We start from the raw sequence: 144,179 nt of genomic DNA on the forward strand, positions 1-144,179 counted from the left end.
GTTTTGGGCCAAAAACTTGCATTTAAGCCTTTAAAATTAGCACTTTTGATTTTTCATGTTCAAGTCCCATAGACTTCAATGGAGTTCGCATGTTCGCTAAAACATTTCCCCCGTTCGCTGTGTTCTGGTGCGAACCAAACCTGGCGGGTGTTCGGCTCATCACTAGTCTTATGTAATATTCAAATTTTCTGAGATACTGAATTTTGGGTTTTCCCTAGCTGTACGCCATAATCATCAAAATGAAAAGAAAGAAATGCTTGAAATATATCACTCTGTGTGTAACGCCTCTATTTAAAATAGTTGAGTTTCACTTTTTGAATTGAATTACTGAAATAAATCAACTTTTTAATGATATTCTAATTTTACGAGATGCACCTGTATGTGAAGTGCTATATAAATTGGCAGTGTTAAATAAGTACCTGAAATATATAAATAATAAATAAAATAATCTTTACTTGCTGCACAATGGCGTGAAGACTCCAATAAAGCAATAAATCTTTGGAAATATAGAGCTAACCAAATTATGTGGAAAGAACAGTTTTATAAAGCGCAACTCCAGGACTTATCTTTATGGCCAGCTTAACTTGTTTACGACCACCCGCCGCAGATGTACTGCGGCAGGCAGCCACTCCCAGGCAAATCGCTGTGCATGTACGCCGCTCGCTCTCGGGAGTCTAGGGGGCGAGCGCACCCTGCCTGCGGCGTGCTCTCGCCTCCGCTTGTCAGCGGTGAAGCTGATGCAGCGGGCAGGCACCTCCGATTGCCGCCTGACACCCGCGATCGTTCCCCGCTGAGAGAGAAGGACGGATGGCTGATGTAAACACAGCTGACCGTCCTTCTCCCTGGAATGATCACAGAGCCCATGTGATCCTTCTATATAGGATCACATGTCTCTATGATAATTTCAGAAGCCCAACCCCATACAGTTAGAATCACTCCCCTAGGGTCACATTTAACCCCTCGATCACCCACAGTATTAACCCCTTCCCTGCCAATGGCATTATTACAGTAACAGTGCATATTGTTAGCACTGATTACTGTAGTAATGTCACTGGTCCCCCTAAAAGTGTAAAAAATGTCAGCTAGGGGTCCGATCTGTACGCCGCAATGTCGCAGTCCCGCTAAAACTCGCAGATCGCCGCCATTACTAGTAAAAAAAAAAAAATGACATAAATCTTTTCCGTAGTTAGTAGACGCGATAACTTTTGCACAAACCAATCAAAATACGCTTATTGCAATTTTTCTTTTTACCAAAAATATGTAGCAGAAAACAAATTGACCTAAAATGTTAAAACATTTTGATATTTAAATTTTTTTTTTTGGGAATGTTTTATAGCAGAATGTGAAATTTTTTTTATTTTTTTTTTCAAAATTGTTGGTCTTTTTTTGTTTATAGCGCAAAAAATAAAAAATCGCAGAAGTGATCAAATACCACCAAAATAAAGCTCTATTTGTGGGAAAAAAAGGACGTAAAGTTTGTTTGGGTACAGCGTCGCACAACTACGCAATAGTCTGTTAAAGCAACGTAGTGCCGAATCGCAAAATAGGGCCTGGTCAGGAAGGTGGTAAAATCTTCCGGGGCTGAAGTGGTTAAAGTGGTCCAGCTTGGAATGATACAATAATCTATATCTTATATCATTAGGACCACTTAGGATTCTAAAAATCACTGTGCTACATACAGTGATAACCGCCATCTTCCGGTTCCTGTTGGAGGTCCTGCATTGACTAAGCATGAAATGCATTAGAAATCTCATTCCTCCTACTACTGTATATTGTATTGTCTCTATGTAAATGCTACAATAAAAAGTTGTTGTTTTATTATCGGAGTGCAGTCATCCAAGTATTTGCATATCTTTTATTTACTCATAAACTGGCCTAACACCCAATACTCCAGGACCGACCTGGAGCAGTATTGTGCAAAATTTTCCAGCCCAAGGGGCTTCCTCTCTGCAATCTGAACACAGGGGCTTACTTAGTTCTGCACCATCACCGTTTAGAGAACCCATTGTATTTATTCCAATGAATACAAGACATTAAAACCAACATAGAGTGGAAAAATTGTTTATTGACCATAAAACAGCACCACAATTGTAGGGATAAAATTCATGCATCCATTAGGATGTAAAATACTAACAAATAATACACTATAAAAGTAGAGTTGAGTGGACACCTGGATGTCCGGGTTCGGCGGGTTTGACCGAACTTGAAAAAAAAGTCCGGGTTCGTGAATCGGACTTAACCCGAACTTTGTCCCGATCCAGAACCCAATTGAAGTCAATGGAGACCCCAACTTTTGAGCACTAAAATGCCTCTAAAACAAACATGGAAAGGGCTAGAGGGCTGCAAATGGCAGCAAAAACATCAACTTTTTTGCCCCTAAATGTGTTTTTTTATTGCAATGCGCAATACAACAGTATGCAATGGGTGTATCTCACTGTAACATATGCAGACAGTGCTGCAATCAACTTTTTTTGCCCCTAAATAGTTTTTTTTTTATTGCAAAGTGCAATACAACAGTATGCAATGGGTGTATGTCACTGTAACATATGCAGACAGGGCCACAATCAACTTTTTTTGCCCCTAAATGTTTTTTTTTTTATTGCAATGCGCAATACAACAGTATGCAATGGGTGTATCTCACTGTAACATATGCAGACAGGGCCGCAATCAACTTTTTTTGCCCCTAAATGTCTTTTTTTATTGCAATGTGCAATACAACAGTATGCAATGGGTGTATCTCACTGTAACATATGCAGACAGGGCCGCAATCATTTTTTTTTTGCCCCTAAATGTTTTTTTTTATTGCAATGCGCAATACAACAGTATGCAATGGGTGTATCTCACTGTAACATATGCGGACAGAGCCGCAATCAACTTTTTTTGCCCCTAAATGGGTTTTTATTGCAAAGCGGAATACAACAGTATGCAATGGGTAACCAAAACAAGGTGCGTACAAGAGCAATAGCCCACATAAGCACTAGCAGCGCTAAATAAACCTATCTGGCACAGGATAGCGGATATATAGCTATATACATTTAGCAAGTGAATCCTTGCGGACCAATATTGTTTGTAAAGTCCATAAAAGTTCTTAGGGTGGAGTCCTAAAGAAAACCAGGTGCATGGAAGACTTAGTGATTTGATGTTTATAGTGCTGTATAACACAGAATCTTCCTTGCTGATCCCACAGCAGCCACCAAGATCCTTCACCACACCGCTGTGCTCCCCCCTATAGTGTAAAGCGCTCTATAGTGATGTCGCGAACCTAAAATTCGCCGTTCGCGAGCGGCGAACGCGAACATCGGCAAATGTTCGCGAACCGGTGAACCGGGCGAACCGCCATAGAGTTCAATAGGCAGGCGAATTTTAAAACACACAGGGACTCTTTCTGGCCACAATAGTGATGGAAAAGTTGTTTCAAGGGGACTAACACCTGGGCTGTGGCATGCCGGAGGGGGATCCATGGCAAAACTCCCATGGAAAATTACGTAGTTGACGCAGAGTCGGGTTTTGATCCATAAAGGGCATAAATCACCTAACATTCCTAAATTGTTTGGAATAACGTGCTTTAAAACATCCAGTGTGTGAATACGATCAGGTATGATGTTTTATCGGTCAAGTAGTGTAAGGGTTACGCCCGTCGCCCGCTTCACAGTGACAGACCAAACTCTGACAGACCAAACTCCCCGTTTAACAGTCAGTCAGTCCATTTGCACAACCGCAAACTCCCCATTTGCACAAGGTTGGATACCAAGCTAGCCAGTAGCCATGTCCCGTTCCTTGTCCTCACTGACATCATTGAAGGTCTCTTCCTCCACCCAGCCACGTACAACACCAAGGGTCCCCAAAAGGTGAGAACAAGCCCCCTGGGACGCCTGCTGTGGCTGGTATTCCACCTCCTCAAAGCCACCTTCCTCCTCTGACTTCTCTTCTTCAGACTCCTCTCTCTGCGTTGCCACAGGTCCAGCAATTGACAACGACAAGGCTGCTTCTGGTGGTGATGGGGAGTGGACCACAACTCTTCCTCTTCATGCTCATCTACAGTCTGATCCAGTACTTTTCGCAGGGCACGCTCCAGAAAAAAAGCATATGGGATGAGGTCGATGATGTTGCCTTGGGTTCGACTGACCACCAGGGTTGTCACCTCCGCAAAAGGACGCATGAGCCTACAGCCATTGTTCATGAGCATTCAGTAACGCGGCCAAAAAATACCCAGCTCCGCAGAAAGGATGAAAGAAAATGAATGTTTTTTCTATGAAAAATTATCCTGCGGATCGCTTTTTGTCTGTTCACAATGAAGCAACGACCTTATCATCTGGGGTGTGCCAATACACTCCTAGAGGTGATGATCGCTTCATTGTGATACGCAAGCCCCTTCACCACGACAAGGTAACGATCACGAAGGGGAATTGACACATGTATGTGCCTTTTTTTTTGTTTTTTGTTTTTTTGCAGCCACAGAGGCCAGAAAAATTAGGCATGTGCACATGCATGAAAAAGTAGGTATTGTTGCAGCCGCTGAAAAATTGAGGTTTTCAAGGCAGAAAGTGCACTAAAACATTGCGGCTTGAACCGTAGTTGGTGGCAGAGACGTCACGTAAGTCATCCGGCATGCAGAGAATGATTAAAGACAGCAGCGTTATGACCATTTTTAGGCCAAGGCATCTCAGTCATCACCAGGCCTTTTTTAGTCAAATGCATCCCCCACTGTCAGTCCCTTCGGGATCCATGCCTCATTCATCTTAATAAACGTGAGGTAATCAAGACTTTTTTGACCTAGGCGACTTCTCTTCTGAGACCCGGTTCACACTGATGCGAGTGCCGGGTTCGCATGTAATGTCGGAGCGCACTGCTCCGACATTACATGCGATCAGCTGTGCGGTGCGAGTTTAGCCATACAGTTTGTATGGCTAAATTCGCATCGCACCCGGTGCAAACACGCACAGGAGGCATTTTTGCAGCCGCATCAGGATCGGATCGCACAGCGGTTCACACTTGTGCGATCCCATCCTGTGCGAACTGCACGATCGCACTGCGATATGCGATCAAACTGGGGGTGTCGTTAAGATTACATTGACACCCCCAGCGTATCGCATATGGCAGTGTGAACTGCCGGGGGTGCGTGTGCGATGCGGGAACAGGCTGCGAATTCGCAGCCTTCCCGCATCGCAATAGTGTGACCCGAGCCTCAGTGACAATACCTCCTGCTGCACTGAAGGTCCTTTCTGACAGCACACTTGAAGCGGGGCAGGCCAGAAGTTCAATGCCAAATTGGGATAGCTCAGGCCACAGGTCAAGCCTGCACACCCAGTAGTCAAGGGGTTCATCGCTCCTCAGAGTGTTGATATCTGCAGTTAAGGCAAGGTAGTCTGCTACCTGTCGGTCGAGTCGTTCTCTGAGGGTGGACCCCGAAGGGCTGTGGCGATGCATAGGACTAAAAAAGCTCCGCATGTCCTCCATCAACAAGACGTCTGTAAAGCGTCCTGTCCTTGCTGGCATGGTTGTGGTGGTAGGAGGAGGATTACTTTCACCTCTTCCCCTGTTGGATTCCCGTTGTGCTGTGACATCACCCTTATATGCTGTGTAAAGCATACTTTTCAACTTATTTTGTAGCTGCTGCATCCTTTGCGACTGCCGGTAATTGGGTAACATATCAGAGACTTTCTGCTTATACCGGGGGTCTAGTAGCGTGGCCACCCAGTACAGGTCGTTCTCCTTCAGCCTTTTTATACGAGGGTCCCTCAACAGGCATGACAGCATGAAAGACCCCATTTGCACAAAGTTGGATGCCGAGCTACTCATGTCCAATTCCTCGTCCTCACTGATGTCATTGAAGGTGTGTTCTTCCCCCCAGCCACGTACAACACCACGGGTACCAGATAGGTGACAACGAGCACCCTGGGATGCCTGCTGTGGTTGGTGTTCCTCCTCCTCAAAGCCACATTCCTCCTCTGACTCCTCTTCCTCACACTCCTCTTCCAGTGTTGCCGCAGGTCCAGCAATCGATGGTAAGGCTGTTTCTGGTGGTGGTGATGGTGACCACAACTCTTCCTCTTCCTCTTCACGCTCATCTACGGCCTGATCCAGCACTCTTCGCAGGGCACGCTCCAGGAAAAAAACATATGGGATGATGTCGCTGATGGTGCCTTCAGTGCGACTCACTAGGTTTGTCACCTCCTCAAAAGGACGCATGAGCCTACAGGCATTGCGCATGAGCGTCCAGTAGCGTGGCAAAAAAATACCCAGCTCCGCAGAGGCTGTCCTAGCACCCCGGTCATACAAATACTCGTTGACCGCTTTTTCTTGTTGGAGCAGGCGGTCGAACATTAGCAGTGTTGAATTCCAACGTGTCGGGCTGTCGCAAATCAAGCGCCTCACTGGCATGTTGTTTCGCCGCTGAATATCTGCAAAGTGCGCCATGGCCGTGTAGGAACGCCTGAAATGGCCACACACCTTCCTGGCCTGCTTGAGGACGTCCTGTAAGCCTGGGTACTTCTGCACAAAACGTTGCACAATCAGATTCAACACATGTGCCATGCACGGCACATGTGTCAACTTGCCCAAATTCAATGCCGCCAACAAATTGCTCCCGTTGTCACACACCACTTTGCCGATCTCCAGTTGGTGCGGGGTCAGCCACTGATCCACCTGTGCATTCAGGGCGGACAGTAGTGCTGGTCCGGTGTGACTCTCTGCTTTCAGGCAAGTCAACCCCAAGACAGCGTGACACTGTCGTATCCGGCATGTGGAATAGCCCCTGGGGAGCTGGGGGGGTGCAGTTGGTGTGGAGCAAGACGCAACAGCAGAAGAGGACTCAGCCGAGGAGGTTAGCAAAGAGGATGGAGTAGGAGGAGTAGAGGAGGTGGCAGCAGGCCTGCCTGCAAGTCGTGGCGGTGTCACCAACTCCTCTGCAGCAGAGCCACGCATTCCATGCTTGGCAGCCGCCAGCAGGTTTACCCAATGCGCAGTGTACGTTATATACCTGCCCTGACCGTGCTTTGCAGACCAGCTATCAGTGGTCAGATGGACCCTTGCCCCAACACTGTGTGCCAGACGTGACATGATTTCCTTTTCCACAATAGAGTACAGGTTGGGGATTGCCTTTTGTGAAAAATAATTTCGGCCGGGTACCTTCCACTGCGGTGTCCCAATAGCGACAAATTTTTTGAAGGCCTCAGACTCCACCAGCTTGTATGGTAAAAGCTGGCGGGCTAAGAGTTCCGACAAGCCAGCTGTCAGACGCCGGGCAAGGGGGTGACTCTGTGAGATTGGCTTCTTACGCTCAAACATTTCCTTCACAGACACCTGACTGTGGGCAGGTGACGAGCAGGAACTGCTGAAGGTGAGAGGCGGAGGGGCGGGTTGTTGATAGGGGGCATGGAGGACAGCAGTGGTTGACGTGGCTGAAGATGCTGGACCAGGAGGAGGATGGTGGCTTTCAGTTTGTGTGCTGCTTTTACTCATGTGTTGATCCCATAGGCGTTTGTGATGTGAGATCATGTGCCTTCGCAAAGCAGTTGTACCTAGGTGGGTGTTGGACTTCCCACGACTCAGTTTCTTTTGGCACAGGTTACAAATGGCATCGCTGATATCAGAGGCAGACACACAAAAAAAATGCCACACTGCTGAGCTTTGCAAGGACGGCATTCTGGTGGTGGCAACAGCTTGCGTTGATTGGCGTGCTGTCTGGCTGACCCCGGGTGCCGAATCTACATGCTGTCTGACTGCGCCACTAGCTCCTTGCGATGACCTCCTCCCCCTGCTTCCAACTCGTCTCCTCCTCCTCTCTGTCTCCCCATCTGAACTTTCCCCCTCTTCTTCTGCTCTTCGAGCAGGCACCCAGGTGACATCCACAGACACATCGTCATCATCAGCCGCTTCACTTGACAACTCAGCAAAGGCAGCAGCAGCAGGTACAACATCATCATCATCATCATCACAATGTACGTCCATGTGTATAATGCTGCCTGACTGAGACATATCCCCGTTATCTACATCCTCTGGCACTAATAGTTGTGCATCACTTATTTCTTCCAACTGATGTGAAAATAACTCCTCTGACGGATCAAGTGAAGCGGCTGTGGTGCTAGTGTTGGTGGTGGTGCCGGCGGGCTGGCGAGTGGTAAATTGAGAGGTGCCCGAAGCTGAGCTGGAGGAGGATGGTGCATTAAGGTTCCGAGCGGAAGCTGTAGACGATTGGGTGTCCTGTGTAAGCCAGTCAACTATGTCCTCAGAATTTTTTGAGTTCAGGGTCTGTGGTGGTCTCTGAACACTGGGCATTATTCTAGGGCCTAAGGAAATCACAGCACCACGACCACGACGGCCCTTGCGGGGTGGCCTGCCTCTGCCTGTCATTTTTTTTTTTAATGTGTTGTTACTGTTGTACTATGAGTGCAAGGTGCTGTGCCACCCCTATAGGAGTGTTGGGCAGTGGGTACAGTACACTCTGTGGACCTGACAGTCACTGGCACCCAGGCAACTGCAATTAAAAAATATATATATTTTTTTTTACTTTGCAAGCTGCTGTGCCACCTTATATATCAGTGGTGGGTGGGCAGTGGCACAGTACACTCTCTGTGGACCTGACACTGACAGCAGACACTGGCACCCAGGCAACTGCAATTAAAAAATATATATATTTTTTTTTACTTTGCAAGCTGCTGTGCCACCTTATATATCAGTGGTGGGTGGGCAGTGGCACAGTACACTCTCTGTGGACCTGACAGCAGTCACTGGCACCCAGGCAACTGCAATTAAAAAAATATATTTTTTTTTTTACTTTGCAAGCTGCTGTGCCACCTTATATATCAGTGGTGGGTGGGCAGTGGCACAGTACACTCTCTGTGGACCTGACAGCAGTCACTGGCACCCAGGCAACTGCAATTAAAAAATATATATATATTTTTTTACTTTGCAAGCTGCTGTGCCACCTTATATATCAGTGGTGGGTGGGCAGTGGCACAGTACACTCTCTGTGGACCTGACAGCAGTCACTGGCACCCAGACAACTGCAATTAAAAAAAATATATATATTTTTTTACTTTGCAAGCTGCTGTGCCACCTTATATATCAGTGGTGGGTGGGCAGTGGCACAGTACACTCTCTGTGGACCTGACAGCAGTCACTGGCACCCAGGCAACTGCAATTAAAAAATATATATATATTTTTTTTTTACTTTGCAAGCTGCTGTGCCACCTTATATATCAGTGGTGGGTGGGTAGTGGCACAGTACACTCTCTGTGGACCTGACAGCAGTCACTGGCACCCAGGCAACTGCAATTAAAAAATATATATATATTTTTTTACTTTGCAAGCTGCTGTGCCACCTTATATATCAGTGGTGGGTGTGCAGTGGCACAGTACACTCTCTGTGGACCTGACAGCAGTCACTGGCACCCAGGCAACTGCAATTAAAAAATATATATATATTTTTTTTACTTTGCAAGCTGCTGTGCCACCTTATATATCAGTGGTGGGTGGGCAGTGGCACAGTACACTCTCTTTGGACCTGACAGCAGTCACTGGCACCCAGGCAACTGCAATTAAAAAATATATATATTTTTTTTTACTTTGCAAGCTGCTGTGCCACCTTATATATCAGTGGTGGGTGGGCAGTGGCACAGTACACTCTCTGTGGACCTGACAGCAGTCACTGGCACCCAGGCAACTGCAATTAAAAAATATATATATATTTTTTTACTTTGCAAGCTGCTGTGCCACCTTATATATCAGTGGTGGGTGGGCAGTGGCACAGTACACTCTCTGTGGACCTGACACTGACAGCAGTCACTGGCACCCAGGCAACTGCAATTAAAAAATATATATATTTTTTTTACTTTGCAAGCTGCTGTGCCACCTTATATATCAGTGGTGGGTGGGCAGTGGCACAGTACACTCTCTGTGGACCTGACAGCAGTCACTGGCACCCAGGCAACTGCAATTAAAAAATATATATATTTTTTTTACTTTGCAAGCTGCTGTGCCACCGTATATATATCAGTGGTGGGCAGTGCACTGCAGTGGGTACAGTGCACTCTGTGGACCTGACACAGCAGCACTCACTGCAATTATGACAGAGGAAAAAAAAAATATTTTTTAAAATGCAAGGTACTGTGCCTGTGCCACTCGAAATGAGTGTGGTGTGCACACAGTACAGTCTGTGGTAGGTCTGTGGCCTCTCACACACAGCGGGCAGGCAACTGCAGTCACAGTGTACAATAGATATATATATATATATATATATATATATATATATATATATAAAGAAAAAACTCTATTACCTTACCAGCCCTTAAAAGGGCTTTTGGGGACGCTAGATATATATATATATATGTATATATATAAATAAAAAAAAATCCTCAATTACCAGCCCTTAAAAGGGCTTTTGGGGACACTAGATAGAGATATATATATATATATATATAAGAAGAAACAACTCAATTACCAGCCCTTAAAAGGGCTTTTGGGGACGCTAGATATATATATATATAAAAAAAAAAAATTACACAAATACCAGCCCTTAGAAGGGCTTTTTGGGGTGCTGTCCTTACAGCAGTAGTGGACTAAGAACACTGCAAGACCAGGAACACTGACTAACTGTCCCTAGCTTAACAGCAGCAGCAGCTCTCCCTACTCTCACTACACACACTGCTTCAGAATGATCTAAGATGGATGCTGCCCTTGCTTATTTATAGGAGGTGGGAGGGTGTGGGAGGGAGGTATGCTGATTGGCTGGAAATGTGTCTGCTGACTGTAAAGTTCAGGGTCAAAGTTTGCCTCAATGATGTATTATGGGGGGCGGACCGAACATCGCATATGTTCGCCCGCAGCGGCGAACGCGAACATGCTAAGTTCGCCGGGAACTGTCCGCCGGCGAACAGTTCTGTACATCTCTAGCGCTCTATTCAACCAGAGATCCTCCACTTAATGATGGCGATCCACCTTAACCTTTGAATCCAATTGGTAGGGCAATGGTCAGCACTTCCTCCTCTCCTCTCACATGCAAAGAGAACTACAGGGACCCATAGCGTAATATGCACACGCTAAACTTTTATTAATAATTAAAATCACACTCACATGGGATGTTAGGCATAAAAACATGTCCAAGGCAATATCCCGGTCCTCCCACCGTTAACGCTGTCCCCACTGAGCCGCACAATATGGGTGATCCTGCCAACGATTTCCCAAAAAAACGTCTGGACTCTAATAGCGTGACCGCGGGGCTCCTAGGATATTCCGAATGTACCAAAAAGGCCGCGTGCTCACGCCCTGACGCGTTTCGTCTACACGGACTTCTACTGAGGGCACTGTAACGTATGAATGAAAATCTGATAAATAATTGTCCCCATAATTGGTGCTTGTTGAATAGCAGATTTAAAATGCAGTGTCTGTCTAAACGCTGTAAGTCACAGTAAAATATGAATGAAAAAATATTTTTTCTTTTTTAAATGCAGATTAAGCAGACAAATATGCACTGAGGTTGCATTAAATGTGCAGCACCACACGCCGCCCACCTAACAGACTGATAAAAGTTTTTTTTTTTCTCCTTTCTCCTTCTCCCTGGACTCAGGTCAGGGCATAAAGATCGTGCACTGCATCCCCACACAATACAATCAATGTAGATTGCTGTATGATTATAGAAGATTGTTCCTATCTATGCTTTCCCTCAAAGCAATCTCCAGCCTGCCTCTACAGTAATCTCCTATCACTCCCTCCAGGCAAAAAGATTGTGCACTGCATCCCCACACAACCAAATCAATGTAGATCGTTGTCTGATTATTGAAGATTGTTCCTATGCTTTCCCTCAAAGCAATCTCCAGCCTGACCCTACAGTAATCTCCTATCTCTCCCTCAGCAGAAATATCAGGAACCTCTCCCTAGTATAGTTATAGCAGAGTGACGTGCGGCGCTGTGTGACTCCAGCTTATATAGAGTCTGGGTCACATGCTGCACTGGCCAGTCACAGCCATGCCATTAGTAGGCATGGCTGTGATGGCTTGTAGGGCTCACTAGTTAAACGCTTGCTTATTGGCTGCTTTGCGCCTGTTGAAACCGCACCATTAAAACTGCACCAAAACATCAAATAACGTTACCGAACAACAGACAGTATGTTCGGGTTCGGGTCCGGGTACCGAATACCCAAAAGTCGTGTACAAACCCGAACAATACAGTCCGGGTTTGCTCAACCCTATATAAAAGTCCACCATGTGAGTAAATCACAATAATAGTGAGATGATAACTTTGCTATGTTGTATGGATATAAGTGACCCTTCCACCACACCGCGTGCCTCCCACTCCCCTTCAGAAAACGCACTCACCAAATGGTGAACAATAATGAGCCTTGAATAGAAATGAGCCTTGAATACTAATCCCGAATGACTCTTCTCCACCTCCAGTACCATGCATTAATGCTTGAGTCCCAACAGTCCCAAGCCAGCGGGGCATATAGCCACAATGAGGACCTCTTTAATGTGACATCTGGGGTCAAAAAGACCTCAAATTTCACATCTACACTGAAAAAAGAAAAAAAAAAAAGTAATTTTTTTTCCTGATGAAAAAAAAATGGGCTCTTTAAGGCTTCTGCTAGGAAATGATGTATACAAAGGAGAAGGAGGAGAATGGCGCTGCCTACAAGAAATGTAAGAGGAAGTCATGCCCCTAAGGGTATGTAAACAATGAAAGGAATATACCCTGTGCTTTCCTTAGCGCAGGGTATATTCCTTTCAGGAAATGATGTAGGATGTCGCTCCGGTCCTCCAAGGTCATAGAGTCTAGTGGGGGCCATCTTGCCCTCACTCGACCTCCTGCCTGAGAGGCCAGTGGACCAAATAGTTTTCCCCGCTACCGACGGCTCGGGTAAGCAGGGAAAACAACTGGGAAGCGAATCTAATGCTGGGACCACCCTTGTGTTAAAGCGGACCGCCCACCATTTAAAAAAGTACCAGGATTATGGCAGCTATCTGCTGCCATAACCGCTGTATTTAACGTTAAAATATTGACGTAAATACACAGTGGGCGGTCCGTAAGTGGTTAACTACCTCTCAAGATGTAAGATATGAATAATTACATCATGCCAAGCTGGACCAATATAAGTTGTCAATAAAGATAATTCCTGGAGTTCTGCTTTAAGAAAACCCAATTGCCCTTACCTCTATAACAACAAGAAAGAGACAATATAACAATGGGAATGAGGAAATTCGCCGACTGCCTGCCAGGTATATACTGCGGCAGTGTGGCTCTATTGCGCGAAACGACGTACCTGTACATGGTTTCGTTCAATAGCCACTAGATGGCACAACGTACCTATACGTCATTTAGTTCAATAGCCACTAGATGGCGCGCCACCGGAGGCGTGATTGCGCCGTGATTAGCAAACGGGGATGTCAATCAGCGACTCCGGCAGACCCTATGTTCACCAGCCACCCGCGATCATCCACAGGAGAGGCAGAATGGCGATCTGCCTATGTAGACAAGGCAGATCGCCGTTCTAACAGGGAGGAAGACAGAGATCTTGTGTTTCTGCTAAGCAGAACCACACAGATATCTGTCTTCCTCCAGTCAGAGCACCTCCCCCACAGTTAGCAAGCACCCCCTAGGGACACATTTAACCCTTTCATCATCACCTCTGACTTTAAACTCTTCCCTGCCAGTGTCATAAGTGCAGTGACAGTGCAATTTTTTTAGCACTGATCACTGTAATAATTAAGTCACTCATCCCCAAAAAGTGTCAAAAGTGTCAGTTAGATGTCTGATTTTTCCACCGCAATGTTGTAGTCCCGTCAAAAACCACTGATTGCCGCCACTACTAGTAAAATAAATAAATAAAAATGTTATAAAAATATTGCATCGTTTATAGACACAATAACTTTTGCGCAAACAATGTACACTTATTGGTGTCAGATTACATTTTGGCCTAAATTGATTAAAAAAATTGATTTGTAATTTTTTTTTTGGCTGTGTTTTATAGCAGAAAGTAAAAAATATTTTCTTTTTTTCAAAATTGTTGGTCCTTTTTTTGTTTATAGCTCCAAAAATAAAAACCGCAGAGGTGCTCAAATATCACCAAAAGAAAGTTCTATTTAAAAAGAACATCAATTTTATTTGGATATAGTGTCGCATGACCGCACAATTGTCATTTAAAGTAACACTGTGCCGTATCGCAAAAAATGGCCTGGTCATTAAAGGGGTAAAACCTTCCAGGGTGCGATATGGTCCCTCAGGGATGGCAACTTTTTAAAAAACTTAAAAGCATAGCATTAATGGAGAGCCAGAAAGGCAAGCTCTCATTCTGTCCCCCTTTTGTTTACATCACATTTACATAGGGCTTTTTTCTCAGAAAATAGGATCAGGAACTCCACTTCAACCCACGCAAATCCACCCCCCCCCCCTCCACACCCTCCAAACTGAACCAAATAGTGGGAGGGTCTTAAAGGGGAATTAAATACCAGGAGTGCATTACGTGCAGAGTTTGGGGGTGTGCTAGGTGCAGATTTCGGGGATGCGCTACAAACAGAATATAGATGTAGCACCCTCCTAGATAGGTGCATGTGTCTATGTGTGATTCATCTGGTCTGAGGTAGTGTCCCCACTGTGTCCAATAGGGGAGCCTGTTGGACAGTGGAGGAAACCCAACCAGAGACACACAGGCTTTGTAACTGTCCCAGTGGGTTGGCACAGACAGTGGTGCATCCTGGGATATGTTATAAAAGCCAGGGGAACATGTGACAGGGAGTCTTTGGGCGGGAAGCCAGGTCCTAGAAGGAGGGTGACAGTTGTCTCCCCTTCTGCTGCTGTGAAATAATAGATAAAATGGTCTCGCACTGTCAAATGTAATCACCTCCATCCCGAATTCAATGCAATAGGAAAAAAGGGGTGCCCTTTGGGACTTTAAATGAGGTAATTACAATAAGTAACCATGACTGTGATATGGCAGGTTTATTGATACAACCATACAATAAATATAACAGCAATCATAAATATACAGCACAATGGGCATGCTGCCAGGAGTGTGGAGCTGAGCCCAGAGGTCCAGGAAAGCTGACAAGTGGAGCTGGAGGCAGAGCAACCTTGGGAAAAACAGTGTCTGTGGGAACCGGGAAGCTTGCCAGGGGTCTGCCCAGAAAGGGGACCACTCCAGTGGAGAGCCAGCACACACAGCAAGTGAGAAAGGGGGTGCTAAGTTAAAACCCTGAAGAGTAATTCAGATGGGAACACATTGACTGTCTTCGCTTCAATGGCGGGGTAGAGTGGCAGCCTTGAAGCACACTACAGGTGGTTGTCCTCAAGATTGTGCATGGTTCATGGTTGGAGTATCCCACTCATCCTTTCTCCTGTCCCAGTTCCGAATGAAAACACAAAAACCAACATCCCCTGATTGATTATTGACTGAGCCAAGGACTTTCAATGCCATTTGTCTGCTTTCAGTTGCTAAGGGTAACCCAGGGGAATCCAGAAAGTGTAATTCTCAGCAGTCCTCTAGAGCAGTGGTCCTCAACCCTGGCCTACAGGGCCCTCTAACAGGCCAGATTTTCAAGATAAATGAAATACATTCCAGGTGATATCATTTGCTGCTCAGTGATTGCAGTACTCTAGTCTGCATCTCCCCATGGTAATACCTAGAATCTGGCCTGTTAGTGGGCCCTGTAGGCCAGGGTTGAGGACCACTGCTCTAGGGGGCAGTGCTACATAGAGTTCAGACTTCTTCTACAGCTGCTTATCTCTGCATCCCCCATCCACATTTCACGTTCACCCCTCTTCAGCTCTGACCTCTGCATGAAACCCCCCTTCCCTCTCCACTGCCCCCCCCCCCCTTAAAAGCTCCACCATGTCTTACTTTTGTTTCTGTATTAAGCTGAAGCACCCATCCGGCTGTATTACCTCCCTGCACACTGTAGGTGGCTCTGGCTCTCTTATTTGCAGGAAGTTCATCCAGTGGGGGGTATCAGCATCTGCACTGCACCCTGGGTACCTGCTTCTCCCTTGTCCCCAACCTGCACTCAGTGGGAGCCACTGGGGGACAAGCAATGACTTGTAAATACAGAAGCCTGACTTTTGTGTTTACAAGTGATAATGGTGAGCCAAGGGCCTGAAGCAGAGGTGGTGGAACTAAATTCCACCAAGTTCCAGCTGAAAAAAAGTCCTGCATTTACATAAGATTTAAAAAAAAAAAAAAAAAATCAGTGTGATTTTTCTAAATACAGAAAATAATAAACTATTACAAAACTCAATATTTTACTGCTCAGTGATTTACAACACTAAACATTAACCATATAGCTATATGCAACAGCTAGCAATGGAAAATAACTCCATATCACTGACATTTGCATGCTGGAAATATCTTAGTAGCTACTGTTACAGATTGGGTTTGCATAGTAAAATTTTGCTCGGATCTCTGCTGGTTACTCAAATCACTCAAGTATTCTGTTTGCAAATTAAATGTAACATTTGTCATAGCAATTGCAGGGCCTCCGTGTGGTTTTCCAGCCAACGTGTTCAGATCATTTTTAACATTTCAGAATATAATTGAAATCAATTACATACTGTATTCTGCTTTTTGCAAAATAGATAAAACATTTCAAGTTTGTTCTCTTTCGAAATTCTTTGCTTACCAATCAATCTAATGTGGGATCCCACTGCTACAGCAACCAACTAACCATAATGAGCTTCCCAGTCTTTCCACTTAGGAGCCCCAGTAATGGAGGCTTTGTTATATGCCAGCCCCCTCGTATAAAAGGGTGGGTTCCCAGCAGCCATTTGTCAGTATGTCCTGGAGTAGTGTATAAATACAAGTTGCGCTAGAAAGTGAAAAACATATGTGATTATGTAAAAATTTCCAAAATAAAGTCCATGTATAAGTAAACAGCACGTCTGGCGAAATTTTCTGTACAGGTACCGCTTACCAAAGGAAAATGATGTATGAGCCCAAAAACTCCAAGGGGTCCACAGGAACCAGATGTCAGTCGGACTTCGTATTTCTGAGTGGATCTCCTCAGTGTTGGGTATTCATGTGAAATATAAATTGAAAAACGCCATAGCGTAAAACCACAAAAAATTGAATAAACACCCCGGGTGATAGGAATATCAGAAAAGTGCTATAGTAGTGATGGTAGAAGACATAGACACCTCCAATCCTGTGAAAATACTCCTTACCAGAGTAATGGAAAGTGTTGCAAAAAAACAAAAAAGAGAAGAAGGCCTCCCCCAATAGGACTGCAGCTTACCAAAAGGAAAATAAATTGAGCATATAGATCCCAACCGTGTCACCGAAGAGGGCTGACATGCATATGCCCTTACCAGCTCCAAATGATGTAAGGCAGAGAAACTCCAAATCCGACTAAGCAGTTCCACTGAGGGCACAGCTCCAGATACTATATGTCAAAAAACACTCCAGACCAGACGCTTCCAATGGGACCGCTGATATAGGCTCAGCATACAGATGGTAACAGCCATGAATTGAAAGAGAGGTAGACCATAGTGTAAAACCCACGGACAATTTATTGAGAAACAAAGGGCAAACACTTACAAACATGGAGATCACAATAGCCAAAGGAGAGAGGTATGGAGCCGCCGGCCGGACGGCTCTGCTCGCCCGTTCCTTCGTAGGACTGTAGCGTATAGGTGACGTCAGCACGCAGTGACCTGGAGTAGTGTAGCATTATCTGGGACGCCCACCCAACAGCGCTGAAAGTAAATCTATGCAAACACATTTTCTCCATTCCCTGTGATAAGAGAAAGACCAGGGAGAGAGAGGATGCTCTCTGGACTGTGATTGGCTGTTACTACAGCTTAAATTTGTATTAAAAACATCTTTGCCATTCTGAAGCATCCCTCCAACCACTTTCCATATTCTCTTATATATACTGTGATTCTGTACTTGCCAAATATACTGCAGAAATTTCCCTCCACTAAGTCTGGCTGCAGCCATTTTAACTGTGGGCAGCTGAAGCTGCTGCCTATTCACTAACTGGATTTACACAGACACACACACACACACACACACACACACACACACACATAGACATAGATATATACACTCACACCACTGCTTGCCTGCACATTTCTCCTCTCTGGATGAATACTCATGGATCTCTGCAGTCTCTTGTTATCTCCGCCCTCATCCAGCCCCCTCCAGCTCTGCAGCTCTCATTGGCTTTCCTATGACTCATCCTTGCTGACAAACTTTCACGAGAATGAGAGAGAGCTGTGCATGATGTCAATAGCCTAGGCTTATGACCAGACAAGAAAGAGGAAGTAGACTGTATAAGGTATTTACTGGCAGAAAAATAATGTTTTACTATCCAAAGTTAAAACAACAAAGGCAGAGGATTTAATAGATGGAAAGATGAAAACATGACTGAAGAGCTGCTTTAAGAGGACCCACCCCAAGCAATTAGGCTAAAGGAAATATGTCAGCTGAGAGTGAAGTCTTACCGAACAACTAATGGACTTCAGTCTCTTGAGATCTGCATAGTGGGCAGGTGTCCCCAGAGAAAAGCAGAAACCCATTTGGGGATTGTGCTGAAACCCATGTGTCCCCTGTGCTGAGATCTGTGAAAGATAAAAAATAGGCTGCCTGGGTACAAGTAGATGCCAAGAACTGTGGACTGTACCGGGGGGGGGGGGGGATCACCAGGGCCATGAGCTGCTTCTGGTATCCACAAGGAAAGCAGGGTGTCTGAGCTAGGCTGTTTGCTTCAGTTCAGGAGCACAGATAGAGGGCCAAGGAAATGAAGAAAGCCCGGTTGCTGTAGCTGCTGCTGAGAGAGCCCAGGACCACCTGCTGCCGATTGCCGTGAAGGACTTTGCTGATAGGACTGTGTGGCTGCTGTGCTCATTCTGGGTTTATTCCAGGCCATGTTGCCCATTCCTGTTCTACCATTGCAAAGTACTGGTTGTTGCAGTGTTCCAGAGAGCCTGTGGCTGTGGCTGTGTTCCAGTGTCCTTTCCAGAGTGTCCTGCTGTTCAGAGATTTCTAATGTCCAGAGTGTCCTACTGTTCCTGTCTTATATTTCCTTGAGGCACTGAAGCACTTGAGGTACTGTGGGCTACCTTTCACTTGACTTTACCACTCAGGGGCTGAAATCAGTTGTCTTCCTTAACCACCCTAGGTGGGCAGAATGATCCAGGACTGGATGGTGACCAAAAGGATTCTACCATAGTTCAAGATTGGTGAGAGGCCTGTCAACTATCTTGAGATGTTCATGTGCAAAAGTTACTACTGTAAATGCCTGCCAAGCGGAAATTGTTTTTGTTAACCATGTGGATTCTCCTGTTGGGGAGTAAGTGTACTATTGCTGGGGCCCCAAAGCCAGCTGAACTTTAGACAACAAGTTCACTGGCCAATGGTGTGCTTGTACTGGTCACTTGCTGTCTAATAGTTTTTTTTTTCCCCCTATAGGGCTTTGCCATTCAATAAAGCCAATTCTAGTGGTGTCATTCTGGTTCAGGTAAGGGTGATTGATCCCTAGCGCAGGGCATCAGGGACCCACACAACTCCAGGGGTTGTGCTACCATCAGGGACGGGACACGGGGTGGGCAGAAGAGCTAGCCGCCCTGGGTGCAGCATGTATTGTAGGGGTGGGGATGCTGCAAGTTCCTTCTACTATAAAGCAGACAGGAGTAGTTACAACGGCATCACTACTTCTGTAAACCCAGTGCTGGAAGCAGCAAGGAAAGGAGGAGAGAGCCAGGAGGAGGTGTGGGCTGTGCTCTCGTCCCCTCCTCCTCATAAGCTCGCACATAATAAAGGGGGAGGGGGGGGGGCGCAATTTGACATCTTTGCCCTGAGCACTAGATGATCTTGTCCCAGCACTGGCTACCATAGTTTAGGGAGACCTGACACACAGGACAAAGAGATTTACTGCTCTCAACCCAGTCTCCATGGCAGATAAATGAGATACACTAGTGCTCAGACAACCATCCCTGTAGACAATGTTCAGACAGCGAAAGGCCAGCAACAGTTGGCATATGGCAAGATTATTAGAACATACGGTTGAAACCCAAAGACTCAAACCCACTTACATGTTTTAGCTTTGCTGTTGTTGTTGTACAGTGCTGTACTGTGCTACATTGTGCTAATTTACTGTGGATTGAAGTGCGGTGGGCTGCATATTCTTGTTTACCCCTCTTGTGTTAATAACAATATAAAGACTCAACAGTCGTTTCGAGGACTACCTTTTTGTGTGTACTGAAACAACTGCAGTTGCTGTTTAGCTGCTGGGCCCAATATATATATATATATATATATATATATATATATATATATATACATATACATATACACATACACATACACATACACAGATACAGATATAGATATACATATATAACTTTCTGATAGGTTAAAAAATGGTTGGGATTTAGTGTTTCATGCTTCACATTCCTGAAGCGTACACTTGTTAAGTCTGTGCCTTTGTTTGTAGCATGTCACCGCATACTTGTGCAATTCATCAAAGCACCACATGTTTAATCTTTCTAATGCCATAGTGATTCTAAAGGCAAAGTTTTTTTTTTTTTTTTTTTAATCTTAATGCATTCTATGCATTAAAGAGGCTGTAAACCTCAGGAAAAAAAAAAAAACTTAAAGACAAAGGCATAATGAGCTAGTATGCATTGCATATTAGCTCATTATGAAATACTTACCTTAGAACGAAGCCCCCGAAGCATCACCCACTCACTGGTGACACGGCTGACATGTTCAGCCATCTTCCTCTCAGGTCTGCGTCCTACGCCCATCTGTTTGGCCAGAGTAGCAATGAAGTCACTCCCGTGCATGCGGGCGGAAGCCACGGTCACGGCACAGGGCTCCGAAGGAACGGCGCATGCACCAGTCATCTCACTGGCTGCATGCAAAGTAAATATCTCCTAAACGGTGCAAGTTTAGGAGATATTTACACTACCTATAGGTAAGCCTCATCATAGGCTTACCTATAGGTACAAGTTACAGAGGAAGCTTTACTTCCTCTTTAAGATAAAAAACTTCTGTGTACAGCAGCCTCCCCAGCACCCCCTAATACTTACCTGAGCCCCATCCCTTGCTGCACGAGAGTCTCAGCTGACTCTCCCTCCTCGTTGGCTGAGACAGCAGTGGGTGCCATTGGCTCCTGTTGCTGTCAAGCACAGTCAGTGAGCCAATGAGGAGAGAGAGGGGACGGGGCCGAGTCACGGCTCCGTGTTTGAATGGAGGGGCCAGGAGCTCCGGCGAAGGACCTGAGAAGAGGAGGATTAGGGCTGCTCTGTACAGAGGAGGGAAGTATAACAGGTTTGTTATTTATAAATTAGAAAAAAAAAAAAAAACAAGACTTTAATATCACTTTAAATTTAGGCAATTCCCTTTATTGAAATTACTAGGCAGGTCTAAAAGGAGAGGCAGAGGGTCTGCATGTGGAGGTAGTAGGGGACTAGCAGGTTGAGAGTGGCCGTGCCATACAGCCACAGAATACAAACTAGTTAATTCAAAGGCTGACTAAGCTTCCTCTTCTGTTTTCACCAAGGTAAAGAGCTGTTCCTACATCTGGAGCTTACTGTCAATTGGGCTGTAGCAATGAGGAGGGGTGGATGATGAGGTGGCAGCAATTGCCAGCAATTGGAGAGGAGAAAAGTTAGGGTATGCAAGAGAGCAGCAAGGGAAGATTTTGTCCATGGGAAGTTTGCAGAGGGCTGAAGGCAGCAGTCATCCTAATCCAACTTCCCCACAGATACAGGCCACTACTATTCTCAGGGCTGGTCCATAGAGCTCTCTTGTGTGGGCCATGGACTCCGGCAGAACTTTTTTTTTTGGGGGGGGGGGGCATCATTTTAAGGTCACCCATGTTCCACCCCCCATAGATCCCCCTTTAGAGCAGACCAGGGTCCCTCATAGATCCCCTTTAGAGCAGGGTCCCCATAGATCCTCCTTTAGAGCAGGCCAGGCCAGGGTCCCCCATTGATCCCCCTTTAGAGCAGTCCAGGGTGCCTGATGATCCCTCTTTAGTCTTACCTTTTCACCTATATTCCCCATGCTACCAGGTTTCCCTGCACCTCCAGGTACTCCAGGCTCTCTCTGCAAAGAATATATATATATTTAGCCAATATGACTCCCTTTAGATCAGGCCAGGATCCCCATAGATCCCTCTTTAGAGCAGGCCAGGCCAGGGTCCCCCATAGATCCCCCTTTAGAGCAGGGTCCCCATATATTCCCCTCTTAGAGCAGGCCAGGAAGTTTCTGGGGGGGGGGGGGCACTTGACCCCCCTTGCATTTAGAATTTAGAATCACTCTTATTATGGTCAGATATACCCTTAATCCTCCCGAAGCTCACAGCGACAGGAAGCAATGTCTATAGCCACGTTGGACACTTCTCACTAAATATAAGTAAGTCCCACTAATACAGTAGGCAATACCACCATCCCACTAAATCCTGACTAATTGAGACATTCGTTCACAACTAGGGGACCCCTGACCTGAAGGGACGTCTAGATCCGAACCAATCTAGGAATTCCAAAACATACTCAAGTAAGTGCTCTGGGATCGTTTCTTATGGCTTAAAAGGCAAATCCACTTAAGCTCATCTCATATACCTCAATCAATATCATTCCCACAGGCCACCTATTAGATAATGGAGAGTCCACTAATGGATCGCCGCCACTAACCTGACTGGTATCCACACACCACTCCAAATCTGTCACGATTTCACCTACCCGTCCATTATTTAACAGGAAACAAAAGTAAGATAATTGGAAGGCCTTTTACGGGGTGGGATGATACCACTGTCATGCATTTGAACATTTATATATGCATTTCAGGCCCGATTCAGCAATACTGGGGGAATACACTGGGGAAACTAGCACCACACCTTTGTTCCAGCTTTACAAGGTACACTGAGGAATTTTTTAGAAGCAGAAATAGTAACTACCAATATTTCAAAATGTTTATGAATGTTTTTTTCAATTTATTGCACTTCTTCTAACATGAGAATTGTTTATTTTCATAGAAAAAATAATTTGGGTGATACCTTGAAAAAGGCAAATAAATTCCAATAGCCGAAACGCGTCGGACCGTCTGTTTTGACCCACATCCCTCCCGGATGTCTGCACAGTACAAACAATGGAATCACCTGACCTACTCAAGTAATCTATGAACCTAGCGGCTATACCGCAACTTCGTTTATTGTTTTGTATTCTATAAATGCTCACTGCATGATGGAAATTGTATATAATGTATAATAAACTTGATCTATTATAAACCAATTTTTTGCCTACACAATCCCATTACTTATTGGCCTGAGGAACCAAGACCAGTTTTTGCTCTACTATTTAGGGATGATGGCAACCACCTATACTCATGTAGCTCCATAGATAAACCCTTTTACCATTCCGGAGCCCTACCGGGCACCCCTGATACATTCCTATCCCAGGACCCCCAGAGAGGACCAGGATCCATCAGAGGGATTAACTCCACTATCTATATACCAGTTCCATACCCCTGTGTGGGGCAGGTATTTCTGGTGAGTGGGCTACCTACCATAGGGGCACTGAGAACCTCACCTACCACCCACCACAGGGCTGGTTCCAGTAACCTATATGGAGATTTTTGTCACTTATATGGACTAATTTGGTCACTTCGTCACTTTATTGGATGGCTTATTTTTTTTTTTATATTTAGTATATTTTTTTACTATTCGCTATCTATTTCTGGTATATATAGCACAGTTTTATTCGCTGTCACTGAGTCACTTTATATATGCATGCTTTATTGCACTTGCATTGGTCACTTTAATTATTGATTTATTTGCTACATCATTTATGCCTGCACTCTATTGGACCTTATTTATTTGCATTTTATAATTCTTATGCACACAGTCACTTTATTTATTAGTATTGACATTTATTTCTGCACCTTATGTCACATCATTTTTTAGCTGTATTTATGATCATTATTTATCTTTTGTGCCATATTGATATCTATTTATTTATTCATTGATCTTTGTGCATATTTTTACATACCTTCCTGTCTAATTATATACACACCTATAGTAGACAACGCCATTCCCACACTCTTATCTCTCACTTTTTATAGTCCCTGACTATTTCTCTGGGAGGCTGCAGCCTACTCATTCACCCTAAATGTATCCTACAGCGCGGAGTTTAACATTTTGATTTCTTCAGTGTTGTCACATGAAAAGTTCTAATAAAATATTTACAGAAATGGGGTGTACTAACTTTTGTGAGATATTTATATATATATATATATATATATATATATATATATATATATATACATACAGTATATATACACACAGTTAATGCTTTTGTAATCCATAAACTTTTTCTATTTAGCTTAGCTACAATTTTTTTTCTCTTTGATAATTGTTTGGGGGCTGGTTGAGCATAAATCTGGTTCTTATCCCTCAGTTGTAGTCATGTTTTTTATCTGCAAAAAAAATATATTTATTGTTTTTTTTGTAAAAGTGAACCTTTAGAACCAAAAAAAGCAAATAAGAGATTTTTTTCATATTTGACATGATTTTTGGCATGTTAAATGACCCCATTAAAAGACCCTTGTGTACAGTGAGGGGAAAAAAAGTATTTCATCCCCTGCTGATTTTGTAACCCACTGACAAAGAAATGATCAGTCTCTAATTTTAGTGCTAGGTTTATTTTAACAGTGAGAGACAGAATAACAACAAAAATATCAAGAAAAGCATTTCAAAAAGTTATACATTGATTTGCATTTTAATTTGTGAAATAGGTTTTTGATTCGCTATCAATTGGCAAGATTTCTGGCTCCCAGGTGTCTTCTATACAGGTAACGAGCTGAGATTTGGAGCACTCTCATAAAGGGAGTGCTCCTAATCTCACTTTGTTACCTGCATAAAAGACACCTGTCCACAGAAGCAATCAATCAATCAGATTCCAATCTCCCCACAATGGCCAAGACCATGGAGCTGCCCAGGGATGTCAGGGATAAGATTGTAGACCTGCACAAGGCTGGAATGGGCTACAAGACCATCGCAAAGCAGCTTGGAGAGAGGGTGACAACAGTTGGTGCAATAATTCATAAATGGAAGAAACACAAAATAACTGTCAATCTCCCTTGGTCTGGGGCTCCATGCAAGGTCTCACCTTGTAGAGTTTCAATGATCATGAGAACAGTGAGGAATCAGCCCAGAATTACAAGCGGAAATCAAGGTGGCTGGGACCATAGTCACCAAGAAAAAAATTGGTAACACACTTCGCTGTGGACTGAAATCCTACAGCACCCGCAAGGTCCCCCTGCTCAAGAAAGCACATGTACAGGCCCGTATGAAGTTTGCTAATGAACATCTGAATGATTCAGAGGAGAACTGGGTGAAAGTGCTTTGGTCAGACGAGACCAAAATCAAGGTCTTTGGCATCAACTCAACTCGCCGTGTTTGGAGGGGGAGGAATGCTGCCTATGACCCCAAGAACACCATCCTCATCATCAAACATGGAGGTGGAAACATTATACTTTGGGGGTATTTTTCTGCTAAGGGGACAGGACAACTTTATCGCATCAAAGGGACGGGGCCATGCACTGTTAAATCTTGGGTGAGAACCTCCTCGCCTCAGCCAGGGCATTGAAAATTGGTCATGGATGGGTGTTTCAGCATGACAATGACCCAAAACACAAGGCCAAGGCAACAAAAGAGTGGCTCAAGAAGAAGCACATAAAGGTCCTGGAGTGGCTTAGCCAGTCCCCAGACATTAATCCCATAGAAAATTTGTGGAGGGAGCTGAAGATTTGAGTTACCAAACAACAGCCTTAAAACCTTAATGACTTGGAAAGGATCTGCAAAGAGGAGTGGGACAAAATCCCTCCTGAGATGTGTGCAAACCTTGTGACCAACTACAAGAAACGTCTGACCTCTGTGATTGCCAACAAGAGTTTTGCCACCAAGTACTAAGTCATGCTAAGGGGTCAAATACTTATTTCACCCATTAAAATGCAAATCAACATATAACTTTTTTTAAATACGTTTTTCTGTATTTTTTGTTGTTAAACTTACCATTAAAATGATAGACTGATCATTTCTTTGTCAGTGGGCAAACATACAGAATTAGCAGCGGATCAAATACTTTTTACCCTAACTGTATATACAAACTATTTTCCTAACTCAAGTTTTATGGAGAAAAAAAAGTGAAACAGTTAAGCCTCATTCACATGAATGTACTACAGCATTAGCAATGCTAATGCTGTAGTACAATGCAAAACATTTATTGACAATGGGCTATTAACAAGAACCATGGGCCATGTCTACTCACACAAGGATGCACATGTGTTCCGTGGCTTCCCATACAGACAGTCCAATTCATGACAATTGGGTTGCAGTGACTGCAAGGACACCGTTTCTGCTCCCAGTTTGACATCCATGTGGGTTCAGGTGCATGATCCCGGACTTACACTATTTGCATTTGGGGCCCTGCACCAGCACGAATGTTATATTGGGAGTTGCGCCTGTGTCCATGCAGCCATTCCAACTAACATGAATGGGACTGCCTGCACAGGGATGCATGAAACACCCACCTATCCCCATGTGGGTAAACATGGCCCTTATGCGGGCGTATGCTGAATTACACCCATGTGAATGAGGTCATAGGGCTTTTCTAACAACCAGCAAACCATGACATCTACTGTATGTACAAACGACCACACTGATCCTGTCACTTCTTCTAAAAAAAATTATTCCAGGTCTATTATCCAACAGTCCCCACTTGTAGCCAAACCCTGCTGACACATTTCAGGAAAGGAGGACATTTATATCAGAGAATACAATTAAAAACAACAATGCAAAATATTTATTGACAATGGGCTATTACCAAGAACTTAGTTTGCATACAAACACATTTTGGAAAATATGCTTGTTATAGTCCATAACAAAATGTATAGATATACCCCAAATTAGGGTGTACATAATTTCCCCTGTAGTTCACGGAATATAGCTCAAAAAGCAGATAACTCTGTTGGGATTTCAGTTCAGTGCACACAATTTCTGGAAAGAAAAGCACATATTTTTCTATACCTACAGGAAATGTAGTTAGCCTGAAAAAGGTCCAGTAAACTGGAATATATTACATTGATTAGATATGTAATTTAATGTAATAAATACATTTATTTAATATCGTTTAATTTCTGATACAGCAAAGATTTTTGAGGGATAACTAATAAACATACAGGAGCTCCTTTAAAAGTAAAATGGTTTTGTTGTTGGGTTAATTATCAATGCAAACTTTGGTATGAAATGAATATATTAAACAAAATATTAAATAAAATACATTCCTGGGAAATAGGCAATATATACTGAACAAAATTATAAATGCAACACTTTTGTTTTTGCCCCCATTTTTCATGAGCTAAACTCAAAGATCTAAGACTTTTCTATGTACACAAAAGAAATTACTAGGGAAATCTGCGAGATATATACCGTATAAAAAGTTATAATAACAATAAAGTGATGAAAGAAAACAGCTGCTAGCACGGGCCAATAGACAAGAACCCAAAACAATAAATAAAACAAAAAAATGATACAAAATGACAAAAAAACAAAAATAAAATAATCATCAAATGTGAAAAACATGAATACAAATAAACATAAAAGTCCATAAAGTGTCCATGAAAAAAAGGTGAAGAATATTTATTCCAGTGAAAAAGCACCACAAGCCCCAGCATGCATAAGAAAGCCAATCTTCCCAGGTCCTTCATGAATAAACACCAATACTGAAAGTAAGGGAATTTTACCAGAAACAAATGGCTTGGTCCCTCAAGTGCTTTAGGGACATGAAATTCCAAAAATGCATGAAACCATCGATATTATTCATTCCGGTAGGCTTCTAATCAGTATAATGGTTCCTGTGTACATAGAATGAATACAAGGAATCATAGTGTAATCCAATAAAAAAACGCAAATTTATTAGTAAAAAAATGCATTTACATGTAAAATATGCATAAGATCATACATAGGATTGAAAGACATAAGCTGCAGCGTTTCAAACAGAGCGGATGGAGATCGTGGTGATGTCACGTCTGGTACCACCCAATGCGTTTTGTCATATGCTTGACGTCAAAAATATGAGGAAACACGTTGGGCGGGACCAGACGTGACGTCACCACTCTCTCCAGCCTCTCTGTTTGGAACGCTGCAGCTTATGTTTTTGGATCCTATGTATGCTTTTTTGCATATTTTGTTTTATTTTATTTGTTTTATTTATGTACACAAAAGGCCTATTTCTCTCAAATATTGTTCACAGATCTGTGTAAATCTGTGTTAGTGAGCACTTCTCCTTTGCCGAGATAATCCATCCACCATTTAGCATTTTGTTTGTTAGTACTCTACTGTGCCTTTATTTTATGTATATATATATATGTATCTATATATATATATACACTGAACAAAATTCTAAACGCAACATTTTTATTTTTGCCCCCATTTTTCATGAGCTGAACTTCAAGATCTAAGACTTTTTCTATGTACACAAAATGACTATTTCTCTCAGATATTGTTCACAAATCTGTCTAAATCTGTGTTAGTGAGCACTTCTCCTTTGCCGAGATAATCCATCCACCTCACAGGTGCGGCATATCAAGATGCTGATTAGACAGCATGATTATTGCACAGGTGTGCCTTAGGCTGGCCACAATAAAAGGCCACTTTAAAATGTGCAGTTTTATCACACAGCACAATGCCACAGATGTCACAAGTTTTTAGGGAGCGTGCAATTGGCATGCTGACTGCAGGAATGTCCACCAGAGCTGTTGCCCGTGAATTGAATGTTAATTTCTCTACCATTAGCCATCTTCAAAGGTGTTTCAGAGAATTTGGCAGTACATCACAACCGCAGACCACGTGTAACCACACCAGCCCAGGACCTCCACATCCAGAATCTTCTCCTCCAAGATCGTCTGAGACCAGCTATTCGGAGACCTGCTGCAACAATCGGTTTACATAACCAACAATTTCTGCACAAACTGTCAGAAACCATCTCAGGGAAGCTCATTTGCATGCTTGGCGTCCTCATTGGGGTCTTCACCTGACTACAGTTTGTCGTCGTAACCGACTTGAGTGGGAAAATGCTCACATTCGATGGCGTCTGGCACTTTGGAGAGGCGTTCTCTTCATGGATGAATCCCGGTTTTCTTAGATCTTTGGGTTCAGCTCATGAAAAATGGGGGCAAAAACAAATGTAGTGTTTATAATTTTGTTCAGTATATTTTAATTAGAGGACATAAGGATTATACAATATTGTTTGTTGAGACTGTCCTCCAAGATGTTTTAGGTTAGTCCCTGAATCATATATTGACTGACCATCTCTCTGTGGTTTGTTTACGGAACTCTTCTCTTGAACAAGCATTTGGTTCCCCAGTGGGTTATCCTTGAAAAGTGATTCCTCAGCCTGGTTGTTGAGTAGATTAGATAAATAGAATGAAGGCATGGGCACACAGTCCAAAAAATAAATAATAACATTTTGTTCAGTGATGTATAAAAATATGATGTCATTAAATCAGAAAGAACTTGCAAAAGATAAGTCAGAAAACAGCAGGCAATGCTCTTCAGAACATGATAAATTGGATCCAGCCGAGTTTTTGTATTGGTACTGGTTTTCATTCTATGCAGATGAAGATGAAGAAAGACAATAAGAAGGAAAAATGAGAACATTTGTATGATAAATGGTACAATGTTTGCAGAAGTTATATAATAGGAATATCTTAACAATAAGCCATAATCAGGGGTAGTCTCTACATAATTTGTAAAATTATTAACCTGATATAAAATGGCCTCATATGTCAGTACAAAGCCAAAAAGGAAAGAAACCAGTACACTAATTAAAATCAGAATGCCAACCCTCTGTACTATTGACTTCTTCAAGCATTGAAAAATTGTATTATGGAAGCTGCAGATCTTGAAGCAGAAGACACCAGAGAGTAAAGCAGAAAAATATACACAGCAATAACCAAGTGAAATGAAAAGAAAATCAACCCATCTAAGTAGTGTGCCATAAATGTAGGTTCTTTGATTGAGAAAATCCAAGACGGCATGTGCAATGCATAAAACTTCATGGGTCACCCTGGATAATCCTAGGGCTGTGATGACTTGGTCAACAGTGGTCAGTGGTCTTCTCTTCAACCAATCCATGGCACTCACAGCTACAATGAATGAATGTATCATTAGCGCCGCTAGACCAAGAAGTCCAAACCCAACAAAAAGGCTGAGAAAATGGGCATTATAATTTTCCTCTGAAAAAGGAGCCATCTGTCCACCAATGCCCAAGTGAGTTATCCCGATGAAAGAACAGTTGCGTTGCCTTTTTCATAAGTGATTTTGCTGTATACTGATTGCAGTATTTGATTGTGTAATGCAAAACACTATGCAAAGTGTTGTTTCCTGTTCTCTTGTTCATGTAAATACAGTCCAACACTAGGAAAATAGGATTTTCATCAATGGTTTTATCTAGCCTAAGGGTTTCCAAGAAACCTTAGTCAAAATACAGTACTTACCAATAAATACTTAAAGTGAGATAAATATCTATCACATGCATGCTAGATTTGAATGTGATGCATTGTTTGAAAAAAAAAAAAAAAATCACTATAATGTTCAAGCCTACAGCAATTCAATAATTGAAAGTAACCAAAACAGCATAATATTGTCATACATGAGTTATGAAATGTAGGGAGAATGTGATTGTAAAAGTGTGATGTAACCACTGTTATACCGAGCCTATTTTGGCACTCTTCTCCTACATGTAAAAATTATTTATTTTTTGCTAGAAAATTATTTAGAATGTCCAAACATTATATATTTCTTTTTAGCAGAGACCCTAGAGAATAAAATGGTGGTCGCTGCAACTTTTTATGTAGCATGGTATTTGCGCAGCATTTTCTCAAACATGTTTTTTTTTTGAAAAAAAAAAAAGCTTCATGAATTAAAACGTACTCAGCACATTGGCGTAGTGGTCTGCGCTCATGGAAAAAGTTTCATGAATTTAAAAAAAAAATGAAACACACAGCTTTTTTTGTATAATGTGAAAGATGTTGTTACCCTGAGTAAATAGATACCTAACATGTCACGCTTTAAAATTGCGCACACTCATGGAATGGCGCCAAACTTCGGTACTTAAAAATCTCTATAGGCGACGCTTTAACATTTTTTTATAGGTTACCTTTTTAGAGTTACAGAGGAGGTCTTGGGTTAGAATTATTGCTCTCACTCTAACGTTCGCGGTGATACCTCACATGTGTGGTTTGAACGCCATTTTCATATGCACTCGCTTCTGCATGCCAGCACACAGGGACGGGGGCACTTTCATTTTTTTTTCTTGTTTATTTTACTTTTATTTTGACACTTTCACTTTAAATTTTTTTTTGATCACTTTTATTCCTGTTACAAGGAATGTTAAGATTCCTTGTAATAGGAATAGGGCATTATAGGTCCTATTTAGGGAGAGATGTGAGGTCTAAAAGTCCCCTCATCTCTCTTATAGAGTGGAAAACCTGAGATGAAAGAAATAAAAAATGATCTCGGGCTTTCCAGCCGAACACACGGCAGTGTTTAAAACTGCTGGGGCCAGACGTGACATCATAACTTCAGGCCTGGCCTCTGAGAGTCATAGAAATGATTGGGGACCATCTGGTCCTCGTCAGCACTATGGTAAACTTTCACCACCGGCGGATTCATTCTCTGGCTCACTGATTGCACAGTCGAGCCAGTAGAAGCACCAGAGGGTGGCAGGAGGGGGGATATCCCCTCCCGTCGCCTGCAAAAACAATCAAGTGGCTGAACAGCCGCTATGATTGTTTTTACATGACAGGGAATCTCCGGCTGAAAAAGAAGATATATAATAATAATCAAGTAGTGTCGCGCCAGAACAAATCATAAATTCAAAATAACAACTGTGAAAAAGATGAAAGAAACTAAGCTTTCAAAATGTGAATGGCTAAATAAAAGTCATATATAGTGCATAATGTGTGAAATAAAAGTGTCCATCAGATTAATCCCAGGTTCCAAACAAGTGACACCTCCGTGAATGTGCTTCCTTCACCATATAAAGTGGCCTCTCACCTTGTTTTCAGACCCGAACAATACAGGTCAATCCAAGTATTTTTTAGGGGAGATATTAGACCATATACAGGGAGGCTGATCCTGGGTTTCACTTCCGATCATACAGGACACACATGAAGAGTAAAGAGAGAAGAAATCTAGTGCTCTCTGCTTATTTATACAATATTTTAATGAATAAGCAGCTGCACTTACATACACGACACTCAGCAGTGCCTGCTTCTAACACAGTTGGTATACAATCAGGGATCAGGGAGAGATGCAACGTTGGGTATGCAGGCTCTGCCCCTATATGCGTTATGTCAGCGCTTCCCAGCTGTGACTTCCTAGGTAGAAGATATGTAGGTTAACTAGAGCTCCTCTATGGAGAGATGTCCATTTTTCATCCGATCCCACCCGATCCGACCCACTGGATGGATGGTGAACGTATCGCCATCTGTCTGTTTTCAGCAGATCTTGTCGGATCGGATGGCAGACGAGTGTCAGTGGACACATCCGCTGGCATCCGCCTCCCCATTGAGTATAATGGGTGGCCTGATCAGTTCCACCTTGAAAACAGGCAGATGGACCTGATCGGACCGATCACGTGAAAGGGGCCTAAAAAGTGTTAATTTGTGTAGTGTGTGTTTCTTTTTGCTAAAGATCTCTTTGTTTCGTATCCCTGCTTTACAGGGAAAAAAAAACTGAGAGATCATTCTCTCTGTACAGAACTCTGTGTTGATTGTCAACATAGGGCTCTGGACTATGATTGGATACAGCTGATTAGCAGGTCCCAGGCATGAATCACCTGCTGACAAACTCCCACTGTGTACAATCACAGTGGGAGTCGGTGGGTAGGGGCGCGCACCAGTGTATGAGGCCAGTGCCGTGCGTGTTGGTGGCTGTGGCTGTCCCTGTATGGGCTGCCTGTCCGCAGTACATTGCAAGCGGGCAGTCTGAAAGTGGCTAAAGAAAACTCTAGCCAACACGTTCCTGAGTCTGGACAGCAAAAGGAAAATATGTAATGAAAACAGAAAAGCTTTACTTAACCACTTGTGGACCAGAAGGATTTACCCCTTTAATGACCAGGCCATTTTTTGCGATTCGGCACTTCATTATTTTAGCGGACAATTGTGCGGTTTTGTGACGCTGTACCTAAATACATTAATGTTCTTTTTTTCCCACAAACAGAGCTTTCTTTTGGTGGTATTTGATCATCTGTGCGATTTTTTCATTATGCGTTATAAACAAAAAAAAAGAACAACAATTTTGGAAAAAAAACAATATTTTTCACTTTCTGCTATATAGCATTCCCAATAAAAAAAATCTAAAAATCAAATTTTTTCATCATTTTAGGCCAATTTGTATTCTGCTACATAATTCTGGTAAAAAAAATTCCCAATAAGCATATTTTGATTGGTTTGCGAAAAAGTTATCGCGTCTACAAACTAGGGGAAAGATTTAAGTCATTTTTATTTTATTATTTTTTTTTACTAGTAATGGCGGCGATCTGCGATTTTTAGCGGGACTGCGACATTGCGGCAGACAGATCGGACACCTAACTGACATTTTTGACACTTTTGGGGGTACCAGTGACATTACTACAGTAATCAGTGCTATATATATGCACTGTTACTGTAATAATGACACTGGCAGGGAAGGGGTTAACCCAGGGGTGATCAAAGGGTTAAGTGTGAGCCTAGGGGGTGTGCTTTGTATGGACAGCTGGGAGGGGGAGATGCTGAAGGGGAAGAAGATTGCGGCTTAGGTACGCCACTGGATGTCAGATCGGGATTATACAGAGTGTGATTACCCGCCCCCTACCCACACTCTGTATAGTCCCGATCTGACATCCAGTGGCGTCCCTGAGCCGCGATCTTCCTCCCCTTCAGCATCTCTCCCACCAGCTGTCCGTGCAAAGCTTTTAGAAATCGACTTATCCCAGGCTCCTCCTCCGCTCTGACATATCAGGATGAGGAGGAGCCGAAGGAGAAGGAGGAGAAGTTCCGATCTGATGGGCGCTACAGTGACAGGAGTGTGAAGCTGGGGAGGAGAGAAAGAGAGAGCACATCCCTCTCTCTCTCCTCTCAGCAAATAGGCGCAGAAACACTCCTGGTAGTGCCCCCTCCACCTCCAATGCTACAGACCCTCCTGCCCACCCTTTATACCAGCCCTGGGCGGGGGTTTTCAGTATCAGAATGTAGCCTGGTTGCAAGCCTAGTGTTGTTCAGACTGTTGTTCTGTTATTAAAGTTTTGCAGAAGTGTGAACTTGTGAATTATGGGAGATATAGTTCCGAGAGGAGTCAGGACCATAGACTGCCTGTGTAATAGGACTCTTCTCCCAGGAAGCAATGTGACTCACGGAGCCTGCTGAGAGTGTCTTTATAAAGGGTGGCGGGATCAACCCTCTCTCTCTTGCCTCGAGGACAGCGTGCTGTGAGGAAGGGGAAGAGCTGCTGCGGAGCGCAGACGAGTAGGCCAGAGGCCTGGCAGAGGACACCAGAATAGGAGTGAGCGGTGTGCGGAAAGACCTTGTTAGTGTGACTGAGCAAAAGGACGCCCTGAGAGGCTGTGAGAGTTGCCAAGTAGAGCGGGACCTGGCTGGAGGTGACTGCAGAACGGAGTTCGTGACATTGGGTGAGAGAAATCCAGTCAAAGCATTTGTTATACATCCAGACTGATCCAGGGAGGGACTTCAAAGCTGTTTTAGCAGAGGACCATATTAAACTTAACAGTCGCCACAGGACACTGTAGATCCACATAGTGCGTGGCAGAAAAAAACAGGCCTTAAGCCCTTCTCACAGTGCAGTGCTAGGCTAACTGCCTATCGGAAAGTACCAGAATCTATTCTCTCTTTCATCTGTTTGGATTACAATTACTGGTTATTACCTTGGGGATTACAGTCGATTAATCACCTTTACTGTGGATTACAAAAACTTTCTTTGGATTGGCTGAGGATCCCTTGCCGGTGAAGACTAGTGAGGCCTCACTCATCCAGGAGACTCTTGCAATTCAGTGTAAAGGGGGCCCCGTTAGTATACAGAGTGCACTATGATAGTTAGTTGGAACAGATAGAATATTCTTGCTAAAGAATTATTAATGGTAAAGTTGTTCTTTAAAGTACAGTCAGACTAATTTTGTGGTCACTCTCTTTTTACATTAAAATTTAGTGTATTTACAGTATTATAAGGTAATAATCCTCTAGCATATATATGTATATATATATATATATATATATATATATATATACAGCATTTTTTCCTCAAAGAAAAGGTGCAGGAACTCCCCTTTCAAGCCACACCTTGTCTCCGCCCCTACCAACCTCTGAGCAACATCCCTTGATTACTCCCTCTATCCACCTCCCAGTTCCACCAAGCATCATTATGTAGTAATTTTATGGAATTTTTTATTGATAAGCCATGAAATATATCCCCTGCATCCAGCAACAATACACCCCCCTTTCAAAAATAGTTTTCCCCAGCAACAAAAGACCCCCCCCCCCCACAGCAAAGTACCCTCCAAGCAACAATGGATCCATCACAGCATTAATAGACCCCTCCAGCAACAATAGATCTCCTAGAAGCTAGCATCAATAGACCCTCCAGCAGTCAACAGTTGACTCCTCCCTCTATAGTAGATCCTTCCCAGCAACAAATGAACCCCAGCAACAATAGATCCTCAAGCCTTTCATGCATTCAGTGCTAGAGGTGCCGGAACTGCGTTCCCCCGCGTTCCCGCTGAAAAAAAGCCTTGCATTTTACTCTTATATCAACCTGTACCCCCTACCTCCTCTCACTAAGAACCCTCTCAATTGCTCCCCGCTGAGAGAGAAGAACGGTCGGCTGTTGTAGACACAGCTGACCGTTCTTCTCCCTGGAATGATCATAGAGCCCCTGGAATCCTTCTATATAGGATCGCAGGTCTTTGTGTTAGAAAACACTCCCCTAGACTCTCACTCGCACCCCTAGATTAACCCCTTCCCTTCCAGTGCCATCATTACAGTAACAGTGCATATTTTTTTAGCACTGATTACTGTAGTAATGTCACTGGTCCCCCCAAAAGTGTCAAAAATGTCAGTTAGGGGTCCGATCTGTCCGCCGCAATGTTGCAGTTCCGCTAAAAATCGCAGATCGCTGTCATTACTGTTAAAAAATAAATAAATAAAAATTACATAAATCTTTCCCCTAGTTTGTAGATGCGATAACTTTTGTGCAAACCAATCAAAATACACTTATTGAGGATTTTTTTTAACCAAAAATATGTAGCAGAATACAAATTGGTCTAAAATAATGAAAAGTTTTTATTTTTATTTTTTTTTTTGAATGTTTTATAGCAGAATTTGAAAAATATTGTTTTTTTTTTTTTTTTTTCAGAATTGTCGCTCTTTTTTTGTTAATAGCGCAAAGAATAAAAATAGCAGAAGTGATCAAATACCACCAAAAGAAAGCTCTATTTGTGGGAAAATATATTATATTTGGGTACAGTGTCGCACAACGGCGCAATTGTCCGTTAAAGTAACGCAGTGCAAAATCGCAAAAAATGGCCTGGCCACTTTTGTTGCCAGCGGTTTAGACATTAATGGCTGTGTGTTGAGTTATTTTGAGGGGACAGCAAATTTAAAATGTTATACAAGCTGTACACTCACTACTTTACAGTAGCAAAGTGTCATTTCTTCAGTGTTGTCACATGAAAAGATAGAATAAAATATTTACAAAAATGTGAGGGGTGTACTCACTTTTGTGAGATACTGTATATATATATATATATATATACACATATATATGGATCGTTCATCAACAGCACCACATCCCTACATGCACTAATTAAAACATGATAAAAAAAATATCGGGCTTTCTGGATGCCAGCTTCAATTACAACACAAAAAAAGACTTCAAAGCATTTATTATATACATTGCCTTGCGAAAGTATTCGGCCCCCTTGAACTTTGCGACCTTTTGCCACATTTCAGGCTTCAAACATAAAGATATAAAACTGTAATTTTTTGTGAAGAATCAACAACAAGTGGGACACAATCATGAAGTGGAACGAAATTTATTGGATATTTCAAACTTTGTTAACAAATAAAAAACGGAAAAATTGGGCGTGCAAAATTATTCAGCCCCCTTAAGTTAATACTTTGTAGCCCCACCTTTTGCTGCGATTACAGCTGTAAGTCGCTTGGGGTATGTCTCTATCAGTTTTGCACATCGAGTGACTGAAATTTTTGCCCATTCCGCCTTGAAAAACAGCTCGAGCTCAGTGAGGTTGGATGGAGAGCATTTGTGAACAGCAGTTTTCAGTTCTTTCCACAGATGCTGGATCCTTACCTTGTCACCAGGATCCAGCGATGTGTCCCGGTGGTGTCTAGGGGCGGATCTTCCTCCCGATCCTCTCCGTGCCCCGGCTTCCGTCTCCTGCGACGTGACGTTCGCAGGGGAGTGGAACCGGCGGCAAATTCAAATGTAAAAACACACCAAACACACTGATACAATGCAAAATAAAAAAAATCACATTAGTTTGCCCCCCAGTGCCCTTTCCTGCAGTCTTACTGTACTTTATATATATATATATATATATTTATATATATATATATATATATATATATATATATATATATATATATATATATATATATGTGTGTGTGTGTGTGTGTGTGTGTGTATATATATATAATAAATGTATACAGTTGGTTTGGGCTGCTCATTCACAATAACGGTAAGCGTTCAGTGTAGCTAGTTTAAGGCAACATCCAGAAAGTCCCAATTCGTTTTTTACTAAATTTAGAATAGTGCTTGTAGAGATGTAGTGTTGCTGATGATCCATCACGCCAATGATATACACTATATTATGATATACACTATATTACCAAAAATATTGGGACACCTGCCTTTACACACACATGAACTTTAATGGCATCCCAGTCTTAGTCCGTATGGTTCAATATTGAGTTGGCCAATCCTTTGCAGCTATAACAGCTTCAACTTTTCTGGGAAGGCTGTCCACAAGGTTTAGGAGTGTCTATGGGAATGATTGACCATTCTTCCAGAAGCACATTTGTGAGGTCAGGCACTGCGGTTGAATGAGAAGGCCTGGCTCTTAGTCTCCGCTCTAATTCCTCCCAAATATGTTCTATCGGGTTGAGGCCAGACAAGTTCCTCCACCCCAAACTCGCTCATCCATGTCTTTATGGACATAAAAGTGAAGTCAGCGCCTTAAAATAAAATACTTAATCAGCAGCTTGCAAACGATGTGAATATACAAACATAAAAAACATGTGAAAAAATAGGTTGCAGCGCTAAAACATAAAATGAGTGAACATATAGTGCATATGATCAAAAATAATGAACTCAGTCCATAGAACTGCAAAAAAAGTCCATATGGATAATCAATGTCAGTGTAAACAAGGACAATCCTCCACCAGTGGTCCTTCACCCAAAAACAGAAATGCACACTCACCAGACCATGTTGCTGTCTTATTAGGACAGTTAATGTGTTTTTGTATATTATACAGCAGGTCTTGAGCCAGAGAAGAGAGGATGACACCGGAGAAAATTCCTTCAAGTACTCCAACCGGCAGGAAGTTATATCAATAGATATGCAAGAGAGAAAATGCTTTCCATAGTGTCGTATTTATTAAAAGACAACTAAAAACAAGAAAAAGCCAAACACAAAGGTCCAATCTTCAGAACATCACTTACATGAAAAGCCACCAGAACCCACAATAGCACTGGTGGCTAGGACCTCTGGCATGTAATACTGCTCTACGGCCGTTTCACGTGAAAACGCTTCCTCAGGAGCTGCAACCTATTTTTTCACATGTCTTTATGGACCTTGCTTTGTGTGCTGGTGCGCAGTCATGTTGGAACAGGAAGGAGCCCTCCCTAAAATGTCTTGGTATGCTGACGCCTTAAGAGTTCCCTTCACTGGAACTAAGGGGCCAAGCCCAACCCCTGAAAAACAACTCCACACCATAATCCCCCCTCTACCAAATGATTTGGACCAGTGCACTAAGCAAGGTCCATAAAGACATGGATGAGCGAGTTTGGGGTGGAGGAACTTGACTGGCCTGCACAGAGTCCAGAACTCAACCCGATAGAACAACTTTGGGGTGAATTAGAGCAGGCCTTCTCGTCCAAAATCAGTACCTGACACCAGGACATTTTTTGATTTCCAACATTTAATTAAAAATATATAGCATACCATGAAATAGTACAGAGAACAATACTATAACAATATAACCTCTTATAACAAGTCGACAAGCCATAATAAGTGTATAAAAGTTGGCAAAATCGCAATATAACATCAAAAAGTAAACATTGGGTAGCGGCTCTATAGAATTCCATGTACCAAGGGACTAATGAGACGTATTTAAGAGAGTTGAGTAGATGTGGGTAATGGTGTGATCGTAGATCAGGGCCTTGAACAGGCAAGAGTTCTTCATTAATGTGGGGATTCCACTGTGTAACGGAGTTAAGGACCCTAAAAAGTGATCTATAAAGTGTGCATGGAATATGTGTAGTTATCAAGAGAGAGTGCTTGATTACTAGGACGAGCATTGTCAACCATTATATGCATCTATGTTTAGCTTATGCAATGTGGTAATGGTAAGTTTGATTATTGTGTGGGTCTGAAAGCGTTATAGGGGAAGAAGGGTGGAGTAGGGGGGTGGGTGGTTGGGTGGGGAAAAAAGATGGTCCAAGAAGGAAAGAGGGGGAAAGAGTGAAAGGAGAGAGAGAGGAGGGAAAAAAAAGGAAAGGGGGGACCCCCGCCTCCTGCTCTACAAGAACCCGTAGTGTTGTGAAAACCAGGACATTTTTTACTCCCACTGGCCACAGTGCAGCCTTCCTAAAGTTTAAAGGACAGTAAACTGGCCCTTTGTTTAGAAAGTTTAGAGACTCCATACGCTTCTGGAAGAATGGTCAAACATTTCCATAGACACACTCCTAAACCTTGTGGACAACCTTCCCAGAAGAGTTGAAGCTGTTATAGCTGCAAAGGATGGGCCAACTCAATATTGAACCCTACGGACTAAGACTGGGATGCTATTACAGTTCATGTGTGTAAAGGCAGGCGTCCCAATACTTTTGGTAATATTGTGTATGTTCAGTTGTTCAGTGGGCACCAGGCATACCAACCATCTCTTCAGGAACAGAGTCCACTCAAAAGCTCCTTTTCAAACTCCCATTGCACAACATCCATACGGGTTTATTTGAATAAAATTCAGTCTTTACTTCAACAAGTGCCAACTAGCATTAAAAAAGGAAACAATCAACACTTGTAATTTTCTCCAATACAAAGACAACATAAATCAAGAAAACATAAGACAGGATAAATAAGTGCCAATGGTATTTTCAGTAAAAGTAGTTGTCAACCTCTGACATGAAATATCTCTCTGTAGTTAGGGGTAAAGAACCAATGCGTTAACCAGTGAGTGAGTAGATAAGAATATATATATGGCTGTGTAGAGCAGAATAATAGCAGCCAATTTTTTGTAGTGTCACCACATACAATAAATAATAATTAAGTATATAAAATCGGCGCTAAAAGTACAAAGATAAAAAACCATATAAATGCCGTATGACTAATATATAAATAAAATTGGATTATGTGCTGATAAGTGCAACACACTTAAAAAATAAAAATAAAAAATCATCACATAACATACATAGTGCACTGAGTGTGAGAAAGAATAGACCAAGCATAAATCTCCAGTGAAAAGCCACAAATATATGGAAAAATCAGGAAATATAAAAAAAATATAAAAGTCAGTGTCTATAACATCCATATTGGTTAAAGATGATCATCAAAAAAAGAAACACGTGTCTTCTGTGCAAAAATAGGAAGATCCCAGGAAACCAGCAAACCATTAACCACCTATAGGTGCAGCGGCCACTCACCTCAAAGCAGAGTATTAATCACATTCAAATTAATCCCAGAATGAGACAGGTCCTCCACAGGGATAACGGTTAGCTCAATGCAGGGGATGAATTACTTCCAAATGATAAAGGATCCTCCACAACGGCAGCAATCAGCTCATGAAAAGAAAATAGACAACTCCATAGTGTAGTGAATCAAAATATACATTTATTAAGAAATAGGTAGTGACTTACAGTTTAGATTGATACACTTTGGAGGTAAAAAAGACCCGCGGGGTCCCCAGATGATGTGTGGTATCTGAATATGGAATTTCCGGTCTCGGCCGAAAAAACCGGAAGTGACGTCACCCGACTCCTCCCGACGCGTTGCGTCACAAATAACGTGACTTTATCAACATGACTTTATCAAGGATTTTCACTTATCAGCATACACCTGCACATAATCCAATCATACTTATATATTAGTCATATGGCATTTATATGTTTTTTTATTTGTGTATTTTTAGCACAGATTTTATATACTTAATTATCTCTTTGTAGTGTGTACGTCTCTCAATCCAGAGCACTAAGTGTCTTTTCTGTCTTTTGTCTAGTTCCTCTGCTATCTTCATGAGTCACTTCTGGAAAATTTTCCTGACATCAGGATATAAAAAGGTGACAGGAGAGGGAGCTCCGGCACATAGCCTGTGGTTAACAGCCTTAGCTATGTTCCCCTGTACTGTGTGAATGGGGGGTCCCTTTCCTCCATTTAGCTTTCACTGAGCTCTGCAGAGTGTAACTTCAGCTGCCCACCAGCTGCTTTCTGAAAGCTCAGACAAGATATACAAATTCTGCAATTTGAACGGATGTAGAGAAGAGAGGGCTGGAGATAAACAAGTACAACTTATGTAGGAGAATTGATTTAATCTCTGTGTATCAACTGAGGTCAGCCACTGTGAGGGTTTAAAACGACTTTAAATGTCTTGGTACATAAAGAAGAATTCCAGGTATGGAAATGTGTACATTGTTTTAGCTTGGACCAATGCAACTATGCATATTCCATATCTGTGGGATCCCTTTAGCAGCTGCCGAACTGCCATCGGCTTTATTACGTACGTACCTGTACGTCATTTTGTGCTATAGACCGGGTGGGGGCACGTGCCAGAGGGGGGCCAATCAGTGGGTCCGAGATGTCCACTGGCCTCCCCATAGAGACAGAATGGTGGCCTGCCTATGTAAACGAGGCAGACCGCCATTCTGTCACAGATGAACACAGGGATCTTATGTTCCTGCTATTTAGGAACACAGATCTCTGTGTTCATCTAGTGAGTCCATCCCGCACACAGTTAGAAAGCACTCCCTAGGAGTACACTTAACCGTTTGTTCACCAATGATGTTAACCCCTTCCCTGCCAGTGTAATTAGTGTAGTAACAGTACATATTTTTAGCACTGATTACTGTAGTAATGTCACTGGTCCCCTCAAAAGTGTCAAAAATGTCAGTTAGGGGTGCAATCTGTCCGCTGTAATGTCGCAGTCCTGCTAAAAATCTCATGACATTGGTTGAGTAAATTAGACAAAGACCTTTTCTGTATGTACACACACAATTGGATCCTGAGGAAGCTCAGCCGTTTTGAGCGAGCCGCGTCGAACCACCAGCCAGACGATGCGATGCATTATATGAATATAATAAAAACTAAAAAGTGCAGCGCTGAAATCAGTATACAATTATATAGCTGAAAAGCTCATATAACGAAAACAAAAAAGGAGAGGGGATAATGTCCAAATGAATAGTCCCAATATTAAGTGCAGAGATGTGAATCCACGTGCAAAATAACTTTCTTCCAGTGACACCAGGGAAAAGTGTAGGAAGGGGACACCCTTGTGCTCAGGTATAACAAGCAGCTTACCGAAATTCCGTGGCTGCTCAATTTAATGAGACAGCCTCTCCCAGCTAGTAGTAAACCAGTAGGTCAACCGATATCAAGCTCAGGTGCTTCGAAAGACTCCAAAAGCCGAAAGCCGTTTCCGGTGTGTTGTTAAACCGATCACATTAATATGTGGCACACTTGGAACTTCTCATATACTCCAATGAACGTAAAGCCATATGTAGAAAGAAACAGAGACCCATAGCGTAATCCCGTAAACCAATAGGTAAATTTATTAAAAAACTACTTACAATTTAAAAGACAAAAACAGGCATGTAGTATGTGCCGGTCATGGATCTAACCGCGGCGTCCCGCAAGTCTCCAGATCAGCATATGGATAAACAGCCGGCTTCGTTGGGGGGCGTGTGGACGTTTATGTCTGGGATCGCCAACGTTTCGTCATAAGAAAGACTTCTTCTGGGCGTGACCCCAGACGCAACACACACGCCTATGTACCCCCACACCTATGTCACATGACGGTCACCTCTGCCAATGGGTGTTCAATCCCAGGGGGGCGGGAGTAATATGTCAATAACTCGATTCCAATAGGTTAAAAGACCAAAGGAAACCGTCTGGAGATAGGTGGTACAAAACGCTAATAGGAAGTGATGATCCGTCTTCCTTAATGCCCATTCGTTCAAAAGGCAAAGGGGCAGGGAGACGGTCGTCACGTGATGCACATCACATGATGAACAGGAAGTGATGATCAGTATCCTCCGATGACTCATCGTCATCCGGGCGGAAGTGACACGCTCACGCCCATAGCTGACAGGGTAAGAGGGCAGAGGCGGAGGTGCAGTTGTCACTCCAGACACATCCCCTGTAACAGGAAGTGATGATCCTCACTGTTCAAGAGTGGTGTCAGCAGAGTATGTCAAACCCTTGTAACAGGAAGTGACGATCCTCACTGTTCAAGAGTGGTGTCAGCAGAGTATGTCAAACCCTTGAAACAGGAAGTGACGATCCTCACTGTTCAAGAATGGTGTCAGCAGAGTATGTCAAACCCTTGAAACAGGAAGTGAAGATCCTCACTGTTCAAAAATGGTGTCAGCAGAGTTTGTCAAACAACACCGTCGGTATTCAGGTGCCCCTGTGTACAGAGTGCAACCTCCAACAACATAATATGGTTAAAACCAAAATACATATATACCAAGGTCTATAACGGAATTAAAAATTAAGGATGAGGTGGAATGCTGGATAATCGTTGAAACAGGCAAAGGAGTTGATGTCCAATTCCTTCTATGTAATGAAAAATTTCTTTTACATATTTAATAATTGGCCATTGTGATACTTCATTCCATTGATATAAAACGCCATCTAGTGGCCAAATAAGTGTGACACCACTGAAGGAGATAAAAATCAAAAAGGATAAAAATGAATTATGTGAAAAAACACTGTTGGTGAAAACAGTGAAAATGGGAGTGGGTTAAAATAAGTGATATTTAATCGAATAATATAAATTAACATGTGAATGAACACATATTATTTTGTGAAATAATTAACCCTTACTTACTCTCCCTATATCCAAAATTTCCATAAATTTTTTTTTTTTTTTTTTTTTTTTTTTTTTAGTGAGTGAATAAAAATAGTGATAAATATGTATAAAATGAAAAATATGTGAAAAATGCAAAATATTAATAAATGGAATGTGTATCACACATAGCCTCACAATTTAAAACCAGCCTGTATAAATCAAGATATACATCAACTTATGAGAAAAGATTAAAAGGATTAAAAAGGTTGAAATCAGCTATTATTAATAAAACAATTTACATCCCATTCCACATTTAACCCATAGGGAATATAGGATTTTAGGCAATAGATCCAGCGAGTTTCCATCCTGGAAATTTCTCGCCTTACGTTGGATCCTCGCCAGTGAGCTTTAAACCTATCTATCCCTATAAAGAGTGTGTTTTTTGGGTTCTTGTGGTGGCATTGGTCATAGTGTTTGGAGACACTATGACCAGGGAAGCCTTTCCTAATGTTGCCCACATGCTCTCCTAGCCTGATCTGTAATTTCCTCGTTGTGCGTCCAATGTATTGTTGACCACATTTACATTGCAACATATAAACGACGTTGGTGGACGAGCAAGTGATGAAAGAATCTATCTTGTATTCTCGTCCAGTCGTGGAGGATACAAATTTTTCGATTTTTCTCCCTTTGAATGAATTGAGGGAGCAGATCTGGCATCTGTGACAGGGGTAGAAACCTCTAAAATCTCCAAAGAAAGTGGGCTGAATAGGCCTTTCAACAACGTTTTGAGCTATTTTATGTCTCAAAGATGGGACTCCCCTGAAAATAACTTTGGGATGTTCAGATAAAACAGGGCCCAGAACCCGGTCATTTTTAAGGACCGGCCAGTGTTTTTTAATAATATTTTTAATTAAAAAATGCTGGGTAGAATATGAAGTAATAAAAGAATTTTTAAAACTTTGGTTGTTATTACCCTTTAGACTTGGACGTAGCAACGAGGATCTGTCGACAGCCGCTACGTCTCTAATGGTAGTGTCTAATTGGGAAACGTTGTACCCTTTCTCTATAAATTTCATTTTAAGGGTGTTAGCCTGTTGAAAAAAGTCATTTAATTGGGTGCAGTTTCTGCGTAATCGCAGGAACTGTCCCTTTGGGACAGCATTGAGCCATGATTGGTGATGACAACTATCATGTGGAATGAAGCTGTTCCGGTCCGTTTTCTTAAAATGAGTGGTGGTAATGATTTTATCCTCCTGTACCACCAGATTCAGATCAAGAAACGTGATTTGTGTAGAGCTACTAGTGTGATCTAGTTTAATACCTCTATTGTTGATGTTTAAGTTCGAGATAAAGGAGTCAAGTGAGGGGGCATTGCCATCCCATAGGAGGAGGATGTCGTCAATGTAACGCCGCCACAGGATCAACTGCGGCGGTCGATTCGCAAAGACGACATCCTCCTCCCACTTGGCCATAAATAAGTTGGCCAAGCTGGGTGCAAATTTTGCCCCCATCGCGACCCCCCTGTTCTGCAGGTAATGAGTGTTGTTAAACCAGAAGAGGTTATGAGACATTGCAAATTTGATAATGTCTACTATAAACCTCTTCTGTTCGCTGGATAAAGAGCTCCACAGATCTAGATAATACTGTACAGCCTCTAATCCCTGCTCATGGTCAATTATGGTGTACAGGGACGCTACGTCCGCTGTAGCCATAATATACCCTTCTTTCCAGGAAATATCTTGGAGGATATTTAGGACATGGGTCGTGTCTTTGAGGTACGACGGAATTTGTTTAACAAGGGGTTGTAAAAATTCATCAGCATATTTGCCTATCCGGGAGCAAAGGGAATCTATCCCGCTGATTATGGGGCGTCCCGGAGGTTTAACGGGATTCTTGTGGACTTTAGGTAAAAAATAAATAATAGGCAAACGAGGTGCGGAAGGTATTAAAAACAATTTTTCTTTTTTGCTTAAAATCCCCTCTTCATGTGCCTTATCAACTAAGGATTGTAGCTCCTTTTTATACTTAGGAGTAGGATTGGAGGCTAAAACTTTATATGTCTCTCTATCGTTTAAGATACTATTCATTTCAGAAACGTAGTCAGTTTTATCCAGAACTACTATGCCGCCCCCCTTGTCAGCGGGGCGGATCACTATGTCCTTATTATCACAGAGTTTTTGAAGCCCTGTATGGAATTTATCCTTAGTAGGAGGTTTTTTGATTCTGATGTTTTCTATGTCTTTCAAGACCAGATCTTTGAAAACCTGGACTGAGGGGGCAATTTTTCCAGGGGGGTTGAACAAGGAAGCGTTAGCCAGGGATGTGTGTACATACCTATGATCGGTATTAGCCAAAGTGCGAGTGGGATTAGAGATAATATATCTCTGAACGTTCAGTTTCCTGACGTACTTTTGCACGTCTATAAAGGCGCTGAATTTATTCAGCGCCTTAGGTGGTGCAAATTTTAATCCACGATCAAGAACGGCTTTTTCATCGTCAGAAAACTGAGCCTTTGACAAATTGAAGATGCCAGGATCTTTTACACTCTTCTTCTTTTCCTTCCTTGTCCGCCTCCCCCCTCTGGTCCCTCTCTGTGTTCTATATAGCGTTTGTTTCCTCCTCCCCTGTGAAAATCCCCTTGTTGATAATTATCTTCACGTGAATACTCGTAGGAAGGATAATTTGAACGGGGGGTATTCCTGGGTGGATAGTATTCATTTTGGGGTCTCCTGGTGGCTGACCATCCATTATTAGAGATATCACCCGGATGACGGGTGATTACTCGGTCTCCAGTGTCCAGGGGGGAATCCCATCCCCCATTTTCTAGGGGGGTGAACCTATTATAAAGGGGAACCTCAGACCGTCTTGGTGTTATAAAATTAGGGTTAGACCCTTGTTGATTGCCATTATTATTTCCCCTATTGTAGGGTGGATTTCTATAAGGCAATAGGGAATTATTTGAGTTATTATTTCTCAAGGTCTGGGGTCCCTGTTTGTTTGGGGGGGGTTTTCGTCCTTTTCCCCTCCTTCCCACCTGTTGTGGTCTAGGGGGAAGGGGGGGGGGGGAGGAAGAGGTGTGTAGGACTGTGTCTGGATCTCCATTTCCTCATCACGAGGGTTAGAGGTCGCAGAACCTTCAGAATTCCTTACCATTTGCCATTTAAAAACAGTATCATTCTTATAGTCCTGTAAATCCCTATTGTATTTCCGTTTCTTTTTATTTTTTTGTTCAATTATTTCTTTTTCCAAATGTTTCTTGAGTGTGTCAGATCTCTTTTTGTATTCCTCATCATCTTTAAGATCAGCAAGGGACGTCTTGAGAGTCTCAATTTCCTCATTGATCTTAACCAGTTTACTTTTTTTCCTACTGATAAGGAATTGGATAAACCTGACACCTGCCTCATTAAAGTATTGAAACCAGCCTTCTATATCTGGTTCATCGCTTTGGGGGTTGACTTCCCACCTGAGGCTGCGGGGGACCATTTTATCAACTACGTATTTTTCTAAAAATGCAATATCCCAATTTGTATGGGTTTCAGATGTCATCAAATTTTTAAGGCGTAGAAAACGGCCAGCGATGTCATCTGAAACGACTCCGCTGCCATCAAAAACATCCCCTACATCTAGAATATAGTTACTTCTATATTCAAAAATGTCTATATTGGTTGCCATGATAGACACAAAGTTATAAGTGATAAGCTGCAGAAATGGTGTTAGTAAAAACCAATGTAATATAAACAGAAGAGAAATTTCCGCGCTAGATGTGACAGAAAACCAAATGATTAAGAACAATAGTGAGCAGCTGGCACAAAATCAACTAACAGTGATTCAAAAAATACAATAAAAACTAAAAAGTGCAGCGCTGAAATCAGTATACAATTATATAGCTGAAAAGCTCATATAACGAAAACAAAAAAGGAGAGGGGATAATGTCCAAATGAATAGTCCCAATATTAAGTGCAGAGATGTGAATCCACGTGCAAAATAACTTTCTTCCAGTGACACCAGGGAAAAGTGTAGGAAGGGGACACCCTTGTGCTCAGGTATAACAAGCAACTTACCGAAATTCCGTGGCTGCTCAATTTAATGAGACAGCCTCTCCCAGCTAGTAGTAAACCAGTAGGTCAACCGATATCAAGCTCAGGTGCTTCGAAAGACTCCAAAAGCCGAAAGCCGTTTCCGGTGTGTTGTTAAACCGATCACATTAATATGTGGCACACTTGGAACTTCTCATATACTCCAATGAACGTAAAGCCATATGTAGAAAGAAACAGAGACCCATAGCGTAATCCCGTAAACCAATAGGTAAATTTATTAAAAAACTACTTACAATTTAAAAGACAAAAACAGGCATGTAGTATGTGCCGGTCATGGATCTAACCGCGGCGTCCCGCAAGTCTCCAGATCAGCATATGGATAAACAGCCGGCTTCGTTGGGGGGCGTGTGGACGTTTATGTCTGGGATCGCCAACGTTATGACTTATGACGAAACGTTGGCGATCCCAGACATAAACGTCCACACGCCCCCCAACGAAGCCGGCTGTTTATCCATATGCTGATCTGGAGACTTGCGGGACGCCGCGGTTAGATCCATGACCGGCACATACTACATGCCTGTTTTTGTCTTTTAAATTGTAAGTAGTTTTTTAATAAATTTACCTATTGGTTTACGGGATTACGCTATGGGTCTCTGTTTCTTTCTACATATGGCTTTACGTTCATTGGAGTATATGAGAAGTTCCAAGTGTGCCACATATTAATGTGATCGGTTTAACAACACACCGGAAACGGCTTTCGGCTTTTGGAGTCTTTCGAGGCACCTGAGCTTGATATCGGTTGACCTACTGGTTTACTACTAGCTGGGAGAGGCTGTCTCATTAAATTGAGCAGCCACGGAATTTCGGTAAGCTGCTTGTTATACCTGAGCACAAGGGTGTCCCCTTCCTACACTTTTCCCTGGTGTCACTGGAAGAAAGTTATTTTGCACGTGGATTCACATCTCTGCACTTAATATTGGGACTATTCATTTGGACATTATCCCCTCTCCTTTTTTGTTTTCGTTATATGAGCTTTTCAGCTATATAATTGTATACTGATTTCAGCGCTGCACTTTTTAGTTTTTATTGTATTTTTTGAATCACTGTTAGTTGATTTTGTGCCAGCTGCTCACTATTGTTCTTAATCATTTGGTTTTCTGTCACATCTAGCGCGGAAATTTCTCTTCTGTTTATATTATATGAATATATTCTGATATGTTAACATTAACTGTAATTTTTATCTTTTTGGATCATAAATAAAATGTATATTTTTAATTGATTTTGTTGGATATTTTGGGCACATTCAAATCCACATTTTCAGGATTTGCTGGCAATTTTCCTTCCTCTACCCCCCCACCCCTTTCCTTCCTTTCCCTGTTTTCCCGCCAGACCTGGGTTACACTGTTCACTTCAACCACTGTATAGACACCTCTACTATCAGTGACTTGCACTAGCTTCCGTGTTCTGTCCCAAGTGGCTGCCCTACTTCTTTATGAATACAGGAGGTCACCTACTTGGCACAGGAACCGTACAGATATTGCTTTGTATTTTCTTTGAATGGACGCCAGTACAATTTGTTCTATTGTTGCATGTCTTGCTTATGGGTACTCTTGTATGATGGATCTGGATTTTTGATCCCTGTATAATTTGGATTAGGGGACCCTGTCTGGGGTGCCTTTTGCTTTATATCGCACACCTTGTTTTGAATAGACAGATCTCTTTCTGCAGAGGTTTTTTTTCCTTAGTTGTATCTCCATATTATACAGCCAATCCCATTTTAAAATCCATTTCATTACCTTCTCATGACATTGGTTGAGTAAATAAGACTAAGAGCTTTTCTGTATGTACACACAACTGGATCCTGAGGAAGCTCAGCCTTTTTGAGCAAAACGCGTCGAACCACCAACCAGACAATGTGATGTATTATATTAATTTATTCTGACATGTTAACATTGACTGTCATTTTTATCTTTTTGGATCATACATAAAATGTATATTTTTTAATTGATTTTTTTGGATATTTCGGGCACATTCAAATCCCCATTTCCAGGATTTGCTGGCAATTTTCCTTCCTCCCCCCCCCCCCTTTCCTCCCTTTCCCTGTTTACCTGCCAGACCTGGGTTACACTTTTAACTTTAACTACTGTATAGACACCACTACAACAGTGACTTGCACTAGCTTCCATGTCCTGTCTCAAGTGGCTGCCCTACTGCTTTATGAATACAGGAGGTCACCTACTTGGCACAGGAACCGTACAGAGAATAAAAATAAAAGACAAAATGCAGCGCTTATAAATTGAAAAATTGCATGAGATGTAAATATATATCTATAAGTCCACTCCAAGATGGTATATGGAGTTGTACAATCCACCAACAACACCCTTAATATGTGGGAATCCGTATATTCAGTGACTAGGACAGTGAAGACCTCCACCACACACAGAGTAGACGATTGGCCTCTTACCGAATAAATATGACCACCGTTCTCACAATGGTCATACAACGCTTGATGTTACAAAGCTGGACAATCGACCCAGGAAGCCGCCAATAGGTACTCCCAAGAAATCCAGATATCGAATCCCAGAACAGGAACAGTCAAGCACCGTCACTCCCGAAAAATTAAAATTGAAGATAAAATACACTCACCAAATATATCATCATAAAGAGCCTTAAAACATTGAATATAAGAACCGTACCGTACAGAGATTGCTTTGTATTTTATTAATAGATGCACAGAGTTCTTTGATCGGATGAGGTGGAGAGGAGGGGCGGTGACATCATGCCCTCCACCTTGTCCAATCAGAGAATGCTATGCATTCATTGAGAAAACGCAAAGCATTTTCTGGATGGTGTCTGTGCTGAGTGGTCAACTCCTTTGTTCTCAATGCAGCAGGGCAGCCGCTCGACATCCAACCTGGAAGCTAGAAGAGATCAGTAGAGTAGTGGTGTCTACTAAAGTGATTTCCAGCTTTTAGAGGAATCCTACAGGTGTGTTGTATGAATAGTTCCATTGGCCCAAGTTGGACCAATGTAGCTATGGAAAAATATTCATACCTGGAATCCATACTCCTGGAATATGTGGAGGGTTTACGCTAAAGTCTTCCAGTTTCTCATATTGCCAGGGGTTCTTACACTTCATATTGCAGAATGAATTCTCAACCATAATAACAGGAGACACTCAACCGCATACTCCATGGGACAAATTCCACTGACTAGCCCCTTCCAAATGTCTTTATATAATTTTTTATAAGATGGGAGTCTAAGGCAGGCCATACATTATGCAATTTCCTTTCCGTTAACCACTGGTTGAAGGAAAGAAAATTGATTGATTCCCCCATCAACACAGTTAAGCTTAGTAGACACTATTCGTTTTTTTTTTGTTATGTTCACAAACTATTTATTGAGGTATATGTAGTACATAGTATCATGACAATATAGAAAAGATAAGGAATGCCACAAGTACATTTGTACCACAAAGAAAACAAAGATTTAGAAGCACAGAGAGAACCTCCAGAACCCTGGTTTGCTAACATTACACATATAGGCAAATAGGAGATTCAAAGAGCACCCAGCGGCGCTAGACACGTAGCCTTTGACAATGCAAATATGTATAAGTTTAAGGTACAAGCATGTGACCGTGGGTCATCAATGCATCCCATTTACGAGAAAATAGGTGCATACACGACTATTTTTATTTTCATTCAACCCACAAAATACACTATATTAAATACACTATATTAGCAAAAGTATTGGGACACCTGCCTTTACATGCACATGAACTTTATTGGCATCCAAGTCTTAGTCCGTAGGGTTCAATATTGAGTTGGCCAACCCTTTGCAGCTATAATAGCTGCAACTCTTCTGGGAAGGCTGTTCACAAGGTTTAGGAGTGTGTCTATGGGGTTGTTTGACCATTCTTCCAGAAGCGCATTTGTGAGGTCAGGCATGTTGGACGGGAAGGCCTGTCTCGCAGTCTCCACTCTAATTCATCCCAAAGGTGTTCTATTGGGTTGAGGCCAGGCTTCTGTGCAGGCCAGTCAAGTTCCTCCACCCCAAACTCGCTCATCCATGTCTTTATGGACCTTGCTTTGTGCACTGGTGCGCAGTCATGTTGGAAAAGGAAGGGGCCATCCCCAAACTGTTCCCACAAAGTTGGGAGCATGACATTGTCTTGGTATGCTGACGCCTTAAATGTTCCTTTCACTGGAAAACAATCCCACACCATAATCCCCCTCCACCAAATTAATTGGACCAGTGCACAAAGAAAAGTCCATGGCCTTCTCGTCCAACATTAGTACATGAGGAAGGCAGCGCATGAACCACACCGGGATGCAATGGATAAGGAAGTCAGGTGAATATCCAGTATAGAAAGGGTTAACAGTTTATTGGTATTGTTAACTGAAAAACAAAGTACATAAAATATAAAAAGACTGCTATATGGCCATGTTTAGATCCATATGTAAAGACACCTTCATCCCAATTGAACATGTAAAAATGTTTCAAAGAGTTTCCATGGGGCGAATGCGAAGAAAATAACCCAGATCCAATGGTGGAAGACGCCAATCCACCCTATGGTGAATGGGCCATCGCATCCGCAACGCGGAAGGTCAAAGAAACACTGCGAAACATGTAAAGTCTTGTGGATGGACATGGACCCCCTCAACTACCAATTTACCGGATGTTCTGTTTTTTTTGAAAATTTGCACTTCTCCATGTCCTATCTGTTATAACACATCTTCACTTGCTGTATCATGTGTTCTCTGAATGGATGTATTCATCCCGTTTCTTGAATATTTTTTAGTGAAATGTTTGTCTTGATTCAATAATACATTTTCTATTTTTTTATACGTGTGTTTCTATAAGTTTTTGTATGACACCATAAAAATCACGCCAGCCCCTCCTACCTGTTTCTTTGACCTTCCGCGTTGCGGATGCGATGGCCCATTCACCATAGGGTGGATTGGCATCTTCCACCATTGGATCTGGGTTATTTTCTTCCCATCCGCCCTATGGAAACTCTTTGAAACATTTTTATAAAGTACATAAAATGCTTACATGTAAGCATTTTATGTACTTTGTTTTTCGGTTATCAATACCAATAAACTGTTAACCCTCTCTATACTGGATGTTCACCTGACTTCCTTATCCATTGCATCCCGGTGTGGTTCATGCGCTGCCTTCCTCATGTACTTTTATCCATATCAGCACCCTTCCTATGCTCGTTGGCTAGCAGCAGAAAAACCGCACAAGCTTATTTCTATCCCTCCACCCTAAATGCACCCCAGGAGCGCCAGATTTGTGATTATTGCTTTGTCGTCCAACATTAGTGCCTGACATCACAAATGTGCTTCTGGAAGAATGGTCAAACATTCCCATAGACACACTCCTAAACCTTGTGGACAACCTTGTGGCCAACCTCGTGGACAGCCTTCCCAGAAGAGTTGAAGCTGTTACAGCTGCAAAGGGTGGGCCAACTCAATATTGAACCCTACGGACAAAGATTGGGATGCCATTAAAGTCCATGTGTGTGTAATGGCAGGAATCCCAATTTACAGATGAGAAATAAAAAAAAAATACTTACTTCAAATAAAATCTCAAAACGTTTTTTGCAGGTATCAAAATTCCCCCAAATCAATTTTTTATTTTTTTATTTTTTTTAGGGGTTGTTAAAAGTCAACATACAAAACTTGAATTAAGACAACATGTAAAATAAAAAAATATATATATATAATAAATTATATTTTACATTAAGTTATATGAAATGCTATCAAGGAAGTTTAATCTTCTCCAAGAAGTAAGCATTAATTTGGACAGAGGAGCCATTGATGCAGTATTTTTGGTGTACCATGCAGACACCTTGTGGGCGCATTAAGGTTTATTGGTTTAGAAACAATATGTGAAACCTGGCTTTAAAACCACATTCAGAGAGTTGTTACCAATAATTCATACATCAAATTATTTGAAGTTAAAGGAACCCCAATGTTTGATATAAAGCCTGCTACTCTTTTTCGGGCCTATATATTTTTTTGAATTGTGAAGGGTATCATACCTTTCTGAAGGTGACACAAAAGATGAGGTGTAATAAAGCCTTTAGAAAGATATCTCCCGGCTTTCCTCAAACTTGCGTGGACAATATATTCTACAACAATGAAAACACCAAAGCTACTGGTTGATGAAACAGTTTTTAAGATGTGAACTGCCTGATCAGGTCTCTACAGTTGGTTTAAGAAAGTCTTCTCTTGAACATGCAATTGGTTGTACACAAGGATATTCTGTAAAAGTGATTCCTCAGCCTGGTGGTTGTGCAAATTAGATAAATGGAATGAAGGCATGGACACACAGTCCAAATAATATAAGTCAAAACTTTACTAACTGACCAATAATAATAAACTGTAAATAAACCAGAGACAACTTGTAAGAGGTAACATAAAAAACTTAAAGCAGTGCCTTTTATGACATTATAAATTGGACCCAATTGTGTGTTGCTGGATTTCATTCTTCGCAGGTGAAGGTATAGAGAGCCAATTAACAGGGCTGATGAAACCAAATGTATAAAAAATGGTATAACGTTTCCAGATGCTAGATAATATATGTAGGTTAATGCTTTATCAAACTCATCATCACTCGTTTGATAATTTGTGGAATTTGTGGACCAATAGAAAACCACATCCCAAATCAGAACAGAACAAAGGAGAACAGACACCAGCAAAATAGCCAAGATCAGATAGACAACCCTCTGGATTATTACCTTCTTCAGGCATTGGAAGATGACGTTATGAAAGCTTGAGATTTTGAAACAAAAGACAGCAGAAAGTAAAGCTGACAAACATATGCAGCTGTAATTGGTTGAAACATCCATGAAATCAACCCATCCATGAATTGTCCTGAAAACAAAGTTCTCTGGAGAAAAGAGTTCAAAAAACAAATTGGTCAGGGTTGAAACCTGAAAGATCACCCTGCATATACCGAGTGTTGTGATGACTTGGTCAACAGCAGTCATTAGTCTTCCCTTCAGCCAATCCATGACACTTACAGCTACAATAAATAAGTGTATCGTTAATGCCACCAGACCTAGAAACCCAACCCCAACAAGAAGACTGAAGGGCTGGACATTACTTTTTTCCTCTATAGAAGGGTCCATATCTCTAGCAATGCAAGTGTTCTGCCTTTATGAAAGGACAGGTTTATTGCACACTTCCCGAATTATCTTTGAGTATGCTTATCAAACTCTTTGAATGTGAAATGCAAACTATTATGCAAATGATTCTGTTCATGTTTATACAGTACAAAATCTAGGAAAATAGGATGCCTTTCTCTCTCAGTAATCCAGTCAAAATAAAAGTTTGATAGTAAAATGCATATCATGTATATGCGTGCTATATTGGAAGGTAATATTTTATTTATAAATATATAATTCCACATAATTTCCTAGCTGCAATAACTGTAGATGACAATTAGTTTGCGAAAGCACGGTGTATGATAAACAATAGCTTTATTATTATGATTATTTTAGAAAATACTATTTTCATTCTTTTTTAATCCTCCTATACACTTTATTGCCGTCAGTTCCTGTCTACAGGCATGAACATTGCTCAGAAAGGAACACAAGGGAGCGCCAGCTAAGTGCAGCATCAGTAGGTTTATTTCGATTAACCGCTTCCGTACCGGGCCAATTCTGGCATTCCTCTCCTACATGTAAAATTCATAATTTCTTTGGCAGAACATTTACTCAGAACCTCCACACATTATATATAAATATATATATATATATATATAATTATATACAATGTGAAAATTGTGAAAACTCCAGCATAACATGTGAAAGGAATGACCACTAATAGTGCATTACCCTTAATACATAATTTATTGAAAAACATATATGCACTTACACGTTAGCTGACAGATAAATGCGGATAGAAAAATGAAGCGATGAGGGATTCCTATGATGCCCGGGTTCGGCTGCAGCACAGACTCCGAGCGACGTGGTGACGGCACGCCTCCTTCTGACGCGTTTCCTCCGATTGGATGTCTTCAGAGATAGGAATCCCTCATCGCTTCATTTTTCTATCCGCATTTATCTGTCAGCTAACGTGTAAGTGCATATATGTTTTTCAATAAATTATGTATTAAGGGTAATGCACTATTAGTGGTCATTCCTTTCACATGTTATGCTGGAGTGGTTACGATCTTTCTACTGAATCCTACCAATCGGCTGCTTAGAGTCATCTGGACAGAGAGCCATTCACTTCCAGGAGTTTTTGCAGAGTGCTTTATTCATACCTATCTGGTAAAAGGTCAAGCAGGCTATTTTGCATGCACGGTGGAGAGCACGATTTTCTTTGGTTTGGGCACAGGAACTGATGTTTGGATATTGTAATGATGAGCACTTACTTTTAATCCGTCCGGTAAGAAGGTATTTCAACAGGTGGAGGGAATTGTAGAGTCACCTTTTGATTTCATACCATCTGACAACACTTTTGATCACCTGAATTTTATTTAAGAAGTTTAAACACGTTGTGTTTGGGACTTTGATATATCATATTTTGTTTCACTATTAATTTGTGTATTTTGATTATGCACATTTGAGATATATGCACATCGAATTGTACATAATCACTTGGATAAAGCGCACCACTTATTTTCACATTATACATTCATTATCATCTGGGAGCAGCTTATCACAGACTGGCGCACTTTCTTTTTCACATATATATATATACAAACCCGATTCCAAAAAAGTTGGGACGCTGTACAAATTGTGAATAAAAACAGAATGCAATGATGTGGAAGTTTCAGATTTCAATATTTTATTCAGAATACAACATAGATGAAATATCAAATGTTTAAACTGAGAAAATGTATCATTTTAAGGGAAAAATACGTTGATTTTAAATTTCATGGCATCAACACATCTCAAAAAAGTTGGGACAAGGCCATGTTTACCACTGTGTGGCCTCCCCTCTTCTTTTTATAACAGTCTGCAAATGTCTGGGGACTGAGGAGACAAGTTGCCCACGTTTAGGAATAGGAATGTTGTCCCATTCTTGTCTAATTCAGGCTTCTAGTTGCTCAACTGTCTTAGGTCTTCTTTGTCGCATCTTCCTCTTTATGATGCGCCAAATGTTTTCTATGGGTGAAAGATCTGGACTGCAGGCTGGCCATTTCAGTACCCGGATCCTTCTTCTACGCAGCCATGATGTTGTAATTGATGCAGTATGTGGTCTGGCATTGTCATGTTGGAAAATGCAAGGTCTTCCCTGAAAGAGACGACGTCTGGATGGGAGCATATGTTGTTCTAGAACTTGGATATACCTTTCAGCATTGATGGTGCCTTTCCAGATGTGTAAGCTGCCCATGCCACACGCACTCATGCAACCCCATACCATCAGAGATGCAGGCTTCTGAACTGAGCGCTGATAACAACTTGGGTTGTCCTTGTCCTCTTTAGTCCGGATGACATGGCGTCCCAGTTTTCCAAAAAGAATTTCAAATTCTGATTCGTCTGACCACAGAACAGTTTTCCACTTTGCCACAGTCCATTTTAAATGAGCCTTGGCCCAGAGAAAATGCCTGTGCTTCTGGATCATGTTTAGATATCGCTTATTTTTTGGACTATAGAGTTTTAGCTGGCAATGGCGAATGGCATGGTGGATTGTGTTCACCGACAATGTTTTCTGGAAGTATTCCTGAGCCCATGTTGTGATTTCCATTACAGTAGCATTCCTGTATGTGATGCAGTGCCGTCTAAGGGCCCGAAGATCATGGGCATCCAGTATGGTTTTCCGGCCTTGACCCATACACACAGAGATTGTTCCAGATTCTCTGAATCTTTGGATGATATTATGCACTGTAGATGATGATAACTTCAAACTCTTTGCAATTTTTCTCTGAGAAACTCCTTTCTGATATTTCTCCACTATTTTTCGCCGCAGCATTGGGGGAATTGGTGATCCTCTGCCCATCTTGACTTCTGAGAGACACTGCCACTCTACCAGTGGTGTATTTTGGTTTTGTGCTGCCCTAGGCAAGACTAAAATTGGGCGCCACCCCCCCCCCCCCCACGACACCTATATAAATTTGCCCCACTCCTTTTTTAACGGATGTGACTCCCTCCAAAATTGAAGGACTAGAAGACCCAGCATGAACCCCTGAGATCTCACGAGAGGGGGGGGGATCAAAGAGTGATAGAGGGGAGATGAGAGAGATAGAGGGAGTGGGAGAGAGAGGAGGGGTGAGAGAGAGAGGGGGATTAGAGAGAGGGGGTGAGCGAGAGGGGGGTGAGAGAGGCGGCTCTAGTAACCAGTGGCCAATAGAGTCTCAGGTGCAGGGGGGGGGGGTGGATTTTTTGCTGCCCCCCTGCAAAGTGCCGCCCTAGGCCTGGGCCTTGTTGGCCTAGGCCAAAATACAGCACTGCACTCTACGAGGCTCTTGTTATACCCAATCATGTTGCCAATTGACCGAATAAGTTGCAAATTGGTCCTCCAGCTGTTCCTTATATGTACATTTAACTTTTCCGGCCTCTTATTGCTACCTGTCCCAACTTTTTTGGAATGTGTAGCTCTCATGAGATCCAAAATGAGCCAATATTTGGCATGACATTTCAAAATGTCTCACTTTCAACATTTGATATGTTATCTATATTATATTGTGAATAAAATATAAGTTTATGAGATTTGTACATTAGTCCATTCCTTTTTTTACTCACAGTGTCCCAACTTTCTTGGAATTGGGTTTGTGTGTGTGTATATATATATATATATATATATATATATATACAGTGCATTGCAAAAGTATTCGGCCCCCTTGAACTTTGCGACCTTTTGCCACATTTCAGGCTTCAAACATAAAGATATAAAACTGTAATTTTTTGTGAAGAGTCAACAAGTGGGACACAATCATGAAGTGGAACGAAATTTATTGGATATTTCAAACTTTTTTAACAAATAAAAAACTGAAAAATTGGGCATGCAAAATTATTCAGCCCCCTTAAGTTAATACTTTGTAGCGCCACCTTTTGCTGCGATTACAGCTGTAAGTCGCTTGGGGTATGTCTCTATCAGTTTTGCACATCCGGCTTTAAACTTCTCCACAACAGTATCTCGGACCTGCCTGGTGTCTTCCTTGTTCTTCATGATGCTCTCTGTGCTTTAAATGGACCTCTGAGACTATCACAGTGCAAGTGCATTTACACAAAGACTTGATTACACACAGGTGGATTCTATTTATCATCATTAGTCATTTAAGTCAACATTGGATCATTCAGAGATCCTCACTGAACTTCTGGAGAGAGTTTGCTGCACTTAAACTAAAGGGGCTGAATCATTTTGCACGCCCAATTTTTCAGTTTTTTATTTGTTAACGAAGTTTGAAATATCCAATACATTTTTTTCCACTTCATGATTGTGTCCCACTTGTTGTTGATTCTTCAAAAAAAATTACAGTTTTATATCTTTATGTTTGAAGCCTGAAATGTGGCAAAAGGTCGAAAAGTTCAGGGGGGCCGAATACTTTCGCAATGCACTGTGTATGTGTGTATATATATATATATATATATATATATATATATATATATATACAGTATCTCACAAAAGTGAGTACACCTCTCACATTTTTGTAAATGTTTTATTATATCTTTTCATTTGACAACACTGAAGAAATTACACTTTGCTATACTATAAAGTAGTGAGTGTACAGCTTGTATAACAGTGTAAATGTGCTGTCCCCTCAAAATAACTCAACACACAGCCATTAATGTCTAACCCGCTGGCAACACAAGTGAGTACACCCCTAAGTGAAAATGTCCAAATTGGGCCCCATTAGCCATTTTCCCTCCCCGGTGTCATGTGATTCGTTCGTGTTACAAGGTCTCAGGTTTGAATGGGGAGCAGGTGTGTTAAATTTGGTGTTATCGCTCTCACTCTCTCATACTGGTCACTGGAAATTCAACATTGCACCTCATGGCAAAGAACTCTCTGAGGATCTGAAAAAAAGAATTGTTGCTCTACATAAAGATGGCCTAGGCTTTTTTATAGCCTATAGACTTTTTGATTGCCAAGACCCTAAAACTGAGCTGCAGCATGGTGGCCACGATCATATAGTGGTTAAACAGGACAGGCTCCACTCAGAACAGGCCTCACCTTGGTCGACCAAAGAAGTTGAGTGCATGTGCTTAGAATCATATCCAGAGGTTGTCTTTGGGAAATAGACGTATGAGTGCTACCAGCATTGCTGCAGAGGTTGAAGGGGTGGGGGGTCAGCCTGTCAGTGCTGAGACCATACGCTGCACACTGCATCAATTTGGTCTGCATGGCTGTCGTCCCAGAAGGAAGCCTCTTCTAAAGATGATGCACAAGCAAGCCCGCAAACAGTTTTCTGAAGACAAGCAGACTAAGGACATGGATTACTGGAACCATGTCCTGTGGTTTGATCAGACCAAGATAAACTTATTTGGTTCAGATGGTGTCAAGCGTGAGTGCCGGGAACTAGGTGAGGAGTACAAAGACAAGTGTGTCTTGCCTACAGTCAAGCAAGGTGGGAGTGTCATGGTCTGAGGCTGCATTAGTGCTGCCGTCACTGGGGAATTACAGTTCATTGAGGGAACCATGATGCCAACATAAACAGAAAAGCCACCGAAGTGGCCACAATTGCCTGGGGTGACTTTATATGAGGCACCATACTTATGTTTATAAAGACAAAGTAACATTACATATTGTAAAAATTGAATAATTTTATTGTACAAATAGCAAAAATTATATTTATATATTGACCCATGAGACATGTTGGACTGATCCAATAAAGCAGTGACAAATTACCAACATAAGTCATACACATGAAAATCATGATAAAACCATGCATCTTAGTGCACTCTACGCTTTTCGCAAAATGTGATTTGCTTCTTTAGGAGTGGGTGCATATCATGCGTCTAAAAAGTAAAAAAATAGTATAAGTATTGTATATACCTCATTTTATATTTTATAAATATCTAGACTGTATCAATATCATAGGTATTGAGTCAAACATTGGAGTATCAGAGCTCTATACTCACTGAATCATTCTGCTCAGGACAAAAACTGGAGAATGCGGTCGGCCGGAAAGTCTGACCCGGGAGCCGTGGGGGGGCCAACGAGTGAAGGGATGATGAGGGACGCAGAGCAAGTGATGCAGTGTATAGCACCTGTGTTTGAGTGTAGATGGCAGAGGGAAGAAATGGAAATGCTTCTGCACCCGGCGGCGATGCCGGTTTTCTGGTGCTCCCCGCTTTTCTCTGGCAGCAGACATGGCGTTGGGGGATGCCCTGCGCAGGCTTTTGGGATTCTCCATGATGAAACAGAGCTTTACCTTCCTCCATCTTTATGCATCTTTCCTGGGCTGTCATATTTCACTTATATCACAGTAAGTGAGTTTACAATATATAGTTTTTTAACAATTTTTTCATTTTTTGCAATCCTTTTTCCCCCTTTTTTTGTAGATTTCACCTATACATACAAAGCAAATCGTTTTCACCTCCACGCAACAGTGCTAGGCTGTTGAATGATACACCTTATCTTACAACTTATATATCGTACTTTGCAAGTCAGTATCATTTCTTGGCCACCCATACTTTTTATACTTGACTTTTATACTTGACTTACATACACTTTTGGTCTTTGATTGGCATACTGATCTTTTTCCATTTCTTCCCCCTCCCATCTACACTCAAACAGAGGTGCTATACACTGCATCACTTGCTCTGCGTCCCTCATCATCCCTTCGCTCGTTGATCCCCCCACGGCTCCCGGGTCAGACTTCCCGGCCGACCGCATTCTCCAGTTTTTGTCCTGAGCAGACTGATTCAGTGAGTATAGAGCTCTGATACTCCAATGTTTGACTCAATACCTATGATATAGATACAGTCTAGATAGTTATAAAATATTAAATGACGTATATACAAACGTATACTACTGTTTTACTTTTAAGACGCATGACATGCAGCCACTCCTTCTGAAGAAGCGAATCACATTTCACGAAGCGTGTAGAGTGCACTAAGATGCAGGGTTTTATCATGATTTTGTGTATGACTTATGTTGGTAATTTGTCACTGCTTTATTGGATCAGTCCAACATGTCTCATGGGTCAATGTACAAATATAATTGTTGCTATTTGTACAATAAAATTATTCAATTTTTACAATATGTCTTTATAAACATAAGTATGGTGCCTCATATAAAGTCCCCCCTGGGCAATTGTGGCCACTTCAGTGGCTTTTCTGTTTTTGTATGCATTTTGGGATGGAGGCCCACCACTTTGATGTTAGATTCAGATCACGCCTCTCTGTATTTATGATGCCAACATGTACTGTGACATACTGAAGCAGAGCATGATCCCCTCCCTTCTGAGACTGGGCGGCAGGGCAGTATTCCAACATGATAACGACCCCAACACACCTCCAAGGTGATCACTGCCTTGCTAAAGAAGCTGAGGGTAAAGGTGATGGACTGGTCCAGCATGTCTCCAGACCTAAACCCTATTGAGCATCTGTGGGGCATCCTCAAATGGAAGGTGGAGAAAGGCAAGATCTCTAACATCCACCAGCTCCATGATGTCGTCATGGAGGAGTGGAAGAGGACTCCAGTGGTAACTTGTGAAGCTCTGGTGAACTTCATGCCCAAGAGGGTTAAAGAAGTGCTGGAAAATAATGGTGGCCAAACACAATATTGACACTTTGGGCCCAATTTGGACATTTTCCACTTAGGGGTGTACTCACTTGTGTTGCCAGCGGTTTAGACATTAATGGCTGTGTGTTGAGTTACCGTATTTGATGGGCAGCAAATTTACACTGTTATACAAGCTGTACACTCACTACTTTACATTGTAGCAAAGTGTCTTTTTTTCAGTGTTGTCACATGAATAGATAGAATAAAATATTTACATAAATGTGAGGGGTGTACTCACTTTTGTGAGATACTGTGTGTGTGTGTATATATATATATATATATATATATATATATATATAATGTTTGGGCGTCCTAACTAATTTTCTAGCAAAAAATACTGATTTTTATATGTAAACAGAAAAGTGTCAAAACAGGCCTGGAGCTGAAGTGAATATAATGCTTGGCAATCTTGCTGTATTATTATTATTATAAATATTATTATACAGGATTTAAATTGCTTTAACGATGTACGCATCTCTTTACAATATAAAAGGGAGACAGTACAGTTACAATACAATAAAATACAAGAGGGTTGGAGGGCCCTGCTCATAAGAGCTTACTATCTCCTCTGCTCCTCTTTCTATTTCTGTTGGGGTACCCCAAGGCTCTGTCCTAGGGCCCCTCCTATTCTCTCTCTCTACCTCTTTCCTGGGCCAGTTGATAACCTCCCACGGCTTCCGTTACCATCTATCTCTCGACTCCTCAACTCACTGCCTCAATCTCCTCATGTATCACAAACATATTGAGTGACATATCAGTATGGATGTCACACCACTTCCTTTAAACTCAACCTTTCTAAGACTGAGCTTGTAATATTTCCTCCTCCCCGATTCCCTGCACACGACTTTCCCCTTGAGATCAATGGCATAACCATTGGTCCTTCCACGCATGCAAGGGTGCTGGTTGTAATCCTAGACTCTGGCCTCTCCTTCAGCCCCCATATCCAATCACTGGATAAATCTTGCTGCCTAAAAGAGGTTGTAAACCCATAGAATTTTTTTTTTTTTCGCAACCTGAAAGAGAAACACATAATGAGCTAGTATGCAGGATCGACGGTCACGGCACGGGACTCTGAAGGAACGGCACCAGCGGCCGTTCCTTAAGAGCGCATGCGCCAGTGACGTCACTGGTTGCATGTAAGGTAAATATCTCTTAAACGGTACAAGTTTAGGAGATATTTACAGTACCTATAGGTAAGCCTTTGTAAGAATATTTAATAATAAATCTCTCGCGCTCGTACTTCATTATGTCAGAATATTTATACTGCTCTGAAAATAGCAGTGTATTTATTTATGGTTAATAAGCAAAGATCTGTGCGGAAGGAGAATCTCCACTTATGCCATAAATCAATGTCGAGAATTCTTTTTAATTGATTCATTTCTTTTTAAAAGCATATACCAATCTTAGTGAGTACAGTCTACAGTGTGGAATATATATAAAAATATTTATTCTCAAGACATGTAAACACAATATATGATCAAACAAGAAGTGACACAAAAAGATAACTTTACAGAAAAATACTAACTTCAAATAATCAATGCAATGTGATGTTTAGCTCAATAATGAAAGTGAAACTAAAACAAAGTGAAACAAAATAAAGTGAAAGTAAAACGAAAGCAAGATTACCCTTTCTTCCCAGGTATAGTATAAGCCATAAATTAATGTTCTATATAAACAGACTACAATGGTCTGTGTAATGCATAGTTGAAAGTCACTTCACTGCAGATGAGTGAGAATAAGCCATGCAAAACGGAAGACTTAAAATTGCAAATAATGCACTAAATCTGATATTAATAAAAATGTATAAAAACAAAAATCAGCTTTTTAGAGAAAAATCTACCATGGTTTATACGGCTGGGATTGTAATCTTATTACCCTTAAATATGCAATATAAAACATATAAGGAAGGAATAAACAATTGTTGAATAAAATCAAATAACATAGCAAGGCATAATTACCACACTTAAGATGGCCGCTAGCTTCAAATGGGCGTTACCAGAGTCCTAAGATGGACGCCTTTCTTAAGATGGGGGCTTCCCTTCAAGTTTCAGATGAATGATGGACCAGGGAGTATGTCTGGATGAGTCTATTGAGGAATGTAATAGTGTGTGTGATGTAAGTGTATTGTCTGATGGGCAGTGTAATGTGTGTCCTCTCTCATCTGGGTTGGTCTTTTATATGGTAAGAACAAAGGGCTATAAAAATTACCATAAGTTAAACCCAGAGGGATGAAACATTATCTCCATTGGTCAGGATATTCTATACCTAAACTGGTGAGGTCAGAGACACGCCTCTTTTGATAATTAACCCAATACTTTATATGTAAGAGTAATCACAAAACATAACATAAAACTTTGTCCAGACTCCCAGTACATACATAAATGTCCATCTGTATCTCCATCATTCACCTTGGCAAGTAATGCCATTTCAATAATTATATTATTTAACACAATATAATATTTTTATATGGGAAATCTGAAATTATCTCAAGACTGCACCTGGTATTTTGTCTCCAGAGGGCAGTATCGTACCGTTCATTAGATTTTGTATTTAACATAATTAAAACATTTCGTTATCTGATGACCTATTGACCTCTAGCTAGTGAATAGCCATTACTTATTTGGATTGTGACACAACTGTCAGGCATCTAGTCTAGGTTTGGAAGATCTATTACTTCTGAACACTTAGACACAAACTTCTCTGAAATGAGATAATTAGTGACGAGATACATATGTTCCTACACTTATTAGAAAAAGAATTCTAAGTAAGATTATTACTATGAGAATATAAACCCAAAATGTGATATAACATTCCTAAATATATATGTATATGCCTTACATCATATAATAACATAATTATGGCTAATATCTTCACACACATATAATAATGTACCTTTAACATTTATATTTTATATGTCTGATGAAAAACACAGCCATTGTCTATTGGTAAATACTTATAGACAGACTGGCACTACCATCCCCTTAACATCTGTTATCTGATAGAGATGTCAAAAAGGCCTCTTATTTATGATGAAAGAAAATAAAAATGTCTGCTGAAAGTATAAGACTCTATTGTAAGCCTGTAAGAGACATTTTGTTTAACAAGTACATAATGAACTCTATTTCGCCTTAAAAACAAGATGGACGCCATGCTGTACCATTCAGTATCTCTTATGCATAATATGAGATACATGGCTTTTAAAATCATTTTTCTTTTTACCTATTATTATTTTAATAATCCCCAACAGGCCCGACACCTTATCATAGGCTTACCTATAGGTAAAAGTGTCAGAGGAGGGTTTACTTCCTCTTTAACCTTCGTAACATCTCCAGAATTTGCCCCTTCCTAACTAACGACACCACAAAACAACTTATTTACTCCTTAGTTATTTCCCGCCTTGACTACTGCAACTCCCTCCTTACAGGCTATCCCCTCTTCAGTCTATCATGAATGCTGCTGCCAGATTAATACACCTTACTAACCAATACGTGACTGCTTCCCCTCTCTACCAATCTCTTCACTGGCTTCTCCTACGCCATCGTATAAAATTCAAAATACTGACTACAACATACAAGGCCATATGCAACATCACCCCCAGCTACATCACGAACCTAATCTGCCAATATCGCCCAAATTATCCTCTCTGTTCCTCCCAGGACCTCCTGCTCTCTAACTTCCTTGTTACCTCCTCCCATGCTCGCCTCCAGGACTTCTCCAGAGTCTCTCCCATCTTCTGGAACTCCCTGCCCCAGTATGTCCGGTCAGCTCCTACCCTGTCTGTCTTTAGGCGATCCTTGAAAACACACTTATTCAGGGAAGCCTACCCCACCTCCACCTAAAATCTGTACTTGAGTCCCCTCCATCAGATCATCCCCCGCAGCCACTACCCTTTGTACCACTTCCCCCTCCCTTTAGATTGTAAGCTCCACGAGCAGGGCCTTCTTTTTCCTTTTGTATTGAACTGTATTGTAAATTGTGCTGTACCACTTTTTATTGTAAAGCACTGTGTAAACTGTTGGCGCTATATAAATTCTGTATAATAATAATAATATAATAATCTAAGAGGGAGGGGAAAGTGGTACAAAAGGTTATAACTACAGAGGGAACATCTGATGGAAGTGATACAAGGATTAGTTTATGGTGTGATAGACTTCCCTGAAGAGACGCGTTTTCAGGGATCGCCTTAAGGCAGCCAGATTAGGAGATAGACAGACAGGTTGAGGCAGAGAGTTCCAGAGGATGGGAGAGGCTCTGGAGAAGTCCTGGAGAGGAGGAGACAAGGGAGCTAGAGATCAGGAGGTATTGAGCAGAGCAGAGATGACGATTTGGGTGATATTTTGAGACAACATTGGTGATGTAGCTAGAGGCAGAGCTACATCACCAATATTAAAGATCTGTAAAGATGGTTATAAGGTGACAATATTCTGGCTTTGCTTCCTAATTGCTCTTCTGTCTTCTCACATGCACTTCCAGAGGAGACTATACTGTAAGTAGCTGTGCTGATGCACATTGCACAGACGTGTTCTGCCACTGTCACCATTGGTAAGCCCTAAGGAGGGATGAGTACGATTGACCATATGGCCCCCCCCCTTGGGGGGTATTGTATTTCTACCGCTTCTATAAATTACATCATTAGCCAGCTCTGGCCACATAATGAAAGGGGTAAGGACAGCGGGGACATCACTGCCCAAAGGTATTGTTTATGATGCCCTGGGCTTTAGAAAACAAAAAGTTATCTAGTTGGGATTTACATCTACTTTAACCACTTACCGCAAATCGACGTAGACCTACGTCGGCTGCAATAAGTGGTTGTACTGGGGTGATGCCTGCATCTAGAGGGATCATCCCAGTACCATTTTTTAGATGGCTTTCAGGCGGTAGTGACCGATGCAGCTTGGGAGCCGCTAGATCGTTACCTCAGCGAGCGGGAGGGGACGCCCCCGCCGCCTTCCGCAGCTCTGTCTGGGTTTCCCGTCCCACCGGGAGACCCGAGCAACCAGTCGGTGCGTCCGCTGGCTGGTTGAAGTCCTGATCAAAGCTGGATGTGGCTTCGATCGGGTCTCCGATGGCGTAACCCGGAGGCAGGGTTCATGACGTCACGTCCGGGTTACTCGGCTGCTAAAGGCGCCGAATTTAAAAAGTGACTGTATTCAAAAATGCAGTTTTCGGCATTTTGAATACATTGAAGTGCAGTGGAGGGGTTTGGGGTCTTTTAGACCCCCGATCCCTCCATAAAGAGTACCTGTCACTGCCTATTGCTGTCACAAGGGATGTTTACATTGCTTGTGACAACAATAAAAGTGATCAGATTAAAAATAAAAAATAAAAACACCTGTGCTAAAATTTAAAAAATAAATAGGAAAAAACAAATGTAACCGCCCCCGTCACCGTGAGCTCACGCATGAAAGAAAACGTATACAAAAGTCGTGCTGCAAATTAAATCAATGTTCAAACCACACATGTGAGGTATCGCCGCGATCGCCAGAGCAAGAGCAGTTCTTAAAAAAAAGAGCTACACTCTAACTCTAAACTGGTAACCGTTAAATAATTTTAAAGCGTCACATATGGAGATTTTTATTGAACGTAGTTTGTCGCCATTCCGCGGGTGTGCGCAATTTTAAACCGTAAAATGTTGGGTATCTATTTACTCAGCGTGACATCATCTTTCATAATATACAGAAAAAATGGGCTAACTTTACTGTTAAGTTTTTTTTTAATGCAGTTAAATGTAATTTTCCCCCCAAAAAAATGGTGTTTGAAAGACTGCTGTGCAAATACCGTGTGACAAAAAAAAAATTGCAATGACCGCCATTTTTTTCTCCAGAATCTTTGCTAAAAAATATATATATAATATATATATATATATATATATATATATATATATAATTTTTGGGGGTTCTAAGCAATTTTTTAGCAAAAAATACTGATTTTATCTTGTAAACAAGTGTCAGAAATAGACCCGGTCCTTAAGTGGTTACTTTTCTGCCTTTTTGTAACCTGGAAAATGATGTAGAATGAAATGTAATGATTTATAAATCAGACATTACCTTTTAATACAGCCTGCAGTATTTTGGAATTGATGAACCTACAGAAAGGCCCTGATGCAAATCTTCTTTTCCGAGAGGAAATTTGTTTTTCGTTTTGCATAAAAATGAACAGAGACAAAAGTTTGCATAATATTTCCCATTACACATTCAAACATTCTTGCATATAACAAGATCATTCGGGAAGTGAAATAAACCTGTCCTTTCATTAAGGCAGATCACTTGCGTTGCTAGAGATATGGCCCGTTCTATAGAGGAAAATTATGATGTTCTCCACCTCAGCCTTCTTCTTGGGGTAGGGTTTCTTAATCTAGTAGCACTAATGATACACTCATTTATTGCAGCTGTGAGTATCAAGAATTGGATGACGAGAAGACCAATGACTGCCCCTGACCAAGTAATTACAGCACTAGGTATATTCAGGGTGATCTTTCAGGTTTCTAGCATGACTCATTGGTTTTTGGAACTCTTCACGCAAAAAAACTTCATTTTACGGATAATACATGGATGGATAGATTTCCTGGATGTTTCAACCAATTATTGCTGCATATGTTTGTCAGCTTTACTCTCTGCTGTCTTTTGTTTCAAAATCTCGAGCTTTCATAATGTCATTTTCCAATGCCTGAAAAAGGTAATAATCCAGAGGGTTGTCTACCTGGTCTTGGTAATTGTGCTGATGTCCATATTTATTAGTTCTTTTCGGATTTGGAATGTGAGTTTCTATTGGTCCACAAATTTCACAAATTATGAAATAAGTGATGATGAGCATGACAAAGTATTGACCTACATTTACTGTTCAACCTCTGGAAACATTATACCATTTTTCATACATTTGGTTTCATCAGCCCTGTTGATTGCCTCTCTAGACCTTCACCTACGCAGAATGAAATCCGGCAACCATTTAAATACACAGTTGGGTCCAATTTATAATGCCATAGAAGGCACTGCTTTTTGCTTTTTAAGTTACGTCTTACAAGTTGTCTCTAGTTTGATTACATCTTATTACTATTATAGGTCAATTAGTATCATGTTGACTTATTTTTTTTGGAATGCGTTTCCATGCCTTCATTCCATTTATCTAATTCGTACAACCACCAGGCTGAGGAATGATTTCTCCAGGATTTTCTGGTGTATAACTAACTGCTTGCTCACGAGAAGACTTTCCTAAATTAACTGTAGAGACCTGGTCAGACGGTCCATGTTTAACTGGCCAACTCAAGTTTATGTTTGGTGCAAGCATACAAGTCAAAACATACTTCATCCAAGGTCTCTCTTCCTTTCAAGTTTATGCTTGGTGCAAGCATACAAAGTCAAAACATACTTCATCCATGGTCTTTCTTCTGTTCAAGTTTATGCTTGATGCAAGCATACAAAGTCGAAACATACTTCATCCATGGTCTTTCTTCTGTTCAAGTTTATGCTTGGTGGAAGCATACAAAGTCGAAACATACTTCATCCAAGTTATCTCTTCTGTTCAAGTTTATGCTTGCTGCAAACATACAAAGTCGAAAACATACTTCATCCAAGGTCTCTCTTCAGTTCAAAGATATGCTTGATGCAAGCTTACAAAGTCAAAACATACTTCATCCACGGTCTCTCTTCCATTCAAGTTTATGCTTAGTGCAAGCATCCATGCTCTCTCTTCTGTTCAAGTTTATGTTTGGTGCAAGCATACAAAGTCAAAACATACTTCATCCATGCTCTATCTTCCGTTCAAAGATATGCTTGGTGCAAGCATTCAAAGTCAGAACATACTTCATCCATGGTTTCTCTTCTGTTCAAGTTTATGTTTAGTGCAAGCATACAAAGTTGAAACATGCTTCATCCAAGGTCTCTCTTCCATTCAAAGTTATGCTTGGTGCAAGCATCCATTTTCTGTTCAAGCTTATGTTTGATGCAACCATTCAAAGTCAGAACATACATCATCCATGGTTTCTCTTCTGGTCAAGTTTATGCTTAGTATAAGCATACAAAGATGAAATTTACTTTATCCAAGGTCTCTCTTCCATTCAAAGTTATGCTTGGTGCAAGCATCCATGCTCTCTCGTCTGTTCAAGTTTATGCTTGATGCAAGCATACAAAGTCGAAACATACTTCATCCATCATCTCTCTGGCATTTACGTTTATGCTTACTTTCTCATCAAGAATATTCATTTTCATAAAACTGTGAAATATAATTTATTATATTTATTTTACATGTGCATTTACTTGTTGAAAGATATTACCTCTCTGCCGGTAAATGCTTACAAGTAGGGGTGAGCTAAGTTGAAAGATTTAATTTCCCCAATATTTCACCATGTTGGTGGAATCAATAGGGAAGGTAGATTCAAAGTGCATGTTACTCTTATTTTTTAGTCATGTATGTGTTTGTATACAGTACATTTGATTGTGGTTTTCTTTCTATGTATTGCCTCCTTTCATATTACCTACTCTGGTCCGCTGAAAGTGGGGGCCACCAGTCCTCCTGTAGGGGGCCTGGGCACACAGGGGGGCCCAACAGCATGGGGAATCGGTGCGGTCGGGCAGAGGGACAATTACAGAAGGAAAAGATTTATGTAGTTCCGCGCTTAGGATAGGGGGTATATATATGTAAGAAATGACACCGTACCTCTCTGCTGCCCACTTCAAAAAATGCAACCCTAGAAGGGGAGCATTTGAATAGATTTCAAAATTGACCCACAGTTTACCCCTGTAGGGGTAAGGGAATCTGGTAAGCGCAGGACCCCAGGCTCAGGGGAACACTTTTTTCCTTCTGCCCACCCACCATACTTTGGGCATAGAGAAAAGAGCACTTTAACCACCATATACGGACTACACCTATTTAGGACTCTTTCTGGATTTTAAATCACAGAGACTGCACATGTGTTTGGATCTATTCGTTTGATTATTTAAACGGACACTTGTTTATTAATTTTTTACTGTTTACCTTTTATACTGCCATTTTTTGCACAGCTATATATACGAAGGAATTCTTTCACCTTTGCACCTTTGCACCTATTTATTCATTGGCAGTTATATATATATATATATTATTAATTTTTTCACTTATATTTATTGGTACTTTTAAGAGTATACTTACCAATTGTCATTTTATGGTTACTAATTTATTATTGGACATTATTTAACTAATATTTATTATCACTTACCACTTCACTTTTGGCATTCACTTTTGCACTTTTTAGCACCATTTGCACATATGGTATGCAATTGCTGATGTAATTTATTAAGGGTTTACTTCATGTTCACAATTTGCACACAGACGTGTTGTGAAATTATACAGTTTTTGTCATTTGATACAAGATTTTAGTAGATTACACATAGATCTTAATATAAATTTTATTGTATAGACTTCCATATAAAACCCTACTAGGAGTGTAGTAACCACAAAATTATATTCCCAAAACACCCCACCAGGCAGCGCCAATCACTTCCTTCCTTTTTCAAAATTACAGAAGGAAGCCCTGTGCTGCTCTCTACAGCCAATTTCTCCCCTTCCTGACAGCTTTCAACTGCTGCAGGGAGAGAGACAGACACTGGGCATTGTTCCTGTAATTGCTTCTCCGACACCGATCCCCCTCCCTGCTCTGCCTGCTTCTCCGACACCGATCCCCCTCCCTGCTCTGCCTGCTTCTCCGACACCGATCCCCCTCCCTGCTCTGCCTGCTTCTGATCTCCCCCAACCTGTGTGCCCCCCTTTCACTGTGCCACCCCTCTCCCAGAGCATTATATTAAAAATAAAAATGTTAAAAATAAAAACATGTTTAACAATTTAAAAAAAAATTATAATTTTTTTTTATATGTAAAAAAACAATAAAAAGAGCTAATTCACACAGGTTCTCTGTTATTTTTTGTGTCCGCTAATGATGATTTTAGTGAAAATATTGTCTTGATATATTCAGGGAGTAGGGCCTGCCAGGTAGGTTGTACGGGGCCCCATGATTTCTAACAGCAGCCCTGTACCTACTTGTTTGATTCTATCAGTCCTCCTGCTTCCTTAATGGATAATGACCACCGCAAGTCTTGGGGCACATCCATGCCTTTGTGGTCAGTTTATACCCATCAGTTTACTGCTAAGAATTACAGAATGCAGGGCTCACGCATGGCATGCCTGCAGCTCCTGTAGTCTGGCCAGGTCAGTTGCCATCTTTTCCTTTTAATGACTTATGAGCCTCTGGCTTGTAGTGGTGGTGTTTTTCTGCTTTTGTAGGTTCAGTAGATGAGGGTTCACCATGCGGAGCAAAGTACTCCCAATAAAAAAAGGTGCAAGACAAACAATCTAAGAAAAAAAAAATTGATAAATTAAAGTCCAAAAGTTCCAATAATCAATAGTCTATCACTATTGTATTAAATATGTAAAGCTTTCTATACACTTCCCAAGTTTTTTGTGCAGTGTCCCTCCAGCCACTCAGTTCAATATATCTGATCCACTCCAGATTTGGACCCTGATTATTCAATCAAGAATATAAAGACTTATATCATCAAAACCGGGGGGGGGGGGGGGGGTTGGCGGTTGTCTCCTCCAATATACTTATGTGTTCTCCTCTTCTTTCTTCAGCAGCTCCAAATGCACAGGTAAGGATACATGCAAACACAAAATGGAAATAATAGTGTTCTCTGTATAGAAGATTTTATTCATTAACCACTTCTGGACTGGAAGGTTTTGCCCCCTTAATGACCAGGCCATTTTTTGGGTTCGGGACTGCATTACTTTAACTGACAATTGCACCGTTGTGTGACACTGTACCCAAATAAAATTGATGTCCTTTTTTCCCACAAATAGAGCTTTCTTTTGGTGGTATTTGATCACCTTTTGCGCTATAAACAAAAAAATAGTAACTATTCTGAAAAAACAAAAAAATATATATATATTTTACTTTCTGCTATATAACATTCCCAATAAAAAAAAAATCAAAAAATCAAAATTTTTCATAATTTTAGGCCAATTTGTATTCTGCTACATATTTTTGGTAAAAAAAGAATCCCAATAAGTTTATATTGATTGGTTTGCGCAAAAGTTATCACGTCTGCAAACTAGGGGGAAGATTTATGTCATTTTTATTTGTTTTATTTGATTTATTTGCAATGGAGGCAATCAGCGATTTTTAGCCGGACTGCGACATTGCAGCGGACAGATCGGACACCTAACTGACATTTTTGACACTTTTGGGGGGACCAGTTACATTACTACAATAATCAGTGCTAAAAATATGCACTGTTACTGTAACAATGACACTGGCAGGGAAGGGGTTAACACCAGGGGCGATCAAAGGGCTAATTGTGTCCCTAGGGGGTGCTTTCTAACTGTAGGGTGGGGGGGATTGCTGCATGAACACAACGATCTGTGTTCCTAAATAAGAGGAACATAGGATCCCTGTTTTCATCACTGACAGAACAGCGGTCTGCTTTGTTTACAATGGCAGACCGCTGTTCTGTCTCCACAGGGAGCAATCACGGGTGCCCAGCAGCAATCGCGGCTGACAGGCCGGCAAATTGGCTTCCCTTGTGGCGAATGGGCACGCGCGTGCCCCAGCTGGCGGTCCCTTAAAGTGACGTACATGTTCGTCGTTTCGCGGGACAGAGCCAACCTGCCGCTGTATATGTACGGTGGCTGGTCGGCAAGTGGTTAAATTGCCAGAGAGGCACTCACAATGAGTAGTTTAAATGCAATCCTCTATGCATTGCCAATGCTTTTCCCACTTGCATGCGGCTTCTCATGCAATCTATCTGCTCACCTCCCAATGTGGACCCCAATATAAAATAAGGTCATATAGGCATATGTTATTCCATCCTTGTACAAAGACTCCTCCACTCCACTAAAGCACTCGCCTCCTTCAGCCACTCCACACCCACAGGAAAGGCAACATGCGAACACAAAAAATGGGACTAATAGGGTTCTACGTTTAAACCTCACTTTATTAACCAGTTGCCGATACTGCGGCAGGCTGGTACGCGAACTGCTGTACCTATACTCGCGCCCCCCTTAGGCATCGGGGAAGCCGATCCATGGGGCCGGCGGCCACGATTGCCACCGGGCACCTGCGATCACTCCCCGTGGAGAGAGAACGACGGTCTGCTGTTGTAAACTACAACTACTTTTCTAAGCTGGAAAATGATGTTGGAATGGCAAATATATAAATCCCTGAAGAAGTCATGTGACCTATGACGCAACACGTCGGGCGAGCCGAGTGATGTCACTTCTGGAATGGATTAAAAACTGTAAGTCAGTGTTAGTTATTGTGAACTGTGATTTTTCCTGATCCTTAGTAACACTAATATACTATATACTGGCCATATACTATACTGTATGAAAAATCACTCGGCCGCGAGAGCAAACGATCATGCCATCAAGTAATGATCAATAAATTGTTCAATGGGCATATATTAATCAATTTTTGTTTGTTTTTTCCACATATACCTAGTGCAAGCAGTTTGGACGAGAAACACATTAACCACTTAAGGACCCGGACTATTTTTGACACTTGTTGTTTACTAGTTAAAATCAGTATTTTCTGCTAGAAAATTACTTAGAACCTCCAAACATTATATATATATATATATATATATATATATATATACATATATATATATATATATATGTATATATATTTTAGCAGAGACCCTAGAGAATAAAATGGAGATCATTGCAATACTTTATGTCACACCATTTTTGCGCAGCGGTCTTACAAACGCAATTTGTTTGGAAAAAAATTAAATTTTTGAATAAAAAAAATAAGAAAACAGTAAAGCAAGCCCAATTTTTTTCTATATTATGAAAGATAATGTTATGCCGAGTAAATAGATACTAAACATGTCATGCTTTAAAATTACCCATGCTTGTGGAATGGCGACAAACATTAGTACTTTTAAATCTCCATAGGCGACATTTTAAAAATGTCTACAGGTTACCAGTTCAGAGTTACAGAGAATGTCTAGGGCTAGAATTATTGCTCTCACTCTAACGATCTCAGCGATTTCTCACATGTGTGGTTTGAACACCGTTTACATATGTGGGCGCGACTTGCATATGCCTTCACTTCTGCACGCAAGCTCAGAAGGACGGGGGGGGGGGGCTAGTAGGGTGTGTTTAAAAACACACCTTTTAACACACATTACTAGCCTATCATTATCCCCTGAGGAAGTCACGTGACCATGACAATATGCATTGGGACGTTCACGATAGGCGAACCTGGAAGTGGGGGCGTCGGATTTACTGGTGGATACATTTTTTACTTAACTCGTGCTTGATTTACTATACCTAAATGTGAGTTGTATTTTATATATCTTACTGCAAGTGCACTTGCAAGTGCAGTCCCTGTAGATCTGAGGGGAAGCTATCATCCAATCATCTTCAAGCAAAAAATGCTATTTTTATTTTCCTTGCATGTCCCCTTCAGATCTAAGATCATCAGCCCTGTTGATTGCCTCTCTTTGCCTTCACCTACGCACAGAGATGTATAGTAACAAAGTAGAACTACTTAAGTACTGTACTTAAGTACCGAAATGCGGTATCTGTACTTTCCTAGAGTAGAATTTTTTTCTCCTACTTCTACTTTTACTTCACTACATTTTTTTGATGATTTCGATACTTCTACTCAAGTATTTTTTTTTTGTGCTGCATAGTTACTCGTTACTTTAAAAAAAATTACCACTGCCAGAACAGTAGATGGCAGGTTGCATAAAGCTCAAAAAAATGTGTATAATGTCATTTGTAAATCAGCGCATACAAAAATAAAGGCTGTGTATAATAAAAGCTGCTATACCAAATCCTTCCAATAAAAAGAAAAAATATGAAACAAACAAATAAATGGTGCTACAGTGCTTAAAGTGCATCAAGAAACTACTAACAAACACAACTTGGCTGTGCGAATAAAGTGCCTGTGCAATCGATATAATATCATCGTTGCCCCCAGTGCCCTGCCCACACTCCACACAGTATCAAAAATAAAGTGACATGAATGTGCTAAAGCCTAAATGCAGTGAAAATAATTATTCCCACAATGTAACAGTAAATTCAATTCATATAAAATATGACAATAAATCACAATAAAATAAGTTATGAAATAAGTTAGGTCAGGAGCGTGCAACAAGTTGAAGTGAGTAAACCTATCTATAACGAAAAGTCCATAAATGAATTCCAGTGTGCAAATCTAAAGTGTCACTTCACTTGTCAGATGCTTCCACCTCCTTCAGTGCTCGAGTGACCGACCAACACACTTAATGGTGGTGGCACTGGTGGATAGCGTCTGGGTGGCACTGGCACTGACTGCACTGGTTCAAAAAGCCATATATATTTAATTATTTCAATTCTCAATCCCATAGGTCCTCTCCTCATAAGATATTAATAACTTAAGATTAGGTGATGAACTTCTTGGCGGCCCTGGCAGGATGACGGGGACACCCGCCACTTCTGGAGCCGAGCCGCTGTGATTCCCCAACATGTGACAAAGTGACAGCCAGGAGATCTAGTGGCTAGTAGTGCTCAACAATACCGCTTTTATATATAAAAATGAAATAAAAAATACTGACTCACAATTTAGTAGTAGGTAGCGTGTAGCAGTAGGCAGCACAACTCAATTCAATCAATCCCACAGCCTCGCTCGCGCCGCGGCCCGCGGAATCACTGTCATGATCATCAAGTTAAGACCGCACTGGAGGAGCCGCGCTGCCGTCTTCCCACTCGAGGTCTCTGCCTCTAGACGTGTTGTGTGTCACTCAGACTCCACCCCTTAGGGCCCTTACTGAGAGGAGTTGTGACACGGGCGGGCGGACACGGGAGCAGGACTCGGAGCATTTTCTTCGTTATCTCATCTTCTTCTCTATGAGGTGAGTGAGGTGGACCGTGGAGAGGGCCTAATCCTTGCCATGGCAAATGTGCCATTTGAGAATCAAATAATCAATATAAAATATTAATATATTATATACACACGGGTCATGGGTGGCTTTTTTGAACCAAGAAGAGTGAGACTGACGGCTATGATGATTATCCGACCATCCATGGTCCATGGACCATAAGTGTTGTGTTGTGGTGGTGCCTGTGCTTCCTGCGGCCTGCCTCTGCCTGTGCGGCTGGGCCTGCACTGTAGTGGCCACTGGCAGTGGCACTTGACTTGAGCAAAGCAAGTGAGCACTACTAGTGTGAAGGACAGATGGTGGAAGCATGTTCTGACAAGTTCTTATAATGAAAATAATATAGACAGCTTTTTGAACCAGTGCAGTGCCAGTGCTACTAAGGTGAGAGGCAGAGAGAGAGGCTATCCAGTCCACCACTTTACTTGAGCAGATCACAGAAGAAAGGTGGAAGCATCTGACAGCAAGTGACAAGCACTTCTTAGATTGCACACTGGAATTCAGTTATGAACTTTTCGTTATAAAGTTTAGTTTACACACTTAAACTTGCACCTAACTTATTCACAATCACAACTTATTTTATTGTGGTATTGTCATATATATTTTATATGAATTAAATTTACATTGTGGGAATAATTTGCACTGCATTTAGCACAGACATGTCACTTTATTTTTGATACTGTGGGCGATGATTTTGAATACAAGAAGAATATATATAATTGCAGGCACTTTATTATCATTTTTAGCACAGCCACGTTGTTAGTAGTTTTTGATGCATTTTTCACTTTAAGCGTTGTAGGTTTGATGAAGCTGGCCTGGCACATCATCATCATTTGAGCAAATCAAATCAAACCGCGATTAAGAAGACTGTGCATGCTCCTGTTCTGCCTTTTGATCAGCTGAAAAGATGGACGAACCAAAAACACCACCTTCCACCCCTGGCCCCTCAACTTCAAGTGATCTGCCTGGCTGTGAGAGTGAGGAAGCTCAGGAAGGAGACCACCCCTGGCTTTAAAAGGTGGATGCTTTAAAAGGGGAAGGGAGGGACATACTTTATCTGTTTTTTGTTTACAAAAAGTTACAGCCTAAGGAATTGTGATTGTCCTTTAGGTTAATCATTTGAATAAATCATTTGAAATAATAAAAAACAATATGATGTTTAAACTTTTGACTTCTTTCTTTAATAACTACATAACACAGTACTTCTACTTCTACTTTCAGTACTTGAGTAGAATTTTTTTTTCAAAACTACTGGTACTTTTTACTTTTAGTACTTAAGTAGCAAATTTTTTGAAAAAACTACTTGCAATACTTAAGTAAAAAAAATGTTGAATACTTTAGTACTTCTACTTAAGTAACTTTTTCTGCGAGCACTTCCACTTCTACTCAAGTCACTTTTTGATCGAGCACTTGTACTTTTACTCAAGTAGAAATTTTGAGTACTTTATACAAGTCTGCCTACGCAGAATGAAATCCGGCAACCATTTAAATACACAGTTGGTTTTGCTGTTTAAGTTACCTCTTACAAGTTATATACCCCTTGGGATGGTGGTAATCATAAATTGCACTGCAACCTATCAAATAACTGCAGCCCCTTTACATGTGGTGCAAACCACAAATCAATAAAGCAAAAATGAAAGTAGGCGCTGTTACACAATATTAAAAAAAACATCAGTGATCCTCACCATTCCTGTGGGCGTGCTAAAAAACATTTAAAATAATGCTCCACACAATCATTTACAAGGTGCTAAAATTACCATAAATAACACACTAAACTAAAATATATTTTTTTATGAATGCACATGTGCCAGTGGCTTGTGTGCCAAAATATTAAACACCTCAATTGTGTATAAATGTGAAACTAAGCATATAAAATATATTAAACAGATTTCGATATCAATGAAACCCAGTTGAAATTGTGAATAGCAGACCAATATATAAGGTGGCAGCTCATATTTAAAGTGGGGGGATGGGGGTATAGGATACCAAATTATAGCAACAAAGATCCATCTGCACTGAAAACTTTTCCAAGAATTATTTAAGCCCAGACAGGCAACTGTCTTCCCATGTTTGGCCTCTGCCACAGGCCATCTTAGATCCTGTAGGTCCAGATGGGCAAAGACCCTTCTGCTTCTTAAGCTTCAACCACAGGCCTTCTTTGGATTTTTTAAGCCTCTGTCAAAGGCCAGCCTGAACTCTGCAGGCTCAGAAGGCCAACTGCCTTCTTGCTTCTTTATCCTTTGCCACAAACCAACTTTGGATTTTTGTAGACTTCTGTCACAGACCAGTTTTAGATTCTTTGGGCCTAGATGGCCATCTAAGATGACAAAACCCTTCTTCGCCTGGCTTTTCATCTCAGGAAAATATCCCCTCAAGGCAAAAAATAGGAGGCCAGGACTCCTGACAGCTACAACCCCTCCAAGAAAATGCCTGGAAGAGAAGGACACCTCGAAGGAGGGCACTCCAAATATATAACTCCCAAGGCTTGTAACTCACAAACCAGGAAGGTATTTTCAAAAAAGTTAATTAAAATTTAAGCCATACCAATACTCATTCTACCTGAAAAACTTTCCTAAAATAAATGCCTTCAAGCATTCTCACCAAACGTTCATTGCTGCCTGATTGTGCAGTGTATACTCCAGCCAGTCCAAGACTTTAATATGCCTAAATCAAAAATTGCCCCCATTTAGCGATAATAAGGTACATCAGGCACCAAGGTTCCTCCCTTTATTGTCCCAGATGAGCTGCCGCATGGCAGCCTTGTGCACCAAAGTGTCACTCCCTGTGTGGTCCCCCTGGAATCCTGAGGGAGAGAGACCAGGCTTTGTATTTAGATATCAATGGAGCTGGCTGCATTTTGTGCTGCTTAGTTACAGGGATTAGCAGCATTTACACTACTTGTTGATTATTAGGTTGGCTTCAGCCTAGTTGCCAACACTACATTTATGGACACTCAAGCTTCATTAGTACCTCCACTTTTGTTGAGAAAAAAAAAAGACTCCCCTTTGAGTTATCAATTTACATGGCTGGGATTTTATAAAACTTCGTAGAAAATTCCTACTTTTTGTTATCCTGAATTAATAGCTGTTTGTCTGTCTATATCCATGTGCAAAGTGAATGTGTGAGGGATACAGAGAGCAGATACCTAGCAGCAGGGATGACCAGGTCTGTGTAGATGCACTCAGGAAACTGAAACAAGACTGTGTATTTAACAAAGCAATTTTTATTAACAGTGAAACAAAACACATCCAACCACCAGCAAACAGAATATACAGCAAATGTGAAGCTATAAGTGAACCATAACCAAATGACAAAAAACCTGACTAGCAACCTAGCTAAGTGACAGATACCTGATAAGTGACAAAAAGCCTAACTAGCAAACTATGATAACATATATACAGAAAAAAGGGCAGCACAGATCAACAGGGTAAACTGCGGATGCAGAGAACAAATGGTAATGGAGAACCAACTGGAATCAGGAACAAGTGGAGCAGATAAGAGGAAACAGGGTACAGGATGCAGGGTAGGAGCAAGATCAGGATCTAGGCTCAGGATAAGTCAACAAGCATCTCCTGGCTATCAGGAAAAACACCAAAGCAAGAGGGAAATGTAGAATAGGGACTAAATACCCTCCCAGCAACCAGCATCATGTAGAGACTGATTACGGGGATCTGCTGCTCTCTGGCGAAATTCATGAGAGTGATATGCCTAAGCCCTGGTGGGAGAGGTGAAATGCATCAAGGTGTCCACCACGGCTTAGTGATATGACTAAGCCCTGTTGGGAGGGGCAAAATGTATCAAGGTGTGCACCGGGCTTAGTGATATGCCTAAGCCCTGGTGGGAGAGGCAAAATGTATAAAGGTGTCCACCGTGGCTTAGTGATGTGACTAAGCCCTGTTGGAAGGGGCAAATGCCTCAGGGTGTCCACCGGGGCTTAGTGATATGACTAAGCCCCAGTGGGAGTGGCGAAATGCATCAAAGTGTGTGGTTTGGTGGAGACATGTAGGCTGAGGTCACTATCACCTATTCACGTTGGCTGGTTGAGAGAAGCGGCGATCCTTTACTGTTTACAACATTCAAATACAATTTGACTTGTGTAGCAATTGTATATCCTGTATTCGTTTTTTTTGTTTTTTTAACCTTAAACTAATTTAGCTCCAGAAAGTTTAGCCCCCTTCCTGACCAGGTCATTTTTTGTGATATGGTACTGCCTTAATGTAACTGACAATTGCGCGTCCGCCCAACACTGTACCCAAATAAAAGTTTCCTTCTTTTTTTCCCACAAATAGAGCTTTCTTTTGGTGGTATTTGATCACCTCTGCAGTTTTTAATTTTTTGGTGGCGTGCCCCAGACCCGGAAGTGTCAGATCACGTACCTACTGATCTGGCACAGAGTGGCTGCCTTGCCGCAGTAAATTTACGTGAGGCGGTCACTAAGCGGTTAAGGAAGGGTCCCTACATAAATGTGTCTCTCATGCCTAATACAAATTTTAATGCTATTTAAAGTGGAGCTCCACCCTAAAGGGGAAGTTCTGCTTGTTTGCTTCCTCCCCCCTCCGCTGCCACATTTGGCACCTTTCAAGGGGGTAACAGATACCTGTCAAAACCAGATCGTAAGATCATTGTGCAGTAATCTACGTAATTTCCTGCCCCTCCTCCTCCCCCCCCCCCCCCCCCACTGCCAGCTGGACCATTCAGAAAGTGTAGCGTGACTCGTGCATGCACAGTAAAAAACAGGCTGTGAAGCCGCAAGGCTTCACTTCCTGTTTCCCTTAGTGAAGATGCTGGTGCCTGCATCCAGAGTCGATGGACGAATTGGCTTAGGGTGCCAACATTGCGGGATCCCTGAACAGGTAAGTGTCCTTATATTAACCACTTTACCACCGGAGGATTTTGCTGTCTTACATCTGGGCCACTTTTTACGATTCGGCAGTGTGCGAATTTAACTGACAATTACGCGGTCCTGCGACGCCATACCCAAACTAAATTTACGTTCTTTTTTTCCCACAAACAGAGCTTTCTTTTGGTGGTATTTGATCACCTGTGTGATTTTTGGTTTTTGCGCTATAAACAAAAAAAGAGAGTAAATTTTGAAAAAATAACAATATTTTTCAAATTTTTTTATATGAAATTCCCCCCCAAGAAATGTAAAAATCAATTTTTTTTTTAATTTTTGGCCAATTTGTTTTCTGCTACCTATGTTTGGTAAAAAAATCACAATAAGCGTATTTTGATTGGTTTGCGCAAAAGTTATTGCGTTTATTAACTAAGGGAAAGATTTCTGTCATTTTTGGTGTTTTTTTTTTAACGAGTAATGGCGGCGATCTGCGATTTTTTTTGCGGGACTGCGACATTGCGGTGGACAGATCGGACCCTTGACTGACATTTTTGACACTTTTGGGGGTACCAGTGACATTACTACAGTAATCAGTGCTATATATATGCACTGTTACTGTAAAAATGACACTGGCAGGGAAGGGGTTAATTTTATTGGAGAGGGAGGGGTTAATGTATGCCTGGTGCTTACTGACATGTGTGGGGGGAGGTGACTGAGTGACACAGGGACAGATCGCAGGTTCAGCTATGCTGAACCCTGCAATCTGACCCTGCCTGTCACTTAGGAGATCCGCCCGCTTTGTTTACACAAGCGGGCGGATCTCCACACTCGATTCCCCGACGATCGGGGAAGAGCAGCGGCGATCGCCGCTGCTCCTCCCCTGGCCCGACTCCCGCTGTGACTGAATACAGCAGGAGCGAGCCTCCGGCGGTGCGCGCTCCCCGCCGAGAAGGGGGAATGTCTGCCGACATAGTACTACGTCGTCAGACGTTATCGAGCCACTTTGCCGCAGTAGTGCACCAGTGAGCAGTCGGCAAGTGGTTAAGAATCAGCAGCTACAGTATTTGTAGTTGCTGACTTTCAATTTTTTTTTTCCCAGGCTGAAACTCCTCTTTAAGCTTTATTGTCTATCAGATACATTACAAAGTGGTAATTTTGCCAGCCACTTTTGTGTTGTAGTAAAAGTACAATTACAATTAATTTAAACTAGAAGAAAATTCAGAAATTTGTAATAGACTTATTTTAAGATCTTGTACATAAAGTACATAAAATTATTTTTACAAACCTTTATGATTTTACTGTCCTTCTTGATAGGGAAATATGTACCTGCAGCATATGGATAATAACCGCGCTGCCATTTGCATTGTGGAAATATCTTAATAGCTGCCATTTCAGGCTGTTTGCATAATGAAATCCTGTCTGGAACTTTGCTGACCGCTGAGTCTCAATCATTGCCTAAAGCGCTTTGTTTATTTGCAATTTAAACTCCATAGTTGCTACAAAGAGCCGCTGAGTGTTTGTGTGGTATATCAACAATTTTATTCAGGCTACAGTCAGTTGCACTAAAATGTGAATGTGTTCATTAAGAGTTAACAAGACATTCGGTTATTTGCAAAAAAGACAAAAAGTCATAGTAGATCTAAATTCTAACAAGATGATCTTTAGATTGCTCTGCTCATTGTGTATCATAAACTATTGTCATGCTTTTTTTTTATTGTTTCATAAAATTATTTTTGTACTTTATTTTATTTTTTTCCCAATGATTTTTATTATGAAATGCAAGTTGGGTACAAAAATGCTCACAAAAAAGTTACAATAGCCATACAACTTTTAAAGGTGTCTGAAATAATAAGTCACATGTTTTTATAAATTATTCTAGGTGACATTTTCCATGTATTATATATAATACGATCTATATCAGTATGTGGGAACTAAAAGGAGACTCGTGCATGAAGAAAGCTCCCCTTGGTTAACCACTTGAAGACTAAGCCTTTTCTGGAACTTTTTATCTAAAAGTTTAAATTAGTATTTTTTGCTAGAAAATCATTTAGAACCCCCAAACATTATATATATATATATATATATATATATATATATATATATATATATATATATATATATATATATATATATATGTGTGTGTGTGTCTTTCCACTTGTTGTGCCTTCACTGTCAAAAACATATGGACATATGGACTTTTGGAAAGCAGATACAAAACGTTCTGCACTCATCCTTAACTCAAGTTGCTGTATGAAAATCTGATTGATATTAAAATCTTTATTTATGCACCTTTATTGATTTGCACAGTATTTTCGTCATGATTTTTTTTTTTTTTTTTAAATAACTGTATTAATCCCTTGATGTATTATTTATTATATGATGAATTTATCTTTTTGTATATGTTTGTTTCTTGGTTAATACTGTAAACTTCATATATGGACTTTTTAACTGATTGTTTGGTGCTTGGTTTCTTCCTGTTCACATCTGTATTTATTTCTCCCTTGAGAGCAATGCACCTGGAAGAGCTCAGCTCTGAGCACTTCCAGGTTCAGAGATGTTAGATCCCAGCTGCTCTAGCTTGGATAACAACAGATCAAGTGCAGTTTGTCCTTGATCTGTCTATATGGACTGAAGAAGAAGCACTAGGGGTCCAAGAGACCCCTGATGTCTATAAGTAAGTATTTGTCACTCCATAAACAGTATGTGTCACACCCTGAACAAGCCTTCTTGCACATGTTTTTACACTAATTTTAGCCATGTCACCCCTAAGTGTGCTACTAGTCATTTATTTTGCAATCACAACCACTGATGGAGGGGAACTGGTAAGCCTCTGAAATGTGTTGGATACTTCTGTGACTCCTACTTTGGCAGATAACAATAAATTGGGCCTAGTAAATGTAGTTGCTCTCTTTTTGACCATCCTTTATTCATCATTACCAATATTGGGTTCACCTGTTTTCCAAAGAGCTGCCCTCCATTAATGCCTGCATATTATTTTTTATACTAGTGGCTAGCACTCCACCACTACTTCAACCTGCAGATAATTCTAAGAAAAGTAGGACTGCTTCATAGCATCTTGTTTATCTGTTCTATCCATTGGGGCGCCTCTTCATCCAGCATGGTTTTTAAAAATTCACTGACAGGTGCATCTCATAAAATTAGAATATCATCAAAAAGTTAATTTATTTTAGTAATTAAATTCAAAAATTTAAACTCATATACTGTATAGATGCGTTACACACACACAGGAATATATATCAAGCATTTCTTTATTATAATTTTGATGATTATGGCTTACAGACAGTGGAAACCCAGAGTTCAGTATCTCAGAAAATTAGAATATTACATAAGACCAATGATTTTTAATACAGAAATGTTGGCTTACTGAAAAGTATGTCCATGTACAGTATAGTATGCACTCAATACTTGGTGGGGGCATTAATTACTGCGTAGAGCTACGCAGGAGCAGGAGCCGGAGCCGCTTAAGTATAATGGGTCCGGCACTCTGCCTTTCAACCCCAGGAACAAGCCCCGCCCCACTGGCACACCTGGTAATTTTAGAGTGTATGCACCTTTAAGGAACACATTGACACAAATGGAATAACATTTTGTGATTTTGCTGAAGAGATAAACAAGTACAACTCAAAGGTGAACAGGCATAACTCACTGGTTAACAGGTATAACTAGGTGATAAAAGAATGTACCAATATCAGTCAGCTGAACCCCACCTAACACAGTGAGGCTCAATGGACTTACACAAAGGTAAATATTCAGCAGAAAGGGTAATGTATCACATGGATAATGCAAACCGACTATGTCATCTGCTAAACCTGTCAATGTTATTGCAACATATATTAACTTATGACTCTAGCTGAAGACCTCTGGAATCAAGTCTAGCAATATCTAATCCTCACTAATAATGACTCAATATTATTATAACAGGTCCCATTTAAGACAGCAGGTGCTGAAGTCCCTCTCCTAGCAAAGCCTTGCTAAGTCTTCGCCGGCAGTTGGGGCTCTTATCACTATTCAGCGTGACATTTGTATCCTCCAAAGTGATATATGTGATACTGTCTGCAGTCAGTGTGTTGATAAATGAGGATTATACTTGCGATTAGGATTTCACCAGGCACCCTCCTGTTCCTTGGTGTCCGTCTGTGATGATCCTGCCACACAGGTGATGCGCCCTCCCACGCTCCTGCGTCTGGGAACAGGCTGCTTGATCACTGTGCTTGACTGGCCAGCAAACTCGCCTGACCTAAACCCCATAGAAAATCTGTGCGGTATTGTCAAGAGGAAGATGAGAGACACCAGACCCAACAATGCAGATGAGCTGAAGGCCACTATCAAAGCAACCTGGGCTTTCATAACACCGCAGCAGTGCCACAGGCTGATCTCCTCCATGCAACGCCGCATTAATGCAGTAATTGATGCAAAAGGAGCCCCAACCAAGTATTGAGTGCATATTATACTATGCATGGGCATACATTTTAAGTAAGCCAACATTTCTGTATTAAATTTTTTTTTTATTGGTCTTAATAATATTAAAATTTTCCGAGATACTGAATTTTGGGTTTTCACTAGCTGTAAGCCTTAATCATCAAAATAAATGCTTACATTTCTATCACTTTGTTTTTATTGCATCTATATAAAATATGAGTTTCACTTTTTGAATTGAATTTCTAAAATAAATTAACTTTTTGATGATATTCTAATTTTATGAGATGCACCTGTATATTCAGTTGCAGATATGACTCTTACCAGCCAAGATGTTGGTGGACACATGACTGAGCCCTTCCTGTTTTACTGAAAACAACAGGAACACAGAGACAGGAAATTACATCATAATCATGTAGTTCCTTCCATTAAAGAGAATATTACTTTATGGAAGGATCAAGCAACCCACCTCCTAGTTGCAGAACCATTAATCACAGTATTACGTATGAGAATGATTAATCTGTATAAGGAGCATTCTAACATTAACATAGTTGCCAACATTTGAAAAAAATTTCCAGGGACACTTTGCAGCACAGCTATCAATTACTTACCACACCCACTTCCCTGAAGCTCCGCCCACTCCGCATAATTAATCTCCGCCTACTTATCAGATTATAGGTTCTACTTCATAAAGAGAGAATTACAGGAAATTGAAAAGGGAATTGAAAACTTAAGGCCAAAGTAGCAGAGTTGGAATAATTCTCCCATTCAGCTGCACTACTTCTGCCTAAAGTTTAAAATTCTCATCACAATTCCCTGCAATTCTAAAGTGTGAAATGTGCTCAGGTGTGACCATAGAAAAAATGGAATATGTAAATATAAATAAAGTGCAAGGTGTAAATAAGAATGATTATACTATCTGGTATAATTAGGTTTTATTGTACTTATTTACACCTTGCACTTTATTTAGATTTACATATTCCATTTTTTTTATGGTCACACCTGAGCACATTTCACACGTTATTCACCTGTCTTTGAATTCAGCCCTCTGTAGGGTGATAATTTTCATTTACATAAAACTATGTAGCATCCTTTCCTTCCTAACACATTACCCAGTCCATACCAGTATAGATCCTAACACATTACCCAGTCCATACCAGTATAGATTCTAACACATTACCCAGTACATACCAGTATAGATCCTAACACATTACCCAGTCCATACCAGTATAGATCCTAACACATTACCCAGTCCATACTGGTATAGATCCTAACACATTACCCAGTCCATACCGGTATAGATCCTAACACATTCCCCAGTCCATACCAGTATAGATCCTAACACATTACCCAGTCCATACCATCCTAACACATTACAGAGTCCATACCAGTATAGTCCATACCAGTATAGATCCTAACACATTACCCAGTCCATATTATCCTAACACATACCAAGTCCATACCAGTATAGATATCCAGCATGAGATTTTTCCCATTGAGCATTGAGGTCTGTTTTCATTTTTTGAGCAATATATATATATATATATATATATATATATATATGCACACACATACACATACACGGATATGTACTCACATTTATCTAGAGCTAGAAAACTATATATATGTATCAATTAACAGGTGTATAAATTATATCTATAAAAAAAACATTATTGATAGTAGTAATTAATGGAGTGTGAGGCCTCCAGCTTGTCGGAAGGTGCTCTGCCTCCCCCTGCTGGCGGATTTTGGAAAGTGCATCATGCTGACACCCTGCCTTCGGTGACACGTTAAATTTGCAACAGGCGGGAAGAGTGAACGGGCACAGAGAGAGAGACAGCCTGCTGCCAGAACTACAACTCCTAGCTGGGGTCAGAGCGACACTGTGTGGCACAAAAAAAAAAAAAAAATGTTTTTAAATGATTTACATTGTCCCTGATTAACAGGGACAATGTAAAATACCCGGGACAGGCTCCTATTTCCTGGGATTGTCCCGAGAAAAACGGGACAGTTGGCAGGTATGACATTAACACTGGAAAATGTGTGCTGGTTTGCCTAAGGAAATGCATTTATAAGTGTGTGATTGTGCCATATTAGTGAGGTAGTGCATATTGGTGCAGTCAGTGCCTGGAGAAGGCCAACTGGTGCGAGAAGGCCCAGGGCAAAGATGGGAAACTGTACCCCCCGTTGGGTGGAAAAGGAGACATGGCCAATAGTGGCCAGCAGCAAAACTTTGTTTTGTTTGTGGTATGCAAGTGTAGCACCCTCTAGTGTACTACTAGTGTGAGTGAAGGCAAATCTATTGTAGCACCCTACAAGGTAGGTGCTAGGCAAAGTATAGTGGGCCTTGGCTGCCTAACAGCAGGGCCATGATTTCAGCTGGGCTGTCATTTCTCCCAGGTGTGGCTATTGAGACTGGGGAGTCTCCCCACTGTGCTCCATGAGATGGCTCTCATTGGGCAGTGGAGGAAACCCAATCAATGGTACATTCAGGCCTGTATCTACCCCAGAAAGGCATATTCTGCTGCACAGGATTCTGGGAGTGGGTATAAGTTTGAGAGGAGCGCATGACGCAGCATCTTTGGCGGGAAGCAGAGTCCCAGGAGGGGGTCCAGTTTCAGGAAAGCATTCCCAGTTTTTGAGTACTGCAAACTGCCCCTGGGGGTCTGCCTAGAGAGAGGGGACCACTCCGGTGAAGGTCCAAGGGATCCAGGAGCTAGCTAGCAAAAAAGGGGGTGCCAGTGTTGACCCTGAAGTGTAGAGGGGTGCCTAGTGAGTGGACCCTGAAGTGTAGAGGGGGTGCCTAGTGAGAGGACCCTGAAGTGCAAAAGGGCGCCAGCGGTTGGGCCCTGAAGTGTTAAAGTGTACAGCGTGCAGTGTACAGTGTTGAGAGTTGCAGCAGCACAAGCAGTTACAGAGAGCTACCTCAGTCAGGAAGGACTGGAGGGGCAGTATTCAGGACTTTTGAGCTAACCAGAGCGTCAGGAGTCAAACCTCAGTACAGTCCAGGACTTTTGAGCTAGCCAGAGTGTCAGGAGTCAAGTTCAAGTGCAGTACAGCAAGTCAGCATTTTTCAAGCACAAGCAAGCGTTGGTCGGCATCCAGCCGGCGTTAAGACATCGCTGACAGGCATTTTTTCTACAAAGTGTCCGATTTGTACCTAGTTGAGCCAGAGGAGTATCCCACTCATTCCCTTCTCCCATCCCCAATATCAAATAAACAAAACAAACCAAAGATGCCGGAATGGTCATTGTCTCCAATCTCACAGGTATTCAGCTTAAATGGGCTGAAGGTGTCACCGGTAACAATGGCAGACCCACATCAGGCCCAATGCCTGGAAAACCTGCTACACTATGTTTTGGCTAAATGTGTGAGTCTTTATTCAGGGTCAGAAGTTTATTGCAGGTCAGGGATGAAAGACTCATACAGGCAGATCTCTGGTGTTTCGCCCTGGTTCTGGAAGTTTGTAGAAACTTCTAGAAACTGAGGGGCGGAGGCGAGGAGAGTTGATCTGCATACTTAGGGGAGCTCAGCCAATTCCCAGGCTGTGGGCCTGGCATGGGGTCTGAGACAGCCATTAAATATGGATTGGTCATGCTAGCTGGGAGCTGGGGTGGAAGGTGGAGATAGAGTGCTGAGGAGACTGTCATTAGCCCTTAAGGGACCACTGCCGATGGGGGCTTATCTTGGGCCAGAGCTTGGGCTGGCTTGGGATTATCCTGACTGTATTGCAGTTTTAAAGGAATCTTTACCTAAGCGGGAGCAAGGAGGACAGTGTGAGTACATCAGCACGGTCAGGGGCTTACAAGGGGAGAGACTGCCACATGTAGCAGACCTCCCTAAAAAAAAACAGTGTTGTGCTTAACTCTTTCATTACCTTGCCCTGGGAGATCTCTGGAGTATTTAGATAGACTGGTGAAGAAGCAGAGGTGTGGGCTGGTGGAGAAGCAGCCAGGTGGACTTACATTTCCTACAGTGAGAAGGGCTGGGATCAGTATCAACGGTGGAGTTGGAGTCATTCCTGTATACAACCTACAACGTTTGTGCTAATTTCATAAGGAACAGAAAGTTCCTAGTCCTTAAGGGGCTTTTGCTTTTCTACCAGAGACTGTCAGGCAGTTGGGAGTGGAATTAATCAGTTGTGCAGAGAGAAGAAGAGGAATCATAGTTATACACAGGGTAGAAGCTGTCCCTGATGTTTGTTACTATCAAGTTGGGCATCCCATAATTCCTATTGCCATCCACGTTATGACCCTTACAAAAAAAAAAAAAAACAAGCTGAAAGACTGTTCTTTGTGTCTGGAGAAAGTTACTTGTTGCCTGGATCTGCAGAAGTGGGGAACCTTGTTATCTGCAACCCCTGCAGGGTCAGTGCTACACAATGAGAATTGTACCACGCAAACAATTGGCAAAGGGGAAAAAAAATGTTCCAAAATTAATGGTGTCACTTGAATGGCAAAAATATCCCAGATTTGGCAATGTGACTGGAATAAAAAATTCAGTCAGTGGTGTCACTGAAAATAAACAAAAAAGCCCCTGCGTTGATGGTTTCACTGAAAATAAAAATTCCCGAGTTGGTGGTGTGAAAGAGTGTATCAATGTGCCTGAATACATTGATAAGTACAGACATATTAACACATCTCATTCATACCTTCTGGACACTTAACAGTTAGACTTTGCATATAGATTACAAAAGACACCTGTATCCATTGATAAGTACAGACATATTAACACATCAGACAGCTGAGCATAGACAGGAAGGCCCTTCCACAAAAGCAACTTCAGACACAAGACATCTCACATTTACATCAATGTGTTAGGGACAACAAAACCTTTTCATGTATTGTCTTAGTAGATATATTCTATTGTTAAACTGACCCATGGATTGTACACCAGTTTAAACAGTTTTTTCCCGCTAAAATGGCCTATAAATGTGTGAGCTGTAAATAAACAAATCAGATGTATGTCCATCAAGCTTGAGTGCTGTATGCCTGTACATCTCCTGGCCAGAGGGTGAAAATTCACTGCACGAGGGAGTTGGAACTGAAGGGTCGTAGGTCCGGGACCTAAACGCAAATAATATTGCAACTGCCTTTGACGTGAACGAGTTAACAGTGGTGTTACCAAGTACAGAGCTCTTCCCTCAACCCCGATCTTCTCTGTTTCACTACAAAGCTCACCCTTCTCCAGTGGTGTACCTACCACATTTGATACCTGGGGCATGACTTTTTTTCCCTTTTGTTTACATTCTACTCTTTTTCCCCCAAAAAAAGGAAATATGGAGGTGTGCACAGTGCGTTGCATCAAATTTTGGATGAGGGCTATGCACCTGCATGGATGTCAGGTATTTAATATATATTTCACACAACCTGTCTCTCTGCTCCTGTTTGCCATTACTTGCAACAATTAATACAGTTTTTGTGCCCATATATGTTGTGAACTTACCATTCACAGGCTCACCCTCCAGGGCCCAGCCAGACTCTCCCTCAGTCCAGGCTTTGGGTCCAGGCTTTTTTGCGTGAACCTAGAAGGACCTCTAAGCACCTCCTCTTCTAGTCCACAGCCTCCTCTGCACAACCCCTCTTCCTAGTCCAGGGTCTCTCCAAACAACTCCCCAAGTCCCAGGGCCTTTGCCCCCCAAACCCCTCTCCTAATATAGGTCTTACAGTTTCAGACAGACTCTCCCCTTTAAATTTGTGCTGCAGCTGAGCTGCCTGACTTTTTGCCAGAGAAAGTACAAGGAAGCAGGATGCTATGTGGGCCTATGCAGGAGCCTCAGAGAGCACCAGCGCTCAATCACTCCACTCCCCCTGCCCACCGCTTAAAAAAGCATTCTCACATAGGCGTGCGCAGGGGGTGTGCCGGTGTTCTAAAATTTTGTCGGACCCATGAAAATTCTGGCCTCGTCACTTCCGGTGACGCTACGTCACCACCAGCTGGTGCGACAGATGGTGTGAGCCCCGGCGCGCATGCGCACAAGACATTTTCCAGGTCCGATGAAATTTTAAGACTTAGCGAACAGCTGACTGAGAGGAGGCGGGGCTGAGGCACCGGGTATGTGCGGTCCACCAACTCCACTTCCGGGGCTATGCGTTCCAGAAAAAAGATCCTTTTTGTGTTGTTTTCTTTTCTATCATTCCACACATTTACACACATTCCCTTACACACATCGAGAGAAATATTAAAATGTTTAATATTCATCGTAATCATAATTACTTCAATGGAACGGAAAGGCGGATACTCTTTTTATTTTAGCACATACCAACACACTGTGCAGGGGTCCAGAAGCACTGCATTTCCCATGATGCATTTCCCTTTTCTGCTTAATATAAATACTAATTATGATTACCATGAATATTAAACATTTTATTATTTCTCTCGATGTGTGTGTAAGGCAATGTGTGTAAATGTGTGGAATGATAGAAAAGAAAACAACAAAAAAAAGATCTTTGTCCGGAACGCATAGACCCGAAAGTGGAGTTGGTGGACCGCACATACCCGGTGCCTTAGCCCCGCCTCCTCTCAGTCAGCTGTTCGCTAAGTCTTAAAATTTCATCGGACCTGGGAAATGTCTTGTGCGAATGCGCACCAGGGCTCGCACCAGCTTGTGGTGACGTAGCGTCACCGGAAGTGACGAGGGTCCGGAATTTTCACGGGTCAGATGAAATTTTAGAACACCGGGTGTGCCTTAGCACACTCTAATCACCAGGGTTACCAACCATGCAGTGTCTGTAAAAATCCAGAGGCTAGAGTTGATCCATGTCCTTACTGCCTCCTTAGCCAATGGAAACAACACTGTACTCGTCCCCTCCCCCAGCGTGCCTTTTTTGGCATTACAACAGGAGGTGGCAGCAGCTGGAGTGGGTGGGAGTGGGAGGAGTAAACACAGCCTGCAGTGTGGGATGGACTTCAGCCTACCAGGAGAAGGTAAGCTGGGCTGAGCACAATGTAGTCAGTACACATACATACACTCACATGCATGTATGTTTGAGCTTTGGGGTGCACACCCTAATGCAATAGGCTGTGCACGCCTATGCATGACTGGGGGTATTGTCCAATACTGCGGCTGCCATAGCCTGCTCACCACCATTTTCCTTCACCATTTTCCCAAATAAAATAATTTCACACCAATACCACTTTATTTTGGGTTTTAATGACCATAGCAGCCCCTTTATTAAACAACCGTAAATAACAAATCTCTTCATTACACCATATAACATTCTTTTAGAAAAACATAACATAACATAACAAGCCTGATATAGCTACCTGCTCCTCTAATAGGTCTTAAGATTTTTGAAGGCACACTTAAATGACCAACCGGCTGTATCTGACACCAACTTCCATCACCAGGGGCCCCAAGCCGCAATTACACCAACTCGGGGACAAACGTTTATCCATACTCCAGCCGATACAGCCAGCTTAACCACTCCCATATTGAATCAGACACTTATTAGGGTACCCCCATACCGAAGATGGGCCCAGACCCTCGCTCTCCAAAGAGCGTAACCATCCCCTGCCTTCAAAAACCCAGCAACCTCTGCCCGCTGCCATGACAATACCTGCACCACCCTTCCCCGAAAAAGTAGAAAAAAAACAGACAATAATAGCAAATCCAAAAAAGGGGGCGGGAGGGTGGGAGAACCTTTCAGTGTGCTGTCCCCTTGCTGGAATGATGCTACCAGCAGCACGTCCCACCAGAAGACCCCTGTGACCACACCCTGCCCCACCCTAACCTCCACCAATAAGGAAAGTTCTCTAACTACTCTTATTCCTCTACTCTTATTCCTATCATACTTAACCCTTTAACACCTTCTAGCCTATTTTGCCCAAACCCCAGTCATGTAGGTCCTTTGCTTAGGCTGCGCCTTAGCTCCTGGCCTGCTGCTTTCTTAGCAACACTGCAACTACTGTTGCTAAATAACAAAGCTACAGTAGCTGCATTGTCACTAAGAATGCTTTTATATGGGGTGGGCATAAGGAGTGGAGTAATAAGCATGTACATAAGGTGTGCCAGGGGTGGCTGGGAACACCCCATTCACTCTGTGTGGCGCAGAGTACCCCTTTTTAGACCCCTGAAAGCTCTCTATTAGGGCTCCTAAAATTTTTTAAAAAATAATAAAAATAAAAACTACTGACACCGTCCACTGTCTTACTGACACCAATCTCTGCCCTACTGACACCGTCCATTGCTCTACTGACACTGTCAGTATATATACAAATGCACACACATGCAAATACGTTTGAGCTTTGGAGTGCTCACCCAAATGCAATAGGCTATGCACACCTTTGAGTGGAGTGATTGAGCGCTGGTGCACTATTAGGTGCTGGCGCCACTGTGACTAACCAGCCAACCTGACAACACTGTGTGACATTAGATTTGATCTTCATTGGCACCCTTAGAGCTGTGGTACCTGTTGCAGGCCACACCCACTGCACCCTCATTTTTGCCCAGTGCAGAGCTCCCCCTCCTCCAATCCCCCCTCCTTAGTATCGAGCTCTCCTCGCCTCTCTAGTCTCCCTAATATGCAGAGCTCCCTCTTTTTCCCACCTCCTCAGTACCAAGCTCTCTTCACCCCCTAGTCCCCTATTACACAGAGCTCTATCCTCCTCCCACCTCCCCAGTACTAAGCGCCCCTCTCCCCTTAGTCCCCCTATTACACACAGCTCACTCCTTCTCCTACCTCCCCAGTACCAAGCTCCCCTCACTACCTAGTCTCCCTATTACACAAAGCCCCCTTCTACTCCCACCTCCCCAGTAACAAGCTCTCCTCACTCCCCAGTCCCCTTATTACACAGAGCTCCATCCTCCTCCCACCTCGCCAGTACCAGAGCTCCCCTCACCACCTAGTCTCCCTATTACACAGAGTCCCCTCCTACTCCCACCTCCCCAGTACCGAGCTCTCCTCACCCCCTAGTCCCCTTTTTACACAGAGCTCCATCCTCCTATCACCTCCCCAGTACCAAGCTCCCCTCCCCCCCCCTTCTGCCCTTATTACACAGAGCTCCTTCCTTCTCCTACCTCCCCGGTACCAAGCTCCCCTATCCCCCTAGTCCCCCTATTGCACATAGCTCCCTCCTCCCCCCCACATCCCCAGTACTGAGATTCCCTTTCCCTCTAGTCCCCCTATTACACAGAGCTCCCTCCTCCTCCCACTCCCCCAGTACCAAGCTCTCCCCACCACCTAGTCCTCCTATTACACATAGCTCGCTCCTCATCCCACCCTCCAATACATAGAGTCCCCCTTCCTCCCACCCCCTAGTACAGTGTTCTTTCCTCAACTCTGACCCACCCTTTTCCTCACTACAAGACCCAAGCCGCCCACCAACCCCCCCCCCCCCAGTACATAGAGATCCCCCTCCTCCCACTCCATCAGTACAGTGCTGTCCCCAACCCCCAGCTTCCCCCTGAGCCCCCCCCCCCTCCCACTATAGAGCTCCACCCACCCCTAGCCCCCCAGTACAGAGAGGTCTCACTTTCCTTCCACCCTCTGGTACATAGAGCTTCCCCTCTCCCCCCCCAGTGCAGAACTCCCTCCCCTTGCCTCCCCCCCCCCCAGTACGCTCAGCTTCTCCCACCCTCCAAGTACACTCAGCTCCTCCCACTGCCTCAGTAAACTTAGCTTATCCTTCCTTCCCAGAACACTGAGCTCCTCCCACCCAACATTTCTTACATACAGGACCACCATCCCACTGTCAATATGCCATGAAGCCTATGCTGCTGAAAAGTTACTGATCACTTCAGTTTGACGTGCCGCTGCCACTCTTTTCCTGAATGACGTCGCGTCAGAGGCTGGGACTAGAATAGTGATCTCCACCTCACAGAAAATGCAATGTACCGAGCTTAGACTAGTGGCAGGTGCAGGAGCGCACTCAGCATCCTGCTGCAGCTCTGCAACTGTGTCTATGCATCTTCAGCCGGGAGACTTTAGCCCCTGCTGCCTGCACACTGCAGTTCGCCTGTGCCCCCCCCCCAGGTGAATTGTTGTGCCTGGGGCTTCTGTTCCTTCTGCCCCCCCCTAGTCCCGCCCTGGGTGGGCATTTGTGCAGTGGATGGGAGTGATGATGCAGTGGAGGTGTGTACGCAGGTGCCTACAAGGGGTTATTGTTTTTCGGCTGTGCTGAATCATGTTCTGCAGCTATCTGTCTCAAACTGTACTGTGTTTTTTTGTCTGTGCTCGTGTACTCAAGTTAACTGTGCCAGCCAGGTGCAAAATGTTAAAATGTAGATGTGGGGGTGGATATGATTTCTCAACCAATTTTCTAGAGATCAACATAAAAAGGGCTCACTGAAATGCCCTGTGGGAGATGGTGGGATACACTGCCAAGATGTAGGCTGTTACTGGGAACCTGGAAACTACATGGAAATGTCCATGTAGTCATGTAGTCCACTATGGGGCGCCGGACTTATTGCTGGCTATGGGGGGGGGGTTTGGCATCCCACGTGGCAGAGGCACCGATTGGCGGCTGTTCTGGGTGTCACCGGGGCGCAAGCAATGCGCCCTGACACTTTCCACTAGTCCTGTCCTGGCTATGATTGGTCCAGACTCCAGCCTGGACCAATCATCATTCAGGACATCCCTGCTGACGTCGTTGGGGGCGGTGCCGGTGTGTGCATCAGTCACTCACCGTCACCGCCCGATCTCCGTCACTTCCCGCCGAACAAAAAGGACTCGAGGAGAGGAGCAGCGCTCACCTTCCCGCCGCCGTCAGAAGAACGAAGAGGAGGAGAGGAGCAGCGCTCATCTTCCCCCGGTTCCCGCCGCCGTCAGAGCCGTCAGAACGAAGAGGAGGAGAGGAGCAGCGCGCCGTGGACGTCTCGCAGCCGCAGGCAGTGTGAGTGGTGGAGTGTCACGTTCGAGTCAGCGAGCCAGCGCAGGAGAGCAGGTAAGTGATTGAAGCTGCTGCAGCGCAATGCCATGACCTGTGACATGACCTGTGACATGCCTGTACCATGACCTGTGACATGACCTGTGACATGCCTGTGCCATGACCTGTGACATGCCTGTACCATGACCTGTGACATGCCTGTGACATGACCTGTGACATGCCTGTGACATGACCTATAACATGCCTGTGCCATGACCTGTGACATGCCTGTGACATGATCTGTGACATGCCTGTACCATGACCTGTGCCATGACCTGTGACATACCTGTGCCATGACCTGTGACATGCCTGTAACATGACCTGTGACATGCCTGTAACATGACCTGTGCCATGACCTGTGACATGACCTGTGCCATGCCTGTGTCATGACCTGTGCCATGACCTGTGACATGCCCTTACCATGACCTGTGACATGCCTATACCATCACCTGTGACATGCCTGTACCATCACCTGTGCCATGCCCTTACCATGATCTGTGCCATGCCTGTACCATGACCTGTGCCATGCCTGTGTCATGACCTGTGACATGCCCTTACCATGACCTGTGACATGCCTGTACCATCACCTGTGACATGCCTGTACCATCGCCTGTGCCATGCCCTTACCATGATCTGTGCCATGCCTGTACCATGACCTGTGCCATGCCTGTGTCATGGCCTCTGCCATGACCTGTGACATGCCCTTACCATGACCTGTGACATGCCTATACCATCACCAGTTACATGCCTGTACCATCACCTGTGCCATGCCCTTACCATGACCTGTGCCATGCTTGTACCATGACCTGTGCCATGCCTGTGCCATGCCTGTGTCATGACCTGTGACATGACCTGTGACATGCCCTTACCATCACCTGTGCCATGCCCTTACCATGACCTTTGCCATGCCTGTACCATGGCCATGCCTGTGTCATGACCTGTTCCATGACCTGTGACATGCCCTTACCATGACCTGTTACATGCCTATACCATCATCTGTGACATGCCTGTAGCATCACCTGTGCCATGCCCTTACAATGACCTGTGCCATGCCTGTACCATGACCTGTGCCATGCCTATACCATCATCTGTGCCAGGCCTGTACCATCACCTGTGCCATGACCTGTGCCATGCCCTTACCATGACCTGTGCCATGCCTATACCATCTCCTGTACCATGACCTGTGCCATGCCTGTACCATCACCTGTGCCATGCCTATACCATCACCTGTGCCATGCCTATACCATAATTTGTGCCATGCCTGTACCATCACCTGTTCCATGCCCTTACCATGACCTGTGCCATGCCTATGCCATCTCCTGTACCATCACCTGTGCCATGCCTATACCATCACCTGTGCCATGCCTGTACCATGGCCTCAAAGTCACGCAAATTTTTACCGTGTTTTTTGCCGCGAAGCAATACCTATTACATTTTTCTTTTTACGCCCCCCCCCCCCAAACATTTTTGACCACCAGCCGCCACTGGTGAAGACAATCAAAAAGTGTGCAGAGACATTTGTAGAACAGTGGAGATGAGTGTAGAAGTGAGTGTTGGTGCAGTGGAGATGAGTGTGGGAGTGAGTGTGGGTGCTGGTAATCCCTCTAGTGATAGGAATATATATAGAGATTAATCAGGACCTCCTTCCTCTTGCTGGTGATCCCTCTAGTGATATAAAGATCTATATAGAGGAATTAGGACCTCCTTCCTCATGCTGGTGATCCCTCTAGTGATATAAAGATCTATATGGAGGAATCAGGACCTCCTTCCTCCTGCTGTTGATCCCTCTAGTGATAAGTAAAGATCTATATAGAGGAATCAGGACCTCTTTCCTCATGCTGGTGATCCCTCTAGTGATAAGTAAAGATCTATATGGAGGAATCAGAACCTCCTTCCTCCTGCTGGTGACCCATCTAGTGACATAAAGATCTATATAGAGGAATCAGGACCTCCTTCCTCCTGCTGGTGATCCCTCTAGTGATATAATGATCTTTATGGAGGGATCAGGACCTCCTTCCTTCTGCTGGTAACCCCTCTAGTGATAAGTAAAGATCTATATAGAGGAATCAGGACCTCCTTCCTCCTCTATATAGATCTTTACTTATCCCTCTATTGATAAGTAAAGATCTATATAGAGGAATCAACCTCCTCCCTCATTCTGGTGACCCATCTAGTGATATAAAGATCTATATGGAGGAATCAGGACCTCCTTCCTCCTGCTGGTGACCCCTCTAGTGATAAGTAAAGACCTAAATAGAGGAATCAGGACCCCCTTCCTCATGCTGGTGACCCCTCTAGTGATATAAAGATCTATATAGAGAAATCAGGACCTCCTTCCTCCTGCTGGTGACCCCTCTAGTGATATAAAGATCTATATTGAGGAATCAGGACCTCCTTCCTCCTGCTGGTGACCCCTTTAGTGACAAGTAAAGATCTATATAAAGGAATCAGGACCTCCTTCCTCCTGCTGTTGATCCCTCTAGTGATAAGTAAAGATCTATATAGAGGAATCAGGACCTCTTTCCTCCTGCTAGTGACCCCTCTAGTGATATAAATATCAATATGAAGGAATCAGGAACTCCTTCCTCCTGCTGGTGACCCCTCTAGTGATATAAAGATCTATATAGAGGAATTAGGACCTCCTTCCTTCTGCTGGTGATCTTTCTAGTGATATAAAGATATAAAGATATATATAGAGTAATCAGGACCTCCTTCCTCCTGGTCGTGATCCCTCTCGCGATAAGTATATATATATATAGAGTAATAAGGACCTCTTGTCTCCTGCTGGTAATCCCTCTAGTGATATAAAGATCTATATGGAGGAATCAGGACCTCCTTTCTCCTGCCGGTGATCCCTCTAGTGATATAAATATCTAAATGGAGGAATCAGGACCTCCTTCCTCATGCTGGTTATCCCTCTAGTGATAAGTAAAGATCTATATAAAGGAATCAATTCATAACCTCTTTCCTCCTGCTGGTGACCTATTTATTGATAAGTAAATATGTATATAGAGGAATCAGGACCTAATTCCTCTTGCTGGTGACCCCTCTAGTGATATAAAGATCTATATGGAGGAATCAGAACCTCCTTCCTCATGCTGGTGATCCCTCTAGTGAAAACTAAAGATCTATATAGAGGGATCACAACCTCTTTCCTCCTGCTGATGACCCCTCTAGTGATAAGTAAAGATCTATATAGAGGAATCAGGACCTCCTTCCTCCTACTGGTGACCCCTTAAGTGATATAAAGATGTATATAGAGGAATTAGAATCTCCTTCTCCCTGCTGGTGACCCCTCTAGAGATTCATCCTAGAATTCTATTCGCTTTCCCTACTGCCTGGTAGGGATGATCGAACGGTTCGGGTCGACCATTGGTTTTTCCCCAAAAAGTTCGGAATTCGGCAACCAGAACCGACCAAAATGCAATGGTTCAGGAAATGGGCTTTAAAAGCCCGTGATTGGACCAGAACCATCAGTAAATGCCAATTGAGGGGGCAGGAGAATGCTAGGAATGTGATTGGAGTTACTAGGGGGTCCATAGTCCAATAATTAGTGAATACGCCCCCCAGTATATAAAATAGCCCCCGCCAAATTCCTAGCATTCTTATACGGGACATGAAAGAGAGTGGAATGCTGTTCTGTTACAATGTGTTACAAAGTGTCATTTAGCAATTTTTAGTGTGAGGAAAGGGATATCTAGTGTAGTTAGGGTGCTATTTTTTCACTATAGTTAGCTTTAATTTATTCAGTTTCTGTAGGGAAAGTGTTAAGTGTAATGGGACCGTAGTGTAGTGTAGGGTTAACTGACTCTGACTGCTATGGAAGGGTGACAAAACCCTTCCATAGCAGGGTTACCGCTATAGAGAAAAGATCGTTTCTCTGTGTCACTTCAGAGCAGGAATATGGCTTCGCTCCCGTCAGCATTCTTTATGCTGCAGGGGTTGCCAGTGCTTTTTTGAGAACATGTTTGGAGTCAGGCATGACATCTGAACATGTCTATAGGGGTATATATATACACCATGTCTGTATATATACACCTGCACATATATAGGTGTTAAAGGAGCAGAACACTATACTTTTGCTAATGAAATAATTTGCAAATATGGCTAGGCTCCCAACACACCTACATATGTGTAAGTGTAATATACATATCAGTGTGTGTGTATATATATATCCCAATACAGAAGTTCAGATGTTTTGCCTGCCTCCAAAGAACCCCAAAAAAATGCCCAAAAAAAATGCCAGCGCCCAAAAAAAATGCCCAGGTTTGTTCTTGCAGGCATTTTTTGGGCATTTTTTGGGGTTCTTTGGAGGCAGGCAAAACATCTGAACTTCTGTATAGGGGTATATATATATATATATATATATATATATACACACACACACTGATATGTCTATTACACTTACACATATATAGGTGTGTTGGGAGCCTAGCCATATTTGCAAATTATTTCATTAGCAAAAGTATAGTATTCTGCTCCTTTAACACCTATATATGTGCAGGTGTATATATACAGACATGGGTGTATGTATATATACCCCTATAGACATGTTCAGATGTCATGCCTGACTCCAAACATGTCCTCAAAAAAGCACTATCAACGCCTGCAGGAAAAAAAATGCTGACGGGAGCGGAGCCATATTAGTGCTCTGAAAGTGACAAAATACAAACGATTTCTTTTTTTTCTGGTTCTGGACATGCTACAGAGCTGAAACTTCACAGGTACACTTTTTAGACCCCCCAGATACGAAATCCAAAGTCAAAATCAAAAAATCTTTTCAATAATTGTCTCTCTATCAAACATGACAATTTTTAAGAACTTTTTTTGTGTGATTAATAGTCCCTGGGGCATGACCCAGAACTCTAGGCACTTTTTAGGGGCATTTATTGAGTTTTAGGGGTTTAAAATTGTGTTTTTTGATTACCGAAGTTCGGGTCCCATTGATTTCAATGGGGTTCTGAAATCTGGGCCGAACTTTTGGGTAGCTTGGATGTTCTGGCCGAACCGAACTTTTCAAAAGTTCGATCATCCCTACTGCCTGGCCACTGTGGGGAAGATTTACTAAAACTGGTACCAAATGTGCTGCAACTCTACACAGAAACCAATCAGCTTCCAGGTTTTATTGCCAAAGCTTAATTGTACAAGCCGAAGCTGGAAGCTGTTTGGCTACTATGCACAGCTGCACCAGATTCTGAGTGCTCCAGTTTTGGTTGATCTCTCCCACTATTTTCTCATTTTTCAATCATCTGAAATAAGTACCTCCAAATCTTATTCTTTCGTAGTCCTGGCTAACACTGTACCCCCAATGTTGTACTCGAAATGAAGAAACATCATCAGCACACCAAGGATTCCTCAAAAGCATCCAAAAGCTTTATTCTGTGGTTACATGATAAATATATAGCAACGTTTCGGAGCCACGCAGGGCCCCTTCATCAGGCAGGGGGCAATCTTGAACTCTCTCAAGGGATTACTTTTTATTAAATTACATTTAGAAACATTGAATTGCAGTTTCCACTGCTTTGACCAATCTTCCAGCAATGCCAAATCATGTTTCATGTTACAAACACCATCATTAAAGCGGAACGTCACTCTCTCAATCAACATGGACCACTTGTAATCCTTATGCTGCTAGCATTAGTAAATAGATAGGAAAGTATCTATTTACTTGCATTAAACTTTTTTGTTACATTTCTTCAGTTACTTCTTGGTTTCCATGCCTAGGCAAATAATGTTATACATCCCAGGAGTCTTCAGGAGAGAAGGGAGGGTTCTCAGCTCAGCCTATGCCTGAGCTAAGGGCATATGGATTCCAGGAAGTAAATGATACATGAATCATCTGCCAGGACCAGAAATGCTAGGGGGGTGTTTTTCAAAATTTCTCATCAAAATAAAGCATGGAGACATGGATGAATAGGGGAGATTGCTTTGAATAATACAATTTAAATAAATAGCATTTTTGGTTTGTGGGGCTCAGATGCAGTGCAGTTCCACTTTAACAAATGCACAAAATTTCTTTTTATAAGATTTCCGGTGCTACACTTAAATGAAGACATCACAACAACAAGTGTAAATGAATATATAAATGAATATATAAATTAATCTTAATGAGCAAATGATATATAAATAAGTAGCTCTAAGCTTACTGCAATTTCCTATCTGCTTTATGAATATAGCAATTCCAATAAAATCACTCCATGTTAAAAATGAATATACAAAGAGAAACAAATATTACAATATTTTTGATGATTTTTAAAAATGAAGGTATTGTTCATTATCTTTCCTTCAATCACAAAGCGGTCACCTCCACCGGCTCTCTAGGGTGAGGTCCTGGAGAGTTTCGGTTGAACAAGCAGTCACTTCCACAATGGACAATCCTGAAGAACTGATTTCTCAGTTTTGTTGCTACATAAATGAGCAAAGTAGAGTGTAGAACCGGAAAAATGTTTGTTATAAAATACCACCAAAACACTCCCAATAATCCCCTATACAATGGAAATACGTTTACCGCAATGTACAAACTAGAAGCCAGGAAAGAGAAAACAGTAAATGTTATGATCCTACAGTAGGTGTCTGCATTCCCATGATTGTTCAGTCTGCTTATTTGAAGACCAAGCAAAATGATAAGTAAAATTGAAGGTATAAAGGACATAAGAACGGGTAAAACATTCCACAACACATTAAAATGTTCCAACATCTCCAGCTGTTGTCTGATACCTGAAGTGTAACCTTGTGTTGAATTTCTAAAGAGAAAATTAAAAATTAACAAATAATTAATTGATGAATATCCTAAACACCAAATGAAAGAGGCAATAATTAGGTAGATGACCCTCTTTGACATGATGGCCTTTAGACGTAAGATAAACACATTGTGGGAGGTGGAGATCTTGAAGTAGAAGAAGATGGAGAGCAGGGATGATAACCAGATGTTGGAAAAGTTTAAGGATTCCATAGCACATGAAAGAAATATAGACAATATTATAGTTATCTCTGAAAAGTATTCAAATAAAAATAAGTTCAACAGGAAACCAGCATGAAAGAAGATCCTGGATATCCCAATGGAGGTGATAATCTTGTCCGCACCTGTTAGTGATCTTCCCTTCAGCCAGTCAATGACATTAACAGTCACAATAAATGATTGTACCACCAGACCGACCAACACTAATATTACAAGCAAGGCAAATGGAACCAAATATTGTTCTAGAATAATTTTATAATAGTCTTTCTCTGTGGAATTTGCCATGTTTGCAATCCCATACAAGAGCCGTATGTATAAAGTTGATAGATGTACTCTTTATTTATTGATAGAACAGAACTGCATAGAATGTATGATGCAAATAGTAATGCAAACACATTGGCTGTACCGATGGATATACAAATAAAAAAGATGAGAGTGAACATGATACTCGTGTATGTGGTTATATCATAATGCAAGAACATAAGATGGAAAAAGAGACAAACTTGTATATTGCAGGCAAATACTTTTGAGCCAATATTAGCTCAAAAGAATTGCTGCAAACACTAAGATTGACAAATTCCTATAAACCAGTATTACAAGTGCTGTGCTATTCTGTAGTAATGGATGAATGAAAATATATATACTATAAGGTGACAAAGTGCTGAATCTTAGACTCAATAATCCATAAAGGTGAATAAATACAATAAATATATCCCAAGTCTTCAATAGTGATGTCGCGAACCTAAAATTCGCCGTTCGCGAACGGCGAACGCGAACATCGGCAAATGTTCGCGAACCGGCGAAGCGGGCGAACCGCCATAGACTTCAATAGGCAGGCGAATTTTAAAACACACAGGGACTCTTTCTGGCCACAATAGTGATGGAAAAGTTGTTTCAAGGGGACTAACACCTGGACTGTGGCATGCCGGAGAGGGATCACGCAAAAAAAAGTTCTTAAAAATTATAATTTTTTGATAGAGAGCCAATTATTGGAAAAATAAAAAAAAAATAAAAATAAAAAATTTCTTTGGATTTAGCATCTGGGGGGTCTAAAAAGTGTACCTGTGAAGTTTCAGCTCTGTAGCATGTCCAGAACCCCTACAAAACAGCATTTTTCTTATATTTTCAGGAATATGGCTTCTCTGCGGCTGGCTTTTTCTCTTGCAGGCATTTCTCGGGCATTTTTTTAGGCAGGCATGTCATTTTTTGTATTTAGTGTCTGGGGGGTCTAAAAAGTGTACCTGTCAATTTTCAGCTCTGTAGCATGTCCAGAACCCCTAAAAAACAGCATTTTTCTTATATTTTCAGGAATACGGCTTCTCTGCGGCTGGCTTTTTCTCTTGCAGGCATTAAGCGGGCATTTTTTTAGGCAGGCATGTCATTTTTTGTATTTAGTGTCTGGGGGGGTCTAAAAAGTGTACCTGTCAATTTTCAGCTCTGTAGCATGTCCAGAACCCCTAAAAAACAGCATTTTTCTTATATTTTCAGGAATATGGCTTCTCTGCGGCTGGCTTTTTCTCTTGCAGGCATTTCTCGGGCATTTTTTTAGGCAGGCATGTCATTTTTTGTATTTAGTGTCTGGGGGGTCTAAAAAATGTACCTGTCAATTTTCAGCTCTGTAGCATGTCCAGAACCCCTAAAAAACAGCATTTTTCTTATATTTTCAGGAATACGGCTTCTCTGCGGCTGGCTTTTTCTCTTGCAGGCATTTAGCGGGCATTTTTTTAGGCAGGCATGTCATTTTTTGTATTTAGTGTCTGGGGGGTCTAAAAAGTGTACCTGTCAATTTTCAGCTCTGTAGCATGTCCAGAACCCCTAAAAAACTGCATTTTTCTTATATTTTCAGGAATACGGCTTCTCTGCGGCTGTCTTTTTCTCTTGCAGGCATTTATCGGGCATTTTTTTAGGCAGGCATGTCATTTTTTGTATTTAGTGTCTGGGGGGTCTAAAAAGTGTACCTGTCAATTTTCAGCTCTGTAGCATGTCCAGAACCCCTAAAAAACAGCTTTTTTCTTATATTTTCAGGAATACGGCTTCTCTGCGGCTGTCTTTTTCTCTTGCAGGCATTTATCGGGCATTTTTTTAGGCAGGCATGTCATTTTTTGTATTTAGTGTCTGGGGGGTCTAAAAAGTGTACCTGTCAAGTTTCAGCTCTGTAGCATGTCCAGAACCCCTAAAAAACAGCATTTTTCTTATATTTTCAGGAATACGGCTTCTCTGCGGCTGTCTTTTTTTCTTGCAGGCATTTATCGGGCATTTTTTTAGGCAGGCATGTCATTTTTTGTATTTAGTGTCTGGGGGGTCTAAAAAGTGTACCTGTCAAGTTTCAGCTCTGTAGCATGTCCAGAACCCCTAAAAAAAAGCATTTTTCTTATATTTTCAGGAATACGGCTTCTCTGCGGCTGGCTTTTTCTCTTGCAGGCATATATATCAGTGGTGGGTGGGCAGTGGCACAGTACACTCTCTGTGGACCTGGCAGCAGTCACTGGCACCCAGGCAACTGCAATTTAAAAAATATATATATATTTTTTTACTTTGCAAGCTGCTGTGCCACTTTATATATCAGTGGTGGGTGGGCAGTGGCACAGTACACTCTCTGTGGACCTGACAGCAGTCACTGGCACCCAGGCAACTGCAATTTAAAATATATATATATATTTTTTTACTTTGCAAGCTGCTGTGCCACTTTATATATCAGTGGTGGGTGGGCAGTGGCACAGTACACTCTCTGTGGACCTGACAGCAGTCACTGGCACCCAGGCAACTGCAATTTAAAAAAATATATTTTTTTTTTTACTTTGCAAGCTGCTGTGCCACCTTATATATCAGTGGTGGGTGGGCAGTGGCACAGTACACTCTCTGTGGACCTGACAGCAGTCACTGGCACCCAGGCAACTGCAATTTTAAAAATATATATTTTATTTTACTTTGCAAGCTGCTGTGCCACCTTATATATCAGTGGTGGGTGGGCAGTGGCACAGTACACTCTCTGTGGACCTGACAGCAGTCACTGGCACCCAGGCAACTGCAATTTAAAAATATATATATATTTTTTTTACTTTGCAAGCTGCTGTGCCACCTTATATATCAGTGGTGGGTGTGCAGTGGCACAGTACACTCTCTGTGGACCTGACAGCAGTCACTGGCACCCAGGCAACTGCAATTTAAAAAAATATATATATATTTTTTACTTTGCAAGCTGCTGTGCCACCTTATATATCAGTGGTGGGTGGGCAGTGGCACAGTACACTCTCTGTGGACCTGACAGCAGTCACTGGCACCCAGGCAACTGCAATTTAAAAAAATATATATATTTTTTTAACTTTGCAAGCTGCTGTGCCACCTTATATATCAGTGGTGGGTGGGCACACAGTGGCACTGCAGTGGGCACAGTACACTCTGTGGACCTGACAGTCACTGGCAGCCCAGGCAACTGCAATAATAAAAAATATTTTTTTTTTCAATTTATTGCAACAAGATGCTGTGCCAACGTATATATATATCAGTGGTGGGCAGTGCACTGCAGTGGGTACAGTGCACTCTGTGGACCTGACACGGCACTCACTGCAATTATGACAGAGGAAAAAAAAATATTTTTTAAAATGCCAGGTACTGTGCCTGTGCCACCCGAAATGAGTGTGGTGTGCACACAGTACAGTCTGTGGTAGGTCTGTGGCCTCTCACACACAGCGGGCAGGCAACTGCAGTGTACAATAGATATATATATATATATATATATATATATAAAGAAAAAAATCTATTACCTTACCAGCCCTTAAAAGGGCTTTTGGGGACACTATATATATATATATATATGTATATATATAAATAAAAAAATCCTCAATTACCAGCCCTTAAAAGGGCTTTTGGGGACACTAGATAGATATAGATATATATATATATGAAGAAACAACTCAATTACCAGCCCTTAAAAGGGCTTTTGGGGACGCTAGGTATATATATATATATATATATATATATATATATATAAAAAAAAAAAAAACACAAATACCAGCCCTTAGAAGGGCTTTTTGGGGTGCTGATATTACAGCAGTAGTGGACCAAGAACACTGCAAGACCAGGAACACTGACTAACTGTCCCTAGCTTAACAGCAGCAGCAGCAGCAGCAGCTCTCCCTACTCTCACTACACACACTGCTTCAGAATGATCTAAGATGGATGCTGCCCTTGCTTATTTATAGGAGGTGGGAGGGTGTGGGAGGGAGGTACGCTGATTGGCTGGAAATGTGTCTGCTGACTGTAAAGTTCAGGGTCAAAGTTTGCCTCAATGATGTCTTATGGGGGGCGGACCGAACATCGCATATGTTCGCCGGCAGCGGCGAACGCGAACATGCTAAGTTCGCCGGGAACTGTTCGCCGGCGAACAGTTCTATACATCTCTAGTCTTCAATAAATGTGATACAAATAAATAGGATAAAGAATGTGAAACAAAGTCACAAGGTGCTATATCTCCAAGCATATGAAGGTGACAAAGTGATGAGTGAAAATATGTAGTACTGAATGAATAGACATATATATACTGTAAGGTGACGAGGTGCTGAATCTTTGACTCAATAATAAAAAAAAAGGTGAATAAATACAATAAATATATGCCAAGTCTTCAATAAATGCAACACAAATAAATGGAATAAAGAGTGTATAACAAAGTTCTGTATCTCCAAGTATATAAAGATGACAAAGCAATAGATCGTCCAGTAATAAAATGATGAATACCGTATTTTTCGCCGTATAAGACGCACCGGCATATAAGAAGCACCTAATTTTAAAGGAGGAAAATCTAGAAAAAAAAGATTCTGAACCAAATACTGTAGGCTCTCTTAGACCCTAGGTGTGTGTGGGTGTGTATGCACATTTTACATTTCATTTACCCTGTAGTTGGTCTGCCTGAACACTTTCTCACACACACCACACGCTGCCTGTGATCTATCCAGAAGCAACAGTATGATGTAGGGAGGGCGGTGTGTCTTCTCCCCGTGATTCAGGGGCGGAGCTTGTGGAGCCATTCTTCTGCCCATCAATCATGGGCATCCAATAGAGTAGTAGGCGAAGTGGGGGCGGAGCAGGAGCAGCAGTATGAGGTAGGGAGGACGGTGTCTTCTCCCCGGGATTCGGGGGGCGGAGCTTTGGCGGATCAATTCTTCTGCCCATCAATCACAGGCATCAAATCAAATAGGAGCGGGAACGTATGGAGCAGGAGGGGCAGACGTGTGGCCTGGGGAGACATGAGGAGGCACATCCCGCACTGATGGATACCGGTAAGCTCAGCGTTGACATGGTGTCCGGGCAGCACGTGGATAGACTGTCGGAAGGGGGGGACAAGGCGTGCTATAGGAGGGAGAGGGAAGCCCGAACACACACAGCCTGGCCGTGCAGGGAGGGTCAGAGAAGTCTCCACAGCCCGCAGTACATGCAACAAATCCAGTCTGCAGCACACACAGCATAAAAAGAGGACTGCGAGCAAGCACCACACAAAAGTTAGGGCAGTTTTAATGCAGGCAAAATGTGTATTTGTCGTATAAGACGCACCAACTCCCCCCCCCCCCCCCAGTTTTGGGGAAGAAAAAGTGCGTCTTATACGGCGAAAAATACGGTAAATATTAAAATTCCAATGATAAAATCAGCCTGTAGCCACACTCTTCGATAACCAAAACAGGCAGAAAAAAAATAGAAAAATGTAAATAATGAGGATGGCAGATAATCGCTAAAATACTTTGCAAAACAAATAGATGGTATATAGCTACTAAATATAAGACCATGTCGCTGTTTGAATGGAAAACGGTGACAAAATATGAGCAAGCAAACTTCTCATAGTTCTGTTAGGATGACACACTGAACACTATCTATCTAGTAAATACCCCACAGATTCAGTTCTGTTATGATGAAAAAAAGTCTCTTTCAGATGGGAAGCCTCCCAAAGCAGAAGCAGTTGATGACTGATACAATATGGGCAGAAGTTCCTTAGTATTTCTGGCTGTACTAACTTCTTACCTCACAGCTGTAAGGTAACAGCATGAGATCCAGCAAGGTGACAGGTCTGTGTCCTCTGATCCTCCTACTGACACCATGGTGTTTCTAGGGGTTCCCTCAATGGCTGGTGTATGTCGGTGTCCTCTTCAGTCCTGGCGTCAGTGGATGGCCCAAGAGGAGCTGCCTCACATTCTACCAGAGAAAGCGCGTTGCAGCATGATGCTATATGGGTGGGACCTATGCAGGAGGAGGGTGACCTCAGAGAGCACCAGCGCTCAATCACTCCACTCCTCCTGCCCACCGCATAAAAAAGCATTCTTCTTAGCAACACTGCAACTACTGTTGCTAAATAACAAAGCTACAGTAGCTGCATTGTCACTAAGAATGTGTTTATATGAGGTGAGCAGAAGGAGTGGAGTCATAAGCATGCACATAGGGTGTGCCAGGGGTGCCAGGGAACACCCTATTCACCCTGTGTGGCACAGAGTCCCCCTTTTTACATATATATAACTTTTTATTGGGTTTTATAACAATACTTTCAAATAGGCAGGTAATATCTGTCGCAGACGGAAACAAAGAACTGTTTTCATCAAATTCCATAAAGAAATAGACAATGTTAAATTAACCGTAGAATAGTTCAAAAAGACAAGTTAATCATTGCACAGCATATGTTTGGTCATGAGTAGTTGTAGGTTGTCACCTTGGCAGCTGGATTTCACCTATAATTACATTAATTCATCCCCCACCTCTGGGCACCCCAACAGGGATCCAAGACTGTGCCCAGGTTTGGGGGCTGCGCATATTAGCAGAATTGATAGCAATTAACCTGGTGTCTTAACCGAACTGGGTTGTGATCCATATATTCCAAGGTTGCCATAGTGCAGTCATGTGCACCTTATCGTGGTTTTTAAGCGCCAGTGTACATACACTCATATGTGGCGTGTGTGTTGGTTAAATCAATGGTGGAGACAGTTGTTTCCAATGTCTAGTTACAGTGAGTTTGGCTGCCAGTAAGATATGTGTCATGGTATAATGTAGATGCTTAGGGTAATCCCCTTTACCTAAGGATAGTAATGCTAGGCCTGGTGTAGATTCTATATGTGTTTTGAGGGCTTACAAAAGGAGATGAAAAATTGAGCGCCAGTAAGATTGTAGTTTGGGGCAATGCCAAAGTATGTGTATTAGGTCCCCTTTGTTCCTGCACCCTCGCCAACATCTATCATCAGTGGCTTTGTGGAATTTGTGTACCCGATCAGGTGTCAGGTACCATCGCATGGAAATTTTTAGTGCCAGGAACAGCTAGTCAATGAAAATATGGACTGATATGATTGCATCCATTTTTTGTCTGAGAAGGCAGTGCCTAGATCTCTTTCCCATAATAGTAGAGATGTAGATTTGGAGAAAATGCATTTCTGTTGGAGGAGGTTGTAAAAAAGAGTTATCCCTTTTTGAGGAGGGGTCGGTAATTGGAGGTATGACCAGGCTTTGGGCTGTATTGTGACGGGCCAGTTGCCTAGTGAGGTGACAAAGTGTTTAACTAAGTAGGTGAAATATGCACTATTGGGTAAATTGAATTTAGTTTGTAGGGTGTGGAATGATGAGAGTGATGAGTCTTGCAAGACATCATTAATGGGCGTGATTCCCTCTGAGTGCCAATCAGAGAAGGAGGAGTGATCTATAAGGGTATGGAGTGCCGTGCTGGGTATTTTTACAGTCATCCTATCAGGGTAGCATGAGCTTTGCTCGACCAAAATGTTCCAGGCTTTGGCCATGGTGTGCATTGTTGGGGGTATAGGTTTTTGAATTTTAGCTCCTAGACATGTAGCTAGTAACCACGTAGATAAGCTATTCCTATTACAGTATGTTGATTCTATTTGGCTCCATAGTGTTGGAGGACCGGGTCTGAGCCAGTCCCTTAGTTGGGCGAGTATTGAGGCAAGATAGTAATTAAATATATCTACATAGCCCGGCCCCCCTACTTTTTTATGTTTAATTAGCTTGATATGTGCACATCTGGACTTTTTGCCTTGCCAAATATAATTGGAGAGGATAGATTGCAAAGATTTGAAATACTTTTTTGGGACGGGGATTGGGAGCGTTCTGAACATGTATAATAGTTGCGGGAGAAACATAATTTTGAACGCTGCCAATCTCCCCAGCCAAGAAAATTCAAGTGACACAAATTTTTTTGAGTTCCGTATGCATTTTGTCGCAAATTGGGACATAGTTATATTGGAAAAGTATTTTTTGGGATGCGGTTAGTTGAATACCAAGGTAAGGCAGGCTGTGATCTGCCCATTTGTAGGGTAGTTGTTGTTGAAGTAGGTTACTGGTTGTGGCATCTACCCCTATATTCAAGATATGTGACTTGTTTTCATTTACTTTATAGAATGATACTTCCCCAAACCAATTTAGCGTCCTCTGGATTTCCGGGAGGGATCTTAAAGCATCTGTAATCATAAGGATTACATTGTCCGCAAAAGGGCTGATCTTGTGATTGTGACCCGCTATTCTAATTCCAGATATGTTTCTTTTGGATCGGATATGTTCCGCTAGTGGTTCTTTGACCAAATTGAAGATAATGGGTGAAAGGGGCAGCCTTGCCTTGTCTCGTTGCATATTTTAAACGGGGAGGAAATTTGCTTTCGTTGTGTGGACTCTCACTGAAGGGGCCGAGTAGAGAGCCATAATAGCGTTATATATCGACCCCTATATGCCAAATTTGTGAAGTACAGATGAGAGGAACCCCCAGTGTACTCTATTGAATGCCTTCTCTGCATCCAAAGAAAGGAGCAGAGAAGGCGTTCCGGTGGATTTTACATAGTGAATCGCATCAACGACGCGTCTGGTGGCGTCCGACGCTTGTCAGCCTTTCGTGAAACCTGATTGGTCTTTATGAATGAGTGATGGTAGGATGTCTAGTAGTCTGTTAGCCAGTGGCGGCTGGTGCTCAAAATTTTTTTTTTTGGGGGGGGGGGGGGGGGCGCACACAGAAAAATGTAATAGGCATTGCTTTGCGGCAAAAAACGCTGTAAAAATTGCGTGACTTTGAGGTCACAAAAGTGTGAAAGGGGCCTTCAGTAATCAAGGTATAGTGTGCCCCCTTCAATGCAGAGTGACCATCGTGCCCCCTTCAATGCAGAGTGACCATCATGCCCCTTTCAATGCAGAGTGACTGTGTGCCCCTTTCAATACAGAGTGACCAGCGTGCCCCCTTTCAATGCAGGGTGACCAGCATGCCTTGCCCCCTTTCAATGCAGAGTGACCAGTGTGCCGTGCCCCCTTTCAATGAAGAGTAACCAGCGTGCCCCCGTTCAATGCAGAATGACCAATGTGCCGTGCCCCCTTTCAATGCAGAGTGACCAGCGTGCCCCTTTCAATGCAGAGTGACCAGCGTGCCCCTTTCAATGCAGAGTGACTACCGTGCCCCCTTCAATGCAGAGTGACCAGCGTGCCACCTTTAATGCAGAGAGACCAACGTGTTCCCTTAAATGCAGAGTGACCAGCGTGCCCCTGCAATGCAGAGTGACCAGCGTGCCCCCTTTCAATGCAGAGTGACCATCGTGCCCCCTTCAATGTAGAGTGACCAGCGTGCCCCCCTTCAATGCAGAGTGACCAGCGTCTGCCCCCTTTCAATGCAGAGTGACCAGCGTGCCCCCTTCAATGCAGAGAGACCAGCGTGCCCCCTTCAATGCAGAGTGACCAGTGTGCCCCCTTCAATGCAGAGTGACCATCGTGCCCCCTTCAATGCAGAGTGACCATCATGCCCCCTTCAATGCAGAGTGACTGCGTGCCCCCTTCAATGCAGAGTGACCAGTGTGCCCCCTTTCAATGCAGGGTGACCAGCATGCCTTGCCCCCTTTCGATGCAGAGTGACCAGCGTGCCGTGCCCCCTTCAATGCAGAGTGACCAGCGTGCCCCCTTCAATGCAGAGTGACCAGCGTGCCCCCTTCAATGCAGAGAGACCAGCATGCCCCCTTCAATGCAGAGTGACCAGCGTACCCCCTTCAATGCAGAGAGACCAGCGTGCCCCCTTCAATGCAGAGTGACCAGCGTGCCCCCTTCAATGCACAGAAACCAGCATGCCCCCTTCAATGCAGAGTGACCAACGTGCCCCCTTTCAATGCAGAGTGACCATCGTGCCTCCTTCAATGCAGAGTGACCAGCGTGCCCCCTTTCAATGCAGAGTGACCAGCGTGCCGTGCCCCCTTTCAAAGCAGAGTGACCAGCGTGCCCTCTTCAATGCAGAGTGACCAGTGTGCCCCTTCAATGCAGAGTGACCAGCGTGCCCCCTTTCAATGCAGAGTGACCAGCGTGTCCCCTTTCAATGCAGAGAGACCAGTGCACTTACCTGCAGCGACGGCTTCTCCTCAGTCCCCCGCATCTCCTCGAGTCCTCCCGCCTCCTCCTCGGCCAATGGCATGGGTTCGGACACGCTTCCCGGTTGGCCAGGAGGAGGATCCATGTGACAATAGTGAATTTCCATTCGCTATTGTCACACAAATGGGTGGGCTAGGGCGCAGTGCTCTGCGCCCTGGGTCCACCCTTTTCTGAAGCCTATTAGAGCCTCTGGCTCTAATCAGGTGATTCAGAAAAAAAAAAGAAACATTGAACTCCATGCGTCCGGTGCCCCGCATGTAGATTAGGGGGCAGGGACGCATGGATAGGGGGGGCGGCGCCCCTGCGCCCCCAACGCACCAGCCGCCACTGCTGTTAGCTATGAGTTTAGCAAATATTTTAACATCTAAATTCAAGGGTGATATAGGCCTGAAATTTTGAGGGTGTGTAGGTTCCTTCCCTGGTTTTGGTAGAGTCACGATCATAGCATTCAACATGTCACTGAGGAGAGATGAGGAGGAGGCAGCGGAATTGAAGACTCGGCACATTGCAGTGGACAATTATTAGAGGAATTTTTTTTATAGTATTCACCAGTAAAGCCATCTGGGCCCAGCGATTTCAGATTCAGAAGTTTATTAATAGCATGGTCAATTTCCTGGGTTGTGAAGGGGCAAATGAGTTCCTCCAATTGTTGATGAGATATGTGGGGGAGTTTAATTTGGTCTAAAAAAGACTGTATGTCAGAAGGAGAGGGTTGGTCAGTCGTGGGGTCGTCTTTAATGTTGTAAAGGGAGTCATATTAGGAACTAAATGCGTCTGCTATATTACTGGGTTTAAGTAGCTTCTCCTTCATCTGTGGATGGTAGATGAAAGGGATTTTGGCATTGATGTATTGGCCGTTGATGTGGTGGGCCATTGCTTTATTTGCTTTGTTGCTTGTCGAGTAGAGTTGCTTTCCACTTTTTGTAGCTGTCAGCTTGTCTTTCTAGTAGTATAGTTCTGAGTTCCTGGCGTAACGAAAACATTTTAGATTGGAGGTGTGGAGACGGGTTTTATTTATTTTGGATTTCTATGGTTGAAAGGGAGCTAGTGAGGTCATCAATTCGCTGCGTCCTTCTCTTTTTATGCCTAGAACTTTCCCCTTAGGACCGCTTTATGAGCGTTCCACACGACCAGAGGATCAGAATCCGACGTTGCATTAATGGAGAAGTTGTCATCTAGTTGTTTTTGGATTATTGCCACATATTGTGGATTATTAAGAAGGTGATTGTGTAATCTCCACAGATAGGGAGATTGATATTGGGGGTTAGTAGCAAATGTGATGCTGGGAATGATCTGAACAAGTGTCCGTGACGAATTCCAAACTCTCGACTCGTTCCAGAATAAATTTATCTGCCAGGCAAAGATCAATACGCGAGTAGGTGCTGTGACGCGGAGAGAGAGGAACGTCTAATCCCTCTCTGAAGCGTGACAGCACCTCAAAACGTCATACAAGTCATTTGTCATTAAGAATTTGGATAGTGGAAAAGCATAGCGTTTAGGAATAGCTGTTGAATCATGCTCATTGTCTGGTATAAGGTTGAAATCCCCACAGATTCGCAGGTGCCCAAAGTGTAACTTCTTCGCCTTTTGGACTACTTTCTTAATGAACGCCATCTGGCATTGATTAGGCGCATATAGAGTAGCGATGGTATATTTGGTATTGTCTATGGAGCATTTGAGGATAATATAATGACTGTTGTGATCTATGATGTCCTCATGAAGTTGGAATGTGACAATGTCTCTTATGGCAATAAGTGCTCCTTTATGTTTTTTCAATCCAGAAGCTTAATAGATAAATGGATATTGTTTATGTTTGCACACAGGTGGTGCTCGTTTAGAAAAATGGGTTTCCTGGACACACACTATGTCTCCCTTCAGAAATATGGGGGTATGCCATAGTGAGGATCTTTTAGCAGGGTGATTTAACCCTCTAGCATTCAGGGAGATTAGCTTGAGTGGAATAGTGGTATTTGTGGTGTAGGTAATAAAATTAGAAAGTAGTCACAATATAAACCGGCCGGGAAAGAAGGTGAACGAGGAGAGGAGCTGCCGTGACGTGAAGAGGGTGGATACCAGTGCAGGTGTAGATGTAGTATACTCCAGCCGTCAGGATCTTGAGAAGGCGCTGTGCAATGAAGGTAACACTGTGTAAAAAGAACACTAAGAAAACCAGTTACTTATGTGAGATTCTGTGGAACACCACAGAGATATACAGTTCAGCAAGTAACTACCAATGTAGGCTTGCTGAGAAAAGGATGGGGAAAGAGTTTGAGAGTTATCAGTATTCTCAGGCAACAGTAAAAAAAACTGCAAACTTGTAACACCAGCGTGGCGTGGCGTTTGTCAGGACAGTTGATGACAGGATTTAATGTTCCAGGATGTCTGGATTCGATTACGGTACCTTTTTAAGTTTAACCTGACAGACTGGGTCCAATTTAGATCAGAGCTGCCATATGATGCTGTTTTTTTGTCTTACTTTAAATCCTGTTTTGATGGTTGAGTCCTAAAAATAGTATGAAGCAGCACAAGGTGAGGGTTACTCTAATCAAGGGGTAGACAACCTTTTTGGGCACAGTGTGCCAAAAAAAGTTTTCATAGAAATTGGGAGTGCCAGATACATAAAAAAAACAACTGTCAACTTCTTATGAAGTAACTGCTGTAAACCACTTGAATAATAGTAAGAAATCAAGTGAGCTTTGCACACCTCAGATCAGCCCCAATTCCTGCACCTTCACGCCTCAGATCACAACAATTCCTGCACCTTCACACCTCAGATCAGCCCCAATTTCTTCACTATCACACCTCAGATCACCCCAATTCCTGCACCTTCACACATCAGATCAGCCCCAATTCCTGCACTATCACACCTAAGATCACCCCAGTTCCTGCACCTTCACACCTCAGATCAGCCTCAATTCCTGCATAGAGTTGAGGGAACACCTGGATGTCCGGCCGAACTTGAAAAAAAATTCTGGGTTCGTGACCCGGACTTAACCCGAGCTTTACCCCGATCCCGAACCCCATTGAAGTCAATGGTGACCCGAACTTTTGAGCACTAAAATGGCTCTAAAAAACACATGGAAAGGGCTAGAGGGCTGCAAATGGCAGCAAAATCTTCTTAAGAACATGGCAAGTGCAAACAAATGTGGATAAGGAAATAACTTAAAATAACATAAAATACATAAAAATAAAAAATAATAATCTTGAATGATGTAGGAGGAGGACGAGGCCCATATGGAGTAGGAGGTTGAGGTGGCGGTGGATATGGTGGTGTAGGTGGAAGCGGCAATGGCGGCAGCGGTAGAGGAGGAGGACGACGTAGCCAACACTGGTTTTTGTTTTTAATTCAATTTTTTTTTATATTAGGGTACACCCCAAAAGAGTAAGAAAGATCAAATACAACAATGGCTGGGTAAGGCTGGTATACATGTCTATTCTGCACAAGGTACGGACAAGTCCTGTGGGATCCATGCCTGGTTCATTTTAATGAATGTGAGCTTGTCCACATTGGCTCTGGACAGGCGGCTGCGCTTGTCTGTGATAATGCCCCCAGCCGTGCTAAATACCCGTTCAGATAATACACTGGCTGCAGGACAGGCCAGCACCTCCAAGGCGTAAAGGCCAAGCTCAGGCCATGTGCCAAACTTGGAGACCCAGAAGTTGAAGAGGGCAGACCCCTCATTCAGTACATCTAGGCATGTGCACACATACTGCTCCACCATGTTAGTGAAATGCTGCTTCCTGCTAAGACGTTCCATATCAGCTGGTGGTGCTGCTGCTTGTTGTGGCGTGCTGAAAATGCTTTTCCACATTTCGGCCATGCTAACCCTGCCTTCTGAGGTGCTGGCGGGGGAATGCCTGCGTTGGCTACCTCTTCCCCCTCCTCCTCTGCCTTGGCCTTGTGCTTCCACTGTGCCCCCGCTGTCAGGTGGGAATGCCACCAGCAGCGCGTCTACCAGCGTGCGCTTGTACTCATGCATCTTCCGATCACGCTCCAGTGAGGTGTCCTTGTAACGGGGATCAAGCAGCGTGGCCACCCAGTAATCAGCACAAGTTACAATGTGGGAAACTCGGCGGTCGTTGCGGAGACACTGCAGCATGTAATCGCTCATGTGTGCCAGGCTGCCCAGAGGCAACGAAAAGCTGTCCTCTGTGGGAGGTGTATCCTCTGTGTCCTCTGTATCCCCAAAGGCCACATACCAGTGATGGCCATGAGCTGGCCTGGGTGCCACCCTGCTGTGAACATGGTTCCATCTCCTCCTCCATCTCCTCATACTCGTCATCCTCCAGAACTGTGCCCCTGCTGGACAATTGTGTACCTGGCATTTGTGGGTGCAGGAACCCACCCTCGGAGCCACTTGTGAATGACTGCCCTGAAAGCCTTGGAAATTATACCTCTTCCTCCTTCTCCTCCTCATCCTGTGCCACATCCTCTTCCATCATCGCCCAAAGCGTTTTTTCAAGAAGGCATAGAAGTGGGAAAGTTAAGCTGAGAATGGCGTCATCGGCACTGGCCATGTTGGTGGAGTACTCGAAACAGTGCAACAAGGCACACAGGTCTCGCATGGAGGCCCAGTTATTGGTGGTGAAGTGGTGCTGTTCCGCAGAGTGACTTACGCATGCGTGCTGCAGCTGAAACTCCACTATGGCCTGCTGCTGCTCGCACAGTCTGGCCAGCATGTGCAAGGGGGAGTTCCACCATGTTGGCACGTCACATATGAGGCGGTGAGCGGGAAGGTTGAAGTTACACGGCAGCGCTGACAGGCGAGCAGCAGCAGGGTGAGAACGCCGAAAGTGCGCACAGTCGGCCCACACTTTCTGCAGCAGCTCTGACATATCGGGGTAATTTCTAAGGAACCTCTGCACCACCAAATTCAGCACATGCGCCAGGCAAAGGATGTGTGTCAAACCGGCTAGGCCCAGAGCTGCTACGAGATTTTGCCCGTTATCGCACACCACCAGGCCTGGCTTGTGGCTCACTGGCAGCAACCACTCATCGGTCTGCTGTTGAATGCCCCTCCATAACTCCTGCGCGGTATGTGTTTTTTTCCCCCAAACCGGCAAGTTTTAAAACTGCCTGCTGTCGTTTACCCCTGGCTGTGCTGAAGTTGGTGGTGAAGGTGTTTCGCTGACCGGATGAGGAGGCGGTAGAGGATGAGGAAGCGGAGTACGAGTTAGGAACAGGAGGCAAACTGAAGCCTGGGTCTTTATTGATAATCGGAATACAACAAAGGTATCCAATGGGTGTTCGTCACTGTAACATATGCAGACTAGGCCGCAATTTATTTTTTTCCCCTAAATGGGTTTTTATTGCAAAGCGGAATACAACAACAGTATCCAATGGGTGTATCTCACTGTAATATATGCAGACTAGGCCGCAATTTATTTATTTTTTTTCCCTTAAATGGGTTTTTTTTTGCAAAGCAGAATACAATAACAGTATCCAATGGGTGTATCTCACTGTAACATATGCAGACTAGGCCGCAATTAAATTTTTTTTCCTTAAATGGGTTTTTATTGCAAAGCGGAATACAACAGCAGTATCCAATGGGTGTATCTCACTGTAACATATGCAGACTAGGCTGCAATTTAAGTTTTTTTCCCCTACATGGGTTTTTATTGCAAAGCGGAATACAATAACAGTATCCAATGGGTGTATCTCACTGTAACATATGCAGACTAGGCCGCAATTAATTTTTTTCCCCTAAATGGGTTTTTATTGATAAGCGGAATACAACAACAGTATCCAAAGGATGTATCTCACTGTAACATATGCAGACTAGGCTGACATTTAATTTTTTTCCCCTAAATGGGTTTTTATTGCAAAGCGGAATACAATAACAGTATCCAATGGGTGTATCTCACTGTAACATATGCAGACTAGGCCGCAATTAATTTTTTTCCCCTAAATGGGTTTTTATTGATAAGCGGAATACAACAACAGTATCCAAAGGATGTATCTCACTGTAACATATGCAGACTAGGCTGACATTTAATTTTTTTCCCCTAAATGGGTTTTTATTGCAAAGCGGAATACAACAACAGTATCCAATGGGTGTATCTCACTGTAACATATGCAGACTAGGCTGCAATTTTATTTTTTTCCCCTAAATGGGTTTTTATTGCAAAGCGGAATACAACAACAGTATCCAATGGGTGTATCTCACTCTAACATGTGCAGACTAGGCTGCAATTTAATTTTTTTCCCCTAAATGGGTTTTTATTGCAAAGCAGAATACAACAGCATTATTCAATAGGTGTAGCTCACTGTAACATATGCAAACTAGGCTGCAATTTCCAATGGGTGTATCTCACTGTAACATATGCAGACTAGGCCGCAATTCATTTTTTTCCCCTAAATGGGTTTTTATTGATAAGCGGAATACAACAACAGTATTCAAAGGATGTATCTCACTGTAACATACGCAGACTAGGCTGACATTGAATTTTTTTCCCCTAAATGGGTTTTTATTGCAAAGCGGAATACCACAGCATTATCCAATGGGTATATCTCACTGTAACATATGCAGACTAGGCTGCAATTTAAATTTTTTCCCCTAAATGGGTTTTTATTGCAAAGCGGAATACAACAACAGTATCCAATGGTTGTATCTCACTGTAACGTATGAATGAAAATGTTTTATTTTTCCCTTTTAATTGGTGATTTTTGAAGAGCAGATTTGCATAAAAGTGTCTAAACGCTGTATGACAGTGTCACAGTAAAGTATGAATGAAAAACTGAAAAATAATTGTCCCCTTAATTGGTGCTTGTTGAATAGCAGATTAGAACTGCAGTGTCTAAATGCTGTAAGTCACAGTAAAACATGAAGGAAAAAAGTTTTTTTTTTTTTAAATCCAGATTAAGCAGACACATATGTACTGAGCTTGCATTACATGGCTGCTACACGCCGCACGCCTAACAGGTTGGATACTGTTGTTGTTCTATTCCGCTATTGAATAAAATAAAAACCCATTTGAATGAAAAAATGAAAAATATTATTTTCCCTTTAAATTGGTGCTTTTTGAAGAGCAGATTAGAAAAGTAGTGTCTAAACACGTTATGTCAAAGTAAAATATGAAGGAAAAAAGATTTTTTCTTTTTGAAATCCAGACACATATGCACTAAGCTTGCATTACATGGCCGCTGCACGCCGCACGCCGCCCACCGCCCACCTAACAGACTGATAAAAGTTTTATTTTTCTCCCTCCTCCTCCTCACTGGGCTCAGGTCAGGGCAAAAAGATCGTGCACTGCACCCCACACAATAAAATCAATGTAGATCGCTGTCTGATTAAAGAAGATTCTTCCTATTCTTTCCCTGAAAGCAATCTCCAGCCTGCCCCTACAATAATCTCCTATCTTTCCCTCAGCAGCATCAGGAACCTATCCCTAGTAGGGATGATCGAACGGTTCGGGTCCACCATCGGTTCGGCCCAAACATTGGGTGTTCGAGGTTCGGCCGAATTTAGAACTTTTTGCCCAAAAAGTTCGGAATTCGGCAACCAGAACCGCCCAAAATGCAATGCTTCAGGAAATGGGCTTTAAAAGCCCGTGATTGGACCAGAACCATTAGCAAAAGCCAAATGAGGGGGCAGGAGAATGCTAGGAATGTGATTGGAGTGACTAGGGGGTCCCTAGACCAATCATTAGTGAATACGCCCCCCAGTATATAAGATCGCCCCCGCCATATTCCCAGCATTGTTATACTGGACATGGAAGAGAGTGGAAGCAGTTCTGTTAATTTTACTTTAAAAGTGTCATTTAGCTATTTTTAGTGTGAGGAAAGGGATATCTAGTGTAGTTAGAGTGCTCCTTTACACTTAAGTTAGCTTCAAAAATTTAGTTTCTGTAGGGAAAGTGTTAAGTGTCAGGGGACCGTAGTGTAGTGTAGGGTTAACTGACAGTGACTGCTATGGCAGGGTGACAAAACCCTTCCATAGCAGGGTGACCGCTATAGAGAAATGATCATTTCTCTGAGTTGCTTCGGGACAGGCATGTGGCTTCTCACCAGCAAGCATTTTTTAATGCTGCAGGGGCTGCCACTGCCAGTGCTTTTTTGAGGACATGTTTGATGTCAGACATGACATCTGAATATGTGTATAGGGGGAATATATAGACATATATGTCTGAATATATACCCCTAGACATATATAGGTGTGATAGTAGCAGAAATAAATGCTTGCGCTAATGAAATCATTTACAGTAATATATTTCTGCTACTATCACACCTATATATGTCTAGGGGTATATATTCAGACATATATGCCTATATATACCCCCTATACACATCTTCAGATGTTTTGCCTGCCTCAAAAGAACCCCAAAAAAAGCCAAAAAAACGCTAGCGTCAAAAAAAAAAATGCCCAGGTGTGTTTTTGCTGGCATTTTTTGGGGGGTTTTGGAGGCAGGCAAAACATCAGAACTTGTGCACAGTACCACTATACACAAGTTCAGATGTTTTTCCTGACTGCAAAGAACCCAAAAAATGCCTGCTATTAAACCGGCAAGGTGTTACAGCAGAGAAGCCATATTCCTGTGCTTAAAGTTTTCTAATACAAACTATCTTTTTTTTTTATGGTTCTGGACATGCTACAGAGCTGAAACTTCACATGTACACTTTTTAGACCCCCCAGATACTAAATCCAAAGTAAAAATCAAAAAATCTCTTTTTTTTTTTTAATTTTGCAATAATTGGCTTTTTTATCAAAAATGACAATTTTTAAGAACTTTTTTTGTGTGATTTTGTGTCTGGGGGGTCTAAAAGGTGTACCTGTGAAGTTTCAGCTCTGTAGCATGTCCAGAACCAGAAAAAAAGATCATATAGGTGTTAAAGTTAAAGGAGGGTCCCGACCCACATCCCTGTTCTACTGAAAAATTATCTTTTTTTTTTTTTCATGGTTCTGGACATGCTACAGAGCTGAAACTTCACATGCACACCTTTTAGACCCCCCAGATACTAAATCAAAAAAATCTCTTTTTTTTTTTTTTTTTTTAATTTTTCAATAATTGGCTTTTTTATCAAAAATGACAATTTTTAAGAACTTTTTTTTGTGTGATTAATAGTTAATGGGGCATGACCCAGAACCCTAGGCACTTTTTAGGGGCATTTATTGGGTTTTAGGGCTTAAAAATGGTGTTTTTTGATTACAGAAGTTCGGGTCCCATTGATTTCAATAGGGTTCTGAAATCCGGGCCGAACTTTCGTGAAGTTCGGGTGTTCTGGTCGAACCGAACTTTTCAAAAGTTCGATCATCCCTAATCCCTAGTATAGTTAGAGCAGAGTGATGCGTGGCGCTATGTGACTCCAGCTTATAAAGAGGCTGGGTCACATGCTGCACTGGCAAATCACAGCCATGCCTTAGTAGGCATGGCTGTGATGGCTTCTAAGGGCACACTAGTTAAACGCTTTCTGATTGGCTGCCTTGCAGCTGTTAAAACCGTGCCATTAAAACTGGGCCAAAACATTAAAACCATGCCAAAACATGAAATAACATTACCGAATAACGGACTGTATCCCGAACATACAGTGAAATGTTCGGGTCCGTGTTCGGGTACCGAATACCTAAAAGTCCGGTACGATCCCGAACAATACAGTCCGGGTTCGCTCAACCCTATTCTTGCACTATCACACCTCAGATCACCCCAATTTCTGCACCTTCACACCTCATATTAGCCTCAGTTCCTGCACCTTCACAACTCAGATCAGTCTCAGTTCCTGCACCTTCACAACTCAGATCAGCCCCAATTTCTGCACCTTCACACCCCAGATCACCCCCAATTCCTGCACCATCAAACCTCAGTTCATCCCAATTCCTGCACTTTCACACCTCAGATCAGCCTCAGTTCCTGCACCTTCACAATTCAGATCAGCCTCAGTTCCTGAACCTTCACAACTCAGATCAGTCCCAATTCCTGCACCATCACACTCAGATTACCCAAATTCCTGCACCATCATACTCAGATTACCCCAATTCCTGCACCATCACACTCAGATTACCCTGTTAAAGAAGGCCGTGATACTTTTTGGGCAGCAATCTTCCTTCTTCTTGCGGGAAGACATGCCTGGGTGCTGCAGGAGGCTGATGGTGGTGGATGGCGGCGAGAAAAACGAATCTGCTTCCCTGATGCTGTTCGATTGTCTGGCCAGGGAATGAGAGCTCTCAGTTCAGGCTGCCATAATGCGTGCGCGCAAGTCATGCCCCAGAGTCCCCCTTTTTAGACCCTTGATATTTCACCAAAGCTCTCTATTAGGGCTCCTAAAAAATTGTAAAAAAATAATACAAATAAAAACTACTGACACCATCCGCTGCCCTACTGACACCAATCTCTGCCCTACTGACACCGTACACTGTCATTATATACAGTATAAACATGCACGCACATGCAAATATGTTTGAGTGGAGTGGATGAGCACTGGTGCACTGTTAGGTGCTGGCGCCACTAACCAGCCAAACTGACAACACTGTGTGACATTAGATTTGATCTGCATTGGCACCCTTAGAGCTGTGGTACCTGATACAGGCCACACCCCCTGCACCCTCATTCTCCCCCCCCCCCCAGTGCAGAGCTCCCTTTTCTCCGATCCCCCCTCCCTAGTACCAAGATCCCCTCACCCCTCTAGTTTCCCTATTACGCAGAGCTCCCTCTTCCTCCAACCTCCCCAGTACTGACCTCTCCTCTTCCCCTAGTCGCCTATTACACGGAGCTCCATCCCCCTCCCATCTCCCAGTACAAAGCACCCCTCTCCCCCTAGTCCTCCTATTACACATAGCTCCCTCCTTCTCCTACCTCCCCAGTACCAAGCTCCCCTCATCATCTAGTCTCCCATTTTTTTACAGAGCTACGTCCTCCTCCCTTCTCCCCAGTACTGAGCTCTCCTCAACCCCTAGTCCCCTTGTTTCACAGAGATTCATCCCCCTCCCACCTCCCCAGTACCAAGCTCCCCTCTCCCCCTAGTCCCCCTATTACACAGAGTTCCCTCCTTCTCCTACCTCCCCAGTACCAGGCTCCCCTCACCACCCAGTCTCCCTATTACACAGAGCTACCTCTTCCTCCCACCTCCCCAGTACTGAGCTCTCCTCATCCCCTAGTTCCCTTATTACACAGAGCTCCATCCTCCTCCCACCTCCCCAGTACCAAGCTCCCCTCTCCCCCTAGTCTCCCTATTACACAGAGCTCACTCCTCCTCCCACCTCCCCAGTACCAAGCTTTCATCACCCCCAGTCCCCCTATTACACAGAGCTCCGTCCTCCTCCCACCTCCCAAGTACCGATCTCTCCTCACCCCCTAGTCCCCCTATTACGCAGAGCTCCCTCTTCCTCCAACCTCCCCAGTACTGAGCTCTCCTTTTCCTCTAGTCCCCCTATTACACAGAGCTCCCTCCTCCTCCCACTCCCCCAGTACCAAGCTCTCCCCACCTCCTAGTCCCCCCATCACACATAGCTCCCTCCTCCTCCCACCCTTCAATACATAGAGTCCCCCTTCCTCCCACCCCCCCAGTACAGTGTTCTTTCCTCAACTCCGACCCACCCCTTTCCTCACTACAAGCCTCACACCCCATTCTCCCCCCCAGTACATAGAGATCCCCCTTCTCTCACTCCATCTGTACAATGCTGCCCCCAAAACACAACTTCCCCCTGAGCTCCCCCCACCTCCCACTATAGAGCTCCACCCACCCCTAGCTCCCCAGCTCCTCCCACTTCCCCAGTACACTTAGCATATTCTTCCTCCCCAGCACACTGAGCTCCTCCTGCCTAACATTTCCTACATACAGGACCACCACCCCACTGTCAATATGCCATGCAGGATCTGCTGCTGAAAAGTTACTGATCACCTCAGTTTGTCGTGCTGCTGCCAATCTCTTTTCCTGAATGACGTCACTTCAAAGGCTGGGACTAGAATAGTGATCTCCACCTGACAGAGAATGTAATGTACCTAGCTTAGACTAGTGCCAGGTGCAGGAGCGCACTCAGCATCCTGCTGTAGCTCTGCAACTATACTGTGTCTGTGCATCTTCAGCCAGGAAACTTTAGCCCCTGCTGCCTGCACACTGCACTTCGCCTGTGCCCCCCTCCTCTAGTAAATTGTTGTGCCTCACGCTTCTGTCCCTTCTGCCCTCCCCTATTCCTGGCCCTGGGTGCAGTGTATTTGTGTATAAAAGTGGGCATTTGCTCAGTGGATGGGAGTGATGATGTGTGCATTGTTGCAGCGGAGGTGTGTACGCAGGTGCTTACAAGGGGTTATTGTTTTTCCGCTGTGCTGAATCATGTTCTGCAGGTATCTGTCTCAAACTGTACTGTGTTTTTTGTCTGTACTCGTGTACTCAAGTTAACTGTGCCAGTCAGGTGCAAAATGTTAAAAATGTAGATGTGGGGGTGGATCTGATTTCTCAATCTTCTAGAGATTAACATAAAAAGGGCTCACTGTGGGAGGTGCTGGGAAACACTGCCAAGATGTAGGCTGTTACTCTGTCAATCTGTGCCCCCATATGGGGGGGGGACAGTCGGGGTTCCCTGTGGACTGGGAACCTGCGGACTGCATGGACTCTTAGCTGCCAGCTATGGACTTTAAGAATTACTTTCTACCTCTGTGGATTATTTGCCTTAATGGACTCTTGCCTCTAAAGGACTATGGACTCTCTGCTGTTATTTAGGTATGATTACCTTATGGGCGCTAGAACACCTTTATACAGGATTTTTTGTGAGTAGTTGCTTTACAAGAACTGTTCCAGTATGTTTGCCTTTCTTCAGTAAAGTGTCTGGTAACTGTTAATTGTCTGGTCTGATGTCCCTCAAAGGGTTGCATGCACAGCTTATCTGAAGAACAGTGGAGTACTGTCCAAAAGAAGTTATTATGTTGTTGCTAAGGACTACAGTAATTATGTCACATGTGAAGTAGCCAATCAGCCAGGAGATGGATGACTGGCAAAGGTGATGGATACTTTGGCAGTGGAAGGGGTAAGGTGCCTGGCACCTCTGCTAGCATCTCTGAAGATCTCCGAAGACGTCACTGGATGTGACAAAACGCGTAAGATTTGGAACGGACAGCGTACGTGACGTGTGACGCAGGTGGAACGCAAGCCGGAAGTCTTCCCGCTCGCTACCCTGCAATCGGTTTGCACCAGTACACACATTCACGAGCGGCCATTCTTTGGGTCTTTTAATTGGCAAATTCATTTTTACACACATTTTTTTGTTGCTTATATTGTTCTAAACTACCCGGTATTATTTTTACCCAAATTGGAAAATAACATTTATATCAAAGATACTACACTATCCGGAGCTATTTTTTTTATCTTCCCTCATATCTGGCCTGAGGTGAGAGGAGAGAGAGGGGGAGCTCGCCATCCTATCCACCCAAAGAGAGCCACGAGGAGACTCCATCACAGCCTGGAAGGCTACTTAAGCTTGGCTGGTCTTGGTGCCATAAAGCATACATGATCCGCGCTATTTGGTAAGTGATTTAATCTTACCATTTGTCACGGTGGAAATAAAAGTTGCACTGAGCACCACAGAGCGGATTGAGAAATCACCACGCTGAGCACTTGCACCTATTGTTTGGAAACAAGCACCGCTTGCACAAGAGACTCACTTTATTTATTTATTGGATTTTTTTATTGGATCTCTAAACCTAGACAACATTTTTCGGACTTGTTTTTTTTCCCATATTTCACTACAGTCAATGTAGGAATTTTTTATATGAATTTTATATGGAATAATTTGTATTTATCACTTTATCGTCACTATTATCACCTTATGCAATTTTATGTATGAATTTTTTGTATAACATTTCTTAATCTTTTATGAATATTTATTGTAATTAATTAATTTTAGCAAGCGCTATAGGTAGCCTTTTTAGACTACTTACCTGAAACCTCTGCTAGCAGCAAGTTCCCCACTATTTGGGACCGGACCCGCAGTGCAGAGTGCCTATGGCTCCAGGCTCGAGTGGTGGGAGATATGTATGAAGTACCTCGGGTGAATAGAAGCAAGCATGGTGGTGGAGAGAGGGAGAGCATTTCCTATATCCCACAGCAATTATGGAATGTGTCACTGTGAAAGAGATGACATGAACTGCTGGATTGGTGAAACCCGGTACAGGCTCAGCGGTACCGGCCACAAATTGCTGCACACCAGTAAATTGGCGTCCTCTATGCAGAGGAAGTGTCTGAAGTATACAAGTTTCATCAGTGTAATGCAGTCAGCCACAAATTACAAAGAGTTAATAGCATTATTGCAGCTCACTTCTAAGCTTGGGAGATCTGTCTTAATGTTAAATGTCACATGACTGCAGCTCTCATTCTGGAGTCAGGCACTAGTAAGTGCAGTCCCACTGGTCCCCGCATGGACCCTGAAGCCCTGCCCACAGCTGCATGTGGAAATGTGCATTGCTGCAGGGGAAGTGAGTGATGAAGTGTGCGCCAGAGGAGTAAGGTCAAGTGGTGAAATGTGCAATCATGTCCTAGATATGAGTGAGGAAGTGATCTTCAGTGCAGTGATGATGAGTGCCGAAGTGCATGTCGGTAAAGTGAAGGTGAGTGATGAAGTGTATGTCAGTGCAATGGAGGCAGGTGTGGGAGTCCTCCATGTCAGTGCAGTGAAGAAAATCAAAAAGTGTGCAGAGACATTTGTTGGTACAGTGGAGAGGAGTATAGAAGTGAGTGTTGGTGCAGTAGAGATGAGTGTAGAAGTGAGTGTTGGTGCAGTGGAGATAAGTGTAGAAGTGAGTGTTGGTGCAGTAGAGAGGAGTGTAGAAGTGAGTGTTGGTGCAGTGGTGATGAGTGTAGAAGTGAGTGTTGGTGCAGTGGTGATGAGTGTAGAAGTGAGTGTTGGTGCAGTAGAGAGGAGTGTAGAAGTGAGTGTTGGTGCAGTGGTGATGAGTGTAGAAGTGAGTGTTGGTGCAGTGGTGATGAGTGTAGAAGTGAGTGTTGGTGCAGTGGTGATGAGTGTAGAAGTGAGTGTTGGTGCAGTGGTGATGAGTGTAGAAGTGAGTGTTGGTGCAGTGGTGATGAGTGTAGAAGTGAGTGTTGGTGCAGTGGTGATGAGTGTAGAAGTGAGTGTTGGTACAGTGGAGAGGAGTGTAGAAGTGAGTGTTGGTGCAGTAGAGATGAGAGTAGAAGTGAGTGTTGGTGCAGTAGAGATGAGTGTAGAAGTGAGTGTTGGTACAGTGGAGATGAGTGTAGAAGTGAGTGTTGGTGCAGTGGAGATGAGTGTAGAAGTGAGTGTTGGTACAGTGGAGATGAGTGTGGGAGTGAGTGTTGGTGCTGGTAATCCCTCAAGTGTTAAGAATATATATATAGAGGAATCAGGACCTCCTTCCTCTTGCTGGTGATCCCTCTAGTGATAAGTAAATATCTATATAGAGGAATCAGGACCTCCTTCCTCCTGCTGGTGATCCATCTAATGATATAATGATCTATATGGAGGAATCAGGACTTCCTTCCTCCTCTATATAGATCTTATTCCTCTAGTGATAAGTATATATCTATATAGTGGAATCCGGACCTCCTTCCTCCTGCTGGTTACCCCTCTAGTGATAAGTAAAGATCTATATAGAGGAATCAGGACCCCCTTCCTCTTGCTGGTGACCTCTCTAGTGATAAAAAGATCTTTTTTTTGAGGAATATGGACCTCCTTTCTACTGCTGTTGATCCCTCTAGTTATATAAAGATCTATATAGAGCAATCAGGACCCCCTTCCTTCTGCTGGTGATTCTTCTAGTGATATAAAGATATATATAGAGCAATCAGGACCTCCTTCCTTCTGCTGGTGATCCCTCTAATGATAAACTTATATATATTTATAGAGGAATAAGGATCTCTTTTCTCCTGCTGGTGATCCCTCTAGTGATATAAAAATCTATATGGAGAAATCAGGACCTCCTTCCTCATGCTGGTTATCCCTCTAGTGATAAGTAAAGATCTATATAAAGGAATCAAGACTTCTTTCCTCCTGCTAGTGACCTCTTTATTGATAAGTAAAGATCTATATAAAGGAATCAAGACTTCTTTCCTCCTGCTGGTGACCTCTTTATTGATAAGTAAAGATGTATATAGAGGAATCAGGACCTCCTTCCTCCTGCTGGTGACCCCTCTAGTGATATAAAGATCTATATAGAGGGATCACAACCTCTTTCCTCCTGCTGGTGACCTCTTTATTGATAAGTGAAGATCTATATATAGGAATCAGGACCTCCTTCCTCCTACTGGTGACCCCTTAAGTGATATAAAGATGTATATAGAGGAATTAGAATGTCCTTCCTCCTGCTGGTGACCCCTCTAGAGATTCATCCTAGAATTCTATTCACTTTCCCTACTGCCTGGCCACTGTGGGGAAGATTTACTAAAACTGGAGAGTGCAAAATGTGCTGCAGCTCTACACAGAAACCAATCAGCTTCCAGGTTTTATTGCCAAAGCTTAATTGTACAAGCCCAAGCTGGTAGCTGTTTGGCTACTATTCACAGCTGCACCAGATTCTGAGTGCTCCAGTTTTGGTCGATCTCTCCCACTGTTTTCTTATTTTGCAATCATCGGAAATAAGTACCTCCAAATCTTATTCTTCTGTAGTGCTGGCTAACACTGTACCCCCAATGTTGTACTCGAAGTGAAGAAACATCATCAGCACACCAAGGGTTCCTCAGAAGGGTCAAAAGCTTTATTCTGTGGTTACATGATAAATATATAGCAACGTTTCAGAGCCACGCAGGGCCCCCTCATCAGGCAGGGGGCAATCTTGAACTCTCTCAAGAGATTACTTTTTCCCTATGTGCATTAAATTACATTTAGAAACATTGAATTGCAGTTTCCACTGCTTTGACTAATCTTCCAGCAATGCCAAATCATGTTTCATGTTACAAACACCATCATTATAGTGGAATTTCACTCTCTCAATCAACATGGACCATTTGTAATCCTTATGCTGCTAGCTTTAGTAAATAGATAGGAAAGTATCTATTTACTTGCTTTAAACTTTTTTGTTACATTTCTTCAGTTACTTCTTGGTTTCCATGCCTAAGCAAATAATGTCATACATCCCAGGAGTCTTCAGGACAGAAGGGAGGGTTCTCAGCTCAGGCATAGGCAGATAGATTCCAGGAAGTAAATGATGCATAAATCATCTGCCCTTACTATCCATGACCAGAAATGTTATGCATCCCAGGAGTCTTCAGGAGAGAAGGGAGGGTTCTCAGCTCAACCTATGCCTGAGCTAAGGGCAGATGGATTCCAGGAAGTAAATGATGCATAAATTATCTGCCCTTTTACTATCCCTGACCAGAACTGCTAGGGGGTGTTTTTCAAAATGATTTCTCAGCAACATAATGCATGGAGACATGGATGAATGGGGGGGGGGAGATTGCTTTGAATAATACATACAAATTAAATAGTATTTTTGGTTTGTGGTGCTCAGATCCACTTTAACAAATGCACTAAAAACGCTTTATAAGATTTCCAGTGCTGCACCTAAATGAAGACATCACAACAACAATTATAAATGAATCTTAATGAGCAAATGATATATAAGTAGCTCTAAGCTTACTGCAATTTCCTATCTGCTTTATGAAAATAGCAATGCCAATAAAATCACTCCATGTTAAAAATGAATATACAAAGAGAAAAAATTATTTACAATATTTTTGATGATTTTAAAAATGAAGGTATTGTTCATTATCTTTCCTTCAATCACAAAGCGGTCACCTCCACCGGCTCTCTAGGGTGAGGTCCAGGAGTGTTTCTGTTGAACAAGCAGTCACTTCCACAATGGACAATCCTGAAGAATTGATTTCTTAGTTTTGTTGCTACATAAATGAGCAAAATAGAGTGTAGAACCGGAAAAAGGTTTGTTATAAAATACCACCAAACCCATCCCAATAATCCCATATACAATGGCAATACATTTACTGCCATGTACAAACTAGAGGCCAGAAAAGAGAAAACAGTAAATGTTATGATCCTATAGTAGGTGTCTGCATTCCCATGATTGTTCAGTCTGCTTGTGTGAAGACCAAGCAAAATGATAAGTAAAATTGAAGTTATAAAGGACATAAGAAGGGGTAAAACATTCCACAACACCTTAAAATATTCCAACAGCTGTTCCCCAATATCTGAAGTGTAACCTTGTGTTGCATTTCTAAAGAGAAAATGAACAATTAGCAAACAATTCAATGATGAATATCCTAAACACAAAATGAAAGAGGCAATAATTAGGTAGGTGACCCTCTTTGACATGATGGCCTTTAGACGTAAGATAAACACATTGTGGGAGGTGGAGATCTTGAAGTAGAAGAAGATGGAGAGCAGGGTCGATAACCACATGTTGGAAAAGTTTAAGGATTCCATAGCACATGAAAGAAATATAAAAAATATTATAGTTATCTCTGAAAAGTAATCAAATAAAAATAAGTCCAACAGGAAAGCAGCATGAAAGAAGATCCTGGATATCCCAATGGAGGTGATAATCTTGTCCGCACCTGTTAGTGATCTTCCCTTCAGCCAGTCAATGACATTAACAGTCACAATAAATGATTGTACCACCAGACCTACCAACACTAATATTACAAGTAAGGCAGATGGAACCAAATATTCTTCTAGAATATTTTTATAATAGTCTTTTTCTGTAGAATCTGCCATGTTTGCAATCCCATACAAGAGCCATGTGTATAAAATTGATAGATGTACTCTTTATTATTTATTGATAGAACAGAACTTCATAGAATGTATGATGCAAATAGTAATGCAAACGCCTTGGCTGTACCGATGGATATACAAATAAAAAAGATGAGAGTGAACATGATACTCGTGTATGTGGTTATATCATAATGCAAGAACATAAGATGGAAAAAGAAACAAACTTGTATATTGCAAGCAAATACTTTTGAGCCAATATTGGCTCAAAAGAATTGCTGCAAACACCAAGATTGACAATTTCCTTTTAACCAGTATTACAAGGGGGAGATAGTGCTGCGCTATTCTGTAGTAATGGATGAATGGATATATATATACTATAAAGTGACAAAGTGCTGAATATTAGACTCAATAATCCATAAAGGTGAATAAATACAATAAATATATCCCAAGTCTTCAATAAATGTGATACAAATAAATAGGATAAAGAATGTGAAACAAAGTCACAAGGTGCTATATCTCCAAATACATGAAGGTGACAAAGTGATGAGTGAAAATATGTAGTACTGAATGAATAGACATATATATACTGTAAGGTGACGAGGTGCTGAATCTTTGACTCAATAATAAAAAAAAAGGTGAATAAATACAATAAATATATCCCAAGTCTTCAATAAATGCAACACAAATAAATGGAATAAAGAGTGTATAAAAAAGTGCTGTATCTCCAAGTATATAAAGGTGACAAAGCAATAGATCGTCCAGTAATAAAATGATGAATAAATATTAAAATTCCAATGATAAAATTAGTCTGTAGCCACACTCTTCGATAACCAAAACAGGCAGAAAAAAAATAGAAAAATGTAAATAATGGGGATGGCAGATAATCACTAAAATACTTCGCAAAACAAATAGATGGTATATAGCTACTAAATATAAGACCAAATGTCGCTGTTTCAATGGAAAACGGTGACAAAATATGAGCAAGAAAACTTCTCATAGCTCTGTTAGGATGACACACTGAACATTATCTATCTAGTATATACCCCACAGATTCAGTTCTGTTATGATAAAAAAAAATCTCTTTCAGATGGGAAGCCTCCCAAAGCAGAAGCAGTTGATGACTGATACAATATGGGCAGAAGTTCCTTAGTATTTCTGGCTGTACTAACTTCTTACCTCACAGCTGTAAGGTAACAGCATGAGATCCAGCAAGGTGACAGGTCTGTGTCCTCTGATCCTCCTACTGACACCATGGTGTTTCTAGGGGTTCCCTCAATGGCTGGTGTATGTCGGTGTCCTCTTCAGTCCTGGCGTCAGTGGATGGCCCAAGAGGATGACACGCAGGGAGGTGTACAGGAGAGAAAAGAGCTCCGATAGTGTAGCAATTCAAAATATCATTGGTAAAAAAAGCTAGGTAAACTCACATTTAAAATAGCCGCATACGGCATGCAAGGCATAGGCGTCCGACTTGTCCTCCGGCAACAGTTCTAGTACTATCAGCTGCCCGACGTGTGTCGTCACTGTAACGTGACTTCATCAGGGGACTTGGGATATATTTATTGTATTTATTCACCTTTTATTTATTTATTATTGGGTCAAAGATTCAGCACCTCGTCAAATTACAGTATATATATGTTTATTCATTCAGTACTATATATTTTCACTCATCACTTTGTCACCTTCATATGCTTGGAGATATAGCACCTTGTCACTTTGTTTCACATTCTTTATCCTACTTATTTGTATCCCATTTATTGAAGACTTGGGATATATTTATTGTATTTATTCACCTTTATGGATTATTGAGTCTAAGATTCAGCACTTTGTCACTTTATAGTATATATATTTTCATTCACCCATTACTACAGAATAGCGTAGCACTATCTCCCCCTTGTAACACACATGTTATACTTACCTCTTCTGTGCAGTTGGTTTTGCACAGAGTAGCCCGGATTCTCCTCTTCTCGGGTCCTTCTTCTGTGCTCCTAGCTCCTTCCTCCTGTTGAGTGTCCCCACAGCTAGGGGCTGGCTATGGAGGCACCCGAGCCAAGTCATTCGAAAAAGAAGTTTGGTTCCTCAGGCCAAAAAAGAGAAAGTGGGATTTTATAGGCAAGGTTAATTATTATTCATTTTATTAAGAAAGGATTACATATAAAAGTAAAAAAACAACAAAAGAATAACATTGGTTGCATAGGTAATGGGTATTACACAATAGACAATTTATGAACCATTTTACTTATTAAATGGTGATTCCTGGTTGTAGAACTAGGGTTCCGACGCGTTTCGGCATATATTGCCTTTGTCAAGGAAAAAACATCACCATTTTCTATAAAGTGAAAAAGTGAAAAATACAAAAAATTAGTGACTTGTTGTGAGAAATATATCAAAACAAACAAATAAACATCGTCTTTTCTTTTTGTGTACCTAGACTTCAGGAACATCTGTGCCCATGGGGAAGTGGGGGGAAGAGAGGTTCAGGTCCTGTGCCCCCCAGGCTTGTTACTGGATCCTTGGGCCTATTGGTCTGAAGAAGGGGGAAGGTTGGTTTTATGCAGGCATGTGTTGTTTAGTGCCATGTTTAAGCTAATAAAAATGGATTTCCAAAATTACCTCAAGTATACGAATAATGCCTCTTAGGGATGAATAGGGTCCTGGGGTATGTAGCAAACCCCAAGCTTCTATGTGTAACCACAAATACTCCTGGTTTCCCTAGGAGAGTGGATAAAATTTCAGTATATAAGTTTGGCGTGTACAGAAAAGAGGCCTGGAAGTACGGTAGGTATGAAGCAACACTTACGTTTAGAGAAAGGGATAAAAGACACTGGTGTCCTCCGATTGGTCCCAAAGGTATAAGCATATAATCCTATGTGAAAAATAATAATTTGCAATAAGGGAAGGGAAAAAGGGGATTTCCGAAATAATGATGTAATAAATAGTCGGTATGATGAGTGTGTTGGCTTACTGGAAGTTTTAAAGGAGAGGTCCTTGGATTTGACAGATTCCGAGATCAGTAGGAGGAACTGACCCTCTTACCGAGGATGCAGGGTCACTGAATCTCTGTCTGGCAGAAAGAATACATCATTTTAATATAATATAGGTAGTATTTGGGATTGGCCAGCAGGTGGCGCTGTGCCACAATTTGGCAACTTACTTTGTAAATGCTTGTCCTCTGCCACAGATGTATGAAACTCTGTCTGACAAGAGGAGAGAAAAATAACTAGTTTTAGTATGTAAAGAATGTGTTAGAAATGGCCAACAGGTGGCGCTGTAGCGTGGCTTACTTGGTATCTTGAGGGAGCAGTAGGAGGCTGAAGAGTCTAGGCAGGTGCAGACCGCTGGCTTCGGACGTTCACTCCTCGCTGGTTGGAGCGGAGTGAAGTCCTGTGGATCCCCGGCCGTCTTTATATGTAAGTCGCGCATGCGCAATGAAGCGCCGGGCGACGCCGATGTTAGGTCATTGACTGCGGCCGCACGTACTGTGTGCGTGCCACAGGCTGCGCGCGCAGCCTGTCAGTGAGATGACGCGGTGGATACATATTCAGATGCCGCCGACACGGGGGTTGGAGCCGAACTGTCCCAGCGTGTGCTGGGTGGATGCGAAAGCATCAGATCTTGCTTTGACTCCCAGAATGTGCCCCCCCTGGAGGGAACCAGGGGGGGCTTGCCGTGCCGGGTACAAGGGGCTGGATGGGCAGTAAGGACCCGATCTTCCTCCCACAAACATGGGTCTAAGAATCACCGAAGATCTAGGACACAATAACATTTGAACATGTCTACATGTATTTAAAAGTCATTAAATTCTTTATTATAAGGTCAACGAAGCAATTTAGGCAAGAATAAAGGAGAATCCTCCTGGATAGTAAGGAGCAATCATGCACTGAGAGGCAATGGGGGAAAAAATAGGTTCGGGGCAGTATGGGGATGGATTTGACCCAAAAGAAAGGAATGGGTTATGGTTCCCCGCAATGTGTGAAATGCGGGAAAAATAAATCAAAAATAAAGGATAAAAATAGAAAAATAATATAGAATAAAATAAAATGAAAATAAAATAAAAAACATGAAAAATAATAATATAATGATAAATAAAAAATGATAAAGATAAAAATAGAAATAAAAATATATATGGAACAATGAAGGTTTTTAGTCGGTTTTTCCTGATGAGAAGCCTTCCAGGAATGCCCGGTAGCTCTCATTCTCATTTAATCCTGGGAAGGAGGTGGCATGCAAACGTTGGATCCACCGCATTTCTCGTTGTAATAGGATTTTGTTCCAATCTCCCCCACGAGGGGGGATATGGACTCTATCTAGTGCAAAAAAAGAGATTTTGGGCATTTTATTGCCATGTGTTTGGGTCATATGTCTTCCAAGAGGGAGATGGAAATTACCCATAGACATGGTTTCAACATGCTTGTTGACTCGACGGCCAAACTCTTGCCGTGTTTTGCCTATATAAAAGGCTCCACACTGGCAGTTCATCATGTATACCACTCCTTTGGTACGACAATTAGCAAAGTGCCTCGGCTCAAAAATGTCCCCATTGGGGAGAATTTTTGAGACACTTCTGGGTATTACTTTGCACTGCATGCAGCTTCCACAAGGGAAGGTGCCTTTCTGTTTGCAGGGGTCTTTGTGGTAACACTCTTTAAATTCGCTGTGTACGAGCGAGTTATGGATAGAACCTGCTTTCCTATAGGTTACGAGAGGTTTGGGTGGCACCAAGGTCTTAAGGAGGTCATCTTCCCTAAGTATGGACCAGTTTTTATCAAGTATTTTTCTCACTTGTTGATGTTGATTCGAGAAGGTGAGAATTACTCTCGTCTCGTTTGTATTTTGTTGTTTACGTTGGGTTGAAGGTTTGTATAGTAGGTCTTGTCGATCCAACGTTCTGACACGGTTGAATGCCCGTTTAAGGCAGGATTTTGTATAGTAGGCGTGTAGTGAGAGCATCGGCGTCTTTTTGAAAGTCGTCATACTTGGAACTATTCCGTTTGATACGTAAATATTGGCTGTGGGGGATGGATTGTTTGAGAGGAGTCGGATGGAAACTTTCCGCATGCAGTATGGTATTGCCGGCGGTTGTTTTCCTAAATAGTTTCGTGTAGAGTTGGCCATCTGTGTCCTTCATTATAGTAGTGTCCAAGAAGGTAACCTCCTGGTTGCTATGTGAGCTGGTGAAGTATAAATTGTAGGTGTTATTGTTCATTTTGTTTAGACATTCTTCAATGAGGATTTCCGGACCGTCCCATACGATGAACAAATCGTCTATGTATCTCTGCCATAGCGAGATATACTTGCAAAGATGTGCGTTGTTTTTAGATGCCAAAAACTCCTGCTCCCACATACCTAAATACAAGTTTGCGTACGATGGGGCACAGCTTGTCCCCATCGCAACACCGCATATCTGTAAGTAATACGAGCCGTCAAAGGAAAAGTAATTACGGGTGAGTATATACTCAAGCATTTTAATTATGAAATCTTGAAACGGTATGTCATGCAGGCTTTCTTGGCGGAGAACATGTTGTACTACGGTAAGTCCTTTGTCATGAGGTATGTTATTATACAATGACTCAACGTCTATGGTTAAAAGATACGCGTTGGCTGGAACAACCATTCCTTCCAGAGTTTGCAGTAGGTGGATGGTGTCCTTTGTATAAGATGCCAAATTTTGGACATGTGGCTTCAGGTATGCGTCAATGACTTGACTGACTGCCTCAGTGATGTTACCGTTTCCTGACACGATCGGTCGGCCAGGGGGATCTTCCAAGTTCTTGTGCACTTTTGGAAGTGCATACAGGGTGGGTGTACGGGGATGAGCTATGCGAATGAATTCCCATAGTGTTTTTGAAATAACTCCCTCGTTAAGAGCTCTGTCTACTTTTAAATAAAATTCTTCATTATATCTGTTGATCAGGACAGGTGAGATTCTCTTGTAGCATGCTATGTTGTCTAATATTTTCTGGCACATTGCTTTATATTGTTGTTTATCCATAACTACAACGTTGCCTCCTTTATCGGATGGTTTGATAACAATATCGTCATTGGATTTGAGGTTTTTTAGAGCTCTCCGTTGTCCAAGGGTTAAGTTGCTGTGACGTTGATCATCCCTCATTTTTTCGATGTCTTTGGTAGTCTGTTTAATGAAGAGTGCTATCGCAGGGTTTTGATTCAAAGACGGGAATTTGTGTGATTTCTTTTTGAAGGGTTCAGGTTGACTTGGTATTACTTCTCTAGTATCTTCGTCCTCTGAGGAGTTTTCTTCCCACGGATCGTCTAGGTCTTCTAAACCTCCTTAAACTGGCATTCAACCGTGTCAGAACGTTGGATCGACAAGACCTACTATACAAACCTTCAACCCAACGTAAACAACAAAATACAAACGAGACGAGAGTAATTCTCACCTTCTCGAATCAACATCAACAAGTGAGAAAAATACTTGATAAAAACTGGTCCATACTTAGGGAAGATGACCTCCTTAAGACCTTGGTGCCACCCAAACCTCTCGTAACCTATAGGAAAGCAGGTTCTATCCATAACTCGCTCGTACACAGCGAATTTAAAGAGTGTTACCACAAAGACCCCTGCAAACAGAAAGGCACCTTCCCTTGTGGAAGCTGCATGCAGTGCAAAGTAATACCCAGAAGTGTCTCAAAAATTCTCCCCAATGGGGACATTTTTGAGCCGAGGCACTTTGCTAATTGTCGTACCAAAGGAGTGGTATACATGATGAACTGCCAGTGTGGAGCCTTTTATATAGGCAAAACACGGCAAGAGTTTGGCTGTCGAGTCAACAAGCATGTTGAAACCATGTCTATGGGTAATTTCCATCTCCCTCTTGGAAGACATATGACCCAAACACATGGCAATAAAATGCCCAAAATCTCTTTTTTTGCACTAGATAGAGTCCATATCCCCCCTCGTGGGGGAGATTGGAACAAAATCCTATTACAACGAGAAATGCGGTGGATCCAACGTTTGCATGCCACCTCCTTCCCAGGATTAAATGAGAATGAGAGCTACCGGGCATTCCTGGAAGGCTTCTCATCAGGAAAAACCGACTAAAAACCTTCATTGTTCCATATATATTTTTATTTCTATTTTTATCTTTATCATTTTTTATTTATCATTATATTATTATTTTTCATGTTTTTTATTTTATTTTTCATTTTATTTTATTCTATATTATTTTTCTATTTTTATCCTTTATTTTTGATTTATTTTTCCCGCATTTCACACATTGCGGGGAACCATAACCCATTCCTTTCTTTTGGGTCAAATCCATCCCCATACTGCCCCGAACCTATTTTTTCCCCCATTGCCTCTCAGTGCATGATTGCTCCTTACTATCCAGGAGGATTCTCCTTTATTCTTGCCTAAATTGCTTCGTTGACCTTATAATAAAGAATTTAATGACTTTTAAATACATGTAGACATGTTCAAATGTTATTGTGTCCTAGATCTTCGGTGATTCTTAGACCCATGTTTGTGGGAGGAAGATCGGGTCCTTACTGCCCATCCAGCCCCTTGTACCCGGCACGGCAAGCCCCCCCTGGTTCCCTCCAGGGGGGGCACATTCTGGGAGTCAAAGCAAGATCTGATGCTTTCGCATCCACCCAGCACACGCTGGGACAGTTCGGCTCCAACCCCCGTGTCGGCGGCATCTGAATATGTATCCACCGCGTCATCTCACTGACAGGCTGCGCGCGCAGCCTGTGGCACGCACACAGTACGTGCGGCCGCAGTCAATGACCTAACATCGGCGTCGCCCGGCGCTTCATTGCGCATGCGCGACTTACATATAAAGACGGCCGGGGATCCACAGGACTTCACTCCGCTCCAACCAGCGAGGAGTGAACGTCCGAAGCCAGCGGTCTGCACCTGCCTAGACTCTTCAGCCTCCTACTGCTCCCTCAAGATACCAAGTAAGCCACGCTACAGCGCCACCTGTTGGCCATTTCTAACACATTCTTTACATACTAAAACTAGTTATTTTTCTCTCCTCTTGTCAGACAGAGTTTCATACATCTGTGGCAGAGGACAAGCATTTACAAAGTAAGTTGCCAAATTGTGGCACAGCGCCACCTGCTGGCCAATCCCAAATACTACCTATATTATATTAAAATTATGTATTCTTTCTGCCAGACAGAGATTCAGTGACCCTGCATCCTCGGTAAGAGGGTCAGTTCCTCCTACTGATCTCGGAATCTGTCAAATCCAAGGACCTCTCCTTTAAAACTTCCAGTAAGCCAACACACTCATCATACCGACTATTTATTACATCATTATTTCAGAAATCCCCTTTTTCCCTTCCCTTATTGCAAATTATTATTTTTCACATAGGATTATATGCTTACACCTTTGGGACCAATCGGAGGACACCAGTGTCTTTTATCCCTTTCTCTAAACGTAAGTGTTGCTTCATACCTACCGTACTTCCAGGCCTCTTTTCTGTACACGCCAACCTTATATACTGAAATTTTATCCACTCTCCTAGGGAAACCAGGAGTATTTGTGGTTACACATAGAAGCTTGGGGTTTGCTACATACCCCAGGACCCTATTCATCCCTAAGAGGCATTATTCGTATACTTGAGGTAATTTTGGAAATCCATTTTTATTAGCTTAAACATGGCACTAAACAACACATGCCTGCATAAAACCAACCTTCCCCCTTCTTCAGACCAATAGGCCCAAGGATCCAGTAACAAGCCTGGGGGGCACAGGACCTGAACCTCTCTTCCCCCCACTTCCCCATGGGCACAGATGTTCCTGAAGTCTAGGTACACAAAAAGAAAAGACGATGTTTATTTGTTTGTTTTGATATATTTCTCACAACAAGTCACTAATTTTTTGTATTTTTCACTTTTTCACTTTATAGAAAATGGTGATGTTTTTTCCTTGACAAAGGCAATATATGCCGAAACGCGTCGGAACCCTAGTTCTACAACCAGGAATCACCATTTAATAAGTAAAATGGTTCATAAATTGTCTATTGTGTAATACCCATTACCTATGCAACCAATGTTATTCTTTTGTTGTTTTTTTACTTTTATATGTAATCCTTTCTTAATAAAATGAATAATAATTAACCTTGCCTATAAAATCCCACTTTCTCTTTTTTGGCCTGAGGAACCAAACTTCTTTTTCGAATTATCACAGGGATGATGGCAACAAATCCATCTTAGTTTTTATATCTCTAAAAAACCACCCCCGAGCCAAGTCATAGCCCCCTGCGTCCACTCACATATGGAGCTGCGGCCCGCCCCTCTATCTCCTGATTGGCCGATTGACTTTGATTGACAGGAGTGGGAGCCAATCGCACCACACTGTTGTCTCAGCCAATGAGGAGGGGAGACACTCCTGCAACATCGCTGGATAGAGATGGGCTCGGGTAAGTATTAGGGGGGCTGCTACACACAGAAGGTTTTTTATCCTAATGCATAGAATGTATTAAGATAAAACAACCTTCTGCCTTTACAATCCCTTTAAAGTTTCCAGGCTGACATTTGGTAACTCGAACTTTCAGCTCCCTCCACATATTTTCTATAGGATCAAGGTCTGGAGACTGGCTAGGCCACTCCAGGACCTTAATGTGATTCTTCTTGAACCACTCCTTTGTTGCCTTGGTCGTGTGTTTCGTGTGTACAAAAAAAAAAAACGGCTCTGCGTTGGTAGTACCACTGGAAGAAACACCACTACAAAGCTCCTCTCTCACCCCAGTACAGAGCTCTTCCCTCAACCCCGATCCTCTCTGTTTCACTACAAAGCTCACCACTCTTCAGTGGTGTACCTAGTACATTTGACACCTGGGACATGCCTTTTTTTTTGTTTACATTCTACACTTTTTCCCACAAAAAAGGAAATATGGTGGGGTGCACAGTGCATTGTTTGCCATTGCTTGCAACAATTAATACAGTTTTTGTGCCCCATATATGTTGTGAACTTACCATTCATAGGCTCACCCTCCAGGGCCCAGCCAGACTCTCCTTCAGTCCAGGCTTTGGGTCCAGGCTTTTTTGCGTGAACCTAGAAAGACCTCCAATCACCTCCTCTTCTAGTCCATAGCCTCCCCTGCACAACCCCTCTTCCTAGTCCAGGGTCTCTCTATAAAACCCCCCAAGTCCCAGAGCCTTTGCCACACAAACCCCTTCTCCTAATAGAGGTCTTACAGTTTCAGACAGACTCTCCCCTTTAA

General features: G+C 42.4%; 1 protein-coding gene across 1 annotated transcript; it reads right to left on the minus strand.

Moving 5' to 3' along the window:
- Positions 1-133,043: 133,043 nt before the first annotated feature.
- Positions 133,044-133,991, minus strand: LOC309550074 (taste receptor type 2 member 1-like; the record flags this gene model as incomplete). The annotated part of the gene is made up of 1 exon (XM_082250539.1): positions 133,044-133,991. The coding sequence occupies one exon, from the start codon at positions 133,989-133,991 to the stop codon at positions 133,044-133,046; it is 948 nt and encodes a 315-aa protein (XP_082106665.1).
- Between the last annotated feature and the right edge of the window lie 10,188 nt (positions 133,992-144,179).

This window comes from Pelophylax lessonae (assembly GCF_965119305.1).
Source record: "Pelophylax lessonae genome assembly, chromosome: 3".
NCBI classification, from domain to species: Eukaryota; Metazoa; Chordata; class Amphibia; order Anura; family Ranidae; genus Pelophylax; species Pelophylax lessonae.